At 40.8% G+C, this 144179-nt stretch overlaps 8 protein-coding genes across 17 annotated transcripts; 6 read left to right on the forward strand and 2 right to left on the reverse strand.

Moving 5' to 3' along the window:
• Positions 1–713: 713 nt before the first annotated feature.
• On the forward strand, positions 714–8052 carry LOC113096411 (lysophospholipid acyltransferase LPCAT4-like; the record flags this gene model as incomplete). Its single annotated transcript, XM_026261789.1, is given in 14 exon segments — positions 714–953; positions 955–1078; positions 2680–2723; positions 2725–2793; positions 3697–3757; positions 4296–4354; positions 4564–4598; positions 4683–4737; positions 4828–4910; positions 5612–5737; positions 5835–5988; positions 6086–6178; positions 6622–6757; positions 7528–8052. Coding segments are annotated over 14 exon segments (1473 nt in total), but the record flags the coding sequence as incomplete, so codon positions are not given.
• Positions 8053–8093: 41 nt separating this feature from the next.
• LOC113096413 (uncharacterized) lies at positions 8094–12025 on the reverse strand. The gene is made up of 6 exons (XM_026261793.1): positions 12003–12025; positions 10814–11652; positions 9751–9879; positions 9525–9598; positions 9237–9436; positions 8094–9165 (listed from the first exon to the last, which is right to left on the reverse strand). Exons 2-6 carry the CDS (start codon positions 11632–11634, stop codon positions 8137–8139), a joined length of 2253 nt encoding a protein of 750 aa, XP_026117578.1. The 5' UTR covers positions 11635–11652; positions 12003–12025; the 3' UTR covers positions 8094–8136.
• A 339-nt stretch (positions 12026–12364) lies between these two features.
• LOC113096414 (H/ACA ribonucleoprotein complex subunit 3-like) lies at positions 12365–13390 on the forward strand. Its single transcript, XM_026261794.1, has 2 exons — positions 12365–12565; positions 13029–13390. The coding sequence occupies exons 1-2, from the start codon at positions 12512–12514 to the stop codon at positions 13167–13169; spliced, it is 195 nt and encodes a 64-aa protein (XP_026117579.1). The 5' UTR covers positions 12365–12511; the 3' UTR covers positions 13170–13390.
• Positions 13391–13527: 137 nt separating this feature from the next.
• LOC113096412 (solute carrier family 12 member 6-like) lies at positions 13528–35897 on the forward strand. 2 transcript variants are annotated; one of them, XM_026261790.1, is made up of 25 exons: positions 13528–13697; positions 14649–15274; positions 20350–20444; positions 21211–21339; positions 21427–21573; positions 21647–21701; positions 21851–21981; positions 22057–22298; positions 22402–22676; positions 22752–22913; positions 23055–23153; positions 24217–24274; positions 24347–24521; positions 24927–25045; positions 25143–25241; positions 25369–25488; positions 29094–29198; positions 29754–29922; positions 30010–30205; positions 30742–30911; positions 30979–31110; positions 33018–33125; positions 34272–34501; positions 34582–34715; positions 34826–35897. In XM_026261790.1, exons 2-25 carry the CDS (start codon positions 15082–15084, stop codon positions 34915–34917), a joined length of 3435 nt encoding a protein of 1144 aa, XP_026117575.1. In that variant the 5' UTR covers positions 13528–13697; positions 14649–15081; the 3' UTR covers positions 34918–35897. The 2 variants fall into 2 exon arrangements, with proteins under 2 accessions (XP_026117575.1, XP_026117576.1); XM_026261791.1 differs by lacking the exons at positions 34272–34501; positions 34582–34715; positions 34826–35897 and adding an exon at positions 33212–33359.
• Positions 35898–37209: 1312 nt separating this feature from the next.
• LOC113096405 (TOX high mobility group box family member 4-B-like) lies at positions 37210–44770 on the forward strand. Of its 7 annotated transcripts, none has more exons than XM_026261784.1 (9): positions 37210–37423; positions 38772–38870; positions 39057–39314; positions 40075–40332; positions 41074–41382; positions 42230–42310; positions 42573–43130; positions 43958–44112; positions 44223–44770. In XM_026261784.1, exons 1-9 carry the CDS (start codon positions 37349–37351, stop codon positions 44278–44280), a joined length of 1851 nt encoding a protein of 616 aa, XP_026117569.1. In that variant the 5' UTR covers positions 37210–37348; the 3' UTR covers positions 44281–44770. The 7 variants fall into 7 exon arrangements, with proteins under 7 accessions (XP_026117569.1, XP_026117567.1, XP_026117565.1 ...); XM_026261780.1 differs by lacking the exon at positions 37210–37423 and adding an exon at positions 37466–38243 and having other exon boundaries at positions 42576–43130; XM_026261781.1 differs by lacking the exon at positions 37210–37423 and adding an exon at positions 37471–38243 and having other exon boundaries at positions 41077–41382; positions 42576–43130.
• A 2832-nt stretch (positions 44771–47602) lies between these two features.
• On the forward strand, positions 47603–62000 carry LOC113096409 (FACT complex subunit SPT16-like). Its single transcript, XM_026261788.1, has 24 exons — positions 47603–47933; positions 48811–48903; positions 48981–49151; positions 49219–49371; positions 49462–49608; positions 50503–50654; positions 50725–50897; positions 52826–52916; positions 53023–53096; positions 53342–53454; positions 53533–53598; positions 54094–54192; positions 54278–54393; positions 54469–54622; positions 54695–54822; positions 55972–56234; positions 56405–56523; positions 56601–56839; positions 58136–58211; positions 58287–58456; positions 58535–58664; positions 60955–61081; positions 61159–61233; positions 61311–62000. Exons 1-24 carry the CDS (start codon positions 47868–47870, stop codon positions 61415–61417), a joined length of 3102 nt encoding a protein of 1033 aa, XP_026117573.1. The 5' UTR covers positions 47603–47867; the 3' UTR covers positions 61418–62000.
• A 5338-nt stretch (positions 62001–67338) lies between these two features.
• LOC113096415 (uncharacterized) lies at positions 67339–80447 on the reverse strand. Of its 3 annotated transcripts, XM_026261796.1 has the most exons (10): positions 79965–80447; positions 79570–79617; positions 78647–78698; positions 72741–72999; positions 72089–72234; positions 69757–70036; positions 69518–69657; positions 68387–68478; positions 68217–68313; positions 67339–68082 (listed from the first exon to the last, which is right to left on the reverse strand). In XM_026261796.1, exons 2-10 carry the CDS (start codon positions 79588–79590, stop codon positions 68057–68059), a joined length of 1113 nt encoding a protein of 370 aa, XP_026117581.1. In that variant the 5' UTR covers positions 79591–79617; positions 79965–80447; the 3' UTR covers positions 67339–68056. The 3 variants fall into 3 exon arrangements, with proteins under 3 accessions (XP_026117581.1, XP_026117580.1, XP_026117582.1); XM_026261795.1 differs by lacking the exon at positions 78647–78698; XM_026261797.1 differs by having other exon boundaries at positions 72741–78698.
• A 42434-nt stretch (positions 80448–122881) lies between these two features.
• LOC113096406 (fucolectin-1-like) lies at positions 122882–126591 on the forward strand. The gene is made up of 5 exons (XM_026261786.1): positions 122882–123050; positions 124671–124709; positions 124960–125263; positions 125357–125496; positions 126348–126591. The coding sequence occupies exons 1-5, from the start codon at positions 122882–122884 to the stop codon at positions 126368–126370; spliced, it is 675 nt and encodes a 224-aa protein (XP_026117571.1). The 3' UTR covers positions 126371–126591.
• Positions 126592–144179: the final 17588 nt, after the last annotated feature.

The raw sequence follows: 144179 nt of genomic DNA on the forward strand, positions 1-144179 counted from the left end.
TTGTGACACTTAAATATAGCGAACCGCTTAAATGTAACGCTTTAATGTAACGCTTGAATGTAGTGTAACGCTAATGTAACGTTTAAATGGAGCTGCCCACGTGTTTGATTTTTTTAAAAATATAAAAAATATAATAAAGATCACATAAGTTATTTGTCAAGTATTTAAGATTGTATTAAAATAAGACCTATTTCTGTTTTAATGTTTTACATAACAGAAATATGAACTAGGTCTTGTTTTAGGTTAAACATTGTGACTTGCAACCCAAATGTAGTGTTGTAAAATCAAATATATTTGTGTTTTCTGTCATCTTGCCCCATTTTAAAGTCCCACATTAACTTTGTATGGGCTTGAGTTGGCAGCTGAATCTGTTGTGTTTGCTGAAACTGTGGTTACTGTGTTCATTTTCCAGACAAGCTGGCTGTACATTATCCCACTATTAAACGAGTACTTTACCAAATGAATAGATAATTAGAGTTTTACTGTGAGAAGAAACCTCATACACCAGTCTAAACTAATCATGGGCACTTTCAGAAATCAGCTGAACCAGTCTGTAAATGGATTTGTTGCTGGTTTAAATTGGTTTTGAAGCACTAACCTGGTTGAAATCGTGTCTTTCCAGCTCGATCAACCGTCTAGAACCAGCTAAGACCGATGTAGACTAGATGGACATCAGTCTTTCTATCTATTGAAACCTCTTCTTTCTGTCTCAGGGAATCATTCTGGGCGTCGTTCTGTTTCCCGTCCGCATCGCCCTGGCCACCCTCTTCTTCCTGCTCATGTGGCCCATCGCTCGACTGCGATTGGCCGGTCTGTCGGAGGCGGAGAGGGCGGAGCCTGTGCGGGGCTGGCGTCAGTGGCTCTTCCATCACATCATGCTCTTCCTCAGCCGCGCCGTCTTCTTCTTCATGGGCTTCCTGTGGATAAGGGTCAAAGGGCGTCAGGCCGGGATTGAAGGAAGCGCCAGTTTTAGTCGTAGCGCCTCACAGTGGTTTCCTGGACATGCTGGTGGTTTGCGCGACTGGTCTGCCGATGGTCGTTTCCCGGTCGGAGAACAGCAGACTCCCCGTCATCGGAGGTGAGGTCGAAGTTACTTCAACAGAAACACAATCCAGAACCCCACTGGCTTTTGGGTTATTGTAAAAAAAGAAGCTCTGTAAGCAGCAAAAAGCTTCTGGTTCCTGCACGTTTTGTTTATCCATAATAATCTTCCACCAATTAACACAACTTTTGAAGTAAAAAGGTGAACTAGACCACCAATGTCACCATCACTCCTATATTCAGTCTTTAAGAACAATTGATCTAAAATTGCTGCTCCAGGTGTGTGTTCACTTCTTACCGCTGTGTGGTGTGCACTTGGATGGGTTAAATGAAGAGAACCAATTCCGAGAATGGGTTACCATACTTGGGGAAATGTCACCACTTTAATTGGAGCAGAAAATCTTAAATTCATAAAGTCATGGCATTAAGTGTTGCATACACATACATCGTTTTCCATTACCAATATCAACTCCCTTCAGTCAAGATATATTTAGAGGCAAAATGAACATATGAGGTAAATGTTTCTGAGAAACTGAACTAAAACAAGTGAGTTTATGCTTAAAAACAAATGTCAAATGAGAATTACAACTTTTCTCTCTTATTCAAGTAGATTTTTTGGAGTCCCATTGCCAGACATGTTTTAATCATAAAACTGCTTAATTTCTCCATAAAAGACTTATTTTTACAACGTTTTGGAGATCTGTTGGAAGTTGTGCTTTCAAACTTTGAAGCATCATTCGAAACCTTCACTTTTAGACAATAGTGAATAGGGATGCACGATAATATCGGCACAACATCGGTATCGGCCGATAAAAGCTTAAAATGACCATTATCGGTATCGGCCGATATGAATATTTCTGCCGATGAGCCAAACCGATATTCTCCAAGTGAAATAATTGACCTGTTTTTCAGATGTGAATGTCTGTCTACATTTGTAAAATAATAAATTTATGGTAGAATCAGTACAGAAGAGATACATGGATTTCTCTTCAGTAAAATTAAAGTTTAAATATATCAGTATATATTGTATATATATCGATATCGGCATCGGCCAAAATTATTTTGAAAATATCGGCATATCGAATATCGGCCAAAATCCAATATCGTGCATCCTAATAGTGAGGTATTGTGTTCCATTCAGTTTAATCCTTAAATGTACTAGTTTACTCTGTTTTACCTTCATCAAACCCGAAGAAAATCCTGAAGACAAGAAAATCACAATCTCACTGATGGATTTAACGATGTAGAAGCAAACATGAAAATATCTTGAACTTGTGTTCAGCACAGACCTTATTTCAGGCGTTTAACAACCAACCCATTAAAATAAAACCCATTGACTTCAGGAAGGTGAAAGCAGAACGTGCTAAAGTTCAACTCGTTTCCAGGTTCTGGCCAACAAAGTAGATCATCTCTGCTGCGCTTTATAGTCGCTTTGCCAGAGATTAAGAAAAGAACAAAAATAATTCAGTTTGAACATTAATCAATAAAAATCCTTCTGTAAGTCTGTTTGTGTTTTTAAGGAACGTCTGCTAAATAAGTAAATGTAAATATCTCTGTGTTTTACCATTTTGTCAAACTCTGTTCACAAACGATCCAAACCCAGGCTCTAATGACTCCCTGCTGATCTGTGTGTTCCAGCGCTGCTAGAGTTCAATCAATCTGTGTTAGTGAGTCGAAAAGATCCCTGAATCCAGGAAGAAATGTGTGTCTCAGATCTGTGAGAGAGTCAAGTCTGACGGCCACTGGCCTCAGGTAAACACACACACACACACACACACGGTTGCTCACTCACTCACTCTCTCGTTCACCCACTCACTAATATGCTTGTTCCCCCTCACACACTTGCTCACTCGCTCATGCTTGCTCACGCTTGCTAGCTCTCATGCTCGCTCGCTCTCACGCTGGCTCTTTCACTCACGCTCTGGCACACACTTGTTCACTAACTTACTTGCTCGCTCTCACACTCGCTCACTAAAATGCTCGCTTGCTCTCTCGTGCACACTTGCTCACCAAAATTCTCCCTCTCTCTCACGCTTCCCCGCTAGCACTCAAGCCCGCTCACTATTTTGAGCACACACTCGCTCACTAAAATGCTCGCTCGCTCTCACACTTGCCACCAAAACGCTTACTCGCTCACACTCGCCCGCCCGCTCGCTCTCTCACACACACTTGCTCACCAAAATGCACGCTCACTCTCTCACTGGCCCGCTCACCCGCCCACTCGCTCTCACGCTCGCTCTCTCGCACACACTTTGCGTACCAAAACACGCGCTTGCTCTCGCTCACTGTCTCGCACACACTTGCCCACCAAAACACTCACTCACTCACTCACTCACTCTCTCACTTTCTCACACTTGCTCACCAAAACGCCTGCTCGCCCACCCCTCTCGCTCTCACGCTTGCTCTCTTGCACACACTTTGCACACCAAAACACTCGCTCACTTTCTGGCACACACTTGCTCATCAAAATGCCCCCACGTTCACTCTCATGCTTTTGCCTGCTCGCTCTCTCTCTCTCTTGCACACACTTGCTCACTGTTTGTTTGCTCGCTCCCTCTCATGCTTGCCCGCTCTCACGCTCACTCATTCATCTGTCGGACTCGTGTCACTTCCTGTTGGGTTTGATCTCATATTCTGCTTCATTTCTCTCTGCAGATGCTCATGTTTCCAGAAGGAACAACGACTAACGGCAGAGCTCTGATCAAATTCAAACCCGGTACGACACACTCACACAGGCTCTGTTCGTAAACCTAGAGAGCTCCCTTTGTTGCTTTTAACATTTTAAGAATAATTCATCAAGAATGCATTAAATTGATCAAAAGTGTCAGTAAAGATTTATAATGTTACGTAAGATTTCCATTTCAAATAAATGTTCATTTGAACTTTTCTATTCATCTGTGAATCCTGAAAAATAAAATGCGTCAGTTTCCACAGAAATATTGTGCAGCACATCGGTGTTCAACACTGATAATAATCAGAAATGTTTCTTGTGCAGTAAATCATCATATTTTCATGATTTCTGAAGATCATGTGACACTGAAGACTGGAGGAATGATGCTGAAAATACAGCATTCACACAGAAAACAGCTGTTTTACATCAGAATAATCTTTCAAATTTTTACTGTGAATACAATTAGTTTTACTTATCAAACAGTTGCAGCTCTGAGCAAAAGATACTTTTTTTTTCAGAAAGTGTTTTTTTTAATCATGCTCCTATCTATAGCTATATACTAACCCCAGTAATCTCTGGACAGGAGCGTTTCTGGCCGGTGTTCCCGTTCAGCCCGTCCTGCTGCACTACCCCGGTGAACCGGTGAGTCTGGGAACAGTAAATGCATCTGACCGCGCCTGCGGTTAAAATGATCTGCGTTTGTGTAACGGAAACCACTGGATGACTAAATATGAGCAGGACAGTGAGACCCGGAAATCTTCTGAACACAAAAGTGCACAAGACATAGCAGTAAAATGACTCTGAAGCACTTCCTTTATGCTTGACTTCTAACATGAACCATCTGTTTGCAGGACACTGTGCGCTGGACCTGGAAAGGACTGACGTGGTGAGTAGTTTATGTGCTGTTCTTAACACCGTAATCGATCAGAATAAATCATTCTAATCTATCTGTCTGTGGTTTGGTCTGTAGGCTGGGCACTCTGTGGCACACCACCTCGCAGATCTACACCAGCGTTACTGTGGAGGTGGGTGGGCTTCATTTGATTGACATGAGTCCGAGCCAATCACCATTAGAGTCTGGCTCAGTAATCCTCCTTTGCTCTGATTGGTTGTAGTTCCTGCCCGTCTACACGCCGTCACAGGAGGAGAAGCAGAACCCGGACTTATACGCCGAAAACGTACAGAAACTCATGGCCAAGTACGTCATACGCCGACTGCTGTCTATATAGGCTGATCCCTACATAGACCGCATCAGAAACTAGGATGGCAATGATTTCCAGACAGCGACAGTGTTATTTCAGTGCAGCTCGTCATCCTCTTACCAACAACACTTCTTCAGTAAATGCGCTGCATAGACACTAGATGTAATGGTGCTTTCATAATGGGATTATTTAGCAACATTTTATCAATTATTTTCGGTATTGATTTGAAATGTGTATAATCCAGATTTATCTTGCTTCGTTTGCCATCATTACCTTTAAATTGCATCGACATAAGGGTGGCATAAACAACGATTTTACATAACGATTATTTTATTATTGGTACTATTATATTATTTACTGATGTATTGAATGAGCTCTTGTTCAACTATATATTCAACCAATTTTGTAATGGGTGTAGTAATTTAATGTGAAATTAATATTTTATGTAATTTTATTTTTGTTCGTTTTTGTAGTCTTTGTGATTTAAAAAAAACATCTAGCTTTTTCAACTACTGTGCAGCTATATATCAAAGTGTTATTTTGAATAGTTTAATTTAATTGTAACAACGCTGGATTGGGCCTGGTTACTGGTTAAATACAAGTTCATCCACCTAGAAAAATAATGATTTAGCCTAATTAGCATCTGAAATGGCACACTGTAATTAATGTTCAGTATTAACATGTTAATGTCTGGTAGAGCTCTGTGTGTTCCTGCCACTGATTATGTGATGGAGGGTCGATTTCCTGTTCAGAAGCTGGGAAACCTCTCACTTCCCCTGGAGCCTCCGGCGCAGGAAACACTCAGACTGCTCCGCGAACACAGGTGTGTGTGTGTGTGTGTGTGTGTAACACTCAAACTGCTCCGTGAACGTGTGTGCTCTCCACCCGTTCGTCTCACACTCATTCGTTCTCATCTGCAGTCTCACGATCGCTCACGTGGAGAGCGTGATGAACCGTGTGATTGACAGCTGTCACTCAGGTCAGAGCACCATAGTAACGGCCGATCACCTGACCACTCTTCTGGGGCTCAAGGACAGAAAGACAGCGGTGAAGATCTGCTCTCTTTACTCAAAGGTACTGAGGTGTGGGAGTTCAAGCGTTCGTCTGTCATCATTCATTAACCTCGAGAGGAACACGTATATGTGTAACGTGTGTGTGTGTTTGTTTGCAGGATGATACGGTGGATCTGAGGCAGGTTTGTCTGAGTGTTTCTGCCGTTTCTGGGTTCAGGAGTCTGGAGTCTCTCATACACACTGCGTTCACGGTGAGTGTGTGTGTGTGCATCCACGGGTGTGCCATGTTATAAACTCATATATCATGCAAGTTGTTTGCTCTGACTGCGGTGTCAACATACATGATTTTCTGACTGGTTTTACACTGTGTTATAAGGAAGTGCTGGGAAATATTTACAGATCTGAAGTGAACATAAAATGAGTAACATTCTGCATAAGTGCGATCTGTAATTATATTCATACGTGTTCAAGAGTCAAGCGCAGCACGGTGTTCATTTACACATGAGCCACTCATCATAACAATATCCATGAGTAAATGCTGCTAAAACTTTATATATAATTTAAATGTAATGTACACACACATTATACAGATGCACACTCCGTCTCATCGCCTTCTCATTCATTCACCATGTTTTGTAAACCCAGCTGGTTTAAAAGAGATTAATCAAGATTTGGTGTGTGTGTCTGTGGGCAGTGGTATGACTCTGACCAGGACGGGCTGCTGAGTGCAGGTGATCTCTCTGACCTGATGGGGGCGCTGGTGGGCATCCCTCAGTACGGGGGGGCAGAGATGTACACTGCACTGACCTCCAGGGGACCACCCACTGAAGGTAAAAATCACTGCGTTTGCTCGGCTGAGCTGATAATGCTCATATTTAGGGATGCACCATATTATCGGCCGATAATGGCTTAACGTTTAGATATCGGCATCATCCCAATGTGAGAAATAACGCCGATAAGAGGAATACGTTAACTCGCGTGTGCTCAGGATGTGCTAGCACTTGGATCACGTTAGCAGTGAGGCTCATTCTTGAAGCAAACTTTTAATCTGTGAAAGCACGTACAGCATGACGTTCGGTGTGTGTGATCGTAAAAGCACAGCCTCATAACGCCCGTTCAGTAACGTTTTAATCTGTAGCAGTAATTGATGTCGTAAAATGAGTATTTTAATTTAAAGGTCAGAAAGCAAATGTTGCATGGGGAAAAAAAATCACCCAAATTAACCACTTAAATTCTTTTCAGGATTTTTTCTTTAGACCATCTATGAAATAAAATAAAATGTTAGGGTTAACACTGCATCTTTCTTGGGGGGGAAAAAATAGTGATTTGATGTATAGTTTATTTATAGTTATTTTCAAAGCGTCACTGTACTGTCAAAAAAAAAAAGTTAATTTTTTTTTATTTTTAAAAACTAACCAAAATTAAAAAAACATTTAGCTTATTTCTGCACAGGAGAGACTTAGTGTTGTTTCCTAACAAAAGGAAATATATCGGTATCGGCCAAAAAGTTTTTAAAAATATCGGCAAAAATCCAATATCGTGCATCCCTTCTCGTATTGAAGTGTGTTATGCTAATCAGATACGTATTGATCTCCTAAAGCTTCTCTGCAAGACTTCCTGAAGACGCATCCAGTTTATCGGAAAGTCATCAGTGAGTATCTCCACTCCAGCAGACTTGCAGACGGAAATCACAACGGCATTCCCAACGGGAAAAACAACAACAACGGGATTTATAATGGTTTCGGAGCGGGCAGCGGGACGTCCCACCAAGCATTTACTGGGACGGCCGTCTGAAGTCTTAGTACTCGAGTGCAAGAGAATATCGTTGAGGTTACGTTTACATGATGTCTTTCTTGTGTCTTATTCTTAATTTTGTCCTGTTTTGATGTGAGTGGAATGAAACTGTGAGGATATACCACTAATTAATGTGCCTTGGAACGAACACCTTTATATGTATATATTTTATCATGAAGTCTGAAGGATTGGTTTGTGTATTTAAAAGTGTATATTTTTGTCATTTTAAGCTTTGTATATTGGAAAGACCGAAGGTGTGCTATTCTGCCGAAGTGTCATATTTTATACTTTAATATATTAACGTTATTTAATAAAGACGTGATGCTTCCTGTGCTTTGTTTTTTTGGTTTATTATGCCTCAAGTGGTCCATTCATCCACCTTTTCTGAAACGTTTGGTCTGGTCTGCGTCAGAAATCAGCACGGTCCTCTTCGACCGATAAGTTTAGCTGTTTTTCTGGACGTTGTTGTTCGCTGCTCTTGTCTGATGGTTTTTAATCTCTCACATTCCTCCACCAAATGTTGTCCCCTAGTTTTCCTGATCTGTGCATCATGTTTGTGTAAGTTTCCACTTCCCATTGCTGAGGACCTCGTCTCGGTTATGTTCACACGCTGCTGGATTTCAACTTTTTTCACCATTATTTTTGAATCCGTTTTTTTCGCTCGAGCTCTGCGTTTCATGACTGATTTCCTTTGAGTCCTTCTACATCCGTTTTCAACAGTTTTTAACCTCCTTTTGTCTTTATCGTCCAATTTAGGCTTCTGTCTTTTGTGTTTTTTATTTTCGTGTACATTATTTTCCTCAATGTTGGACAATGTCTGTTTGGAACAAACACTTCTCGTTCTCTGGGACTTGATGGGAGTTTCTGAATCCATGTTATTCTTGTCTTTTATACGTCCTACATGCATACATTCCTCCGTCTTTTGTCCAACTACCATGTTTACCTCTCCGCGGTGCTCATTCACAGGGGTTTCTGGTGGTTCTGGGTCATTTTTAGGGAATGCTGCATGATGGGAATTGTAGTTCTGAAGACTGAAGCAGTTGGGTTGAGTGGCGTAATCAAGTTCAGCAACAGACAAAGTCTCGTCTTTTTGGTTTCCGTCAACTTCTGGACCAAAGTTGTGAAGATCAGGATGAGGAGCTTCTTGGACTGAAGCGTTTGGATCCGTTCGAGCACTTAGGCCCTCGGGGTTCGCTAGCAGAGGTTGAGCTAATGTTTGAAACGCATTGGTGTTGTCCTGAAATGGCACTAATACGTTCTCCATCATGTGATGTGTGCTGTCCGAGGTGCTGAAATCCTTCTGGACGGCGGACGGAGACACAATCTGATCTTCAGAGATCCAATCGGAGCAGCCAGCGACTGGCTCGGGATTCATCCCGGGAAGTGTGTCCTGGGAATCCTCTGTGGAGAGCAGAGAGCTGATGTAGTCCATGTCCAAACCAGCCTGAAAGAGAGAAACTCACTTTACAACAGGACTCCAGGGCCACACCATTCATTCATGAGACTGTATTAGACCTCAGTCGTATCGCCGAGCAGCTGATTGATGAACAGCGCGCACACATCCTCGTCTTCAGCTGCTGTGACCTCTGACCCATCGCTGACCTTTGACTCCAGAGCGTCCATGAGCTGTGAGTACTCGGCCAGCGCACCCTCGGCGAGCTCCTGGACGCCCTTTTTCGATCTTTTCTCTGTTTTCTTCCCTTCCGGGTGTTGACCTGAAGACAGACAGATCTCTGGTCATGTGACGAGACTCTTTGTTTGAAGAGCAAAAGTTAATCTTAATCTTAATCAAATAATACTGACCTTTGTGTTTGTCTGTTTGAGGAGCCGTTGGATCTCTGTCGGCGCTCTTGTCCTGTTTTTCCATCTCGGTGAACCTACAGAAGTATACCAGATAAACTCCCAAAATTCAGAAGATTTGCACTTTATCCACCATTTCTACAATTTAAGATGGCATCAGATTAATTTGGTTACTGTATAATAATTCATTTGGGTTTCAGAAGTGTGCAGTGTTAGTTTCTCAGCTCACGTCCTGGCAGTGTTGTAGTGTGTCTGGCGTTCAGAGACGGAGATGTTGTTCCAGTCCTGCAGGGCTGTGTTCACGGCGGCAGAGAACGACAGATCTGGACGGAGAGCGGAGAGAGAGGGAAGCACACGTCTGGGAGGAAGAGAACAACACCAAACTGATCTGAGCAAATCAGAAAAAATCTTCTCAAACAAGAAATAAAATGAATGAATTATATGCAAACACTTAAAAACAAAATAGCCTGAATAATGAAATATGTTACAAATAATCAATGCATGCATACACATTTATACCTTTATTAAATAATAGTGCAGTTAAATTATTAATTGCATCCAAAATAAGTTTTAATGATTTATGCATGTTGTATATATTTATTTTGCATATATAAACACGCACACATGCATGTATATATCTGAAAATATTTACATGCATATGTATTTTCAAATAATATTTTTTAGAAATCTATTTAATATATAAAAATATACATACATGCATGTGTGCGTATTTATATATATACATTAATATACATTGTATGCACATTTAAATTAAATTACATATATCATGTAAAAAAATACATTTATTTTAGATTGCAATTAATCGTTTGACAGCACTAATACATACACATAAACATTTATTATCAAATAAATACAACATAGTGAACGATTAAAAAAAAATAAGGGTGTTAGAAAATTTATTTAAAATGCATGTTAATAAGATCCTAAAATAAATATAATTAATCAAAAATATGAGTAAATAATAAACCAGTAGAAATAGAATGAATTGGAGGAATCATGAGCAAAATGTTAAAAAGTAAATGTGTGTTTTTATAATATACTAAATGTATGAAATTCTAACGAATAGTGTAACAAAGAAGAAATAATACAATGTTAAATAATATTTCCTTTAAGTGCCAACACTTTCATCATCTTAGTGTATGATCATTGCAATATATGTGTGTGTGTGTGTGTTTGTGTACTTGTTTTTCTATTCTGGTGGGGACTTAAACCTGAATACACACAGACTCGTGTGTGTGTGTGTGTGTGTGTGTGTGTGTGTGTGTGCTCACGTGAAGAAGCAGGCCAGAGCGTCTGCGTCTGATCTCCTGGAGCAGAAGAGTCTGGTGGTCTCCCGGAGTCTCTGCCAGTGTCTGAAGCGCTCCTGAACGTCTCCATCCGTCCGGATCGTCTGCAGGTGTGGAGCGGGAGCAGAGTAAACCTTCAGACGTGCTCCAAACACTCGAGAGGAGCAGCAGGGGTCTTCATAGGCCACCAGAGCCGCGAGGCTTGCTCTACACGGCTGAGGAGTGAAGACGGCGCAGAAGGGACCAGGACGAGCCACTGAACCATTACTGACAATATGAGGCACCAAAACTGGCCACGAAGGGTTAAAATGAGGCATCATGTGAGGATAGACACGAGGTATGTGAAAAGAAGGGTTAATATCTGTAAAAAGAGCTACTGGTTTGATATTTAAAGGAGAAGCGGTCTGCTGATGGACTGGTGGAGGGACATGAAGACGGTTTGGAGGACGACTGGTGTTATTGACGTGAGCTGGAGATGAGAAGAACGAGGGTCCGGGATCTTCAGATGTTGGCTGAAAGCCTTGATGGAGCTGAGATGAGCCGGCAGACGTCTGAGAAGTGTCCCCCAGCTTCCTGTGAGCAGCAGCAGATGTTTCTGGCAGAAGACCCAGTAGAGCTGGAGTCTGATCGTCACCAGACTCTGTGTTTGTCTCTTCTGGGTTCAGATGTGATAGTACTGCCTCGCCGGCTTCAGGAGGAGTCTGCCAGCGCTCTGGGGACTCTTGATGGATGTTTGAGTGTGAAAGAGAAGAAAACGCTTGTTCAGGTGCAGACTGGTCACCACACAGCGGATGAAGGTTCTCCATCTAAACACAGAAAGTGTTCTGAAACAAACAAAAACATTTTTAGTTGTACTGTTGCTCGTTTACAATTGGTATCATATTAGTTTTATTTCAGTCTTTAATTCTTGCACATACTCAGTCAATAATATTAACCCAAAACATATCAAGGAATCATATCAAGAATTTTTTACATTTGAGTTATATATATATATATATATATATATATATATATATATATATATATATATATATATATATATATATATATATATATATTTATATATGAAAAAAAAAACTGACATTGAAGTTTAAATTGACTTTTCTAGTTTAATGAGAAACCAACGGAATACAATTTTTTTTTTTTTTTTTTTGTTATATTTATCAGAATATACCTGAAGTATGAAGTTGACTGGAGCTGACACAAAAGCTGAACCGAGAGAGTTGTAGAGAATCTGATTGGGAAACAGTGAACGGCTGAAGAACTGCTTCGTTTCTAAAGTGAGGAGAGAGACATTTACACACATATCCTCGCTGCTCAAACAGATTTAAACTGCACACTTTTTTAAAAACAAACACACTTAGAAAAAACAATGAACGAATTCATATTACAAAACATTTTATACTATGATAAATAAATAGTGTTATTAATATGTAACAGTATTTATTGACATTAAGAATTAGTACTGTTATTTTATAAAATCGTACAGTAGGCGGCAGACCTTTAAAAAAAACTCAGTTTCCCGTCGTCCTCTGCGCCGCGGTGGCCCGCACTTCCGGTTTGTTCTGGAGTCGTTCGCACACGTGTGTGGTTTAATCCGCTCTGAATATAAACCTGTTTTCAGCTGTGATCTCGGAGAAATAACTTGATCGAGTGTGTGATCGTGACTGTGGAGGGTTCATCATGTTCCTGCAGTATTATCTGAGCGAGAGCGGAGACAGGGTTTATACTCTGAAGGTGAGTCCGAGTGTTTGCTCTTAAAGCGGAATACACACTTAATGTAGCATGTGTCCTAAACATCGCATTCCATTGAGAAAACTGTGTTCTGGCGATAGCTGATGTGTAAAATATGTTTGTTAATGTGTAAATGGGGCTTCGGCTGATATAACCCTTGAGTTGGTTCCCGGAGCGTTAGTTTATGGTTCTCTGAATGTTCTTACTCGGTTCTCCACAAAATAACCAGATGGGCACGTACGGTGTTTGCTGAGATGATTCTGAATGATTACCACAGTAATTTACCATTGATCTTTACGCAATAATTAATAATATTAGAGCCATAATACAAAAAATATATTTTTTTTCCTGTACATTTTTTCAAAACACTTGATGATGCTATGATACTCTTTGTATTATTTATTGTATGCTATCAGGTATATGAAATTTAAGATAGTATAAATAATTTCTGTGTGTCCTTCCGCAGAAACTGGACCCAAGCGGTCAGCCCACCAGCTCGGCCCATCCGGCACGCTTTTCACCGGACGACAAGTTCTCCAGACACAGAGTGACCATCAAGAAACGCTTCGGCTTGCTGCTGACACAACAGCCACGACCCGTGCTCTAATGGACTGACCCTCAGTGCTCCGAGACCACCATCAGTGGACTTCATGACATCTTCACCTTTTTTTTTTTTTTATTGAATATTGTGAAGATTTTTTTATTTTATTTTTTTACTAAAAGTGTGCCTTTTTTGTTGTTTACATTCTCTTTTCTTTAAATGTTCATTCATTTTAGTTACATGTGAATTAATCTTCATATGGAATAAAATATAATTAGTGATTTGTATATTTGTGTTCCAAATTTTTTTATGATTTTCTTTTTTTAATGTTAACAATTCCATTTAAATAATAATACTAATTAAACATGAAACGCTAGTAATAACAGTATGATGCTGCGAACTACATTTCCCTGCGATGCATCCTGCGTGCCTACGTCATGGCGCCAAAGAGCATGCGCCTCGGGAGCGCGCTTTACGCTAGTAGTCAGTCAAACGTGCTGATTTTGAAGCTCCGAAACCAAAGCGATAACCGGACTGTATTTCCTCTGTCCAGCTGGAAGCCGGTCTTTACGGCCCCGTGGCGGTAGTCCCGAGGTAAGCGAGCGTCTGCACGCTGACACGAGCCGGTCGTGTTGATCGGGAGCGCGTGATGTGACCGTTAATGCGGGTTTGTGTGTTTATGCGCTCGAATCTCAAGCGCGCGTCTTCTGAGGTAACCCGGTTTATTAGTTATATAAAGCGTTTATAGCGATAAATATGTGATAGTCTGGCCGATTCGAGTCGCTGTCCGGTGTGTGTCTGTGATCTGATTATAATTGGCTTAATGGAGGCGCTCAGGTGCCGTCTGTGTCTCGAAGAAAGTGTCGCAGGAACTAACGTTAACGGCCGGTTTGTGACCTCGCGCACTACAGAGACTGCAGTGTTGACTCGCGCACTACAGGGACGGCACGAGCAGAGTCTAGGCGTCACACCGTAAAGACCTGCTCCGGTGATACACTGATGAGATCACCGTGACGACTCACTGCGGTGCCCAGAAACACTGTCTCACAAGGGCCATAATAGATGTGTGTGTGTGCGCGCGCGCGTGCTTCTACATGTAATAGATATACAAATATTATGAATATGTATCTACATAAATGTTACATATATGGAAATGTGTCTAAATATGTTTACATAATTGTTTTATTCCTTGGCAGAAAACACACACATATGTATACATCATTTTATCTGTAAATAATATGGATAAAAAATATATTTTTGCAAATAAATAACAAATGAATTTTTATTTACAGATAAAATAATATAAATATGAAATGATGCAAGTAAAATAGTCAATGAGATCCTGTATGTGTAAGATAAACATATATAGTCTGACTCAGACTGAAGCACCCAGTGACCGGTTTGAACCACTTTAAACCTGTCTTTAGTTTAGTATTCTGCTTTATATACTGACTGTGTGTTTGTTCTGTTTCTCTTTCCCTGTCACTCTCTCCCTCTCACACACACACACGTTTATCCGTCACATCACTGTGTCTGTCATGACAGCGTTCTCTATTAATCAGCCTTCATTTATTTTGCACTCCAGTAGAGGAAGGGTCATTTTTCATTCGCCGTCAGAGGTTTTCATTGCGTGCCAAACTCTCTGCTGACGCGTCAGAAACCAGATTAAAGCCACACGAGCAGTTCTGAGCTCAAATCAGCTGTTTTCAGGAGATATTAGCACTGAATGCACACCATCACCACTGCATGTGCTGTCCAGATTAAACCATCTCTCGTCCGGTGAGCACAGAGGGGTCGTAGATCACACACACACACACACAGAGGGGTAGTAGATCACACACACACACACACAGTCTCGTGGCGATGCATCGGGCCGTGTGCTCTCCTCCGTGCACCGTGAGCTGAGTCGCTCCACCCGTCTCCGCCGCAGGACCCCGGAGCCGTCACCCTGTCGGAGCCGCCGCAGCCGCGGGAAGCCATGGCCTCGTCCGTGCGCTTCACCGTCACACCGACCCGAGCTGAGGACCTGCCGGACACGTCTCCAGACATCAGCTCTCGCTCCAGCAGAGTCCGCTTTGGCTCCAGGGAGAGCGTGAACCGCAGCGAGACGTCCGCAGGAGTCACCACCTCCGCAGGGGCCGACACACCGGAGCGCAGTCACCTGGAGCACGGTGAGACTCGCCCGCTCTCTCTCTCACTCTCAGTCTTCTCTATGTCTCTCTCTCTCTCTCTCTACAGGGATGATAGATGACTGTGAGGATGAAGAGTTCAGTGTTTCACTGGATATGATGTCCTAATAATTTTTAAATCATGAAACGTACAATATTAAACCACAATTTATTAAAAGTTTAATAGTTTAAAGGCCCTATGAAATATGTTTTTTTTTAAGGATTCCATTTGAATGGATTCAGGAAATACGAAGAATCAAAAGCATCTCTAATTGATTTTAATAATATATATGTATATATATATTTTTTTCCCCATAGAAAAATAATTATGTCGTGTACTTGCATTTTTCTGCTATATATATTACAGTAAATATTCCTTTAAAGATAATGTATTAATAATAATTGTATTATTTATCATTACATTAATAATATTTCTGTCATGGTTTCTTCAAGTTAAACCGGACTTTTATTTTGACGGGTTGCTTTTTTTGTATTCTTATATTTGACGATAGTTTTACTCAAACAGTAAAATGTTCATGAAGTGACTCTCAGAGCAGTTCTAGAGATTATGTTCACGTGCTGACCTCCTTTTGATTTATCTAAAATTTGGCAAATTACGTGACGTTATATAGTAAATTAAATGTTTATGAATATGATTAGTGACTATTATTGGGTCTTTACACAAGCGAACATCTGAGATTTTCTTCCATGGCTCCTGCTGCTCCTTAAATCCTCTTCAATTCAATTTGATCAAACAGGTCATAAAAACTGTATCTTAAACTGTAAAACACATCTTAAAGATAATTTAAGAGGTCTTCCATTTGGGAACAAATATTTATACTTAAAACTTAAATCCTTCAAAGTATCTTGGAGAGGTGAGGTGTCCAAGTCTCAACATCTAACTACTGGGGTGCCTCAGGGCTCAGTTCTTGGACCACTTCTCTTCTCTGTCTACATGGCATCATTAGGTTCTGTCATTTAGAAACATGGCTTTTCATACCACTGCTATGCTGATGACACTCAACTCTACCTCTCATTCCATCCTGATGATCCGACGGTAGCTATTCACATCTCAGCTTGTCTAACAGACATTTCTTCCTGGATGATGGACCATCACCTTCAAATGAACCTTGCCAACCAGACCATATTTCTAAAACAGTCAGATCCTGCAGATTTGCTTTATTCAACATCAAGAAGATCAAGCCCTTTCTTTCTGAACATGCTGCACAACTCCTTGTTCAAGCTCTTGTTCTGTCCAGGCTGGACTATTGCAATGCTCTCTTGGCAGGTCTTCCAGCCAGTTTCTATCAAACCTTTACAATTAATCCAGAACGCGGCAGCAAAATTAATTTTTAATGAGCCAAAAAGAATACACGCAAGTGATCGTCGCTTGATTGTTCATCCCAAAGAAGCACAAAGTCACTTTTAAGTACTTTTAAATTAAATGTTCCTCCTGGATGAATGACCTCCCCAACTCAATCCAAGCAGCTATTCAAGTCAAAAATATTATTAAATATCACTGAATCAGCTCAAATACATTCATTTATATATATAAAAATTTTTTTTACAAAAAAAGAAAATATTTCATGAGAAATAACTCATGAAGATAACGGCAGCAGTTTTTTTTGCGGTGTGATTAAAATAATTATAGTTATAGTATTTATTAATGTTTTGAAAGCTTTTCACTTTAAATATTAGCTTTATTGCAGAGTAATTTTATCACTTTGGCTTATTTCATGTCTATAATTTGCCAAGGTAATGTTCCTAATTTGTTTTAGTTCTTCACTTAAAGTTTTTCATCTAATGTTTATATTTTATTTCAACTTTAAAATAAGAACAACTGTTTTAAATAGTTTAAGTTTTAGTTAGCACTGATCTCAGTATAAAGCAAGAATGTAATGATTTCATATCTAACATGAATATTTTGAAATGATTAATTTAGAGAGCGCTACACATCTGTAGAGTTAAACTTCAAACGCTGTGAATGAAACCATCTGCACTCGTGAGACTCTTGCTCTTTCTACTTGATGATTAATGAACATCACAAATTTATTATTAGGATTTATCTCTAATGTATTATTAGTAATGTAATATAATATAATAGAGTATATGAAGTGTATGGTTCAGTCCTTAACTCTGATTGGCTGAGCCACGTTCAAAGCTGTTGTAGATTACAATGTAACAAACACCTTTGTTTACTGCTGTGTGTTGCTTGGCAACTACTCTGTTGTAACCACAACCGTTTCTGAGGAGATACATTGTTTGGTGAAGAATACTGTTGTTATTAACATCTTTATGCTGTGTTCACACCAAACGCGAATAGAGCGTCAAATTCGCGTCTACCGCGTCTAGTTTGCCGCTTGACCATTTTGAGATCATTCGCTTCATTCGCGCGAGTAATTCGCTTCATTCGCGCGTGGACTTAACTTCACAACAGACGCGAATTCGCGTCATGGGGGGGCTTCTGCCAGCTGAGTTCATGCAGCACTTTCAACCGCCATTTTTATTCGGATAATTTTCAAAATATTACTGTTACTGTGTCATGAAATGTAGTTTTAAAAGTATTTCAGGCGAGAATGTAGTTGTTTTAAACTCAGATATGTGGTTTATTTATAATGACAGCGTCTATTTAAAAAAATGTGTTTCGCCGATCTCGGAGATGAGCTCCATGCGACCAGCGGGAGCTCCGTCATCATGTATCCGCCGAGAGCAGCCTCGGCTCGGCTAGACCTTCTGACATTTGCCGCTGGCTCTGATGTCTCTTTAGTGGTTCAAGATAAAATATAATTCGTTTGGGGTAAAATGAAACGTTTCTTATCAATTGGCTTTTATTCAATTTATTTATTAATATGTTTTTATATACATATATGTCCTTTTTATTCCTGTCTCTATAGAAATATGTACTTTTGTCATATAGCTCCGGTTGACTGCTCACTGACAACATCTGTCGTTCCTCCTTGTTGAATGAGTGGAGAAGGGTATTCCTGCACAACCGGAGACTGCAGGAACATACTGTTGAATGAGTGACTCCTAGCAGGCTCCTGATTGGTTAACGCGGCGCGAATTGACGCCAAAGTTGAAATTTTTCAACTCGGGCGGCAGACGCGAATTCGCGTCAAACGCTAAATGCACAAAAAGCACCTTCGCGCTTAACGCGCGTTTCGCGCGAAACGCCCTATTCGCGCGTCAATTCGCGTCATTCGCGCGAACTAGACGCGCGAATGAGGCGAATTCGCGTCTTCCGCGCCGCGCTTAACGCCCCATTCGCGCCGCGAGACCTCCAGACGCGCGTAAACGCGCCTTTGCATTGACTTAACATTGAAATCATTCGCGCCAGACGCCCTATTCGCGTTTGGTGTGAACACAGCATTACACTTTCTCTGCTCTCTTTTATTTTGTGAAACCTTACCACGTATATGGAATAACCGTTTAATAAACACAATAATCCCTGTGAAGCCGTGGTTTACAGTGAATATATAAGAGATGAGGGGGTTTTAGTCACGGCGTGAACCTAACAACGCCCTCAGCTCATATACATCACTGTTAACCACAGCTTATGGCTTTTATATTATATTATTATTATTATTATTGCCATTTGACTTACACAGTAAGCTTTATCTACCATTTAATTCAACTTAAACTCATTTAGGAAAGAACTTTTATTTTTTGAGCACACACGTCTTTAGGTTTTACGTGATAATCTTTTGACTACTTTCCTTCAAACCAATGATCGTATCAGTGAAGTGTAGTAGAGGTCCATCCTGCGCAGTGTGCCCTAAAGAGGGTGTGACTCACAATGTGCAACATCATCATTATGAAACAGGAAGTTGGTTTCAGAGAAATTATGTAATTCTGACTGTCATGTGAGTTTAGCTGCGACGCTCCCACACACACACACACACACACACACACACACACACACACACACACACACACACACACACACGCTTGTTTGGCACAATCACACACACTTACTACTCATTATGTTGCTTTAAGAGCTTCACATGTGGATGACACGCCTCAGTGAATAACACAGCGACAGGTGTGTGTGTGTGTGTGTGTGTGTGTGTGTGTGTGTGTGCGAGCTCATGCAAATTCCTGCACGGTCTGTCTCTGTGGTGATGTTTTGGGGTGGTCCGAGCACCGTTTATTGAGCGTCGACGCTTCGGTAGTAATCAACACTCGAAGCTTCGGAGAGAAAGGCTGAGCATATTCTTCTCTCTTCTGAATACAAATACAGATATAAATCTAATACAGATGTGTCACTCGCTGCCCTGGTTGTGTGTTATAAACAGAGATATGGAGAATATTTACTTTGTCGGAAAACTCTTGATGTGATGGGATGCCAGGTGTTACAAAAAGAGGAAAAACTAAAAGATTTGAATCTCCAAAGTGAAAATCTAATGTCAACCCACTGAACGTATAATCGAATATTCTGCTCATAGTCGTAGTGTCCTTTATTTGTCAAAAATAAATAAGTTGTTTTTATTTGGATTAATGAATTCAGTTAATTAGAGATGCTTTTGATTGAATTTTGATGATTCAATTTAATTAAACCATTAAAACAGAATCATGAAAAATCTAATACAGATACAGATTTTGGGAAGAAATAAAAGAGGCCTAATGTTTGCAGAGGGTGTGTTGTTCTGTTTGAGTGTGACAGGAAGTGAACGCTGTGTGTGTGTGTGTGTGTGTGCTTGAAAAACACACTAACTGGAGTTTGTTTGAAAATAAAAAATGCTTAGAGTTTTCTGTGAGGGAGGTTTAGTGTGTAGGGCGATAGAAAATACCATTTGTACAGTATAAAGAGCATTACGCCTGTGTGTGTGTGTGTGTGATGGGGAAGTGAGAGTGTTTGCTGATGGTGACTCAGGGTCATGTGATCCGTCTCTGAACTTTCACATCATCCGGTTCAGTTACTCGACTGATGTGTTTTATCTTGTTGCTGTTTCAGTAGCAGCACTAAATGAACAAGTACAATGATTGTTTCCCAACAGGTTTCTCAAGCACTCCTACTGTAAACTTAAGAAACATTAATAACGGCTGTGTGTGTGTGTGTGTGTGTGTGTGTGTGTCAGGTGACGGCGGTGTGAAGCTGTCCAGTGCTTACATCAATAACTCTCACGCCATTGATGACGATGATTTCTACGACAGGAATCTGGCTCTGTTTGAGGTTTGTGCTTTCAGTATCACCTCTCATCTTTGTTGGTCGAATCAGTGTGTGTGTGTGTGTGTAAAACAATCAAGATTTATGTTTATATTTTACAATCAGTGATAAAACAGGCTTCATGTTTCTGGTCCACTGTGGGAGGTGCTGATGCAGCATGAGGTGATCTGGAAAGACTTGTTGAGACTCCAGACAATAACTCAACTTTATTCAGACAAAACTTGAACTGCAGCATTAAACAAACAACGCTCCATGCTCACGGCGGAAACACTGAGCATGAGGACAATTATATAAGATACTATGTATATATATATATAAAGATATGAGTGTGGCTCCTACACTTTCGAAAATATCTTCTAATTTAAGACCATCTTCTCATAACCCCATTATAATACATGTCATATTGAGCTACAGCGAGCAGGAAATATACAGAGATTATTAAAGTTATCAGACACTGAATCAGAAGCAGCAGTCGTGAGGGGCATGGCCAAACTAAGCCCCGCCCCGCGATAATTGCATTAAACTGCTAACGTGTGTTAGCGTGCTAATTTTGACAGCACTAATATCTACTGTTAAACTTTAATGAATATACAGAATTTAATTGATTTTCTCCATGCAAAGCTTTTTAGACTTTGGAGTGAACCTGAACGTTTCTTTTCATCATCTGTCTATTATTTTGACCCATTTGCTCCCTCTCTTTGATGAATGTACGTTATATTCCTGTCATCTGACGTGTGTGTGTGTGTGTGTGTGTGTGTGTGTGTGTGTGCAGGAGGAGATGGACACTCGTCCCAAAGTGTCGTCTCTGCTCAATCGTCTGGCGAACTACACAAACCTCATGCAGGGAGCTAAAGAGCACGAGGAGGCCGAGAGCATCGGAGAGAAGCGCAAGAGCAGCAAGGTACACACACACACACACACACACACACACACACATGCATCTGCATCTGACTGACTGAGTGTTGTTCCCATGATGCCCTGTGTTCAGTCTCCTCAGATGGGCACCTTCATGGGCGTGTATCTGCCGTGCCTGCAGAACATCTTCGGGGTGATTCTGTTCCTCAGACTGACGTGGGTCGTGGGGACGGCCGGAGTCCTGCAGGCGCTGTGTATCGTCTTCATCTGCTGCTGCTGCGTGAGTCTCTCACACACACACACACACAGTCAGGATCAGGTCTGTGTGTGTTAACTGAGTCTCTCTCACACAGACGCTGCTGACTGCGATATCTATGAGTGCCATCGCTACTAATGGAGTCGTGCCAGGTGAACTTTCTCTTCTGTTCAGCTGAGTTCAGAAGTGTGTGAAGAGACGAACGCTGTAGACTGATGAGTGTGTGTGTGTGTGTGTGAGTGTGTCTCTGCTGTTGTAGAGTTAACATAGTGACTAACTGAGCCGTGTGTCGCTCCTCCAGCGGGCGGCTCGTACTTCATGATCTCTCGATCTCTGGGGCCTGAGTTCGGGGGGGCCGTGGGCTCCTGTTTCTATCTGGGCACCACCTTCGCCGGCTCCATGTACATCCTGGGGGCCATCGAGATCCTGCTGGTGCGCAGATCTTCTCCTCTAACAGCAGTATACCTCTGTCTCACAGTCTCTGATCCGCCGTCCTGTGCTTCACAGATGTACATCGCTCCGAGCGCGGCCATCTTCGTCTCGGACGGTCCTGACGGCGAGGCGGGGGCCATGCTGAACAACATGCGCCTCTACGGCTCCCTGTTCCTGCTGCTCATGTGTCTGCTGGTGTTCGTGGGAGTCAAATACGTCAACAAGCTGGCGTCGGTGTTCCTGGCCTGTGTGATCGTGTCCATCCTGTCCATCTACACCGGAGCGCTGGTGTCCGCCTTCAGCCCGCCCTCCTTCCCGTGAGTCTCTCATGTCATCTGCACTCCCATTCAAAAATAAATAAGAGTAATAATAATAAGTAATAATAAGAGTCAGACTCTGAGTGTGAGCTGGTGTGTGCAGCGTGTGCATGCTGGGAAACAGGAGTCTGTCTCAGCACGAGCTGAAGGACGGTCTCTGTGTGAAGACGCTGCTAGTGCCTCCGCCGCTGGAGGCTGCTAACGCTAGCGAGAGCTTCAACAGCACAGACACTCCTCTCGCTCCGGAGACAACCTCAGACCTGTGGAGGCACTTCTGCAACAGCTCCGAGCTCAGCGCCGTGTGCGACGACTACTTCCTGCACAACAACGTGACGCAGATCCAGGGCATCCCGGGGCTCTCCAGCGGCGTGATCGCAGGTGAGACGCTCGTGTGGAGGAGCAGAGACGCCGCTCACGGTCACACCTAACGTGTGTGTGTATGTGTGTGTGTAGACAACATCTGGAGCTCGTACTCGGCTAAAGGAGACGTCCTGGAGCGCGGCTCGCATCACTCCGCCCACAGAGACGCCGTGTCCAATCACTTCCCTTATGTGTTCGCTGACATCACCACCTCCTTCACGCTGCTGATCGGGATCTTCTTCCCCTCCGTCACCGGTAATGAGGAGACCCTCTCGTTGACAGCAGTCATGAAGGATCTTACTAGCTTTATATGATACATCTCAAATGAGAGAGTGTAGCTCTGCCATCTTCTGAGGTCATGTGACACAGAATCACTCGTTCTGCTCTGTGTGTCAGGAATCATGGCGGGATCCAACCGCTCTGGAGATCTGAAGGACGCCCAGCGCTCCATCCCCATCGGCACCATCCTGGCCATCCTCACCACCTCCCTCGTCTGTATCCTGACGCTACCACATACACACACACACACAGAGAGATAGACACACACACACACACACACACACAGAGAGATAGACACACACACACACACAGAGACACAGAGAGAGAGACACACACACACACACAGAGAGAGACACACACAAACACACACACAGATACACACACACAGAGAGAGACACAGAGACACAGAGACACAGAGAGAGACACAGACATACACACACACACACACACACACAAAGACACACACACAGAGACACAGAGAGAGAGACAGACACACAGACATACACACACACACACACACACAGAGAGACACACACAAACACACACACACACACACACACACAGAGACACAGAGAGAGACACAGAGAGAGACACAGACGCACAGACATACACACACACACACACACAGAGAGACACACACAAACACACACAGAGAGAGACACACACACAGAGACACAGAAAGAGACACAGACACACAGACATACACACACACACACACACAGAGAGACACACACAAACACACACACACACACACACACACAGAGAGACACACACAAACACACACACACACACAGAGAGAGACACACACACACACACACACACACAGAGACACACACACACACACACACACACACAGAGACACACACTTACACAAAGCCACACACATCTAATACTGGAAGTTAATTTTCACTTGTTTATCAACACATTCATGTATGTAACATTTTTATTTTGATTGTTTTGATCTTTTCATTATTGATTTATATGATAATTTAATCATTATTATTCTACATTTGTATAATTTTAAATATTCAAATAATTTGTAATAGTATTTTTTTATATTTTATCATTATTTTAGTTGTATATTTATATTTTACATACATGCATGAAGATGCCTTTATCCAAAGCTATTAATGAAAGAAGCACAAAAGCAAACGTCTTTACATTTTGTATAATTAAATGAACTTTCACACCGTCACTGATCAGTTCTGTGTTAATGTGAGTGTGAGAGCCGCTGGAATGAGTTGATGCTCAGAGTGTGTTTCCTGAACGTGTGGCTCAGATCTGAGCTGCGTGCTGCTGTTTGGATCCTGTGTGGAGGGCGTCGTTCTCCGAGACAAGTGAGTCTGCGTCACTGCTCTTCTCTTCAGATACACTGGTGTGCTGTTTCTGAGGCTCTGGCTGTGTTTCAGGTTCGGAGACTCGGTGAAGGGGAATCTAGTGGTCGGGACGCTCTCGTGGCCCTCCCCCTGGGTGATCGTGATTGGCTCGTTTTTCTCCACGTGTGGCGCCGGCCTCCAATCACTGACCGGAGCTCCTCGCCTGCTGCAGGCCATCGCTAAAGACAACATCATCCCCTTCCTGCGGGTCAGATGCGCTCACACTCACCAAACCACCCGCTTCAGCTGCTAACCACTAGGCCACGACGTCCCCCACAAATCACAGAGACATGCTTACCTTTTTTACTTTCATTTTCAGTTCCACAGTTACAGAAAGAGAGCTATAGACACAATAAATACACATGAAACATTGACATCTTCAATATTCAGCCAAATAAATCATTGACAGCTTCTAAGAATTGGAATATAAATGCATATAGTTATTCAGCTCTACATGAATCCATTTTGAGATTCTTACTTAACCAAACAAGTAGTTAAAATCAGACTAATATAATTGGAGGTCATGTGCTGCTGAAACTAGAGTTTGATGTGAAGGAACGCATCATGTGTCAGCTCCAGTGTTCAGATGGTGGTGTCTGCCGTGTGTCTGCAGGTGTTCGGTCACGGTAAGGCTAACGGGGAGCCGACATGGGCTCTTCTCCTTACTGCAGTTCTGGCGGAGCTGGGGATCCTCATCGCTTCACTGGACCTCGTCGCTCCCATTCTCTCCATGTGAGACATTTTAAACTCTGAACTGATGTTCATGAAGGCTGTAATGTCAGTGTGCTCTAATGCTGGAGTGTGGTGTGATGATGTTATCCGTCCGCAGGTTCTTCCTGATGTGTTACCTGTTTGTGAATCTGGCCTGTGCTCTGCAGACGCTGCTCAGGACGCCCAACTGGAGACCACGCTTCTCCTACTACCACTGGTAACACACACACTTACACACTTACAGACACACTCGCTCACACACACACACTCTCTCTCTCTCTCACACACACACACACTCTGCGGGTGTTTTCCTGTCTGATGATGTTGTTTACTGTGGTCGTCAGGACGCTGTCGTTTCTAGGCATGATAATCTGTCTGGCTCTCATGTTCATTTCCTCGTGGTACTATGCCATTGTTGCCATGGTGATCGCCGGCATGATCTACAAGTACATCGAGTACCACGGGTATGTCACCATGGAAACTGGTGCCCTGTCTGTGTGTGTGTGTGTGTGTGAGAGTATTAATTGTGTGTGAGTATTGTTTATATGTGTGTGTGTGAGTATTAATCATGTGTGTGTGAGTATTGTGTATTTGAGAGTATTAATCGTGTATGTGTGTGTGAGTATTAATTGTGTATATGTGTGTGTGAGTATTAATTGTGTATGTGTTTGAGTATTAATAATGTATGTATGTGTGTAAGTATTAATCGTGTATGTGCGTGAGTATTAATTGTGTGTGAGTATTGTGTATATGTGTGTGTGAGTATTAATCGTGTGTGAGTATTAATTGTGTATGTGTGTTTGAGTATTAAAAATGTATGCATGTGTGTGAGTATTAATCGTGTGTGAGTATTAATCGTGTATGTGTGTGTGAGTATTGTGTATTTGAGAGTATTAATCGTGTATGTGTAAGTATTGATTGTGTATGTGTTTGAGTATCAATAATGTATGTATGTGTGTAAGTATTAATCGTGTATGTGCGTGAGTATTAATCGTGTGTGAGTATTGTGTATATGTGTGTGTGAGTATTAATTGTGTGTGAGTATTGTGTATGTGTGAGTATTAATCATTTATGTGTTTGTGAGTATTAATTGTGTGTGAGTATTAATTGTGTGTGAGTATTGTGTATGTGTGTGTGAGTATTAATAATGTATGTGTGTCTGAATATTAATTGTGTGTGCGTGTGTGTATTATGTGTGTGTGAGTATTAATCGTGTGTGAGTATTGTGTAGAGCCCGACCGATATATCGGCCGGCCGATATTATCGGCCGATATGAGCTTATTGCATTTAAATCGGCATCGGCGTTTATAACGGCCGATGAATGATGAGAAACAGTCTCATGCTTTACTCATGTTATGAGTGTTGCATAGTTTACCCACCAGAGGGAGCTCTGCAGCTCCAGAGTTGACAACAGCGCCAAAAATCCACTAGCGAAGAAAGCGATCAGCCAAGCCAGCCACGGAGATTTTTTTTTCTGTTTTGACGGTGAGTCTGTCGTTCTTCATGTGAAATGATTTAGTTCATACACTGTATATACAATGATGTGGTAGTTCTAGCTAACGGTCCTATCATTATCACTTATAAATATTCTGTAACATCACTTACAGCCGCTTAATGCATTGCTATATTAGATTAGCCACAGAGCTAATACCATGTTTATCAGTGGAAGAGTGCGAACGTTAATAAGAGGTCAAACTATAACGTTATCGTTTAACTTATTCTAAATATATCTGCAGTGTTTCCCACATAATGACCGGGTAACTGTGGCAGGGGGGCAATGACTAGAAGTTATGTTCAGCGTGCCTCGAAAAAACAACAGCTGTTATGTTATTGAATGAATTCATTAAAAATAGGTCATTGCACTTACATCAAATCACGATATGGACGAATATCTGTAAGTATTAAGCCGGAATAGTCTTTTTAAATATGAATCCTGCATGTTCTGCGTGTCTCTGTTAATGAATGGCGCAGAAGCGCCTCTTCATTCATTAAACACACGTAAGCGCATAAGCTCGCGGTGAATTCAGCGTCTGCTGTCTCACTAAATAATCACGTGAACACATGAACAACATCTCCAGAACTGCTCTGACAGTCACTTCATGAGCATTTGACCGTTTGATTTAAGTAAAAGCAGCATCACATACACAGAACTGTAAATGTACGCCAACCCGTCAAAATAAAAGTCCAGTTAAAGACTGTTGTTCAGCAGAATGTAAAAAAGCCTATCATAGACTCGATTACTAAAATATTCGATATTTACAGCCTTATGTTATTCTAACGCTAATGTAGCTTCCTTTTTAGCAGGCCCCTTAAATGCTTGCTATTAACTTGATGGAAGGTGGTTCTTCTCAAAATTGACAGCGGTGTGTTCATGACACTAACGTTAACCATTCAACTTCGACTAGATGCGTCAGAAATGATTAACCAGATAGGACATGTAAATAAATGTGAGCTGAACAAGCGCTTTTTTTATTTTATTTATTTTTATTTTTTACAGATTGTTTCAAAGCAGCTTTAAAGACATAACAGGAAAATGTTGTAATATTGTTAAATAGAAGTAGGTAATTGGTAATACCTATTGGTTGACAAATAAAATATATATATATTTCTCATTTTTGCCTATGTAGGAGATCCCTGTTTATTATAATTCTAATTCTAATGATGACATGAGTAATGATACATGGTGATATTATTAATACACATGCTTATTCTTTCTCTGTCTCTTTCTGCCCTACAGATGGCTGAAAAAGGGCATGCTGTAGCAGCAAAGTGTGGGACTACTTCTGCAAATACTTTAACTTTAGTATTATAATTTATTTACAGAACACACACAGACTGTTAAAACCAGCTTCAACTGGAAGAAAGTAAAAGTGTTAAATGTTTAAAATCAGGCTGTTTTTTTTATCATTAAAAAATATATACTTTTGATGTGCAATTGTTTAGTCATTGAGACTATAATCTAAGGCTTTTTTTTTTTTTTTACATAATCTCTTCTGGAAAATGGTTTATACAGCCCACATACATAGAACAGGCAGATATTTTGCTATTGAATGTTGTGTAAGTGCAGTATATAGGAAATGGGTCTAATATCCAGTTTATTTTCAAAATCAAAATATCGGCTTATAAATCGGCTCTTTTCGAGTTAATATCGGCATCGGCATCGGCCCCCAAAAAACCATATCGGTCGGGCTCTAGTATTGTGTATATGTGTGTGTGAGTATTAATCATGTATGTGTGTGAGTATTAATCGTGTGTGAGTATTGTGTATATGTGTGTGTGAGTATTAATCGTGTATGTGTGTGTGAGTATTAATCATGTATATGTGTGAGTATTAATCGTGTCTGTGTGTGTGTGTGTGTGTGAGCATTAATCGTGTGTATGTGTGTTTGAGTATTAATCGTGTGTGTATTAATCGTGTGTGTGAGTATTAATCGTGTATGTGTGTGTGAGTATTAATCGTGTGTTAGTATTAATCATGTATGTGTATGTGTGTGTGAGTATTAATCGTGTGTGTGTGTGTGTGTGTGTGTATTAATTGTGTGTGAGTATTAATCATGTATATGTGTGAGTATTAATCGTGTCTGTGTGTGTGTGTGTGTGAGCATTAATCGTGTGTATGTGTGTTTGAGTATTAATCGTGTGTGTATTAATCGTGTGTGTGAGTATTAATCGTGTATGTGTGTGTGAGTATTAATCGTGTGTTAGTATTAATCATGTATGTGTATGTGTGTGTGAGTATTAATCGTGTGTGTGTGTGTGTGTGTGTGTGTATTAATTGTGTGTGAGTATTAATCATGTATATGTGTGAGTATTAATCGTGTCTGTGTGTGTGTGTGTGTGAGCATTAATCGTGTGTATGTGTGTTTGAGTATTAATCGTGTGTGTATTAATCGTGTGTGTGAGTATTAATCGTGTATGTGTGTGTGAGTATTAATCGTGTGTTAGTATTAATCATGTATGTGTATGTGTGTGTGAGTATTAATCGTGTGTGTGTGTGTATTAATTGTGTGTGAGTATTAATTGTGTGTGTGTGTGTGTGTTTGAGTATTAATCATGTGTGTGTGTTCAGGGCGGAGAAGGAGTGGGGTGATGGGATCAGAGGTCTGTCTCTCAGTGCGGCTCGGTTCGCTCTGCTCCGGCTGGAGGAAGGTCCACCGCACACCAAGAACTGGAGGTACACACACACACACACACACACACACACACTCTCATACATACATACACACTCACACATTAAACCACTGTGTTATCTCACACTATACATGTACGCTGTATTTTAATGCTTGTTTCAGAAATAATTCAATTTAATGATTGATTTTCACATAATTTTTACAAAATTTACAACAACAATATTTTTTTTATAAATATTTCTCATGGTCGGTGCTGAAATATACATTAGAGGAACTATGTTATAAATCATTACATATAATGCTTTTCATGCTTAATGCTTATGTTTTATGCTTATTTTAGTACTAAAAAGATGGTAATAATTTCATAGAGCTATTATTTGTGCTTCTTAAGTATTTCTATTATAATTTAAATATTTTTATTAATGGTCATTTATAAAATATATATTGGAGGGCCAATGTATTATAAATTATGCAATCAAATTTTTTATTTTAATATTGAAAACTGTTTTATGCTTATTTCAGTCAGGATTAGTAATTTGATATAATTATCAGAAGTATTTGTTTGTGTGATCAAATAAATGTAAAGTCTTGTTACTCAGGCCTCAGCTGCTGGTGTTGCTGAAGCTGGATGAAGACGCTCACGTCAAACATCCACGTCTGCTGACCTTCGCCTCTCAGCTCAAAGCAGGGAAGGGTCTGACCATCGTGGGGACCGTCATCCCGGGGAACTTCCTGCAGACCTACGGCGAGGCTCTGGCCGCCGAGCAGGTGTTTATCACTGGTTCAGTGCAGATCATGTGACCTGAGCGCCACCAGACACGTTTCTCTCTCTCTCTGTGTGTGTGTGTGTGTCAGACGCTCAAGCATCTGATGGAGAAGGAGCGCGTGAAGGGCTTCGTCCAGTGCATCGTGACACAGAAGCCGCGCGAGGGCATCAGTCACATGATCCAGTCCAGCGGTTTGGGCGGCATGCGGCACAACACTGTGGTCATGGGCTGGCCGGACGCCTGGAGACAGAGCGAAGACCCTCAGAGCTGGAAGACCTTCATCAGTGAGTCACACACAAACCGCTTGAGTTTATAATACCACTGCATGGGGATTTAGATCAACAAGCTCCAAAATTAACACACAAACACAAGACAGTCATTCAAGACACTGAAGATGGACCGATAATCACTTTACTTCTTATAGATGTGCACAATTGTGACCATTCAAACCAATGCGTAATCACTTAATATGCATGAATATAATGACTTGAGCGTTATTAGAATTCGTTTTTATTTTGTAACATTTTTGGTATTCCTGAACTAACTATTGTTTGCAGTGAAGTTAAAATAAATCGTAATTAGAAGTAGCCAAAAAAAGCTTGATTTTACATTTACATTTAATTTCCTGCCATGTATTGTATGTTAAGTAACTAATGTTTTTAAAGTGTTAGATGCAGGTAATGATCCAGCTCCAGTGTAGTGTAGTGGTAGTTAATGTTCTGATGATGTTCTGTGTGTAGTGTGTGTGTGTGTGTGTGTGTGTGTGTGTGTGTGTGATGTGTGTGTTCTGATGATGTTCTGTGTGTGTGTGTTGTCTCAGACACGGTACGGGTCACCACCACGGCTCATCTGGCTCTTCTGGTGCCCAAGAACATCTCTCTGTTCCCCAGTAACTCTGAGCCGTGCACTGAAGGCTTCATCGACGTGTGGTGGATCGTCCACGACGGAGGGATGCTGATGCTGCTGCCCTTCCTGCTGCGCCAGCACAAGGTGTGTGTGTGTGTGTGTGTCTCTCTGACCCGCTAACACTAGCGCTAACCCTCTGTGCTTGTCCCAGGTGTGGAGGAAGTGCTCCATGAGGATCTTCACCGTGGCTCAGATGGAAGACAACTCCATCCAGATGAAGAAGGATCTGGCCACGTTCCTGTATCACCTGCGCATCGATGCCTACGTGGAGGTGGTGGAGATGGTGAATACCTTCTGTTATTACACACCAAACACGCTCCAATCCTGTTATTAATCTGATCCTGCTATTATCATCCTGCTAACACTCAGATTAGCTTTCAGATAAGCCTCCTGACCTCCAAATATAAATACCTCAGAACCTCCAATACATTCACTGAATTACGTCTAAGAGCGTGTTGTTACTGGAAATACAATAAACTATACAATAAATATATATAAAATATACTACTCAAATTAACATGAAAACATAAATATAAAAACTGATTTGAAGTTTTGATAAAAACTATAATGGTACCTCAATAACTCTGATTATCGTTAACTGAAAGTGTTATTATAAAAAACTAATAATAAATAAATGAACATTAAAATTAAATAGTTTGATGGCAAGCTTAAAATAAAATAAACACTGAAAATTTAAAATGTTTACCACGGCAATGAACTTAAATAAGTTAGAGGTAAAGGAATAAAGTTACTAAAACTGAAGAAAGTAAATAAATTAAAGCTAAATAGAATCATAAAAAGTAAATAATGTAAACAAAGGTTAATAAAAACATTTTTCTAAAAAATGATAAAACACAAAATCACTAAAACTTTCAAATAAAGGACTAGACGAAACAAGGGCACAAGACCAACCAGACAGGGAGACACGGACACATATTGAGCCACAGACAGAGGGGGTGAGAATGACCACGGACCACCAAACACAAAAGGGTAAGGTGCACTATAAATAGGGAGGAAAATGAAAGAGGGACAGGTGAGCACAATTAGACCAACTAGGGTAACAAGAGGGTGTGGTAAAGAGGAAACAAGGTGGAGGGGCTAAAGGAGCACATGTCCGAGAAAACAACTAACTAGGCCATGTGCTGACACTAGACACAAGAAACAAACATAAAACAAAGTGACAGAACCATACTAGTAGTAGTAGTATTAATAATAAAAGTAGTAATAATAGTAATAGTAAATGTAGACATTTCCACACTCTTATAGGGCCCTATGAAATCAGTTTAATGTTTTCATAAAATCCATTTTATTTTTTTCCAAATTCAGTTTTTTCCATTTGAATTTTTCTCCTCTCCTTTTTAATAGTTAAATTGAAGTTTATTAATCATAAAGCAAATCTAATTCATTGGATCATGAAACGTTTACATTTTCACATCAATTAAATAAAAGTTTAACAAAAATTAAATGATTAGGGCCCTGTGAAATATTTTATTTTTTCTCACCATATTTTTTTTGTTACCAAATTCTGTGTTTTAGCATGCCTGATTATTTTAACACAACACAACTTAATCCATTTTATTTTTTCTCTTAAAGAAGCCTAATGATGGTTTTGTTATTAATCCTTAAAAAAATAATGATTGTTTCATTTCAGTAGTAGTAGATGATGTACATTCTTCTGAACAATAAAGTTCAAACCCGGACTTTTATTTTGACGGGTTACAGTGAATACCTTTACAGTTCTGTGCATGTGATATGATGCTAGTCGTCAGATGCTCATGAAGTGACTCTCAGAGCAGTTGTGGAGATGTTCTTCATGTGTTTTCATCCTCATTCAGAGAGATGAACAGATGCTGAAATCACCGCGAGTGTCATACGCGCTAAACTGTGAATTAACCCACAAAAACTATCGGCATGGATTTCTGCCAATAACCGATTGTTCCAGGAATCAAGTATCGGTGCCGATTAATCAGTAAAACTACTACATCAGTCGACCTCTAGACAAAAGCACGTATAGTGACTAAAATATATCTGATTCAAAAACATTTCAAAATAAGAGTCCTGGTGCATTTTGGGCTTGTTTAAAATGATAAAATCAAGGATTGCGCATATAGTGATTTTCTGTATATTTTCAGTGTTTAGATTGGGCAGTGATTTCGCTCGCTGGTGTAAATGTGTGTGTGTGTGTTTCAGCACGACAGTGACATCAGTGCGTACACGTACGAGCGGACGCTGATGATGGAGCAGAGGTCACAGATGCTGAGGCAGATGCGTCTCTCCAAGTCTGACCGTGAGAAAGAGGTGAGTGTGCAGACACACTGGACACACACGCGCTTCCTCCGCTCACACACACACTCACACTCCTCTCGTCTGGTCTCTGTCTCTAGCGAGTGCGCTGGAGCTTTGATGACGTAAGTGCTCACTTCACTCCGATCTTCAGCCGTAGACAGTGCTTCTGTAGAGAGTTGTGTTGGTGTTTAGAGAGCGTCTGTGTCTGCATGTGACTGTCCCTAATCTAGCTCAGCCGAACAACTGTTTGAGCGACTGAGATACAAGCAACGGAACCTTAACTGAAATAAATACAAATAAAATAATAATAGTATTAAACTGACTAAAACTAACAAGTTATGTGAAAAATATCAAAAAAATTTATTTAAAAACTTAATTCAAGTTCATGAAACTTATATAAAAAATATAACTCAAATTAAAATGAAAATATATATACTGTATTTTCCGGACTATAAGTCGCACCTGAGTATAAGTCGCATAAGTCCAAAAATACGTCTTGAGGAGGAAAAAAACATATATAAGTCGCATTTATTTAGAACCAAGAACCAAGAGAAAACATTACCGTCTGCAGCTGCCAGAGGGCGCTCTATGCTTTCTTTGGTAGGCTACAGGAACAATGAGCAGCATAGAGCGCCCCCTCGCGGCTGGAGACGGTAATGATTCTCTTGGTTCATGTCAAATTAATTTTGATAAATAAGTCGCACCTGACTGAAACTATGAAAAAAAGTGTGACTTATAGTCCAGAAAATACGGTAAAATTGAAAATATACAAATAAATATTAATTTAAAATATTGAAACATATAACAGTGGAATATCCAGCTGTGACGTTTCAATGAAACAATTAACATTTTGTTTTAAAAATAACATAAAAATTATCAATAACAAAATTTTTACATTTTAAATGATACGAAAAAAATTAATAGAATCTGTAATTGTACTTAGCCAGGAATTAGAAATCAATCCTTGGCAACTAAAATAAATGAGTTAAAATTGAAGCGTTAAAATTACTTCAAACAGAAAATAAAGAAGATGAATGTTTAAAAAGCCATTGACAAATATAAGAGAACGCAGTGTGTGAGTGTGTGAGCGCAGTGAAGGCTGTGAGTGTGTTCAGTCTCTGAGTGTGTGTGTGTGTGTGTGTGTGTGTGTGTGCGCAGGCGCAGCTGGTCAAGGACAGGAACTCAATGCTGCGTCTGACCAGCATCGGCTCGGACGAGGACGAGGACACGGACGGCGCAGGAGACCGCAGCGCAGAGTACAGACGTGTTCACATGACCTGGACCAGAGACAAGGCCCTGCAGCTGAGGAGCAACACACACACACACACACACACGGCCTCGGCCTGCAGCACCCCCGAGGGCTTCAGAGACATGCTCAACATACGCCCGTGAGTCTCCACACCACATTACACTCAGTGTGTGTTTGTGAGGTGTCATGGTGTAATGGCTTGTGCTCCTCACGTCACAGAGATCAGTCCAATGTGCGGCGGATGCACACCGCTGTCAAACTCAACGAGGTGATCGTCAACAAATCCCATGATGCCCGGCTGGTCCTGCTCAACATGCCCGGGCCGCCCAAGAACCCCGAGGGGGACGAGAACTGTATCCTGGACCATTAATCAATGAGGTTTTTTAAGGTGTTATGGGTTTTGCACATCCTGCTCAGATGTTCTTCTGGTGTCAGTGTTTGTCCTTGACCGAGCTCCTCACAGATATGGAGTTCCTGGAGGTGCTGACCGAGGGTCTGGAGCGAGTGCTGCTGGTCCGAGGAGGAGGAAGTGAGGTCATCACCATCTACTCCTGAGAGCAGCGCCATCATCATCATCATCATCACCCGCCTCCCGTGTGTGTGTGTGTGTGTGTGTGTGTGTGAGACGGACGGCACGCCGGGGAGGACATGTTCCTCAGACTGACTCAGGACTACAGCCCTCATACTGGACCAAGTGTGTGTGTGTGTGTGTGTGTGAGAACATCAGCAGTTCTGAGGGATGTCTGTTTCCTCCACAGGGAGAGAAGAAAAGGGAATATGCACCTTTATATCTCATAATTTGACCTTTTCTGAGTTAATGTCTGGATTCTGAGAAGACGAGTCAGAGCAGACAGATCTAAACTCTGAAAAAGCCTGAATTGTGAGATTATTGAGAGAAAAGTTGTAATTACCTTCTTCTTTTTGTTTTATTCTGTGACAGAAGACACAAATTGTGCGACGTGAACTCAGAATTATAAGGGATCTTTCAGTTAGTTTCCTGAACTGTGTTATTGACTCACGGTTGTGTTGCAGAACGACTCAAACTGGGAGATGAAGGCTACGAATGAGAGATAACGGGACGTGTGCATGTTCTCCTGCAGAGCTGCTGTGTGTTAGAAACATGACCAGAAGAAGAGAAGTCAGCTGCTCTGACAGAGCTTGTGTGTGTGTGCGTGTGTGTGTGTGTGTGTGTGTGTGTGTGTGTGTGTGTGGAGCAGGTCTGGAGGAACAGAGCGAGTGATGCTTGTGTTTCATCTGCATGGAGAATCTGACAACAGCAATATCTCTCTCTCTCTCTCTTCATCATCGTCCTGTGACCCGTGAACACACACACATCCCTGCATCCAGCCACTCATCACTTTCATGGATATATTTTTTATTGTTTTGAGTTTTTATCATCGGTCGCTTCTGTCTGTATGTGCAGGGATTGTGAATTTGTTTTCTTGTCATGTTTTGAAATCTTAAGTGTTGTATCTTCTGTTTTTATCAGCTGGAATAATAAAAGGACAGTAATACGTCTCTTTTAAAACAGCAAACGTTGTCTTTTCTTGGGTTTCCTTTCAGGGAATTCATTTTAGACCCCCCCCCCCCCCCCCTCAAAAAAAATATAAATAAAGGTTCTTAAATCATATTAATTAGTAAAAATGCCATCACATCATGAACATATATGAAGTGTGAGACGTCCTCTATTAAAAGTGAACACTGTGTTTTATAATGACAAGAAATTGCCCTCTGGAGTGAAAAAAGCATATTATTTAAGATAAACGATTTTTTTTTTTTTGTTCTCAGTTATATGTAAGTAACTCACTCTTGTACAGTACATCAAATGAAAAAGCAGTTCAGGTACTTTATTTTGCCCGTTTTCTGAATCTTGATTTAACACATCTACATAAAACGATTTTAAGCAATAAATAGTAACACAGCGTCAAAGATATTAAATCGGAAGCACAAAAACGAAATCTCGAGATGTATGTCGCCTCAGATCAAGTGTGAATGCATTATGATTGGTCAGATCGCCTGTCAATCAAACTCCCACCGAAGGCTGAAACCCCGCCCTACATTCAGAACGGTTTACTCGGATAAACGTCACAGAAGAGAAAAAACTTGAGTGTCTCCTTCACCTTCTCACCTCAACCAGTTTCTGATAAACATCATCATTAATACATGATTCATTTACACCCACTAATAAAGTACTGTATACAGTAAGAGCCAACACAGTGAAATACAATAGTGTTATACCTTTCTACCCTGAACAGGATGCACTTCTTGTCCTTTGAGGAGATGGACAAGTCTTTCAGTGAATAAATCTGCGTCTGTTACAGGTTTGTCAGTTCATGTACATTCAATTAATTTCTGTAATTGTAGTGATATTTTCTGTATCTCAAACAGAAGTGAGGGCATGCTAATTGTGTTTATTAATATTTTCTGTATTTTTGTATTATTACTGGGAGAGGACTCAGATGAATGTTAAAGATTATAGTATAATTTGAGTTTCTGACTCTGTTTATAGTTTTATGATCAGACGAGATGTCTCTTGTGTGAAGATAAAGCACACCGTGTTATGGTTTTCAGATTTAATGACCGTAAAAGCAGCTTCACTGTAAAATATTATGGAAATTAATACCTTTGTTTGTCCTGAGTTTATTCTTCTACAGCAGATAAACTGATGATGTGAGGAATGCTAAAGGTGAATCAACACATTTTGCTTTGACTATATTTCATTTTTACAGAGAAGAATATACAGAGCATTTAATGAAACAAGCGTCAAATCATTTGTCAAAAATAATACAAATATAAGCTTACAATAAATGTCCATATAAAGAAGTCTTCTCAAAATAACTCGATTTATCGGAAGCTGTGTTGCTGTGGTGATCGTGCGAGGGGCGGGGCCGCGCCGCTGCGTCACATCCGCTCATCTTCAACCCGGAAGACCGGGAGCCATGATGACGCGCGATCCGTTCGCGTTTTTCCCGTGAGAAGCGCTTTGATGGGACACGCACACACATACACACAGAGAGAGAGAGAGGGAGAGAGAGCGTGTGTTTTCAGGGCGAGTATGGAGGTAAGAAGACCGAGCTGACAGCAGAAGTGCTGAACGCCCGAAACAAACACCCGAAACTAGACTGAGTCCCGCTTCCGCTCCTCACGGCGCACACATAACTCCAGCTGTAGACACACAAGCGTGTGTGTGTTCGATACACTCTCATTTCACTCAGTCCAGTGTGCTGTAGAAGTAAACAGAGGTATTACTGATGAAGTCTGATGCACAGGCCTCGGGCCGTACCATTATCCGCGGGTCGGGGGGGTGATCTCATTAAACCACACTGATGATCACGGTGGCGGTGTCACCGTGTCGGTCTCTTCACTGTAGTCGTGTAACACAGGTGTGTTGTGTAGTAGTGAGGGTCAGTCGGTTGTTGTTGGTATTGTCGATCGGACTCATCCCCCCCTCCCCTCGTCGGTTTGGTCGGGTCTTGAATCCGTGATTACTGCTCGACTGCGGTTCCTGAGATCAGCGAGAGAACCTGACAGCGTCGTGAGTCGGTCTCACGCGTTAATTTTGCTCCGTAACGGCAGCCGGTTCGTTTATTCAGTGAACGGTATTGTCGTGTCAGCCGGAATCAGACTCTGATCTGTTTCGGTCGCTGGTGTCAGATTCGACATGATCGCACGCGCTCGGCCTTCGTGACGTCACGCGGACTCGCTGTACAGATGTGCGGTTCACGCGTCCGTTAGTTCGACGCTCCGCGGGGTTCGGTGTCAGTGTTCGGTCGCTCAGAGGCGGCATGGACCTGAACTTTTACTCGGATCTGTCGGACGGAACCGGGCCGCCCGGTGACCCGGAGCTCTTGGATCCACAAGCGTTTAACGGATTCGAGAAGGTGACCGACCCCCGCCACAGATACACAGACACACACACACACACACACTGATGTTCAACGATTTAAATGTTTTAAATAAGTCTCCTCTGCTCATCAGGGATGCATTTATTTGATCAGAAATACAGAAAAAAAAACAAGGCTGTTACAAACTAAAGCAGCTGTTTTCTGTCTGAATCTGTATTAAAGTGTAATTTCTTTCTGTAATGTAAAAATATTTTCTTTATGTGTATATAAATGTGGCTTTGATGAGCAGAAGAGACTTATTTCAGAAACATTACAAACGTCTGAACAGCTGTGTGTGTGTGTGTGTGTGTGTGTGTATACGCCTCTCTCTCAGTCAGGTTACAGTAGATCTGTAAATGCTGGCACAGTGTTTACAAGCACCTGAAAGGATACTGAAGTACACACATGGTTATTTTGAATGAAGTCATACCTGTGTGCTTTATTAAAGTATATATAGATTTGACTTCACATTAGAGAGACATTTGCGCACGCTGAACTCATGGTGTGGGTTTGTGTCGTCCACAGTTCCCAGGAGGAAGTGACACATACCTGGCCATCGGCGGCGAGGCGCATCACTTCCTGTCCTCCTCAGAGGTGCGGCTGTCGTCCTCGTTCCCCGCCGAGGTGCGAAACACACCACACTTAGCTTGTGTGACGGTCTCGTTAGACTGAAGTGTCCGCTGGAGACCGTTATAAATGTGTGAAGTGCAGAAGAACAGCATTAGTTAGAAGCAGAATCTACTGTGAGACTGAGGTCTGTGCTGACAGCTGTGCTCCAGGTCTGATGAGATCATGTGCTGGTGTCTGCAGACGTTTCACACTCCCAGTCTGGGCGATGAGGACCTGGATCTGGACCCGGACTCGGCGCTGGGCGTCTCTGACGTGGTGTCTGACTTCGGAGAGCTGGGCGACGGCGGGCCGTCTGGGGTTCCTGGGAACGCTGTGGTGGGAGGAAACGATCCATCGTTCGCCTCGACCTTCGTCAGCACACCGTCACAGAGTCTGGAGCAGCTGAGTCTGATGAGCCAACAGAGCGGAGGAGCCATGCTGGAGTCTGCACTGGGGATGGTGAGACACACACACACACACACACACACACAGAGAGACACACAGACACACACACACACACACAGAGCGGAGGAGCCATGCTGGAGTCTGCACTGGGGATGGTGAGACACACACACACACACACACACACACACACACACACACAGACACACACACAGAGCGGAGGAGCCATGCTGGAGTCTGCACTGGGGATGGTGAGACACACACACACACACACACACACAGAGACACACACACACACACACACAGAGCGGAGGAGCCATGCTGGAGTCTGCACTGGGGATGGTGAGACACACACACACACACACAGAGAGACACACACACACACAGAGCGGAGGAGCCATGCTGGAGTCTGCACTGGGGATGGTGAGACACACACACACACACACACACAGAGAGACACACACACACACAGAGACAGAGACACACACACAGACACACACACACACAAAATAAAATAGCATTATTTGGAGTAATGCCATGTTTGTGGTTTAAGGTAAAAAAAAAAAAGGTGTGCTCTGATTGGCCAGCTATCCAGTGTGTTGTGATTGGCTAAATGCAATTTTAAATATAAATTTTTCTATTTATCTATCTAAATGTGTGTATTTTTATTATTATTGTATTTATAACTGTACATTTTACATATAGTATGGTTTAAATTCTATGTATTTTGGGGAAGATTGAGCCTCAATCAGGACAGTAATGATTTTAAAGGTAGTTAATTATCTTCTCAGTGTAATGAAAGTGTTTCTCGCTGCAGGATCTCGCTCATCCTATTGGCTCTCAGTTCAGCAGCTCTTCTCCAATGACCATCGACGTCCCTCTGAGTGACATCAACCACGGCCTGCTGGGCCACACCCAGCTGACCACCATCGACCAATCAGAGCTCAGCGCTCAGCTGGGCCTCAGTCTGGGCGGCGGCACCATCCTGCCCCGCCCACAGTCACCTGACCAGCCGCTGTCCGCTGATTCGCTGTCTGACTCGCTGCACGACGACGACATGGACGACTTCAGACGGGTGCGTTTAGGGATTGCCACTGTTTATTTATTTTTTACAATTATTATTATTATTATTATTTGGTTTGTTGTGAAATGTCTTGAACAAGTGCAATGTTCTGCGTTGTTCTTGTACAATGTCTTGTTTTTTTCATAACATCAAAACATTTTTCTTCTTTTTTTGGTTGGGTTGACTGAATTCGCAATTGTGTTATAAAGTCAGAATTTGCAATTCACAAATTCAAAAGTGAGATTAAAAATTTGCAATTTAAATTTTTTTATTCAGTGGCAGAAATGAGCTTCCATAGAATTAGCATTATTAAAAGTTAGAAATGATATTATATGTACTGACTCCTGGAAAGGGGTTGGCTTAATGCTGTTAGATTTAAGCACAGCATTTGATACACCATTTCATTTTAATTGAACGCCTTAGACACTGTGTAGAGATAAACGGTGTTGCCCTTCAATGGTTTTCTACTTTTCATGACAGGACATGTGCTGTAATCATCAGGAACTTTGTTTCTGAACCCTGCGACTATCTCTTGGGGTGTTCCACAGGGATCTATTCTTGGTCCAACTCTGTTTTCATTATACATGTTGTGTTTTCCTTCCTCTTGAGTTTGAAGACTGTACATCAGATAAGAACTAATATGGGATCATTTAACACATGTATTCTGATTGATTTTGTTGTTAAGCTGCTCTCTGTGGGTCTGAACTGATCTCTGTCCTTCTCTCCCGCGTCTGGTGTCTCTGTTCGGCTCAGAAGAGTGTCCTGGTGGACTCCCCGGTGTCTCTGTCCGTGTCGCCTGCCGTCATCTCCCTCTCGCCGTCTCTGTCGGAGCAGCCGGCCGTCCCGGCGTCCTCCTCTGCTCCCGGACGGAAGGGAGTCGGCGGGAAAAAGGGCAAGAAGAAGAAAGACCCGAACGAGCCACAGAAACCCGTGTCGGCTTACGCTCTCTTCTTCAGGGACACGCAGGCCGCCATCAAGGGACAGAACCCCAGCGCCACCTTCGGAGAGGTGTCCAAGATCGTGGCCTCCATGTGGGACAGTCTGGGAGAGGAGCAGAAACAGGTGCAGAAACTCTACTGGAGACAGCTTCACTTTCATTAATACCAACAGTTCATGCTATTAAACGCGGTTCTTTATTTTACAAAGTTACATGTTATAAGCTAAAATATACTAGAGTCAGATTACAGTGTTCACTATCTAATTCAAATTAGATGTAAAATAATAAAAATTATTTGAAAAAAAATGTTTGTAGTAATTGAGTGAAACAAATAATAATAATAATAATAATGTAATTGTTTTTTATTAATTAATGTCAAAATTGTCAAAAACATTATCATCATTTAGGCATATTTGAATTCTTTTTATTTAATTCCATTCTTAAATAATCTGAGTAATAAATTCTAATTTGTTGGAAACTTCAATTTAAAATGACCGGGGTTTAAAATAAAATCTGAAAGACATTTTTTTTTACTTCCCTAACAGTGAAAATTATTATGAAATGGTAAAAAATCAAATCAAATGTTAAAATAAAATATTTTTTATGACATTTGTTGTTTTTCATTACTATTACTATTACTATTACTATTTATTTCTTTTAAAAGTAATTGATCTTTCTATAAAAAAATGCTCGTATGGCAATAAAAATAATAATACAGACTTAAAAACCTTTCGTTAAATTAACTGAACAGTACATTTTCTTTCTCTTATTCTTTTAAACGTAAAATAAATATAAAATATAAAAATTGAGAGCTATCAAAATAAACACTTTCTAGAAAAAAAAAAAATGTAAAGTTACAATAAAGAATTGTAAAATAAAAACAAACCAAATAAAATGCTTTTTAACATTGTTGGATTTATCTTGTAACATTAATTTGAGACTGAAAACACTGTTTGTGTTTGTCCCCCTCAGGTCTACAAGAGGAAGACCGAAGCTGCCAAGAAGGAGTATCTGAAGGCCCTGGCAGCTTACAAAGCCAATCAGCTGTCACAGGTGACCGTCACACAGACAGTAGCGCTCCATAATATATGGTTTAATATGTGCGGATTAAAAGGCTGTTTACAGTGCCGAATATCGGCCGATATTTCTGCCTTTTCTAGTTTGGCCAAGACTTTTATTTTGACAGCGCTGAGAATGCCAGCTCACAGTTTGATGCTGTGTCTTATTCACTCTATAGATGTAAATTAATCTTTACCTTGTCTTCATTCAGAAGATATGACTAACAGAAACTAGTTAATGTCTTGTTTTTCTGCAGCAGGCGACTATAGAGGTGTTAGATGCTCCTGTGTCTCCTGCCGCCGCTGTGGCTCCGCCTCCTGAGCCCGCTCCGACCGTCACCCCGCCGCGCTCCTCCCGCATCCCGCTGCACGCGCCCGACAACAACACCATCACCAACATCTGCACCTCCAACATCATCCTGGACCTGCCGCAGGTGACCACGCGCTCACGCACAGGTGCGCACAAACCACAGGCCCCGCCCCCCGTCAACAAGATCATCATTCCCAAGCAGCTGCTGCAGTCTCCGCGGCAACCCCCGCCGCTGCAGCAGATGCAGGCCACGCCCCCTCCCCCGCGCCTGCAGCAGATGGTGCACTCCCAGGCTCCGCCCCCTCTGCAGGCCAAACCGCGCGGAGCCGCCGCCGTGGGGCAGGTGGTTACCATGGCGCCGCCGCCCCTGCAGATCAAGATCGTCCCGGCGCCCTCGCCGATCGTCATGACGACCGCGGCCTCACCTGTGGGGGAGGTGCCGCCGCCCGCTGCCATAGTAACAGACCTGTCGCCATCGGCAACCGAGGAGGTGGCTGAAGAAGGGGTGAGTCTGAACGAAGAAGAAACTGTGAGCTGATGCAAACTAATAATAAATTACATGATAAAAATGGGTAATTTAAATAGAAAACTATCTAGATATAATTGAATCTTAAAAAATATAAAGTCAATGATTTAAAAATAGCCTTTTACGTTAATTAAATATATTTTTTTATGGTAAAATATCAAAATAAACACTTCCTAAATAAAATGTAATCATTAAAATATAAAATATTAAAATGCGATAATATCAAAGTATTCACTTTATAAAAAATAAATCACAAATGTAAAAATGAATCTTTAATATATAATGTAAAAAGAACAATGAACAAAATAAACACTTTAATAATCATAATAAATCACATGTAAAAAAAAATAAAATGTGTAATTTTAAAAAATAATTTTAAAACACTTTCTAAAACTTTAATAAGAATAAACTTAAACATTTAAAAATTTAAAACTAAATAGACACTTTCTTAAAGTAATTTAATTACTTTTGTAAATGAAACTGATCAAAAAAGACTTACTAAAAATGATTAAATCAGTGTAGAATTAAATAATTGTAAAGTTTGTAATTGTAAAATTCTAAATAAAACAAATTAAATTATAAACATTTTTAAATTTGAAGCAATTAATACAATTTTAAAAATAAAAGTTTAAAAATAAACTATTTAAAAATCTGAATAATCAAAGTGAAACCTTTACTAAAATGGATTTGGTTTTATTGTACAAAAATAGAGATTTGTATGAATGGCATTAAACTCCTGAGACTGTGAGGGGTTTTGCACAGTGTTTCAGTGTGTGTGTGTGTGTGTGTGTGTGTGTGTGTGTCAGATGGAGGTGGAGCTGAACGTGTCTCCGGCTCCAGACGCTCGTCCTGCAGACGCTCCGAGTGTGTGTGTCCGCGCCGGCTGCAACAACCCACCGATCGAGAGCAAGGACTGGGACCGAGAGTACTGCAGCAACGAGTGTGTGGCCACTCACTGCAGGTACACACTCACACACACACACACACACTGGGTCTGGTAACTCAAAGCATTACAGATACACTGACGTCCTCAGCGCTTGTGTGACTGGTGTTTCTGTCTGATGTCTGCAGGGATGTGTTCATGGCCTGGTGTGCCATCAGAGGACAGAACTCAGCCACCGTCACATAGACACACACAGAGACGGACAGACGTGTGTGTGTGTGTGTGTGTGTGTAGCATGGAGATCTGGCTGAATAAGAACAGCAGAAAACCCATCGAACACTCGACGTCAAACCGTTAACTGCATCTTCTCATGTACAGACTCATTCAGAGGAAAGCAGCGGAAATCTTTAATAATAATAATCAAAAAAGTGTATTCAGGATGAAAAAGTGAGTATTTAAACAGATTCCCGTCATGTGACTGTATATGACTGTGGTATTTGGTGCAGGATGGAGGCCATTTTTACCAGGTGTGTGTGTGTTCTCGTGTGAAAACACAGTCCAGAAACTATGTAAACACACACTGAGTTTGTGTCCTTGAGCACGAGTGTGTGTGTGTGTGTGTGTGAGATTGAGCACTAAACGGATTCTTAAGCTAATAATGGACAGACTGTTTTAAACCACGACGTCACTTGTGTGAATGTTTTGGCGCTTGCTTGATTTAATTTTGAACAAGGGCCTTCAGTTCACGCCCAAAATCCCATCGTTTCTGCTACAACAGAACTGGAAACGAACCACTATAAACTCAGAATAGATGTTCAGCAAAGCGCCATATTTAAGAGGAAGTGGGAAATTGGTTGTGATTTTCTGATAGTAAGCAATCACAGATTCTGACAGGAATGCATTTGGCAGAGGCTTTTATCCAGTGTGTGTCCTGCAGTGCACTCGAGCTGTACATTTAACTGATTCAAGCGTTCCCTGGGAATCGAACCCGTGAGCTTTATGTTGCTAACGCCGTAATCGGGAAACTGGTTACTAGGGTACATTTTTGTAAAGGAGTGTTTTAATATCTTTCACCTTCTCAGAACTAACTGTGACGCGGTGGATTAAAGCGAATAGATTTTATATTGGGCAAATGTACATTATACATTTAACTGCTCATGAAATATGATCTTTTTTTTCTTCATTTTTGATTCTTCTTCATTTCTCTGACTTTATGGACTGTATCATCATCTCAGTTTTCTTACTGTCTTGAGGAGTTTGTGAGTTGAATAAACAATCAAATGGGGAAAAAAATCAAACCAATCTGTTTCTTTGGTCATTACACTTCCTTCATATCTTATCAGGATGATTCTTCAATTATGACCTCTCTGTCCCCTACAATGACTAAAGAGACGCTATATAGGCTTTGTTGAAGAGGTCACAGAAAACTACACAAGAAATGATAACGGTTCTAAACACCTTTGACTTGACTCAGCATGTGCATGGACCCACACACAAAGGTGGACACAATCTAGACTTAATCATCAGTAGGGGTCTAAACATTTCATCCATTGTTATTAAGGACATAGCACTATCTGATCACTTCTGTATTTTCTTTGATATTTGGATGCCTGCTACCACTGAATCTAGATCTGTCTCTGTCAGAAGGTGATACATTAACGAGAACACAAGTGAACTATTTATGGAGGCTATATTTTTAACACCAAGCATTTCTGCAGACTCTGTTGATATTCTCCTTGATTCCTTCAACTCAAAAGTTAAGAATGTTATTGATGATATTGCTCCAATAATAGTCAGTAAGAAAACAAACAGACAGAAATCAGTTTGGAGAAGATCAACAGGAGTTCAGACGATGAAAAGACAAGTTGGATGTGCCAGAACTTTCTTCAGTTAAACAAGTCCACTTTTTGGAATCAGCTTCCAGAAGAGATCAGATGTGCTAAAACATTAGCGACTTTTAAATATAGACTCAAAACTCATCTGTTGAGCTGTGCATTTATTGAATGAGCACTGTGCGATGTCCGGAATTATTGCACTGTAATTTGCATATTCACTATATTTTATGCAACTGGAAATGAGTGCACTGTCTTTAATTTACATCAATTTTTAAATGCCTGACTACCTGAAGTAGAGGAAATGCTGAGAGCAGGATGAGAGCGAGGCTGGAATGATTCCTCAACGGCCGTTTGTCAGGGATGCGCATGCGCATCGCGAACATTCTCTCTTTTAGTGCACGCGCTAATACAAATCCATAATTAATCACACACATAAAAAAATAACCTTTCCTTAAGTAAATTCAAACAACTGATTAATAACATAAGATAACTTATAATATAAGATACTTATAAGATAACATTAAATAAATTACTTTTTCTTTTTGCAACAAAATGGTAAAATATAAAACTGCAAGAAATGAATGGTATTATTGTAATTGTATGAGTAACTGTGATGCTTGTTTTTGCTTATGAAACCTTTAAAAATAATTAAATTTAATTAATTTAATAAGAAATTTTAATCCTCAAATTTTGGGAAATTATTTTCTTTTTGTGTGTGTCCTTTTTTGAATTATGAACTCCTTCAGCAGAATATTTATGTAATTATAATTTTTATTCAGTATTATATTTTGTAACTTTTATTGGATAAAATGTAAACAATAGGCTAAAAGAGGAGCATCTTTGCAGCCGAGTTTTCACCAGGTGTAATTACTAGCTGTCCGGCTTTTGAGATGAATACAATGTTTTATTATTGATTTTAAATCAATTATTATTGATGATCTCTTTTAATAAGTATATGATTAGTATAATTGCTATTATTGATATATTAAAATAATCTGAATTAAAATGGTTTAATGTGTTTATAATGATTTTTTTAGAATTTTGGAATCACAACATTAATTATGGATAAAACATTTTCCTACATGCATTCTCTGTGAATTAAAACTTACATTATGGTCCCTGGAGTCTAAAAGATAACATAATGATTATTAATTATTTTTTAAGAACCACCTTATCAATCAATCCCTGCCAACAAACCCATGTGCTCTAATAGCGCGATTTCGAACGGCACCAGATGGCGGGAAAGAAGCCAGGGGCGGGCTTTGCGCGCGAGCGGAGCGCTGCACGTGACCGTCAGGGCGGGATTTGACTGGGCCCCGCGCTGGAAGACTTGAGCCTCAGGGCGGGAAACACAGGAAAACAAAACGCCTTTCCCTCCAATAACGAATTTATAATGATCAGATTAACGTCACCGCATCTTTTTACAAACATATCCAGTTTCAAGCACGTCTTTCGTTCAAAATAATAATAAATACGTATATTCTAAACTGACACAAAATGGCAGGCAAATTTTTATAAATTAATTAATCTGACAAATAAATTAATACAATTCATTTAAATGAGTAAAAATAAATCATTAAACAACAATCCCGTTACTGTTTCTAAATATATTTCAATAAATAAATGTTAAATATTGGTTTGAGCAGTAATTGTATGATTAAGCGTTATATATGTTCAATAAAATAAATAAATAGATGTTAAATAGATGCAAAAAGAGGGAGGAGCTAACGATCAGTCGCGCGCACGCGTGTTTTAACGTCTTTTATGCACATCATCAGCGCAACTGAGACCCGTTTAAACTCAACCGACACATTTTAAAGAAGAAGTACCGTCTTTTTAAATAGACATAGTTGAGATCGCATTTATTCCGGTCTTTTCGCGTGTTGTTAGTGTGTGGTCCAGAAACAGTGAGAGTGAGAGTGAGAGTGTGTCCGCTCTGCGCTGCTGTACTTCAGCGTGTGTGTGTATGAGTGTGTGTGTGTTTGTTGATGTGATATTATGGCGGTGAATCTGGATAAAGACGCCTTTTACCGCCGCATCAAGCGACTCTACGGGAACTGGAAGGTACGGGAGGCTCATGAACACCGTTAATCATCTCACGGATCACATTCACACACAACGACAGCCGTGTGATGCTGAATCCTCTCTCTAACACACACTCTCGGGCCTCGGGTCCGTGTGAGTGTGATATAGACCGCCCGTTGGGGTCTTCGTCTCTCGGTCCGGTGATGTGTTTCTCTCTGTAACGGAATCGCGGAGGTCTGCGCGCGTTTTCGTATCGTTTTGATGCTGTTAGCGCACCGGCTAATGTGTTAGCCTGTTAGCGTGGACCGTGCTTCACGACATTTCCGCTCTGTTGTAAAGCGCGTCGGTAACGCTGACGTCCAAATAAAGCCGCGTTTCCTCCAGATTTTGATAAATATTTATCAGATAAACGCTTTACTCGGGCGCAGAAGTCCAGTCTGATGTAGCTTTAGCTGTAAGCTATCTCCCATTGAGAAGAAAAAAAAAATAAGTTATGTAGATATTTATTTTTTAAATATTATGTTTTTTCTAATTTAAATTATACCACTATAATATATTTATAATGTTTTTTCAATAATTTTTGGATTCTCTGTATTTTATTATTATACAATATTTGTCTATATTATATAATTATACTACTTTTTTATACAATAATTGAATATTACTGACTTACACGTTCGTTATAAGCGATTATTTTTATTATTATCATAATATAAAATTGCACAATTATAATATATAACACCTAAAAATGTATTCCATATGTATACATGTAATATTCCATATTATTTGTTATTTATATTGTCTTTTATTATTATTTGATATTATACAGATATCTCAATCTAACGATCTCTTCAGAGAAGTGTGTGACGTGACGAGGTATAATTCTTCATCATGACCCTGTGTTTTCCCGCCACAGAAAGGTGAAGATGAGTTTGGGAAGGTGGACGCCATCGTGGTTTCTGTCGGAGTCGATGAGGAGATCGTCTACGCCAAATCTACAGCCCTTCAGGTGCACCCCAACACTGTTTATGAGTTATTAACACCATCAGAGCGCTGCTTACATGTGTGTTTATGATCCGTCCACAGACGTGGCTGTTCGGCTACGAGCTCACCGACACCATCATGGTCTTCTGCGAGACCAAGATCATTTTTCTGGCCAGTAAGAAGAAGGTGGAGTTCCTGAAGCAGGTGGCCGTCACCAAAGGAAACGAGAACGCCAACGGGGTTCCTCCGATCACACTGCTCGTCCGAGAAAAGGTACCGCACGCTCCACACTTCTGGCGCTTTCACACAGCGCCGGGGTTAACGTCTGCCTGTGTGACAGAGCGAGAGCAACAAGGTGAACTTCGAGAAGATGATCGAGGCCATCCGAGGAAGTAAAGAGGGGAAGACGGTGGGCGTGTTCATGAAGGACAAGTTCCCCGGAGAGTACATGAAGAGCTGGAGCGACATGATGACGGCCGAGGGTCTGGAGAAGGTCTGTTCTCTGACGGTCACACACAGAGCGTACTGAAGGGTGACACGGGCTGAGTGTGTGTGTGTGTGTGTGTGTGTGTGTGTGTGTCAGGTGGACGTCAGCACGGTGGTGGCCTACACGATGGCGGTGAAGGAGGACGGAGAGCTGGCGCTCATGAAGAAGGCGGCCGCCATCACCAGCGACGTCTTCACCAAGTTCTTCAAGGAGCGAGTGATGGAGATCGTGGACGCAGACGAGGTTCGTTCACACACAGAGACGTGACGAGGCTTTAGACTCAGAGCCAGAGAAGTTTCCGCTTCTAGCTGATCTCAAATACAGGAAAAAATACAGCTGTTTTCTGTGTGAATCTGTGTTAAAGTGTAATGTATTTCTGTGATGCTCCGCTGTATTTTCAGCATCATTCCTCCAGTCTTCAGTGTCACATGATCTTCAGAAATCAGAATAATATGATGATTTACTGCTCAAGAAACATTTCTGATTATTATCAATGTTGAACACAGTTGTGCTGCACAATATTTCTGTGGAAACTGATACGTTTTATTTTTCATTATTCACAGATGGATAGAGAGTCTAAAAGAACAGAATTTATTTGAAACAGAAATCTACTTTAACATGTCTTTACTGTCACTTCTGATCATTTTAATGCATCACTGATAAATAAAAGCAGCAGTTTCTTTACAAAATTATCTAACATATATATAAAAGCAAGTCTTAATTATTTTAGGATTTCTTGTGATCAAACTTCAGAAGTGATAATTCAACACATGGAAATATTTTAGTTTCATTGAGATGCTATTGTAGTTTTTAATATTGTAATATTATATATTTTTTTTAGTTTGTATTATATTCATATGATTTTTATTGATTTTTGACTGGTTATTTTTGTAAGTTCTTGAACATTTTTAAAGGTTTATTTCAAGTAACAAGTGTTTTCCCGTCCAGGCTCGTGGTGTCAGAGCATTGCAAGATGTCATTCATAAACGAATATATTGCTTCATAAACCAGTTACAATGTATCTATTGATTGAAAGACGTCTTAAGTGTTTTGAGTGTTATTTCATGCCGGTTTTCTTCAGTGCTGCAGTGGAGATCCGGAGCAGTCTGAGCTAACCTCTGTGTTTCTGCTCATCAGAAAGTGAAGCACAGTCGTCTGGCCGAGTCGGTGGAGAAGGCCATCGAGGACAGGAAGTTTCTGGGCGGTGTGGACCCATCGACGGTGGAGATGTGCTACCCTCCCATCATTCAGAGCGGCGGCAGCTACAGCCTGAAGTTCAGTGTGGTCAGGTGAGTGCAGAAACTCACACATCCTCTGTAGCAGAAGCTCAGACACTAAACCTGTCCCCTCTCTCTCCAGCGATAAGAACCACATGCACTTCGGAGCCATTACCTGCGCCATGGGCATCCGCTACAAGTCCTACTGCTCCAACCTGGTGCGCACGCTCATGGTGGACCCCCCACAGGACATGCAGGACAACTACAACTTCCTGCTGCAGGTGGAGGAGGAGCTGCTGAAGGAGATGAAGCACGGTGAGTCCACAGAGACAGTGTGTGAGAGAGAGAGAGAGAGAGAGAGAGTGTGTGTGTGTGTGTGAGAGAGAGAGAGTGTGAGTGAGAGTAAGAGTGAGTGTGTGTCTGTGTGAGAGTGAGTGAGTGTGTGTGTGTGTGAGTGAGCGTGTCTGAGCGTCTGTCTGTGGGAGTGAGCGTGTGTCTGTGTGTCTGGGAGTGAGCGTGTGTCTGTGTCTGTGGGAGTGAGCGTGTGTCTGTGAGCGTGGGAGTGAGCGTGTGTCTGTGAGTGTGGGAGTGAGCGAGGGTGAGTGTGGGAGTGAGCGTGTGTCTGTGTGTACAGGAGTGAAGCTGTGTGACATCTATAACAGTGTACTTGGAGTGAGCGTGTGTCTGAGTGAGCATATGTCTGAGTGAGCATATGTCTGAGTGAGCGTATGTCTGTGTGAGCGTGTGTCTGTGTGAGCGTGTGTCTGTGTGTCTGTGGGAGTGAGCGTGTGTCTGTGTGAGCGTGTGTCTGTGTCTGTGGGAGTGAGCGTGTGTCTGTGAGCGTGGGAGTGAGCGTGTGTCTGTGAGTGTGGGAGTGAGCGAGGGTGAGTGTGGGAGTGAGCGTGTGTCTGTGTGTACAGGAGTGAAGCTGTGTGACATCTATAACAGTGTACTTGGAGTGAGCGTGTGTCTGAGTGAGCATATGTCTGAGTGAGCATATGTCTGAGTGAGCATATGTCTGAGTGAGCGTATGTCTGTGTGAGCGTGTGTCTGTGTGAGCGTGTGTCTGTGTGTCTGTGGGAGTGAGCGTGTGTCTGTGAGCGTGGGAGTGAGCGTGTGAGTGTGGGAGTGAGCGTGTGTCTGTGTGTACAGGAGTGAAGCTGCGTGACATCTATAACAGTGTACTTTGAGTGAGCGTGTGTCTGAGTGAGCATATGTCTGTGTGAGCGTGTGTCTGTGTGTCTGTGGGAGTGAGCGTGTGTCTGTGTGAGCGTGTGTCTGTGTGTCTGTGGGAGTGAGCGTGTGTCTGTGTGAGTGAGTGTGGGAGTGATCGTGTGTCTGTGGGAGTGAGCGTGTGTCTCTGTGAGTGTGGGAGTGAGCGTGTGTCTGTGGGAGTGAGCGAGTGTGAGTGTGGGAGTGAGCGTGTGTCTGTGTGTACAGGAGTGAAGTTGTGTGACATCTATAATGGTGTACTGGGAGTGTGGGAGTGAGCGTGTGTCTGTGTGAGTGTAGGAGTGAGCGTTTGTATGTCTGTGTGAGCATGTGGGAGTGAGCGTGTGTCTGTGTGTACAGGAGTAAAGCTGTGTGACATCTATAACAGTGTACTTTGAGTGAGCGTGTGTCTGAGTGAGTGTGTGTCTGTGTGTCTGTGGGAGTGAGCATGTGTCTGTGTGTCTGTGGGAGTGAGCGTGTGTCTGTGAGCGTGGGAGTGAGCGTGTGTCTGTGTGTACAGGAGTGAAGCTTTGTGACATCTATAACAGTGTACTTGGAGTGAGCGTGTGTCTGTGTGAGCGTGTGTGTGTGAGCGTGTGAGCATGTGTCTGTGAGTGTGGGAGTGAGCGTGTGTCTGTGTGAGCGTGTGTGTGTGAGCGTGTGAGCATGTGTCTGTGAGTGTGGGAGTGAGCGTGTGTCTGTGTGAGTGTAGGAGTGAGCGTGTGTCTGTGTGAGTGAGTGTGGGAGTGATCGTGTGTCTGTGTGAGCGTGTGTGTGTGAGCGTGGGAGTGAGCGTGTGAGCATGTGTCTGTGAGTGTGGGAGTGAGCGTGTGTATGTCTGTGTGAGAGTGAGTGTGTCCGTGTCTGTGTGAGAGTGGGTGCGAAGGAATGAAGCACAGTGAGCAGACGAAACCGAGAGACCGAGTGTATGTGTGACTGTGAGTGTGAGTGTGACAGTCTGTGTGACTGTGAGAGAGTGTGTGCATGTTGAGGATCAGTGTTTAATTATCTCTCTGTGTCTGTGTGTACAGGAGTGAAGCTGTGTGATGTCTATAACAGCGTACTGGAGTTCGTCAAGAAAGAGAAACCAGATCTGGTCAGCAAACTGACAAAAAACCTCGGGTTTGTGTCTGGAACGCTTCACACTCAGATAATCGATGTGAAGTGTGTAAAATGAGCTGTGTGTGACAAGTGTGTGTGTGTGTGTGTGTGTGTGTGTGTGCTGCAGGTTCGCTATGGGCATTGAGTTCAGAGAAGGATCGCTCGTACTGAACGCCAAAAACCAGTTCAAACTCAAGAGAGGTGAGTGTGTGAATATAAACCAGGGGCCGATCTACAGGATTTAGCATTACTGCATTCAAAGATTAACTCTATTATTTGCTCCTGTATTTAAATTGTTAATTTACCTTAAAATGAAGATTCATGAGACTGTTTGAAAAGTATATCAGTTTAACTCCCTTCAGTCTGAGACATGCAGCGTGTGTGTGATTCAGTCCCAGGCTTCGCTCTGGTAGTGATCTCACTGGAGTGTGTGTGTGTGTGTGCAGGGATGGTGTTCAGCATCAGTCTGGGATTCGCTGACATGATCAACAAAGAGGGGAAGAAAGAGGAGCAGAAGAAGTACGCGCTCTTCCTCGGAGACAGCATACAGATCAATGAGGTGTGTGACGGCTGAGCGGCCCGCTGTGAGTCCATCTGTCAAACACTTTTCAGTAATGCTGTGTGTTCGTGATCGCAGGAGGATCCAGCCACCGTCCTCACACCCGTCAAGAAGAAGATCAAAAACGTTGGCATTTTCCTGAAGGTAACCTGAGTCCGTCTCCTGCCTGTTCATGAACCTGCTCCAAAATCACTCTCCAAACACATCTGTATGAAACACATCATCCGTTAGGGTTCCACTACAAATATTAGTAGAATGCACACTTTGGGATATTGCATTAAAAAATGCTGGATGAAGACCAAGATGTTTGTAATACTTAAATGTGCATTAAAAAAAAATCACTTGCTCCAAAGCAGATACAAAAAGAACAAAAAATAACAAATACATATTGTTTTTAATAAAATGAAAATAAGAATTCATAATATAAAAAAAGCTTTGCATTCTTTCAGTGACGTTATTGTAGTATTATGCAGAAAAAAAGTTGCAGAGTTATTTTTATTGCTAATAAAAGTCAACTGTTCTCTTGACCAAATGCAATGTAAAGGGTAATTTATTTGCTATTATTTTACATTAATTCCGATTTTTCACAACTTTAGATGAAAAAAGTGGAAAAAAACCATGTTTGTGTGTGTTTTGTAGAACGACGATGAAGAGGACGAGGAGGAAGAGGATGATAACGCGGAGGAGCTGCTGGGGAAAGGAGCGCGCAGCGCCGCCCTGCTGGCCGACAGAACCAGGGTAACTGCATCCTTCCTCTTCACTAATGCCCATAGTTCACCCGTTTCATTGGTGCGTTCTCATGCGCTCTCATCCCATTGGTCAGAACGAGATGACGGCCGAGGAGAAGAGGCGGGCCCATCAGAAGGAGCTGGCCAATCAGGTGAACGAGGAGGCCAAGCGGCGCCTGACAGAGCAGAAGGGAGGAACACAGACACAGAAGTACGTGTGTTCGCTCCTCACTCGGCTCAAGCTGAGGCGCTAGTTTGATCTAACACTCTTCTGCTTCCTCCTCAGAGCACGGAAGTCAAACGTGTCGTATAAGAACGTCTCGCAGATGCCCCGCGAGAAGGACATCCGAGACATGAAGATCTTCATCGATAAGAAGTACGAGACGGTGGTCATGCCTGTGTTCGGCATCGCCACGCCGTTCCACATCGCCACCATCAAGGTAAAGCACCACACGTCCCTCACAGTGAGCGCGCTCCACTCCTCGCTCTGAGACCCTGACCTGTGTTTGCAGAACATCAGTATGTCTGTGGAAGGAGACTACACCTACCTGAGGATAAACTTCTTCGTGCCGGGCAGCTCGCTGGGACGCCACGACGGAAACATCTTCCCCAACCCCGAGGCCACGTTTGTCAAAGAGATGTAAGACTTGAGATGCATGCTCTTCAGTCTTTGATCAGTGTGTCGTAAATAAACTGCAGTGAGCACACGCCAGAGTAAGACTGATGTCCCTAAAGTGTGTTTCTAATGTACATTTTGGGATATTGCATAAAAAAATAACTGGACTTAAATGTGGAGATGTACTTTAAATCTTATAATTTACATAAACTAAAACATGTTCAGTTAAAATAGATACTAAAATAGATTTGTTTGGTTTATATAAAAAAACATTTTTTAGCAGCGTGCCAAGTGAAATTTAGTTTGAATAAAAATGTATATAAAATATTACTGTTTTAATGTATAAAAAAATCTAAAAAATATTTTTGTTCTGTTTAAAAACGGATCTAATGTAAAAATATATAGAATGATATATTAAACATTAAAAAGGTGATTTCTCATTTTTAAACTACTGATATGTGTTCATAATTTTTAATAATTCTACAAGTCTTTATATTTTAACAACAAATTGTAGAAACATACTGTTATTATAAGTTTACATGAAAACAGTTTAAATGATTTTTGCAACACATTTTTTCAGAGTTTCATAATAATTATTTAAATAACAAAATAATAGCATTTATTTGCAGTTATTTAGAAACAGTTCTGTTACCAAAAAGTGAAATAAAAGCTTTTAAAATCTGCCAAATGTGCAATTTAAATGATTTTCACAACTCGGTTTTTGAGTGTTGATTATGAAATCATTTTGATTTAAGGAAATTATTATAAAACAACTATTGTTTAGTATTTTTTGTTTTAGTGCATTCTGAGTTCATTGTGGTGCATCACTTATTTTATATATATATATATATATATATATATATATTTTATGAAGTGAGACCAGATTTAGTTTTATATTTAGAGATGAGCTTAAATTATTTTCTATTTCAGTTATTTTCTACTTTTCAACATAAATACAACTGCTAGCTGGCGTGATGCTAAATTATAAACACAAACATTAACTAAGCAAAGGCATTGAAGTGAATGTTTTCCCGTCCAAATGAATTAGCATCAGATGTTTGAGACACATTATCAGCTTGTTTCACACTAAAGGACTGCTGTGTCTCTTTCAGAGCTGTGCTTCTTTTGAGCAATACTAAAGCCTTTGTGACATGCTAACACTGTTGTTTTCAGCACGTACCGCGCGTCCAACCTGAAGTCTCCCGGAGATCACTCCGTTCCCTCCACAAACCTGCAGAACGCCTTCCGCATCATCAAGGAGGTGCAGAAGCGCTACAAGACCCGCGAGGCGGAGGAGAAGGAGAAGGAGGGCATCGTGAAGCAGGACTCGCTCGTCATCAACCTCAACCGCAGCAACCCCAAACTCAAAGACCTTTACATCCGGCCCAACATCGCTCAGAAGAGGATGCAGGGCTCGCTGGAGGCGCACACCAACGGTGAGAGAAGCTGTTTTCATTAAATCATCTGTTTTCTGTGTGAATCTGTGATGCACAGCTGTATTTTCAGTATCATTCCTCCAGTCTTCAGCATCACATGATCTTCTGACTTGTGCTGTGAGTGTGTGAATGTTAATCAAACGACTGACTCTCTGTCTCTCTCTCTCCAGGTTTCCGTTTCACATCAGTGCGCGGCGATAAAGTCGACATCCTGTACAACAACATCAAACACGCTATTTTCCAGCCGTGCGACGGAGAGATGATCATCGTGCTGCACTTCCATCTGAAGGTGTGCGACGAGCTGTAGACGTGTCTCCTGTTCCCCGCAGAACACCGACTGACTTTACCTGTCTCTGTCTGTCCCAGAACGCCATCATGTTCGGTAAGAAGCGCCACACAGACGTGCAGTTCTACACAGAGGTGGGCGAGATCACCACAGACCTGGGCAAACACCAGCACATGCACGACCGAGACGACCTCTACGCCGAACAGATGGAGCGAGAGATGCGACACAAGCTCAAATCTGCCTTCAAGAACTTCATCGAGAAGGTGGAGTCGCTCACCAAAGAGGAGCTGGAGTTCGAGGTTCCCTTCAGAGATCTCGGGTGAGTGGATTCATTACTCAGCATCTCATTAACTGCTTCAAACATACGTGAACGTTCCCAAATAAGACTTCAGTCAAAACAGTGGCTCTCAATTATTCACTATTCATGCAGGAATTTAATTGTCAAATTTTGTTTTACAAGTCATGATTCGGCAAAAATGTTTGTGCTTAAATTTATAGAAAATGTAGAAACAACTGAAATGCACAAACATCTAATATTGTGTGATGCCTTATAAACATGAGATTTTATACATGGGTACTGAAGGCAGATGCATTTTTTGTGAACAGTTCATAATAGGAATTCAAAACTTTTTTGTGAGTAAACAGTGTTTTTTGGGTGAAGTGCAGAAGTTTTGAGAGCAAACACAATTTCAAAAAGTTTCTCGGAGAAACAAGCGTTGCAATTGAACGCAAAGTATATTGACAGCACACGTTTCTCTTGGAAATAAGTGTTGGTAAGCGATTGTAAAGTTTCTCAGGAAAATGTTTTGAGAGTTCTTGTGGAAATGTGAAAGTTTCGCGAGGAAATTTCTCAGGGGAAGTTTTGAGTATACGCAAAGATTGTGGGGAAATCTAAAAGCAATGACTTTATATATAACGCATAGTTTCTGGGAAACAAAGCTATTAAAGTGAACAATATTTTTCAAGTAAACGCAAAATGTTTATTGCAACTTATGTTTACTCTAAATACAAACATCAAAAATTTTAGCGATTGCAACTTTTATTTGGTAAACGAGAAACTTTTGAGAACAAATTTCGCAAAGTGAATGCGAAGTTTCTGAGGGAGTTCGGTCTAGCAAACAGATGCTTAGTTTATCGGGAATGTAGAAGTTTTGCAAGCGATCACAACTTTTCTTAAAGAAACGCTTAACTTTTGACACTGTGAATGTTTCGCAAGTGAAAGCCGAAGTGAAAGTGTTCTTGGAAAAACACTAAACTTTTGAGAACACCTTTCGCAAAGTGAATGCGAAGTTTCTCCGAAAATCTGGTCTAGCGAACAAATGCTAAGTTTATCGAAAATACTTGGAGAAATGCAGAACTTTTGAAACTGTTAATGTTTTGAAAGTGAAAGCAAATTTTATTGTGGAGAAAGTTGAAGGGTTATTTAGAAAAAAATTGCAAAAAAACAAAACTCATACAATGTAGTTTTATGCTAAATGCTAACAAGTGTGGTTGCGTAATTTACTGATTCATCATGTCTGTGCCATTACTAGTGAATGAGACCCAATAGTTGGTCTGGTTTGAGCGCTCTGTAAACCGTAGTTTCTTGATCATGTGACGTCACTGGTGTGTTCAGGTTCCAGGGCGCCCCCTACAGGAGCACCTGTCTGCTGCAGCCCACGTCCAGCGCTCTCAGTAACGTCACCGAGTGGGTGAGTGTCTCGACGACCTCATGAATGATACCACACCACAAACCCCCGTCTTTACGCCCCGCTTCTCCCGCACAGCCTCCGTTCGTGGTGACGCTCGACGAGGTGGAGCTGGTTCATTTCGAGCGAGTCCAGTTCCACCTGAAGAACTTCGACGTGGTCATCGTTTATAAAGACTACAACAAGAAGGTGACGATGATCAACGCCGTGCCCGTCAACTCTCTGGACCCCATCAAAGAGTGGCTGAAGTAAGGCTCTCGCGTGTCGCCCGTGTCGCTCTCGTCGGAGTCGTGTGCAGTGTGTGTGAACGTGTTGTCTCTGTGCAGCTCCTGTGATATCAAATACACGGAGGGCGTCCAGTCTCTGAACTGGACCAAAATCATGAAGACCATTGTGGACGACCCCGAGGGCTTCTTCGAGCAGGGCGGCTGGTCCTTCCTCGATCCCGAGAGTGAGGTAACAGATCTGACCTGGGATACTAGTCTAGTTTTAACTCCTATTAATTAACCGATTTTTGCAAATTTAGAATGATTAAATTCGATTCACAATTAAATTTGATTCGATTATAACGATTCGATTCTGCATTCTTTAAGTGCATTCACAGGATTATTTAAATGTTTCCCCTAAAATATTTGAATTCTTAGTCAGGGGGCAAATTACAGTAGCATTTATGGTTAGAGAACCATAGGTTAAAAAAACAAAAACAAAACTTTTGTCCATTGTTAAATGGTAGTTTAAAACCCATTTTAAAATCAGACATTGCATTACCATGTAAACGGTACATCATTATCATGTCACAAAATTTTCATTCATGAATTATAAATATATGTTTGGAATCGTGCACTATAAAGTCAATGTTCAAAAATGTGAGTGACAGTTCAGGAGTTAATGATGTGACATGGCATGACATACGTAAACATGTATGTAAGCCAAGATAAAAAAAAAAAAAAGAGCTTTAAGGTATAAGCATAAACATTTTGTCACACCAGGGGTGTAGCCATCATTTCAGAAGTGACAGAACTGTCAAATACAATAATTTTATGTATGTAGCCCTGTTTTTCTACAGTCAATGATGTAGCCTATATATTATCATAATTATTATTATTATTTATGTATTTTTTTTTTTTTTTTACAAGGAATTATCTTCTTTTTTTATTACTTTTAATTCGCTGTAAGAAATCGAATACACTGCTGGACAATAATCAATCATTTGTAATCGATATATTTTTTCTAATTATATACTAGGCTACATTTAATTAGCAATTATTTTAATTTTCTGCACAGAATAAGGTAGAAATATACTTTATAGTTTATGTACTGTAATAACTGATATGTCAATTAGCACTGCATCATTCATAAATTTAATTTAATTTTATTATTATTTTTTTTTTTCATCAGTTCATTCTGCTTTTATTCAGTTTAGCTGCAGATATAGCCTGGCACGTCTATGAGAGCGAGATCGCTTCTCTTTCAGTGTGAAAACGTCTTCATCTCTACTGAACTTTTCCTCTCCATCAGCGAATGATTCTGAGAGAAAACGCTCCAGATGTCTGTTTGCTAATGAAACAAACGCTACTTTCATGCATCTGATTATCAGATAAATATCGCGCTCTTATTTCAAGGTCGTTGTTAATGCTGTGGTTAATTTTAAAAGTTTCCTTGGTATATTCGGTTCATCCGCAGTGTTTAAACACATTAATCATTCAATGGATCTGTGCGTATGATTTAGACACTTACATTTCTGCTCCGTCCATGCAATAAATACAGCTGTGGACGGCTCCGGTAACTCCGTCGGTAAGATGCAGAGAGCCATTGACAAACTACAGAAAAGTAAAACTACGTCACGTTAGTATTACTGGCCACGAGTCCTATAGATCACACGTCAGCTGCTTCAGAGACGAACGGAGCGCGTGAAGGACAGATGGAGGCACGATTCACGAACACTCTTCAAGGTCTCCATTAATTTGTGCGTGTAGTAATTTAATGTGTATACATTTTGAAAGCATTGAATCGCTATAGAAATCGTGATTCATTCGATTCTTAGCATTTTGAATCGATTACTGTCCGAGATCAGCGATTCACGATTCAAAAATCATGTTTCAAGATCGATGCATATGAATCGACAGGGTTTGTAATTGATGCATCGAGAAAACGAGTGAATCGTTACACCCCTTTTATATATATATTTTAAATTTTATGTGCTTAATTTAGTATTTATTTCTTTGTATATCAACTTTAAATGAGTGTTGAGACTAGGCAATATATGTATGTTTATATCGGGGTACTATATTTATATTTTTTGATTTTAATTTTAAAGTAGTTTTTTTTATTTTATAATATTTTAATGTCTTTTTTTTATGAAAATGCTAAATGTTACTTTGGCAACTAGCTTAAACTTAAAAAGAAAAAATAAGTGTTAATGTTGACTTTGTTTCAATTTAAATTGAAAAAATTAAAAAATTAAGAACTTTATTTTGAAATGTATTTAGCTGTTTGAAAACAATAAAAATCCTTAATAATAAATAACAATTATGATTATCATTTAAACATTTTATTATTATTTAATATTTAGATGCATAAAAATGTATTAAAGTAACTTATTTTATTTCAAGTTACATTTTAGTTTTTTTGCGTTTCTTTCTGGAGAGCGAGCATCTGAAAGCAGATTGCATGGGTTTAATCTAGTCCTCATATCTTGACCCGATCAGGATTATTGGGATGTTAAGCTGGTGTTTGTGTGTCTCAGGGAAGCGGCGGAGAGGAAGACTCTGAGTCAGAGATGGAGGACGAGACGTTTAACCCCTCGGCTGATGAGGAGGAGGAGGAAGAGGAGGACAGTGATGAAGATTACTCCTCAGAGACCGAGGACTCGGGTAAGCAGCGTCTGTGATTGAGACTTTAGTTTCTCTGAGAAGATGTGCAGGTGTTGATGTCTGATCTCTGATCACAGATTACAGCGCGTCTCTGGGCAGCGAGGAGGAGAGCGGCAAAGACTGGGACGAACTGGAGGAGGAGGCCAGGAAAGGTGAGACATGGCTTTTAACTGTGCATTACAACAATAACTTCAGCAGTGCAATGATTGCTCTTTTATTTCCTCGTCAGCTGATCGTGAGAGTCAGTATGAGGATACGGAGGAGACCTCAAACAGGAAGAGGAAAGGCCGTTCGTCGGCTCCGCCCCCCAGCAGCAAGAAGAAGAGAAGACATTAGAGAACACACACACACACACACACACACACACACACTGCCAAATCAGTCTCCCACAGTCCTCTCTGACAGCCCCACACATACACACACACACACACACACATACACACACACACACACACAGTGTGTAGTGTGTAGAATAGTGTTTTTCATCTCAGCGGATGGACGGAGTCCTCACTCGTCTGCGTTTGCTTTGGATTCCCTGTGTTGGGTTGAATGGCCTCTCTCAGGGGTGTGTGTGTGTGTGTGTGTGTGTGTGTTTTATGAGCGTTACGTGACACTCATTACTCCACTCTTCCGGCTCGTCTTGTCTCTCACGCTGCTCCTGTTCGTTTATGAATAGACACACACATTTGACTGCGACGCGTTTTACGTTAGTACTTAATGATTCACTTTGTGTTTTTCTAATACGAGGGGATATGGACACACACACACACACACACATTGTAAACATGAACACACTTTGTTCCATTTAGTTATTTTTTGCTCATTCTGGATTGGTAGTCTTGTATTGTTCAGTCAAAAATGCTTTTGTTTTCTTTTTCCTTTTTTTGTTTTTTAAATAAAAGTAAAGTGAAATGTAAAACTTGTTTGCTTCTTATTTTAGCTCTGTTTTCAGCAGCGTGTGACGTGGACGATGGTCTTTGTGTTTGACTGGATGTGGAGATTAACACCTGCTCTTCTGTAACGAGGAGACACACTTATTTTTAGTCCACTATAATTCATGTTCAAATCCTGTTGATTTCTTCTATTCTCCACGGCTTCCAAACCTGAGCGATTGGTTTTAGTTTAGCATTTTGAATTGGATGTTACTTTTAGATTTTTCTGTTTTCATTTTATTTGAGTTTGTTTTATTTTTAGTATTTTTACGAAGTAATTTTTTTTGTCAGTGTACTTTTTAGTATTTGAATTGTAAATGAGAAATGGAAACTATCTGAAATGAAAAAGTAAACATTAACTGAAATTAAATAGACTTTTCCAAGTAATATTTTTTGTAATGGTTGTATTTACATTTTTATATATTTCGGAGCACATAAAATGACATTGTTTTAGGTGGTCCAAATGTTTATTTTAAATTATAAACGTATTTGTACTTGTAGACTAAGACAGGGTTTTATACATGTACATTTACTTTCACAAAGGAATTTTTTTTTTAAAGACATAAAAAAATTACTGTAGCCATTGACTTCCATAAAATGTAAAAAAACAATAGAGACCAATATTCTTTAACATATCCTCTTTGGTGTTCAACAGCTGAAAGAAGCTCATGTATGTTTGGAACAGCATGAGGGTGAGTAAAAGATGACAATGTTTATCTGGTTGAACTGTTCCTTGAAGGTCTGTTCACTTTGGTGCATTGGTTTGAACCTGACATGGAAACTTCTTGAGGAATGTCTGTTGATTTCTGTGCTGATATACTGTATGTTTGTGTATGTGACTGTTTCAGATGCAGCTCTCTCAACATTCAAATCCTCATTCAAACCAGCTCTGTCTGCATGACTGCGTATAGTATACCCACAGCAGTGGCAGCTGAGGTTGATCACTGATCAGCTGATGAGCACATCTTTACATTTAAAAACCAAACAAAAAACAATGTCTTGAATTGTTGGGTTTTTGAACTACTATAAATTTATCCCTTTTTTAACATTGCATGAAAAATTAAACTGGTCCAATTTGAGAAGTGAAAGAAAGATTAAATGCTTTTTAACTGCTAGCTGGTCAGACTAATTCTTTAGACCGTCTGACCACATGATGGCACAATTGGATGTTTTTTTTTTGTGCTCTTGCGCTGCTTTTATAAGCACCTTATTTTCCATATTCTTGAGGTTTCAGCAAAGCATCTCTGTGCACTAAACCTCTGCATTTCATTCCCAAGTGTTTATAACTTAAATAATGTCTCCAGCGAGCTGAGGACCAACTCCATCATCATTTCTCTGAAAAAGCACTTTGCAAATGACCAGGATGAGTGATCATTAAAGACAGACACTGGTGTGCCATGGGATTCACTACATTTACATTGATGGTTTATTCAAAGCAACTTACAAATTAGCAAAACACGAACATTTACTTAATATCATTATTTCTTTTTTCATTCACTTTTTGGGGGGTTTGTTAAAATAACCTGTACTTTTACACCAGAACAATACCAAAAAAGTGAAGTTGGTGTAGGTTGGTTTACATATTTTTTTTGGTGTGAACATATATTTAAATGCATGGTTATTAACTGACTTTGTTAAATATTTATTTACTTTTTGGGGGTTTATATATTCAGATATATTGTAATTTTACATATTTTTACATATATAAAAAAAAAAAAAAAATCTAGAATTTTTTTTTGTCTTAACAGATTTCAGCTGAAGGTGGCGTTTGTTCATCCAGGTCGAGATATCAGCCTGTTCTTCTGACATGTGAGCTGACAGGAGGTTGTGAGGATGAGAAGATTGATAGAGCTGCATCTTGTTTGTCTCTCACACAGTAAGGTTGTGTAAAACCAGAAGAGAAGCAGGCTGTGCACCGAACCCTGAGGCACACCGCCTGGAAGAAGTCATTATTTGGAACACATTACATGGAAGTCCATGGAGTTTTTGACCTTCTGATCTTTTTGGTAGGTAATATGCATTGACCTATAATCAATCTAATTTAACTGGAGTCAGAAGGGTTGGTTGGTAGTAATAGCAGTATGTTTGTTGGTTAATATGAAATAGCTGACACAATTCTGACATCTCAGAATTTTAATATCTTTTGCAAAGTATGTAAATGGCATTTACCCATTACTTGTTTTTGTTTTTTTTAAGTTAACTACTCAAGGAAGCATTTTGTAATAAAGTTTGTAATAAAGTTTTTAATCAATGATGACGTCATCGAGACGGCTGTCTACCACTACCACTAAATCTTTAAAGATTCAGTTAATTTCAACACAGTTTAAAATGGCAACAATATAGCTGTATATTATGCACAATGTAGACATTTAACTAATTACGTTTCTTGTATGTTCAGCTCTGATGCACATGACGTTTTCACAGACTCGTATGTTTTACTTTATGCCAAAACCTATGAAATGGGCAGCTACGCAGACACACTGCCGGCAGAATTACATTGACCTGGCCACCATTGATGACCAGACGGATCGGGGTGAGATGATGAGTCATACAGCAGGTTTATAATGGAGACGTGTGGACCGGACTGGAAGTAAATTTCCTTCTTTGTGCTACACTGGTGAGTATTGTACACATCTCACTGCTTTATTGACCTAAAAGTGCAAAACTCTTATTAAACCGCTGTCTTGTTGATATATAGAAGTATCTTTTATATCATCAAAGATTGAATTTGATTTCTCTGAAATACAATAAAATGGAGGTAAATCAAGTCAAAATGTGAATGACCCTACGGTGAAGACCGAGATTCAGAAGGGACTGACAGAATATGCAAAACTGTCATGGAAAGTCCAACCAGATGGAAATGTCTTTCAGAAGAGCCGGAAGAGTGATGATACTCAACCATCTTGAAAAATGGGCAAAAGAAAGTATTTTATTGTTTCACTATGTAATATTAGCATAGTAAGAACTGAATCTTTGATTTGACACAATTTTGTTTTACAAAACATTGAAGAGTTTATCAGTTTCCACTATAATCCTATTTTAAGATAAATCTTTTATTAGTAATTCATAATCATGCTACAGAGCTAACAGCCAATCAGAATGCATTCTTGTTTTAATACAGCTCGTGATGCTGAATTTGCAATTGCATCATTCTTGTCCAGTGGTGTATTGTAGCGAAGAAATAATACGTTGTTATAGTACGCAAGTATTTTTGTGAGTATCTGTACTTTACTTGAGTTTTTATATTTCAGTCAACTTTTACATTTACTCCACTACATTTTCTAATTAAAAAATTGTTTACTTTTACTCCGATACATTTGCCCAAAGCATTTTTCGTTAATTACTACAATATAGTCAGAAGTCAGAAGAACACAGACTGCAGAGAAGCAGGTTTGGCGTTTTCAAGTTAGACTCATGCTCTTTGCAAACAAGTGCGCTATGGAGCTTATAATATGACAGTAATATTTGAATCGTGTAAATATGAATTATTGACAATTGTCATTTAGCAACATTGAAAGTTATGTTTCACATAGCTTGAATTTGAATATATATATATATATATATATATATATATATATATATATATATATATATTGTTTTTTTACTTGAATATTTAACATTTAAAATGTAACGTTTTTTTTTTTTTTAATAGACTTGTATTTTTTGAAACAGCTGATTTTTTTTGTTCTGAAATGTTAGACTGCAAGTATCCAGTTTCTAAAAATACAGCTTCATGTTTTCAAAGAAGAAGAATGCGGAACATCAAATTCAATACACAAAAATCCTGTTCACACAGAATGTAGGTCCGATGTTATCCAGAGGGAAAGAGTAGATGAGTAGATGAGTAGATGATCTCCGAAAGAGGCGGTTTCTCTGTCTGCAGTACTTCCAGTTATGGGAGCGGCTATTTTGTGTGTCTGGGCAGTACGATGTACTCTCACTCCGGAGCCAAGCCGAGTTCAAGTTTCTTGTTCTGAGCCAAGTCCAGTCCAAGAATCGGTTCAGGAGCCAAGCCCAGTTCAAGTCTCTGATTCTAAGTTAGTCCACTCAAAGAGTCTAGTCCAAATTTCTGGTCCTGAGCCAAGTTCAGTCCAAGTTCTGAACCAGGTTCGGCCGCTGAATCCAATCCAGACCCAGATCCTCTCTGGTCACTGATCTAAGCCACCATCGTAACAGCTGAGGTGCCTCGCCTGGGATTGTTTTTTCTAATGTCCTGCAGAGAGTCTGTGAAACAAATCTGAAAGACTTTCCTATCTTTCAGACTTAGTCACAAAATATAATTTATTAATTCGTGTTCATGGACAAAAATTTCCCTCTTTTTTTATGTCACTCAGCATGACTTTCATATTTAAAGTGTGAATTTCATATCTACACACAGACTGACATATTTCAAATGTTTATTTCTTTTAATTTTGATGATTATAGCTGACAACTAAGGAAAATACCAAATTCAGTATCTCAGAAAATTAGAATATTGTGAAAAGATAAACAACCGCGCCTCACTGAATTCGACTGAAGCCCACAGCCACGAAGAGCCTTTTGAGCGACTTACAAATCTGACGACTGCCACGCGAACTTTTTCCTCCAGTGAATTTTATTTTATATAGTGAATGTGCAGTGATAGCGGTTCTTTAAGTATTATTCATGTAAATAAATTGTGTTTTATATAGGTATTGTGTATTGATTTTTTTATTTATCATCGTGTATTTTATATATTGTGTTTGAAAGCGGTTAACGATAATGTCAGCAACATGGTGCAGTGCTTTGTACCTGACTGCAATCACCGCTCAGTAGTCAACACGTCATTGCCATTACACAAATGTTCAGTAAATGCACAAAAAGGTATGCCTAGACTAAATGTTGTTTTGACAGTGGCATCTTAAAATGCTTGATATGACTCATACCATATGAAGGCTACAGTAGCCTAGCTAAAGTCGACGATAATGCTAACTAATGCTACCAACCTCCCTGCAAAATTCATCAAAACTTTATCTCTTGTCCCTCATGCTGGCCCTTAAAAAACCCACAAGCTGACCCTCGGACACGCTACACACAACTAACATTACATGACCCTATCTAAAGTTGTTTTCACTTCTTTGAACACTTTTGTTTTCCTCCTCGAAAAAAGCCATCATGGCAACCAAGGAGCGCATGATTGCACTGATAAGTCTACCGTGCAAAAACGCAACACAGGTTTATTTTTTATTTTTAGTTTTTTATTAATGATCTTCAGTCTTCACAGACCTTCACGGGGTTTAACCAGACGGTTACACGAGCTCCACCAATCAGATGCATCACTGTGGGATTGTTCAGGATTGTGGGTAATGAAGTACTTATCCAAGACATCGCGAATAAAAGAACTCTTGGCGTTTATGTGAGCATATACTATCGCTTAGTACAGCCGTAGCTGGTTTTAAGTCTACCATGTATGGTTACGTTTTATGGCTTATTTCCCAAATGTGAATGCAGAAATTGTATTGAATTTTTACCTCCGGCACCAGCTGTGGGCGGGACTGTAATGCTCTATTCAGATTCAAACTGAAGTGTGCGACTTGAATACGCCCACACAGAAGAAAAAGCAGCGAGAGTGTTCTTTGGACCTTATCCTTGAAAAACAAAATGACAACTAAAAAGTTATAGGCTATATACGTGATTGTCCCATATTTTTCCTTTAAGTTGGCAACCCTAGATACAGCATTCATTCTTCAGCTCAATCTCATCTTCACAATAAAACATTAGTTTAAATAGTGCATTTAGGAAAGCCATTTCTTTATTGTACTGTCCTTTAATGTGTTAAGGATGATTTTAATGACAGCACTGCTTACTGCATTTGTTAACTGCGTCTTACAAGGTGTTCTTAAAAGTAAAGACAATTTCCCTGTTTAAAATCCTGAAACAAATACTTGCTGACTCAGAAAAACAGTCTTTTGTCCAAGTCTAATGGAAAATTTTTCACTAAAATCACCATCACAAATACACAAACGGTTTCAAATTGACATTGTAAATGAAAGATGAAGAGGTGATTCGATTTGAGTTTTCCTCATCATCTCTTTCTTCGAGCAGACTGAGCTGTAAATAAAAGGATTAATTATATAGACATACTTTTCCATTTCATTTTGCAAACTGTACATATTCATTTAAATATTTTACTTTAAAATCAACATTCCTTTCCAGTTTTCCAGTGTTTGTATGAACACACTCACCTGGTGCAGCTTCCTTCCGCTTCACTTCCATTTCGGGAGGTTGAGACCATTTCAGCGTCACGTCAGAAAACCCTCGTTCCTCCAAAACAGACTGGAGCTGAAATGAGCAGATCTCTTAAAGAGTTCTATCAATGTGATGTGATTTGATTTCAGATTTCTTTGTTTCTCACCTGTGACAGGAGCTGGGCTCTCATTTCAGGTTCAGACAGAGTCGAACTGGACTTCAATTTTATCTTCACCAACGTTTTCTTCAATAAAGGGCCTAAAAGAGCACACTAGAGTGAGCACAGCGAATGCTAAATGCAAATAACAAAATGCAACTGATAAAATAATGCATTTTTAGAATACAAAATACATTATCTTATCATTGCATCCTTTGTTTTTGACATTAATTCAAATAACCTTTGACCTTTGTCTACAATAATCTACAGAATTTAGTGCAAATGAATCTGTCATTTAAGATTGATTAATGGGTGCAAGATGAAGAGATTGTGTAGTGATCCTCAAAAATCATGAACAAAAGTAAACAAAGTAAAACAAAATATGACCCAGAGGATAGTAAATACAGATTCACTTCCAGTGAGAATGGATATGGTTTAGTGTTGAACACAAATCCTTTCTATGTAGTGAAGAGCATGAAACCTTAGAAATGTCGCAATTTATAAACAACAAATCAGTTACATCCCTGCATCATGGAATACAACTGATTTGCAAATGATTGGATTATGGTGAGTTTAAAAATATAATTATATTAAATATAATTTTTTCATCAAATGATAAGGATTTTTCTGAAATCTTTGTGTATCAGCTTTAATGCACTTATCAAAATAACAAAAGCAGTCAAATATCAAAGTTTTGGTTTTTGTGAAAAAAAAAAAATTAAGATTTATTATTTAAACTTAGTCTGAAAACCATTTGCCTTTTATAAACAGAAAAAATAAGTGAATCAATATGTTTTTCTTTAACTTTGTTAATGAACAGATATAGCAGAAAAAATCTGGCTCATGTTTGCATTTTCGTTACTGGCAATAATTGAAATCAAGATTAGGTATAAAATAGTCACATGCGTGAAAATGGGGCTCAGATTCAGACATGAGTCATGTGTTTGTGCTGTTTTTCTGCTGATTAAGACAAAATACAAGACTTCTTCACCTTGCAAATGGTTCTCAAAAGCAAAAATGTTACAAAAAGCATCATATCTTGTGTGAAGTTTAAGCAAAACAGACACTAGTTTTGAAATCACCAGCCCAAAATGAGTAATTTCATTAATTTATAGCTTTATTTTCCATGTTTGATCACACCTTCCCCATAGACCTCCACCTCACACAGAGTAAGAATCCTTGAATCTCCAGGAATGCTCAGATTCATGTATCGACCCTCCATATCGTTACAAATGTAGGTGGAGGAAACACCAGCTGGAATGCTAGAAATCACAGCGCATCTAAAGAGAATCAAAGAAAACATTATTTAGACTTCTAGTTTTTTTATGTGTGTTTTCAGGGATTTCTATGGATATTAAGCCACCGAAAGAAGATCTCACATGGGATTGTTGTTGCCGTTGTTCTCCAAAGAGTTTCCGATGCGAATCTCCGCTCCGTTTATTCGTTCCGGACAGCAGTCTAGTCTGTTTGTAATCACGACACTACTTACTCTGTACACAGAACTCAGATCCACCCTCCACCATGGGTTAGTCTGAACTTTGGTTGAGGAACATGCTGACCATGATTTTGTTAATCCTGGATTGAAATCAATGGCATGTTCAGCAGACCAGAGGCCATAAGTTGATGACTGTGTGACGTTTCTTCCAGCTGACAAATTATCTGGAAGATGACACAATGGCAAGAAATAGTTTTAGTCAGAAAATGTAATATTGTAATTACATATTTATACACACACACACACATACACACGCAATTGCTTAATAAATGAAAAGAAAATAAAATACAAAAAGATTAGAAAGGTGGTTAGATTTTTTTTTAAAGAATAGAATTAGAATAGCGATTGTTAACGTTAGAGGGTCAAATAAAGATGGAAGAGATGTGTTTTAAGCCAATTCTTGAAGATGGCTAGGGACTCAGCCGCCCGGATTGAATTGGGGAGGTCATTCAACCAGGAGGGAACATTGAATTTAAAAGTCCGTAAAAGAGACTTTGTGCTTCTTTGGGATTGCACAATCAAGCGACGTTCACTTGCACAACGCAAGCTTCTAGAGGGCACATAAGTCTGAAGTTATAATTTTAGGTAAATGGGTGCAGAGCCAGTGGTAGTTTTGAAGGCAAACATCAATGCCTTGAATTTTATGCGAGCAGCTATTGGAAGCCAGTGCAAATTGATAAACATAAGTGTGATGTGTATTCTTTTTGGCTCATTAAAAATTAAGCTTGCTACCGCATTCTGAATTAATTGTAAAGGTTTGATAGAATTGGCTGGAAGACCTGCAGAGAGGGCATTGCAATAGTCCAGCCTGGACAGAACAAGAGCTTGAACAAGGAGTTGTGCAGCATGTTCTGAAAAGAAAGGGCTTGATCTTCTTGATGTTGAACAAAGCAAATTTGCAGGATCAGACCGTTTTAGTAATGTGGTCTGAGAAAGTCAGTTGATCATCAATCATAACTCCAAGGCTTCTAGCTGTTTTTGAAGGAGTTATGGCTGATGTGCCTAACTTGATAGTGAAATTGTGATGAAATGATGGGTTTGCTGGAACCACAAGCAGTTCTGTCTTGGAAAGGTTGAGTTGAAGGTGATGGTCCATCATCCAGCAAGAAATGTCTGTAAGTCAAGCTGAGATGCGAGCAGATACTGTCCGATCATCAGGATGGAATGAGTTGAGTGTCATCAGCATAGCAGTGGTATAAAAGGCCATGTTTCTGAATGACAGAACCTAATGATGTCATGTAGACAGAGAAGAGAAGTGGTCCTAGAACTGAGCCCTGAGGCACCCCAGTAGTTAGATGTTGTGACTGTGATACTTTGAAGGACTTATCTGATAGGTAAAACTAAAACCACTGAAGTGTGGTTCCTGAGATGCCCTTTGCCAGTAGGGTTGATAGAGGAGGATCTGGTGATTAACCGTGTCAAAAACAGCGGACAGATCAAGCAGGATAAGTACTGAAGATTTGGATTCTGCTCTTGCCAATCTTAGAGCTTCAACAACTGAGAGCAAGACAGTCTCTGTTGCTGTCAAGGAGGTTGTTGTGTGTGAGAAATGTAGAGACTTGTTTGAACACAGCTCATTCAAGTGTTTTTGCAATGAAAGGAAGAAGGGAAACTGGTCTGTAGTTCTCTAAAAAAGATGGGTTGAAGGTGGGTTTCTTAAGTAGTGGAGTTATACGAGCCTGTTTAAATGATGAGGGAAAAACACCAGTGTGGAGGGAAGTGTTGATGATGTGAGTGAGTGCAGGTACAACTGCAGGAGAAATGGCTTGATGGAGATGAGATGGAATAGGATGTATGTTTGAAAGATTGTGGTGAAAAATTGTGCAATTATGTTTTCAATTTTATTAATGTAAAACGTAGTAAATTCGTCAGTTATTAGAGTTGATGCAGTAGGGGGAGGAGAAGGACAAAGGAGCAAAATAAATGTTTTAAAAAGCATCCAAGAGTTAGATGAATTGTTAATTTTGTTATGGTAGTATGTCCTTTTAGCAATGGAGACATTAGCAGAGAAGGAAGATAGCAGTGACTGATACACAATAAGGTCAGTAGTATTTTTGGATTTGGGCCAGCTTAGAATGACATTCGCTTTCAACACTATGTGGGTATATTTCTGAAGACTATGGACATTGAATAGAACTACACATTAAAAACCACTTTTATGAAATGAGAATAGCTAAAAGTCAAAATTGCAAGATTGTTAAGTAGCTCTGAACTACCTTGAAAAATAACATAGACTCCCACTTCACAGAGAGTAAGAATCTTTGAATCTCCAGGAATATTCACAGTAACATAACGTCCTTCCATCCCATCACACGAGTAGCTGTATGTAGCTCCTGCTGGAATAGTAGAAACTACAGCACATCTGGAGAAAGATGAAAGAGTGATTCATTTTCTTTTGCTCATTATTCCTAATTGTATTTTATATACAATATTATTGTTTCTGTATTTGACAACACTCTTTCCATATGGCACACATACGTCTGCAAGATGTCTGTTAAATAAGCAATTCATCTGGAAAGCATCTGGAGTGAATAAACATCTGATAGATGTCTTTAAGATTTATACAGTTTTACATACATTCTAAATCATAAAGACATCTTCTAAACATATATTTGACATATGATAGGAAATGTCCTATAGACATATTGCAGATGAGCAAGTTTTTAGTCTGAGTGTAGTGAAATACATAAACAAATGAGTCATGTAATTGAATTGCTCAAAAAGACAAGTGTTGATTCTGTCAGACTAATCATTTACTGAATCGACATCTGACTCACTTAACTGCAGGTTTACATTATTTTAAGTGATGTACTGACCAACTGGCCAGATTTTCTGTTGGCTATATGAAAATATATCACAGAGACTCACACTGGATTGCTGAAAAAATCTGAAGAGTTGTTTCCAATCCGAATCTCTGACCCATTTATCCTGGTGTTGCAGCAGTCAAATCTGTTAGTGATGGTCACTCTATTCACGCTGTATGTCTTCAGCAGATCCAGCATCCACCATGGGTCAGATTGTGTCAAAGTATGAGCACAGGTATAGTTTTTCCCATCCAGAGCATATATGCCATTCAAGTTATTAAGTGATGTTGACTGACTGACTGTGCCCCATGCTGCTATGTTCACTAGAATATGATCAATAGAAAACATACTCTCTTACAAACCTCAGTTCCCTGAGATATGGGAAAGAGTACTGCTTCTGTTAAGACGCTATGGTGAAAATAATTTTTTTTCAGATGACTGAAGCTTTTTCAATAATGCAGTTTAATCAATCAATCAATCAATCAATATTTATTTATATAGCGCCTTCCAACAACCACAGATTGAACCAAGGTGCTTAACAACATTAGTAAAAAATAAACATAATTACAAATAGGTTTAAAACATATTTACACAATAAAAACAGAGCAGTGTCACAGAGCCATTAAGTGCAAAAAGCCATTTTAAATAAATAGGTTTTAAGTTTGGCTTTAAACAGAGGCCGGTCAGTGATGGAACGTAACTCAATGGGCAACAAGTTCCAGAGTTTAGGACCGGCCACTGCAAAAGAACGATCGCCCCACTGTTTGAACCGGGACCGGGGCACCTTCAGCAGATGTTGCCCAGCAGAACGTAGAGCTCTGCTGGGTTTGTGAGGGGTCAGAATCTCACACAAATAGGAAGGTGCAAGGCCCGTGAGTGCATTAAAAACAAACATTAAGATTTTAAAATTAATTCTAAACTGGACAGGGAGCCAGTGCAGGGAGTACAGGACAGGTGTTATGTGCTCGTGTTTACGACTGTTAGTTAGCAGTCGGGCAGCAGCGATTTGCACAAGCTGCAAACGGTGAAGTCCAGTTTGGTGAACTCCCACATAGAGCGCATTGCAGTAGTCTATGCGGGAGCTAATAAAAGCATGGATGGCTTTCTTTGAAATAACTGCACCTAACGGCAACATATAGTACAAGGAAAATAAAACAGGGCCCAAAATGGAACCTTGTGGCACACCAGAGGTCAAGGGAGCGGAGGAGGAGGAGAGGTCACCAATCCTAACAGAAAAAGTCCTCTCTGTTAAATACGACCTAAACCACTGCAGCACAGGTCCCTGAAGCCCAACCTGTTGTTCCAGACGTGTCAGGAGGACTGAGTGGTCCACGGTGTCAAATGCTGCAGTAAGGTCCAGCATTATGAGCAGCACTGGCTTTTTCTCATCAAGGGACAAGAGAATGTCATTTTGTACTTTGAGAAGAGCGGACTCAGTGCTGTGTCATGTCCTAAAGCCAGACTGAAACTTTTCACAAATCTGATTGTTCTCCAGAAAAGACTGTAACTGTAAGAAAACAATCTTTTCCAAAACCTTGGATAGAAAAGGTAAATGGGACACAGGTCTAAAATTTGACATACCAGTAGGATCAAGGTTGGGTTTTTTTTAGCAGAGGCCTGACCACTGCGTGCTTGAATACAGTTGGTACAGAACCTGAACTCAGGCAACTGTTTATAAATGAGAGGAGGCATGGGCCTACTGTGTTAAAAACCTGTTTAAGCATTTTAGATGGGATAATGTCCAGAGGACAGTTTGTCAGTCTCAGCCCCTGGACCACATCAGAGAGGAGAGGGAGTGACACTGGCTCAAACACATTAAACATAGAACGGACAGGAGAAGAGCACAAGTCAAAAGTGTTAGACATGTTCTTAATACTCTGTTTAACAGAGGCTACTTTATCAACAAAATAACTGAATTGAGACTGAATTGTGTTGAATAGCGCTCTAGGACGGTAAGAGCTGGTGGAAATGACATTAGACAGATACTGACATTTAGCTGCTTTAACTGCATTTTGATATTCAGTAAGACTGTCTCTCAATATACCCAGTGAAACATGTAGCTTGTCCTTTTTCCACTTGCGCTCGGCCTGCCTGCACCTCTTCACTGATTGTGTCAGATCCAAAGAGATCAGAAGGCTCTGAAAGTCATTGGACAGCTGACTTGATGGGCAGCAAACGTGAATATTAAAATCACCACAAATTAGTAAACTGTCATATTGTGTTCGTAATTCCCCAAGTAACTCAGAGAACTCCAGAATGAAATCCTTATTATATTTTGGAGGTCGGTAGACAACAGCACACAGTAGAGGACATGCAAATGGAGCCAGGAATAGCTGAAGCTCAAAGCTACTATAGTTCTTAGATGGAAGCAGACGACAGTTCAAGTGTTGTTTAAAGACAGAAGCCAGACCACCACCACGACTAGACACTCGCGGCGTACTCAGGAAAGAGTAGCCGGGAGGGAGGAGCTCCGAGAAAGCGCTGTTATCACCTGGTTTTAGCCAGGTCTCTGTGAGCATGAGAAAATCCAGGTCGTGAGTGGAAATCAAGTCGTTCAGGATGAAGGTCTTGTTTGTGAGCGATCGGGTGTTAATCAGAGCTGCGTGCACCGACCTACAGTTCACCGACTGCTGAGTGGCATGATTGAGCGGGCAGAGATTCCCTCGTACGCAGCCCCGCACCTGAATCCTCACCGGCCGACAACACGGAAGCAAACACCCAGCGTCAGGGAGGGCTGGTTGGAGCCACCGATAGCTGAACTCTAAGGAACGGGGCAGGTCAAATTTTTCGCACACCGTGGATTTTCCATTCAGCGAACAGCCAGAAACATCCGTACATAATGAAGCCAGGTAAGCCTTGAATCTTACGAGCACCCCTCCTCTTTTCCCGCGTCTCCGCTTCTTGTTACAAGGCAACGTGCAGAAAGGACGCCACAGATAGGCTGGCACAGCGGCTAGCAGGGGCGGCGGCGTTTTTGAATGTCCATATTTAACAAAATCAGTCAGGTTGTTCACCGTATCTCATATTTTTAGCAGGGTCAGGCGTTCATACACCAATAGCGATGACACATTATTAATGACACACAGGATAAATAAAATAATTAGCAGGAAAGTCAAGAGACGTGGACGGCAGGCCATACACAGCGGCGCCATCTTTCTCATCTCATCAGTTTAACTGCTCGGCCATTGGTTTGTGCAGTAAATAAAAAATAAAAATAACCAAAGGCTCGACAGCCGAACTTGGAGATTAAACCCACCAAAGCCCGCAAACTTGAAAACCCAAACTCGTAGAGGTCAGCCCAGCCATAAGTAAACCTTCCAGTAATGTTCCTGTGAAGGCCAAGAGCGCAGGTAGGCAAGCCTAAGACTGGTTTTTGCCCTAAGGCAAGACTGAGCACATTAAGCAGAAAGGATCTGGCCTGTAAGGTTGGGATGTCCAGATTATAGAACCTGGCAAATGTGGCCGGTGAGGCCCAGCCAGCTGCCACACAGATTTCTGCAATGAACACACAACTAGACCAAACCCAAGATTAGGCCATGTCTCGAGTCGAATGGACTCTTACTCCCATTGGGGCTGTTTATGCCGAAAATAGGAGTAAACTAGTGCAATAGCGTCAACTACTCATTTGGAGAGTCTCTGCTTATTGACCGTAAACCCTCTGGTGCGGCCAAAAAATCATATAAAGGGTTGCTCAGGTTGCCTGATTAGGGTAGAACTTCAGAGAACAAAGGTCAATGTATTGTAGCAACTCAAAGTGAGGGTTCCTTAGAGCCCTCTGCACCATGGACAGATCGCATGGGTTAAGCCTCCTAGATCCTTTCAAGAAGGCGAACAACAAGGTTGTCCCCTCTTTTGAGGCATAGAGGTCAACCTTTGCCTTGCCAAAGTTCTCAAAGATTATTTGAGTTGTTTGGGGGTGGAGCATCCACTATTCAGAAGGGATACTGCTCCTTAGTTCAACCTACATGGCACATGTGTCGCTCTCAACGAATGCAAGTTGTGCTGAGCCCATTTTAGGTGATGAGCTACCATAGAAAAGAGGCGCCTCAAGGAGAGTCTTCTGTGGCGATTTATGTAGCACACTACCGACATGGTGTCTGATCAGACTAGCCGATGTGTAGCCGTCCTTCTTCTTTCGACCAAAGGCTGAAAGCCAGTTTGCCATTGCATTTTGGAAGCATCTGTCAAAACTGCCTTCCTTCTGCAGACCATGCCCAGGGTCACACCCTATTCCTTTCAAAGATTGTCTTTTCAAGGTTTCAGGACTGCCACACAGGCCTGGTTCCCCCTTGATATGAAGGCGTTTGCGATTCCAGGCGTGGGACAGAACTAGCAGTTTCAGTCAGTACTGAAAGGGTCACATATGGAGCAAGCCCAACTTTAGTACTGGAGACATGGAGACCATAAGACCTAGCGTCTTCTGAAATGTCTTGACTGGGCAAGAGACTATTTTCAAAGAGGCCACAAGATGCTTGATGGCCGATTCGAAAACTGCTCCCAGAATCGATATCCGTTGGCTGGGAGACAGAGTGCTCTTGGCAAATTTGGCCATAAGCCCCAGGTATTCAAAGTGTCTAAAGAAAAAGAATCTGTGAGATAATAGCTTGTCCTCCGACTGAGCTAAAACAAACCAGTCATTGAGGTAATTTAGACGATTGCCATCTGTCTCAGAGGAGAAAGAGCGGTACAAAGAGTGGAAAAGTGGAGGTCCTAGATATATAGTCTGAATAGAAGGGCCATATATTGATATGCCACTGCCTCGAAGGTGAATCTCAAGAATCATCTATGATGTGGGGCTATTTGGATGTGACAGTACGTTTCCTGTCTTTTAGATCCAGAGAAAAGAACCAGTCCCCTGGACACACTTGCGAGAGGATTTGATTTGAACCAAGGAGGGAACCTTGCAGGAAGTGCAGGAGTCTTAGCAGGAGCTATAGCGGGACTTGACCCCCTCCTTTTACTTTCCTACAGATCAGGAGGATGCCTGAGGTAGTGGGTCCAACACTAACTTGGGCCGGGGTCCCTGACGATTCAGAAGCACTAGGCAGAGCGGGAGTGCTGTCGAAGGTCAGGCTTGGGAGTTGCCTGCATCCTTAATATTGGTTAAGATCAACCATAAGTGGCGCTCAAGCACCACTAAGCTGGCCATTGCCCTTTCAATTGCCAGGTCCCTGGTCTTGGTTGTGTGTAAAGCCAGGTCTGTCACACTGCACAACTCCTTGATAGCTGGAAAGTCTGGGCCGGACTCATCCATGCTTTGGAGGAGTTTGGCCTGGTAGACCTGTAGGACCACAATAGAATGGAGCACCAAGGCTGCTTGTCCAGAGTACCCCCTTCCAGCGAGGGCCGAAATCATTCTGCATGGTTTGGACGGGTGGGTGACCTTCGCCTTCCAGTTGATAGCTGTGGACAGGCAGAGATATGCAGCGACAGACTCAACTAGGGGGAGACATTTTATTGCACCCCTTGTCTTTGGTGCTGTTGACTGTCTTGAGGGCAAAGGAAGAGGAGCCACATAGGTAAGCAGAGTAGGGAGTGCACCATGACTTGGCGAGTTCATAATGAACTTCCAGGTAGAATGTTGATGCTCCTTGATGAGGGGCCTGGTGGCGCTCCAGCAGTAACCTTTCATCCAGGCAGCTAAGAGTGGGCACCTTTGACACACTCCTGTCCAATCTCCTCCTCAGTTTTAGACTGGATGCGGATCAGCTCGGCATCCATGCCTGACTTGGGCTCCCTGTGCACAGTAGGCGGCAGGGGGCGGGTACATTGATCGAGCCCGACAGCTCCTCTGCGTCTGAAGCCACTAAAAACATGCTGCCATCAAGTGCATCACACTTTCTTCCACCAAACAAGACCAGATTGCTTGCAGCTACGGAAAGATGCTGCTCTGGCTTGGAGAAGAGGATGGGGAATGCATCTCTATGTGAAGAGAGTGGGGCTCATGGGCCGGGGCCGGCATGAGTTTACTTGTCTCTGGGCACTGAGGTCCTCTGCGCCACTGTTTTTTCCTCACAGGCTCCTGGGGGGAAGAAAAGGGGAGGGTGCAAGGGGGAATCTTATGTTTACGGTGAGAATAATTTATTTATATTCTGACTGGAATTTTAACATGTAATAATATGGTATGAGTTTAGATGTTGAGTGTTTTACATTTATAACAATATGCCATTAAACAAATGGAAAAGAACAAAATAAAGAAAAAAAGACCACAAATATATGCTGGTATAACACATATAACTGGCAAACGGTGTTGGATCTGCATATTTCTCTCCTGATTCAGACGAGACGATTTTTGCCACTGGAGGAAGTGTTACTATGGATAATGAATGCGTTTCTTCTCGCTTCACAAGATGTTAATTGATGGACTGAGTGTTTTTTTCAGCTTTTTGGGAATTTCATTTTGACAGTACCCATTCACTGCAGAGCATTCATTGTTGAGACAGTGATGTATTGCTCAATTTCTTCAAATCTGTTCCCATGAACAAGTCATTTACATCTTTAATGGCCTGAGGACATCAACTAAATGTTAGTGAAAACTGCAGCTCCATTATTTGAATTCAATTATTGTAGATAAACCCTAAATGGAGGTAAAACCAAATTAACTTTGGATGTTTTACATGTCTCATCCCGAATATCTGTGCATGTAAGTTAAGACAGTCAAATATTTAATCAAAGTATAGATAGATTGTTTAAAACACACCTATGACTCTAAACAGAAGTGGCTGATATTAAAAATCTATAGTCATTTGTTAAAGAATATTAAACTAACACTAAATGAAATAAAGTCTGCTATAGATAAAATATAATGTTTGAATGAAGTTAATAATTTTTTACGGTTAGACTACAATGAATTCAATTAGACATATAATATTCTTTAACTCAGGAAATTTTACCTTCTGCTCCATCTGTTCCATTCACCTTCATTTGAAAAGAGAAAAACCCTAAAAGAAATGAGAAATCATTTCGTTAAATGATATGTGCTTTTAAAACTATGAGGAAACACTCTCAGAAAACGGTATGAAAGCTTTCACTGGGGTGGCCCCGTTTCAAAAGATTCAAATATGTCTACTGTATAATAACTTTATGGTACTTGCATTGACCTTTTGGGGTAAATAAGGTACTAATGTGTATCTTTTGAAAGGGTACTGCTCCAGTGACAGCTTTTGAAACTTTTTCTGAGTGTGTAACATAAAAACAAAATAAAACTTACACAGTAGTAAAAGAAAAAAAAAGTTGGAATCACCATAAGATAGTAGACACACTGAAGTTGTTTGTGAGTTTCACTTACCCAGTAAAAGTGACAGACTCCTGTAGAAAATCCTCATGTTGATAACAAGCACTTCTTGATTCATTCTGCTTTCAACTGGGGATGTTTCAATGAATGATTACTGAAAGAGAGAGAGAGAGAGAGAGAGAGGTGGAGAGAAAGATGGAGAGAGAGAGAGAGAGAGAGAGAGAGAGGTGGAGAGAAAGATGGAGAGACACTGAGAGAGAGAGGGAGGAATGAGAGACACATTAGTTTAACTTTACATACCACTTCTGTCAGTCTCTCAGAAGATGCATCATTTAAATTATATGATAATCTCCACATTTAAGTTTAAAATGACCTGTAATGACCCCTTTGAAAGAACACAGCACTCATTACAGTATAGAGAGGATTCATTTATTTTTCCCAAATTAAATTTTTTCCGTTTTGTTTATTTATTTTAATTGTATTAATCAAAAAGCATGTCTAATGAATTAAAATCATATCACATACATTTTAACAACAATTTATTAAAAGTTTAACAAAAATTACATATTTAGGGCTCTATGAAATTGTTTATTTTTTTCACACTGTGCCTGATGAAGACCTGAAGTTCGAAACGTTGCTTGAGTTTAATTAAATTCCTCTGGAGCAGTAGTTCTCAGTGTGCAGACTTCTCTTCTTTATTTGACAATATTTTTGGCCATGACAGTGTATATATAACTTAAAGAATTTATATCTATAATGTAATAATGTATATAACAAATTTCTAATTTAGAACATCACAGAAAACCACAAATTTAGGTTATCTTTTCATATAAATATATAGTTAAAGCACTGATTGAAACAGACAAAGGACAGACTCTGAAAACTGCCGATCGCTGCTTCTATCCTGAGATGAAACATCCTGGTAAAAAATAAAATGAAATAAATCATCCTGTTTTGAATGCATCTTTATGCCTTAGTGTGTTTTACAGCTGTGTAACCTGCTGTTCTGCATCTCCTCATGAACTGAGCACAAGCCAGCTGTGAAAACTACAGTGCACTCAGGCAGCAGGTTACTGAGCACCTGCAGCCTCTGCTGGTACATGATGCAACTACAAATATGGCATTTATTTTTCTCTCTAAATAAAAATACAAAAATATCAGTGCTCTGTGACAAAATAAAAGTTGTCAACAGTTAATTTAAGTTTATTGGCACATCAGCTTCACACATTTCAGACTATTTCATGGCAAAGATTAAACGCATAGTAGAACACAAAATACAAATACAAACATCAATTAATTAATAAAAGTTATATAACAAAGTATAACACAGACATTTCTATAAAAATATTTTAAATTTACTTTTGAAATAAATTGTATATATATATAAAAAAAACGTATAAAAAGTCTTCTAAAACATGTCCTTCAGAGGTTCCCCTGTTGATAATCTTTGTCTCATGACATTAAATATTGGACAGACCAAAAGCACATGTTTCACTCTCACATGAGTCCTGCGATACTGACATTTTGGTGCTTCTTCACCAACCAATAAATGTCCATGAGTTAATCTAGTATGTCCAATACACCTTTATACACTTATAAAGCTGGTCATGGCTGGATTTAAAATAATAAATATATCTTCCTACAGTAGAATTGATTTCAAATTGTGTTATTTTGACATTCTTTAAAGTTTTCAACACAAATATTTCACGATATGATTAAAATCATTACCAAATGGTTTCCAGTCTCATGATTGTCAAGTTCATGGTTTTCTCGCGGAATCGAGTTACTTGAGAACTGTTGATTACTGTTGATTAAACTGTTGTGGTTTTTCATGAATTCTAAAAAAATGACAAACTCCTTCTGGTTCCTTTTTACACCAGTAGTTATATTAATGAGATATTACATATAATATGGCAATAAATTGTAGGGTCTTGGACAATGTGTTGGTGCAGAAATGAGGATGTGTACTTTGCTAAATATATTTTGAAGTTAATACATGATATAATATTCAGCAAACATTCTCAAGTGTTCTCAGATCAAATTTGAATAATCTGTTTTGTCCTTCAGGGCACAGGTAATCAAATGCAGCATGATCACATGGTTTCTGTGATCTTGTCCTCATTTGGCCGCACTAATCCATGTGAACATTTCCTTACACTTTCTTTTTTTTTTTTTTTTTTTTTGCACCTGATTGTTGGACTGGATGTAAAAGTTAGCTCAAATTATTTTGCCTATGTAAATAATGTTCACTTCCTTTATTGATAGTTAATAAGCAAGCTGAGAAAAGGACTGCTGATAACATCACAGATAAGAAACACAAGATGTATGCCTTTTCCTTTTCCTTAAATTAAATTTAGAGTCAGCAATTACACTCCAGAATGAGAAAACGGTTTTTCACAGGGAAATCCTCTAGCTGCAGAAATTCTCAAATGCATTAAAATTATGTATAATCAGAATTTAACACTGTACTGATGCTAACAGTTCACTCCTCTTCAACTTTCTCTAAATGATTTTTATTACGAGCTGCAAAAATTAGTTCTCTTTTACATCTGAAATTGATTGTAGAATGGAAAGACTTCGTTCTGCTTAATTTAATTTCACTTTTGTACTCATTCTGAGATAGCAACCTATCTCCCAGTTTTCCTCCAGCCTCAAAACAGCCAGCCAATCAACGAACAGAGGGTGGGCTGAGATCTGTGATGTAGACGCTAAGCCTGTAATGTAAGATTGTAGCTAAGGTTAGGGAAATCGAAAATGACAGCAGACATGGAGACATGGGATGCTATTTGCAGAGTGTTTGTTTCACATTTTGAATGGAGGTGATGTTGTGGCCCTACTAGTGACAGGTTTTGGTAAAAGTTTAATTTATAAACTGTTACAGATCATCAGTGAGAAACTGGGGAGGCCAAAGTCTGGTAAGGTGATAATTGTGATTGTGTCCCCCTTGGTTGCTCTCATGGAGGATCGGGTAAAGGCAGGGGCGGACTGGCCATCTGTGTGATCTGGAGAATCACAGAACGGCCGGTACTCCAGGACGGCCGGCGGGCCGGCCCACCACCAGCCACGCACGCAGTCATCACCTGTTTGTTTTCTCCCCGCTAATCTGTTTTACACTCCAGTACTGTAGGTGGCAGTAATACACCTTTAAGTTGTAGGCCAGCTGCACTGGCCGTGACCGCCAAGTAAGAATAAGAAGTGGAAGAGTAGGAAGAAATTACGTTAACGTTAGATAGAAGAAGCATAGAAACAAACAAACAATATGCATAATGCGGCCGGGGGTAAAAAATAAAAAATAAAACGGAAAGAAAAGGGTGGGGCTAAGAAGGCGAGAGAAAAAAAAAACAGATACTGAAGCCGCTAAATTGCCCAAACTAACTGAAATATATAGCAATATTTTCCAGCAGCAGCACCTCGCAGATAAATATCAGCAACAGTGAAGAAGTGAGCCAGGCTCCTATGCAGCAACATGCCACCAGTGATGATGATGAGGAACAGAAAGATGAGCGGGATCATGATGGTATGGAACATGAGAGGAGAAAGAGAGTTACTTGCTAGGGATGATGTTAGGAAGTGATATTCAGGTTGTTACATTTTTAATGATCACAGTAGTTAAAACAGCTAAACTTCAACATTTTAGCATTCAGCTCCAGCTCAACATCTAGTCAACATCAGTGCTATTGCTATAATTTGGATGGTATGGTATCATGAGCCACAATTAAAGTCTTGTGACACTCATGCCAGGCGTTATTGTTGTTGTTGTCGAGTTACGCGCGTCGATTGTTTTAGGCGGGGCCTAGTCAAAGTCCAGGGCCGTTTTTTAGTCCCAGTCCATCCCTGGGTAAAGGAGGCAGTGAAACTAGCTAAATGGTTTTGTTTTTGCAGCATACCTGTGTTTACAGTGGAAGTTCAAGGCGGCTGAGCCTTAATAAAACACAGGACATGGAGCAGCTGTTACAGGCTGCTGGTACGTGTGAATAAAGGCGCACGAAGGAGAAGATATACTAAAGGGTACTTTTAATAATCGCGGGAGAACAAGGGCACATCCAACATAATACAATACATAAACTTAGGATACAACATCAGCTTAACTTAATCACGGACAAAGAGGAACTCAAAAGACAGGTTATTTAAACACGAGGGAGAAATCAGGTGAATGGAGACAGGTGGGGATTAATCAATTAACCAAACAAGAAAAGGAAGATGACCAAATAAGGAAACAGAAAGTCACTGAATGTAACAGTTCGCCCCCTCCAGGAATGGTGCATCCTCACGGAGCCAGGGAGGAGCCCAGAGAAGGAAGATCCAGATGGTGCTCCAGAGACCAGCCAGGATGATGACCCATGGGGGAGTTGACGGCGGGAGGAGCCATGGTGAAGGAGGAGCTGACGAAATCATGGGGCTGACAGACGGAGACTGCGCCGGTGGGTGAGGAGCCCATGATGGAGCAGAGCAGCTGCAGGGCCAGGGTGAAGCCGAGGATCCGGTGGGCCAAGGCGGAGCAGAAGGCTCAGGAGACCAAGGCAGAGGTGGGGCCCTAGAAGACCACTGCAGGGCCGGAGTGACCGAGGATGGAGGCAGAACCAGAGGGAAGGAGGAGCCTGACAGAGCTGGAGGGATGAAGTGACGAGGCGAAGCCAGAGGAATGGAGTCCCGAGGTGGCAGATGGTCGACAACTGACCAAGGTGGAGCCGGAGGGATGAGGGAGCCTGGTGGAGCAGATGGGATGCCAGGCCACGGTGGAGACGAGGGAGCCAGGTGCCAAGGCGGAGCCGCTGAGTCGAAGGACCGAGGAGGAGTCCAGGGCTTGGAGGCTGGAGGCGGAGACAGGGAATCCACACGCCAAGGCGGAGCTGAAGGCTGGAAGTCCCGCGGTGAACCATCACGCCCAGATTGTGCTGACTGAGGGTGAGCTGCGGGACTGACTGGCACCAGCGAAGATGAGGTTGAGGAACTGGCTGGTCTAGGAGGAGATGAGAGCGGGAGGATGCGAGGAAACAGGGGGATCAGAGCCAGCGCAGAAACAGGAGATTCAGGACTGGGCGGAACCAGCAGAGAAACAGGAAATTCAGGGCTGGATGGAACCAGCGGAGAAACAGAAAATTCAGGGCAGGAGAAGATATACTAAAGGGTACTTTTAAAAATCACGTGAGAATAAGGGCTCATCCAACATAATACAACACATAAACTTAGGATACAATATGAACATCAACAAAGAGGAACTCAAAAGATAGGGTAATTAAACATGACAGAGAAATTGGGTGAATGGAGACAGGTGGGGATTAATCAATTAACCAAACAAGAAAAGGAAGATGACCTAATAAGGAAACAGAAAGTCACTGAATGTAACAGGTGCTGCTTCACCATTAGAGTCTCTGTATTTTTTTGATAAACATTGAAAGCACTGCAACATATTTTATCAAGTTTTTGTAATTCATCATAGCTGAAACATGAGTGACATGAGAGCGTTGCAACTACATGAAATACAGTCTGTATACATAATGAGATTTGTCTGGAATTACAACAGGAGCTGTTTATGGTTTCTCACAGCATTAAACTATGTCAAGACCAACACTGATGATGATCAATCATTCCTGGACATTTTTTTTAGTCGCCGTATGGTTGTCTCTGAAACTAATCTGGGAAAGTTTGTTGACATCCCACACTGGAGTATTATATGAGACATTCCGGATTTCCTATGTCAATGGCCGCTTGACATCCTCCTGAGAAAGTGCCAGAGAAGTTGCGGGAAACATGGAGGAGTGATCATCAGACTTAAACCCTATCTGCAAACTGGCGTCCCACCCAGTTTATGTTCTTTTCCTTTGACTATGGATTATTTATATTTTGTGGTTTGGTGTTAACTGGTCCAGTTGTGCTTGCCTCGATACACCGGTCCCTCAGGCCTTTTCGGATTCTCAAGATCGTTTATACTAAACCCTGCTAATCTTGAATCTGTGAGTAAAACCCAGGTTCACAAAACACTGTGTTCTCCAAAAATGGTGTTGATCCACCGTAAATCTCTGGTTAACAAGACCTTCATTCTTAATGATTTTATGTCCTCTTACAATCTGGACTTCTTGTTTATTACTAAATTTGTGGGTGAAGAAAGGAAATGTAAGCCTCTATTCTGAACTTGTTCCAGCAGATTACTGTTTTTACCTACATCTACTGGTAGGGGAGGAGGATTGTCTATTATCACAAGGAAAACTTTTACTTTTTACTGTCGTCTACAAGCAAATACAAGCTTTGAATCTCAACTATTATTGCTTGACTGGTCTGAATAAATAGTCTTAGCTTTGATGTATTAGCCACCTCACTTGATAAATGTTTTTTGTGGAATTTTCTGAATTCATAGGGGACCTGTTACTAAACATGACAGATTTGTATTAGTTGGTGACATCACTGTCCATGTGTGTTGCCCCTCTGAATAGTTATCCATTAACATTTACATTTAATCATTTAGCAGACACTTTTATCCAAAGGGACTTACACATTAGAAAAATAGAAGAAATCAGACTAACAAGAGAACAACAACACTATTCAAGTGCCAATGACAACACTTTTTTTTTTGAAAATGAGTAAAGACTTGTTTGTTTGAATTGAGATTGGGAGGTCATTCCACCAGCTGGGCACAGTCCAAGAACAAGTCTGTGAGAATGATTTTGAACCTCTTTGGGATGGCACCACAAGGCATTGTTCCCTTACAGAACACAAGCTTCAGGAGGGCGCATAAGTTTGAACCTGTGAGTTTAGGTATACAGGTGCCGTGCCAGTGAAGTGCATGTACAGTGCTCTCTCCACCTTCAATACCATGACTTAGGTGCCCTTGAGCTGAACCCCCCACCTGCTCCCCGGGTGCTGCAGCATAAATGGCTGCCTACTGCTTTGGATGTGTGTGTGTGTGTGTGTGTGTTCACTGCTCTGTGTGTGTGCACTTTGGGTGGGTTAAATGCAGAGCACAAATTCTGAGTATGGGTCACCATACTTGGCTGAATGTCACGTCTTTTTCACTTTCAAGTCAAAGGCAGGACTGGGTTGTTGTAGCAACATGGTCTGTGAAGCTTGAGATTCCTGATATAAGACAAACTTGCATATACTCGGCACATTTTTGCAAAGATTTTACTGAGCTTTACAATAAACTGTTGAGTCATCATTTGCTGATCTTGATGCTTAACATCATTTCAATTCTTTAAATAAAGTTTGGACGAACGTATTAAATTCCATTGCACCTTTAAAGCATTTTAAACTAAAACCCAAATCAGAACCTTAGATTGATAATAACATTTGCTTCTTGAAACAATACAAACCGTGACAAACACTAATAGCTTACAGCAGTGCTTATGTCTGAGTCTGCAGAAAAACAGCCAAAAATTAGATCTGTCTGAGATCTGTGCTAAGTGATGGCTCTTTGTTTGACATTTGAGCAGATGATGTACTCCGGTGGAGCTGTTGATTTACATCCTGCCTGAGATCATACAAATACACACAAAACAACATGGAAATGATCAGTGATCAGACTGATGGAGTGGAAATCATGAACTAAAGGTCTGTAGGTATCTAGAGCAGGGGTGTCAAACTCAATTCCTGGAGGGCCTGAGCCCTGCTGAGTTTTGTTACAACCCTGCTCCAAAATAGAGAGCATGTAGTTTTCAAAATAAGCCTGAAGGACTTGATTCCAGGTGAGTATAATAAGGGCTCTGGCCCTCCAGGAATTGAGTTTGCCACCCGTTATCTAGAGCTACTATAGTTAATGTACTGTACATCAAGTCTATATACAGAAGATATTATGACATACAGTATAATTCATCACTGAACAAAGTAAAAGGCAACTTTCTACATCTGTCTACACTTACATCACCCGAAGTTCAGCATCTTTTGAAATATCAGGATATAACAAGGTGGAGGAGGAGAGACCAGTAGTTGTAGTTGTTGTGAATTAGAATCTCATATTATCAAGCTGCTTAAAATTCTTAGTGGAGGCTTCAACAAAGCTTTCAATTAAACAAATACATTTGGAAATAAGATGCCTAGAATCTGGAGGATCTAGAAAAATGTCACACATTTTTCAGGGAGTTTTCAGCGAAATTACAAATTTTACATAATGCCTAATTTGTAGAAAATGAAGCAAATCAAATTGATCTTCTTTTAAATTAATTTTAATGGACTCTAAGCCCTTCTCCTTCCAGACAAAACAGTTTTATCAGTCCAGGGGGGTACAAAAAAATGATTATAACAAATTGGCATATGAACAGAGGTCTCTGGACAAGACTTTCCTCATCTGATTTAAGGTTTTTACTGAATTCTTTAACACAAAATTTTGATGTGGGCCTATCCAACTTGGAGAACAACATGGCTGCTAAGGAAGTGCCAACAGCCAGCCATTCTCCATTTGTACCCACAGTGGGACATCAGGGGTCAAACTGGTCAGAGCCCCCTTCACCCAATCTCCACCCAATACATTAAAGCCCTAACATTGATGGCCCAATAATAATAATAATGCTTAAATACAGGCATACCCAGACGAGCTCCAGATTTGGATTTTTATAGATGCATTTTAGAGATCCTACTGTATGTGTCTTAACATAAGAGAGGATTATAGAGTCCAGTTCCCATAAGAAAAACAGGGAGATTCAGGCAAAGATATAGGAATCTGGGAAGAGAAACTATTTTTATTGAATTTATATGCCCAATCATTGACAAAGGTAAAAGTTTCCAGCTCCTTATATTGAGTTGACTCTTTCAGTTTGATGGTAATGTATTCTACAAATTTACTCCCCCGATTATTATTTTTGAATTATTGCCATCAGGAAGTAAGTCAAAAACCTTCTTGTAAATATTAGGATCGTCAGTATTTGGACCGTAGATATTTAAGAAAGTCAAGGGGAAAGAATTTATGGTACCAGAAACAATAATATATCTAACATTAGGATCTGTAAACATAGAAGAAAATTCTAATTGAATATTTTTCCGAAAGAGAATATGGCCACCCCACGGGCGTGAGAAGTGAATGGTGATAAACAACTGCAACACAACCTTTGCTGCTCAGTTGCTTTAATATGAGTCTCCTGTAGAAAAATCATGCTGATAATGATTTAAGGTGCCTAAATACTTTTTCTCTCTTTTTAGCATGTCCTAGCCCCTTAACATGTTCAAACATCGCTCCTTTCCATGAATCGTGCTGCCTCCGTCAGATTTCAAGTATTGTAGGTGTCTCCGCTCCGTGTGAATGGATTTGCAGCCTAGCTGGGTACCGCAGCGTGAACTTCATTCCCTTTTTGCACATGGTTTGGATCATGTCCTGAATAGCATCAGTGGTATAATCAGGAAAAATCAGGACCCTTTTGCCCTTGTATTCGAGTGGTGGCACTGTCTCGCGATGCAGAATCAGCTTCTCTTGAAAGTGGTGAAAGCGCACCAGGATTGTGCGCGGTTTCTCACCAACTACCAGTTTAGGCTGAAGAGAACGATGTGCTTGATCCACTTTAACCAGGCGAGGAAAATGCTCTTCTCTGAGCAGTTGGGGAATCAGCCTGGAGACAAATTCAGTGAGTTTACCCTCCTCCTCGCACTCTTGTATCCCCACAATCTTAATATTATGCCTTCTTGACTTCGCTTCTAGATCCAACACTTTAGCACAGAGCTGATTATTTTGATAAGACAGCTCTTAGTATTTGGTTTCCAACTCTTGCATCCGTGCTTCATAGTTGTTCGTAGCCAGCTCTTCATTAGCCACATGAGCCTTTAGCTCAGCCTCCGATGTCTCAAGCTTCTGGAAGTTGAGTTTGAAAGCATCAAAGTGGGGTTAACTCCCTGCAAGATTGACTCGGCCATCTCTTTATATACTGTATCTCCTTGCACAGAGCATAAGCATTATCTGGTATTTTTTCCACCGTGTCAAGTGAGCTAGCTTTAGTGTTAGCTCCCGATACTTGGTCGTCCTGATACTTCTTTACTTTGGAGACTTCGGCATTATTGAATTGAGACAGAAATTCACATTAAATAGCAAAGTAGAAACCCTTTGATGGCATAAAACTAAGTAAAAACACGGTTAAATAATAACTTTGTCGAGGTCTTGGAGAGGAGCCCTAACAAAACGAGCGTCTGTACCTCAGACGTATCACACCCGGTTTTCTTTATTGTAAATGTCATTTTTTTCTCCTGTTTATGCTTCAGATCGGGATTTGGCGGAGACTGCTAACATTTGTTTCCTTTTTCTTTTGGCATAGGCTACTTATAGTCTCTGGGTTTAGTTAGTGATATGTTTTGTTTATTATTTTATTATATAGTTGTATTTTATTATTATTTTTTATATAGTTTTATAGTTGTTTTTCTCTCCCCATGATGGAAACAGCTCAGATTTCCCATAAATTATGAAAAACAACTGTATGTGTGTTTAATATAATTGGAATTACATGGGAATAACCAATACTGAAAAAACTATAAAAAATAAAAAATAATAAAAAAAATTTGGGGGGATTTTGCCAGATTTGTTTAGTAAATCAGACTTGACCTGAGAGATGTGCAGAGAAAAGCAGTTCTGGAGATCCTGTGATGTGTGAAATACATTCAGCAAACATCCAGTCAGATTTTCCTAAGGGTGGAGACTCGAGCTGCGAAGAGAAACACAAATAAAAAGAGGGATTCATAGAAGAAGAGAGAGCAGAAGGGGAAACTCACACCCTCACCATATCTGACCATCACAGGTATCTGATTAATGTTCTTTAAAAACAAGATGGAGGAAATCTCTTATCTGTTCTTTCTTTTGGGTGAGTATAAATGACACGCATCAATCAAATGATGTACAATTATAGATGCCATTTAGCTATTCTTTATGAAAATATTTAAAGAAGAAAATACAACATAAAATTGATCCACATCTCAGAAAGCAATGGAAATATTTTGTTTTTGTAACAGGTGTCTTTTCCATTCAGGGGAGTTCAGAAAATGTGAAAGGTAAAAAGTAGTAACTAATGTCCCATTAATTAACATGCATCCAATAACATTAACCAAAAAAAAAAAAAAAAAAAAACTTTTTAATGTTGGTTAATAAAGTACAACTGCTCATAGTAAGTTCATAGTATTAACCTCAGATTTTAATGAAGTAGTAAATGGAACTGAGTATTTTAGGTTGGAATTTAATATCTGAACCCAAAATCTAATACAGTGATACTTCACACATTTGAGTCTTGACTCGCTGTCTCTTTAAATGTTTTCAGAGAATTTGGCATTAAGAGGAACGGCTGTACAGTCGAGCACATATTACACCTGGGGAGCTGCAAATGCCATCGATGGCATCAAATACACTCCAAGATGCTCCCACACAGGATATGAGCTCAACCCGTGGTGGAGGCTGGACCTGCTGGATTCTTACTCCATTGCCAACGTGACCGTCACCAACAGAGCCGACTGCTGTCTGGATCAAACGACTGGAGTAGAGATCCGCATCGGAAACTCTCTGGAGAACAACGGCAACAACAATCCCAGGTGAAGTTATGAAAACAGTTATGAACGTGTCAGGAGAACTGGATTTGATCAGGTCAGCTGATTGTGTCGTGGTTTCTCTCTTTCTCTCTGTAGATGTGGTGTCACTTCATCTGTCCCAGCAGGCAGTTCTGTCAGTTTCTCTTGCGGTGGAATGGAAGGTCGTTATGTGAACATGTACATTCCTAACATCCAGCAGCATCTCACACTGTGTGAGGTGGAGGTTTATGGAACAGGTAATTTCTAACACCTCATTCTAGATTGCTGTTGCATTAGTGAAATTTCATGTGGAAAAACATAGCTCCATTGTCAATAACATATGTAACGCAATAGTGATATACAAAGCACAGCTCACAATGATGTCATTTTCAAGCCCAGCATCTTTCTGTTGGTTGAATTTGCATGATCAACTTTAACATGCAGTGAAATCTGTGTGGGGAATTTTTGACATTGTGGGAAACTCCGGTATTCTTGTTCTACGAGACTGAATCCAGCTTCTTATTCATAGATTCTTATGGATGGTATCCCTTCTAGCTTAAAAATGTGATGCTTCCGCGCTTCATATTCATGTAATGTGTCATTTGTGTCTCAGTTTCATAAACTAACAACAAACTATTTTAAAGGGGTAATATGATGCCTTTTTAAGCTTTCCTTTCTCTTTGGAGTGTTACAAGCTGTTTGTGAATAGATAAGATCCCTAAAGTTATCAAGCCCAAAGAAATATTGGTTGCACTTTATTTTACAGTACGTGTACTTACATGTACTTATAGTGTATTTACAGTGTATTTATCTAAGAAAGTTCTGGTAACACAAGGTAACTACATGGGGTAGGGTTAGGTTTAGGGGTAAGTTCAGGGTTAGTACCTAGTTATTACATAGTTATTGCAATTACCATAATAAGTACATAGTATGTACATGAGGAACAGGACTGTAAAATAAAGTGCTACCGAAATATTCTTTATAAAAGTTAAGACTCGCCATGCCCTCCCAAAATGCCTTGTTTTAAAACACCCCCACGTTTACTGACTGTGGGAAGGTTTGCGTAACGCCACCCAAATGTTCACGCAGAGAAAGAAGGCGTAACTTTAATTCTCGCTGTAGTACTGTTGCCACCGCCGTCATGTAGTGGAGACACTGTTTCGTTTGGTCTTCCAAAAGAGGACACAACTAGAAATCAGTGATTAAGTTATGTTACTAACACTGTACCAGAACAGGTCAACCCAAATATTTGTGTGTGCATATATATATATATATATATATATTATTATTTTTATTTTTTTATCTAGCCTCCTGTGAAGAGTACAAATGACCCAGCACCTGTGAGTAGATGATGGCTACCCTGCAAAGACTCCAGATGCAAAATTATGACATTTTAATTGGTTTAAAATGCAGAAACAGTTTGCTTGAATGCATATCTGGTATTTGTAAATATTATAATTTCAATTAGATTTAGATTGCAACTGCTCTTTCTGATACAAGCGCCTATAAAGACTATAAAGGATTTTGTAACAGGAAAAACGTGCATTTTCTGTAAAGCTGAATATGTCTCAATATGTGTTGTGAAATGCGTTATACAAATAAATGTGAATTAAACTGAATGAGCCATTGCATTGTTGTTATGTCCGACATTTTTTTTTTAGTTTCCCAGGGAGATTTTTATACAGTGTGCTTGTTCATAACAACAACCACAAAAATAAATATATAGGCTACACACACGTTTACTGTAGTGAAGTGACATTAAGCCAAGTATGGTGACCCATACTCAGAATTCATGCTCTGCATTTAACACACACACACACACACACACACACACACACACACACACACACACACACACACACACACACACACACACACACACACACACACACACAGGTCATCATTTATGCTGCTGCGCCAGGGAGCAGTTGGGGGTTTGATGCCTTGCCATGGTATTGAGGGTTGAGAGAGAACTGTACATGCACTCCCCCCACCCACAATTCCTGCCGACCTGGGACTCAAACTCACAACCTTTCGATTGGGAGTCTGACTCTCTAACCATTAGGCCATGACTTCCCCCGACATTCCTTTTGTTCTCTTCAGTAAAGGATCTTAACAAGCATATGAGAGTGAACATACATAGACAGAAGGGAACAGCAAATGCTAAATGCAAATAATAAAATGCAACTGATAAAGTAAACATGCATCTTTACAATAACAAAATATATGATCTTATCATTGCATCCTTTTCTTTTTTTACATTAAATCAAATTAATCTTTGACATTGTCTACAATAATCTACAGAATTTAGTGCAAATGCATCTGTCATTTAAGATTGATTAATGGGTGCAACATGAAGAGATCGTGTAGAGATCCTCAAAAATCATGAACAGAAGTAAAACACTATGTAAGTAAGAATGGATATGGTTTAGTGTGGAACACAAATTTCTATGTAGTGAAGAGCATGAAACCTTAGAAATGTCGCATTTTAAAAACAATAAATCAGTTACATCCCTGCATCTTGGAGTTCTTTTTTTATTTTATTTTTTATCAAATGATGAGGATTTTTTAAAGGGACAATAAGTAACTTTTTAGGTATTTTATTATCTAAAATCAATATTTTTATTCATAAATATGCCCTCAATGGTGTACAAATACCTATGCCAATGTTTAAACTAATCCTTGTAAATGAAGAATTTATTATCTTTATATATACATGGGACGGGTAGGTCGACGGAGGCTTCCATGTAGTTCCGCCATCTTGCAAAACTATAATAGCAGAGAGGGACAAAAAGTACTAAGCCAACGCGTTTCCACAGCGTGTTTTCGGTCAGAGCCAGAAACGCAGGTGCAGAGCAGTGAGAGGCGCTTGAAACTGCACCGGCAAGTTTAAAAGTCTGGATTGCATTCTTATTATGGACCATACATATGCCGCGCCACAGGAGAAGAAAACATCGTCGCCAAAACAGTCAAAAATAGAACGTAAAAGGAAACGTGACCGTAGATTACAGAAAACAAGAGTTAATGTCGGGGAAGCTTTTTCTAGGTGGAAAGAGCTAATTCTTGATAAAGATTTCAAAAGAGACGCTGAAGTGGCCAGTTTTCTTCTCGACAGGTAAGTCAGTGTTACAATCTATATTATAATATTTTTTTTATATCTAACAATGCATATAATTCAGAAAATATAACGAATAAATTAGACATAACTACTAATTACAATATTTCATGTTTTCCACAGTCAGTAATTCATACTGTAACATTCGTTTGTTTATGGTCATGTTGCAGTTTGTTTGAAATAACACACCTGTTCACCTGAAGGAAAACTCGACGAAGTGCTATTAGAAGACATCCTGTCAAAGCTTTTTGGTACATATCGCCTACCGTAGATGCAATGCGCATTTGAAAAAGCGAGGCGCTGGAGAGAAAAATTAGTTTGAATGCAAAATACAATTTCACCACTAGATGGGAGTAATTCCTACTTAGTGCCCCTTTAAATTATATTTGTGTATCAGCTTTAATGCATTTATCAAAATAACAAAAGCAGTCAAATGTCAAAGTTTTAGTTTTAATGACAAAAGTATTTAGGATGTACGTATTATGAAATTTAGTCAGAAAACCATTTTACTTTTTATAAACATAAGTGAATCAAAATGTTTTTCATTAACTTTGTTAGTGTACAGATATAGCAGAAAATCTGTCTCGTCTTTGCATTTTCTTCTGTTGCTGGCAATAATTGAAATCAAGATTAGGTATAAAATAGTCACATACGTGAAAATGGGTTGAGAATTGAACAAATGGTTGTAATGTGGCTCAGATTCAGACATGAGTCATGTGTTTGTGCTGTTTTTCTGCTGATTAAGACAAAATACAAGACTTCTTCACCTTGCAAATGGTTCTCAAAAGAAAAAATGTTACAAAAAGCATCATATCTTGTGTGAAGTTTAAGAAAAACAGACACTAGTTTTGGAATCAACAGCCCAAAATGAGTAATTTCATTCATTTATAGCTTTATTTTCCATGTTTGATCACACCTTCTCCATAGACCTCCACCTCACACAGAGTAAGAATCCTTGAATCTCCAGGAATTATCAGATTCATGTATCGACCCTCCATATCGTTACATATGTAGGTGGAGGAAACACCAGCTGGAATGCTAGAAATCACAGCGCATCTGTAGATATACACAGAAAACCTCATTTAGGTAATTAGTCTTTTTTATGTGTTTTTTCGGGGATTTTTATGGATATTAAGCCACCAAAAGAGGATCTCACAGGGATTGTTGTTGCTGTTGTTCTCCAGAGAGTTTCCGATGCAAATCTCTGCTCCATGTACTTGTTCTAGACAGCATTCTGGTCTCTTTGTAATCGCGACGCTACTTACTCTGTACACAGAACTCAGATCCACCCTCCACCATGGGTTAGTCTGAAATCTAGTTAAGGAACATGCTGATGAGGAACTTATATCCAAAGCGACTTACAAATGAGGACAGTGGAGGCAATCAAAAACAACAAAAAGAGCAATGATATATAAGCGCTATAACAAGTCTCAGTTAGCTTAACACAGTACATGTAGCATGGGCTTTTAAATAATATAATAAATAAAAAGAAAACAAATAGAATAAAAAAGAGTAGAGCAAGCTAGTGTTAGAGGTCTTTACACACACACACACACACACACACACATATATATATATATTATGTATATTATGTAAGTACACACACATATATATATATATATATATATATATATATATATATATATATATATATATATATATATATATATATATATATATATACATACACAGTGGGCCTCGAAAGTTTGGGCACCCCTTGCAGAATCTGTGAAAATGTGAGTAATTTTAAAAAAATAAGAGAGATCATACTAAATGCATGTTATTTTTTATTTAGTACTGTCCCGAGTAAGATATTTTACATAAAAGATGTTAACATTTAGTCCACAAGACAAAAAAATTGCTGATATTATTAAAATAACCCCACTCAAAAGTTTGGGAACCCTTGGTTCTTAATACTGTGTTCTGTTTTACCTGATGATCCTCGACTGTCTTTCTGTTTTGTGATGGTTGTGCATGAGTCCCTTGTTTGTTCTGAACAGTTAAACTGAGCAGCGTTCTTCAGAAAAATCTTTAAGGTCCTGAAGATTCTTCAGTTTTTTGCATGTTTGAACCATTTCCAGCAGTGACTTTATGATTTTTAGATCCATCTTTTCACACTGAGGACAATGGAGGCACTCCAACACAATTATTTAAAAAGATTCAAACATTCACTGATGCTCCAGAAGGAAACAAGATGCATTAAGAGCTGGGGGGTGAAAACTTTTGGAATTTGAAGATCAAGGTAAATTGTACTTAATTTGTGTACCGGGAAACATACAAGTATCTTCTGTTGCTTAATGCATCTTGTTTCCTTCTGGAGCATCAGTGAATGTTTGAATATTTTTAAATAAACGTATCACTGTATCTAAACCAACAACATGTTTATTAGATCCTGTACCCATTAAATTACTTAAAGAGTTGTTACCTGTAGCCGAAGAACCGCTTCTCAATATCATTTATTTACTTGTCGTTATCTTTAGGTCACGTCCCAAAACCATTCAAGCTGGCGGTTATCAAGCCTCTTATTAAGAAACCAAAACTAGATCCTAGTGTACTGGCAAATTATAGGCCTATTTCAAATCTTCCATTTATGTCTAAAATTTTAGAAAAAGTTTTGTCTGCTCAATTGAGCACCTTCCTGCATAAAAATGATCTGTATGAAGAATTTCAGTCAGGTTTCAGGCCCCACCATAGCACAGAAACTGCATATGTTAAAATTACAAATGACCTGCTCCTTGCGTCAGATCAAGGCTGCATCTCATTTCTAGTCTTACTTGATCTTAGTGCTGCGTTCGACACCATAGATCATGACATACTCATAGATCGATTACAAAACTATACAGGTATTCAAGGGCAGGCTCTAAGATGGTTTTGTCACGTTACGTGATGGTTGAAACACGGCGAGAGAACCAATTGCAGGTAAGCATGATTTATTTAAGGGATAATCCAGAGAGGTAACAGTCCATGCAGGGTCAAAACCAGAGAATCCAAATCGGAACATAAACAGGACACAAACACGGGGCAAGGCAAAGCAAGGCAAGACAAGGCAAGGATGACGGACATGAATGATACACAGACATTAAACAAGGACTCCGTGACACAGACTAAGACAGACTGGGTATTTATACACAGAAGGATAATGAGAAAACAGGAGACAGGTGGGGAAACAATCAATTACACAACAAGGAGGAAGGTGACCAAATAAGGGAACAGGAAGTGATCTGGTGACAGACACCGTGAGAAAGGAGGACATCTAGTGGAACCCCAGGGAACACAACCCAGACACTGTGACAGTACCCCCCCCCCCTCTACGGAGCGGCTCCCAGACGCTCCAAGACAAGACACAACACAGAGACCAGGAGGGAGGCGGACAGGTGGAGGCTCAGGGGGAGGGACGGAGGGCCGGAAAAGAAAAACATGGGGAATAAACACCAGAAATGTAACATAAAATAGGGAGAACCAGGAGGGAGGAGGAACGGAGGAGGTTCAGGGGGAGGGATGGAGGGCAAGACTAACTGGGGGGAACAGACAGCAACAAAACAGAAACCAAGAACACCAGACAGAAGTCCAAGAAGGGCATGTTGAAGCGCCCACCAGCCGTGTGGTCAAAGCCAGCGACCTCCAGGGTGGAGCGGAAGACCACCACGGCCATGTGGTCAAAGCCAGAGTCCTCCAGGGCGGAGCGGAAGACTGCCACGGCCTTGTGGTCACCGCCAGAGTCCCCCAGGGCGGAGCGGATGACCACCACATCCTTGTGGTCGCCGCCAGAGTCCCCCAGGGCGGAGCAGATGACCACCATATCCGTGTGGTCAGAGCCAGAGCCCTCCAGGGCGGAGCGGAAGACCACCACGTCCTCGTGGTCGCCGCCAGAGTCCCCCAGGGCGGAGCGGACGACAACCACATCCTCGTGGTCGACGTCGGAGTCCCCCAGGGCGGAGCAGATGACCCACACGCCCCCGTGGTTGAGGCCGGAGTCCCCCAGGACGGAGCAGCAGACCACCCAGTGACTTGACTTGGTTCTGGAGGGTCCACCAGAACCTGACTCGACTCCGGAACAGCATCGAGCACCGCCTCGACATCGGGCACCACCTCGGCCTTCGGAACAGCATCGAGCCTCGCCTCGATCACAGGAACAGCCTCGGGCACCGCCTCGTCATCGGGCACCGCCTCGGTCTCCGGAACAGCATCGGTTACCGCATCGGGAATGACCTCGGGCACCGCCTCGGCATCGGACACCACCTCGGTCACTGGAACAGCAGCGGGCACCGCCTCGGGGACGGCAGCGGTCTGCTCGTGAATGTCCTCCTGGACGGCAGCGGCCCGCTCGGGAACGTCCTCCTGGACGACAGCGGCCCGCTCGGGAACGTCCTCCTGGACGGCAGCGGCCCGCTCGAGAACGTCCCCCTGGACGGCAGCGGCCCGCTCGAGAATGTCCTCCTGGACGGCAGCAGCCCGCTCGGGAACGTTCTCCAGGCTTTGAGGAACGGTAGAATCCTGTCCCCTCTTCCTCCGCCCTCTACGATGGCGAGTCGGGGGCACCTTGACTGGCGACTCAGACGTTGGGTCAGCCATCTTGTGCTGTGGCTCTAAGCTGGCGGCCATCTTGTGCTGTGGCTCTAAGTTGGTGGCCATCTTGTCTTGTGGCGCTGGGCTGGCGGCCATCTTGTGCTGTGGCTCTAAGCTGGCGGCCATCTTGTGCAGTGGTGCTGGGCTGACGACCACCCCGCTGGAAGAGACAGGAGTGGCTGGGGCATCCCACCGACCCCGATGCTGCAGGTAGCGCACGAATTCCCAGAATTCCAGTGTCTCTACCTGCGCCATCTCCTCCAGAGACACTGGATCATCCAGACCGCCATTAAAATAATCTTTAAGGGCCATGTCGTTGTACCCCATGCCCTCTGCCAGGGACCAGAACACCTGAGCCAGGGCACCCACTTCATTGTCCTCTTGGCAGAGGGCGATTAACCTCAGATATCTGGCTCGCCTCTCCGCCATCTTGGCTGGGGAACGGAAAAATGACATACCGCTGGTTCTCTTTGTGACGGAGTCCTTCTGTCACGTTACGTGATGGTTGAAACACGGCGAGAGAACCAATTGCAGGTAAGCATGATTTATTTAAGGGATAATCCAGAGAGGTAACAGTCCATGCAGGGTCAAAACCAGAGAATCCAAATCGGAACATAAACAGGACACGAACACGGGGCAAGGCAAAGCAAGGCAAAGCGGGGCAAGGCAAAGCAAGGCAAAGCAAGGCAAAGCAAGGCAAGACAAGGCAAAGCAAGGCAAAGCAAGGCAAGGCAAGGCAAGGCAAGGCAAGGCAAGGCAAGGCAAGGATGACGGACATGAATAATACACTGACATTAAACAAGGACTCCGTGACACAGACTAAGACAGACTGGGTATTTATACACAGAAGGATAATGAGGAAACAGGAGACAGGTGGGGAAACAATCAATTACACAACAAGGAGGAAGGTGGCCAAATAAGGGAACAGGAAATGATCTGGTGGCAGACACCGTGAGAAAGGAGGACATCTAGTGGAACCCCAGGGAACACAACCCAGACACTGTGACAGGTTTAGATCCTACCTGTTTGATCGTTTCCATTTTGTTTACTTAAATGGGGTGTCATCTCATTTATCATCAGTAAAATATGGAGTGCCACAAGGATCCGTCCTAGGTCCCCTTCTATTTTCAATATACATGTTGCCCCTTGGTAATATTATTAAAAAATACGGAATTAGCTACCACTGTTATGCTGATGATACTCAGCTATATATCTCAACGAGACCAGATGAAACTTCTCAATTATCTAAGCTAACAGAATGTGTTAAAAATGTGAAAGATTGGATGACAAATAATTTTCTCCAATTAAATTCAGATAAGACAGAGATATTAATTATTGGACCAAAAAAAAACACTACATAGAATCTTGTAGATTACACTCTGCAACTAGTCGGATGTACTGTTACTTCCTCTACAGTCAGAAATCTGGGTGTCATATTAGACAACAATTTGTCTTTTGAAAATCATATTTCCAATGTTACAAAAACTGCATTCTTCCATCTTAGAAACATTGCCAAACTTCTGATGCAGAAAAGCTAGTTCATGCATTCATGACCTCTAGACTAGACTATTGTAATGCACTTCTAGGTGGTTGTCCTGCTTCGTCAATAAACAAGCTACAGGTAGTCCAAAATGCAGCAGCTAGAGTCCTTACCAGGTCAAGAAAATATGATCATATTACTCCAATTTTACAGTCTCTGCACTGGCTACCTATTAAGTTCTGTATCAGTTACTAATTATTATTACTTACCTTATAAGGCCCTAAATGGTTTAGCTCCTGCATTCCTAACTAGCCTTCTACCACGCTACAACCCATCACGCACCCTAAGGTCACAAAACGCTTTTTCACATTTGGCTCCCAAACTCTGGAATAGCCTTCCTGGTAATGTTCGGGGTTCAGACACACTCTCTCGGTTTAAATCTAGATTAAAAACGCATCTCTTTCGCCAAGCATTCAAATAATGTATCTCTTAAATTGTGAGTGTAGGTGCATCTGATCAAATGTGCATGTTTATTCATTAGCTTGGGTTAAACTAATTTTAGTTTGTTGGATCAGCAGCTATGCTAATGATGTCTCTAGTTTGTTTCTATGTTTTTGCCACATAGATAGATATTTACATCCCGTGGTAACTAGGATTTACACAAGCTCCAGTCTGGATCCAGAATACCTAAGAAGAGATGATGCCGACCCTCAGACGACCTCAGATGATGCTAACCCTGAATCAACAACAGAACTAACTAATATTGCTACAAGTGTGACTGCATCATATAACAATTATTAATTAATAATATTAATAATGTTCATCGTCTAGCTGACTACGTCTTGTATTAATTTTTTCTAAAAATCCTGTCAAACGTGCACAAACTGACAGTCACCACCATAAGCTACTTCTAAATATTGTAGAAACATAAGTTTCTGTAAAGTTGCTTTGTAACGATTCGTATTGTAAAAAGGCGCTATACAAATAAACTTGAATTGAATTGAATTGAATTGAATTCTTAAAGCCACTTCACTAATTCACTAGTTTGTGAAGCTCAATCCTTTTTTGCTGCACATTTTTTTCTCATTGTGATGGATGATTAAGGAAATTTGATTTTGTTTCCCCTCCTCTTTATATTTCTGGGAAACAGGAAGCAATGGCTTGATAATTTCATGTTCATAATCACCCTGGAGTGCTCAAAATTGTGAATATGAATGGGAATATACTTCAGAGATATTTTACTCATAAGAATTTCTAGGGGTGTCCTTAATTGAGTGTCCTTAAAAAAAAAGATCAAAAGGATTAACAATGCAGATTCATTTTCACAGCCATATTTACATTTACATTTACATTTAATCATTTAGCAGACGCTTTTATCCAAAGCGACTTACAAATGAGAACAATAGAAGCAGTCAGGTCAACAAGAGAACAACAACAGAATACAAGTGCCATGACAAGTCTCAGTTAGTCTAGTATAGAACGCATAGCCAGGTGTATATAATTATTTTTTTTTTAATTAAATGAAAAAGACAAGAAAAGGAAAAGTACTGGTGTTAGTAGGTTAGTTAGTGCAGGCGAAAAAGATGAGTCTTTAGATGTTTCTTGAAAATGAGTAAAGACTCCGCTGTACGAATTGAGATTGGGAGGTCATTCCACCAGCTGGGCACAGTCCAGGAAAAGGTCCGTGAGAGTGATTTTGAATTTCTTTGGGATGGCACCACAAGGCGTTGTTCACTTGCAGAGCGCAAGCTTCTGGAGGGCACATAGGATTTAACCAGTGAGTTTAAATCCTATGTGCCCTCCAGAAGCTTGCGCTCTGCAAATATTTGTTCAGATTTACCAAGGGTGACAATATTTTTGGCCATGACAGTGTATATATAACTTAAAAAATGTATATCAGTCAACAAGATGACATGGTGAAACACTTATATCAGCCAAATTTAACAATTTACTTATTTAGAACATCACAGAAAACCACAAATTCTTTTCATATAAAAAGCACCGATTGAACCAGACAAAGGACAGACTCTGCAAACTGCTGATCGCTGCTTCTGTCCTGAGATGAAACATCTTGGTAAAAAATAAACAAAACAAATCATCGTTTTGAATGCATCTTTATGCCTTAAAGTTCCAGTTTTTCACACTTTTTTGAAGCTTTGATTGTGTTTACAGTGTGCAATATAACATATGTTCATGTTTCGTGTGTAAAAAACAGTATTTTTTCACACAATTCACCTATCTGTATACCGCTGTTATCACTGTCATAAAAAAACTGGCTGATGACTTCCTTGTTCTATAAAGTCCCTCCTTCAGAAATATGTAACAAGTTGTGATTGTGCCAGCGCTTCCTGTGTTGTGATTCGACAGCAGCTGAGCGCGCGCTGCCCTCCTGGAAATGTGATTGGGCTAGTTTTGAGAAGCAAGTGGGCAGGAACATGCTAAACAGCATTGCCCTTTGTGTAATAAGTTACAGAAACTGTTAAACGCACCAACTTAAATAGTAAAATAAACTTACCGGTTGTGGTCCATTAACAACGCCTTCTCCAGACAAAGAGGGAACTGCTCCAACTTACAAGAATAATCTTTGTGCGAATCCGGCATTAAACTGGTTGAGATTGAGGAAGCTGTCCTCAGCAAAATGTGCTGCACATAGTTTTACATGTGGATTATAATTTTCTGGAACCGAGTTAAACATAAATTGTAACCGTTAATTAGGGATGCACCGAAATGAAAATTCTTGGCCGAAACCGAAAACCGAAAAAGAGAAAACCAAGGCCGAAAACCGAAACCGAAACACCGAAAGAAAATATGCCAATTATTAGTACCGTTGCATTTATTGCTATGACCGTGTACTAACTTTACTAAAATTAAGACATTGCAATTGCATAAATTAATATTAAAGTTTCAAAAATAATTACAATTACATAACTTATTTTAAAAAAAAACAAACATAAAAATACATAATTACAAATGATGCAAATATTTATTAAGCACATTGCAACAATGCACAGTAGAAAATAAAATTCTAACTAAAAATGTATCCCACTCATGTGTATATTTAATAATAATGTACAGGCCTACTGGCCTGCAGAAAGGTTTTAAAATGAACAGTTCTCTCATAAAAACAAAGTGCATTTAGGTGAAGTGCATTTGAAAATTTTCTATGTAGGACTAGAAAGTGCATTACTTCTCCAGTATAGGCAAGACTGTTATCACTTCTGGGGATGGGGACTTCAGACAGATAACCATCTAGCTGTTGAGCATCTGCCTGACATTTAAGAAATATTTGAGAGAGTGTATTTAAATAGGGCCAGGGCATAAATAAACATTTTTATCAAATTAAAGCAGAAATATAGCAGAAAATCTAGCATAAATATGGCTACAATCTGATATTATGTATGTATATATGTTTGTGTGTGTGTATAAGAACAAAATAGCCAACGTATTATTATTATTTGAGGCACTTTCTTGCAGAATTTCACTGAACATATCAGACAACGATGGTGCATGCCCCTCATCTGGTGCAGAGACCAGTCTTTTTTTCTGCGCTCTGATCTGTCTGCACTTGGCGCTTCTCCGTCTCCACGCGGGTTCTCCGCATCCAGCGCGGTCTGGATCATTTCTCGTGCGCGCTGCCTTATTTCCGCATTCAAGTAATGGTCATTATAACGCGGATTAAGCACATTCGCGATGAAGTGCAGAGAATCCGAAAAGATCTCAGTGAGACGTGTGCTAACAGACTCTATAAGACTGTACTTTTCTTTGTTTTCACTTCGTGATCCGTCTTAATCTCTTTGTTAGGAGACGCTTTAGTGCTGCGAATAAAGGAATACGAAGAGAGAGAATGTTCTCACTGGTGTTAAGTGAATGTCGCGTGGAGCTCGTGGTCTGCGCTATGCTGGTGCACGTGCAGGTCGCGGTTTCTGTTTGCGTCATCACAACATTTCGGCCGTGCTGTTTCGGTGATAAGAGTCTATCGGCCGAAAACCGAAAAGGCCATTTTCGGCCGATAATTTTCGGTGGCCGAAATTTCGGTGCATCCCTACCGTTAATCTACAAGTACAGCATCCCTGGGAAGCCCAAACAAAGGTGATTGGACTCCGAGATGAAAATAAAAGCGTTTCGATGACATGGCGACAAATACTTTTTCTTCTTCTTCTTTGATGTTTAACGGCGGTTGGCATCCAACTTCAATGGTGCATTACCGCCACCTACTGTACTGGAGTGTGAACCGGAGCTAGACAGAGAGAAACTATAACTAAAATGGAGACTTCCAACTTTCTTCCCCCACCCTTTAAATAAATAATAAATATTTCCCAAATTGTGATCTATATTCTCTTTGCTATTCCTGTGTCCTTCATGAAGGTAAATATATGTGTACTAATATCATTTGAAGTGAATCCCAGAAGTTCCTTGAGTGAATTCCCTTGCACCCCCAAATTCATTATGTTCTCTTTCATCTTTATCCTTTCTCTATAATATTTTTGGCATTCAAGTACCACGTGTTCAACAGATTCAATACTACCACAAAATTCACATTGTCCTGTTACATGCTTACCTAAAATATGTAAGCACTTATTCAACCCACAATGTCCAATCCTTAACCTAGTAAAAATGATTTCTTCCCTTCGATTCCTTCCAGTGATCCTCCATGTCCCAACCTTCTGTTGTATTCTATATAAATGTCTCCCTTTCTCCGCTCTATCCCAACCATTCTGCCACTTTTTCATAATTTCCATCCAGATTTTTGTTTTAGCCTCTGTTTTACTTATTAAGATTGATATTTCCACATCTTCTCTTTTACTGGCTTGTTTTGCCAAACCATCTAACATTTCATTTCCTTTAACACCAACATGAGCTGGTACCCATGTAAATTTTACCTTCACCCCCAACTGAGAAATCCTTGTGTAACATTCTAGTACCTCATACACAATGTCTAGTCTTGATTTTGACTTAAATGATTGCAAACTCTTTAGTACTGCACTAGAGTCTGAGCAAATTACTACTTTATCTGGTTTTGTTTCTTCTACCCACTGTACAGCCAACCAGATACCCATCAATTCCACTGTAAATACATTTACTTGATCAGACAGTCTCTTCTGTACCTTAATTCCCATTTTTGGTATTCCAAATGCAGCACCTGTTTGCCCAGATTTAGGATCTTTAGACCCATCTGTGTAAATATCCAGATACCCATTAAACTCCTCATTCATATATTCACAAAAAACTCTTTGTTTGAATCCTCTTTGAATCCATCTCTGCTCTACTCTTTAAGTTTCTATTTAATAACTGCAGATCCACTATAGGTTCCACAAACAACCATGGTGGTCTGACAGGCAACGGAACTGTTGGGCTAAATTCTATACCCTCTAAACCCAAGTCTTGGCCAATAGCACCACATACCCATCCAAACTCTGACTTTTAACCCTTTCGTGCTCCCAGCAAACCTCCATTACTACTCTAGTTGGGTGGGACCTACCATGTCCTTGTAAGTTTGCCCAATAGTTAGCTGCTAACTGTTCCCTCCTTAAATGTAAAGGCATCTCACCCACCTCTACTTGCAACGCCACTGCAGGTGATGTCCGAAACGCCCCACTACATATCCTAAGAGCTTGAGTTTGTATTACTTCCAGTTTAGCCAGTGTAGTTCTTGCTGCATCTCTATATGCTATACAACCATAATCTATAACAGACTTAATCAGTGAAACATATATCTCCGTCAGTGATTGCCTGCTCATCACATTTAATACTTTTTTGCACTTTACTAAAACTTTCTCTATGTGACCCGCCCATGTTAAACCATTCCCAAAAACCTAAACGACTCTACTTTCTCCAGAACATGTCCATATAATTTAAGATTAATTTCCTCCCCTATCTTTCTCCTTGTAAAGAAATCCACTTGAGATTTTTCCTTTGAAAATCTAAAACCCCATCTCATTGACCATCGTTCTACCTGTTCTATTGCTTCTTGAACTTTACTTACTGTGTATTTTATATTTCTTCCCCTCTTCCACAAGGCCCCGTCATCTGCAAACAGCGATCTTCCAATCCCAGGCCCAACATCTGAAAATACATCATTTATCATGATGATAAAGAACAGTGGGCTGATAACACTACCCTGAGGTGTTCCATTTTCTACCATATAACTATGGTATATGTTCTTTCCCAATTCTGTCTGTTACCATAAGTTCCATAATTTTACCTATATGGGATGTCAGTGCAATTGGTCTATAACTATTAGGTTCCCAAGGATCTTTCCCTGGTTTCCTAATAGGAACTAAAATTGCTTCCTTCCAACATTTTGGAAGTTGTCCTTCCTCCCATACTCTATTATACAATCTAAGCAGTCTTCCTAACGCAATCTCACCCATAAAAGTCAACATAGTATAACACAGTTCATCTCCTCCTGGTGCTGTCATCCCTGCCCGCTTAATTGCTCTCTCCATCTCTGCCTTAGAAAATGGTGCACTCAATGCATCATCCACTTCCGCTCTTTTTTTTAAGACCCCAGGATATGTCCTCAATGTCCTTTCCCTTCCTTTCTTCCATTCTCCCTCTAGATTATCCGATCTATGTATTACTATGAAAGCTTTTGCCATCATCTCTGCCTTATCCTTGTCTGTCACAGCTTTATTTTCCCCACTCACTATTACAGGGTAAACCCATTCCTTCCTTTTCCCACCCATCCTCCTTATCATCCCCCACACTTCTCCCACAGGTGTCATTCTACCTATTGTGCTGCAGAACTGATGCCAATAATCTCTCTTAGCCTGTCGAACAGTCTTTCTTACTAATGCTTGAGCTCTTTTATATTGAATTAAATGCTCAAAATATGAGTCCGTCTCAACTGCCTAAAAGCCCTATTCCTATTCCTTACTACTCCTCTACATTCCTCTGTCCACCATGACACTGCTTTCCTTCTCCTAATTCCAGAGCTCTTAGGAATGGTTTAATCTGCCACTCCTTTAATAATTTTTCCACCCCAAAGTGGGCTGTGAGTGTTAAAGTCCCCACACCATACTACCTTTTGTCTATCCTGTCCCTCAACCCCATCCATTGAATTTAAATCCAATCTCCTACATGGGTTGTAAAAGTTAATTATTGCTATACTGTCCATCCCTATCCACACTTCCACCACCACATATTCCAACTCTTTTCCCAGTCCCAGAATCCTATATGGAAGCCCCTGTCTAATAAATGTAATACACCCTCCCCCACCACCTTCTTTTCTATCTCGACTAACCCCTACATATCCCTGTATCACAAAATCCAAATGTGGATTAAGACACATTTCCTGAATACAAATAACATCTGGATTTTCCACCATTCCCTCAATGAAAGATTTAAACTCTTGTCCATTTGCTATCAGGCTTCGGGCATTCCATTGTATAATTAAAAACATAATTAATATTAACCAACACATGAATCCTGACTAGACTGTTGCTTGAGATCATCTCTCACTATTTCCCACGTCAGTCCGGTTATATCAAGATGCTGCCATAACTATCAACTGTATCCTTTCGGTCTTAGATTTTACCTCTGTTGTTCCATTAATTACACCAGCTATAAATGTCACTAATTTCCTTACATTGACTATCATCATTTCCCCCTCATTCTCCTTTACTTGACTTGTTTCACCTTCCACACTACCCCCACTGCTACTTCCTGCTGACTGATTTCGTACCATTTTTACTGCTTCTGCATATGATACCTTCTGCCCCACTCTTACTTGCTGCACCTGCACTGCTTCCTTCATAATCCACACAAAATCTTCGAGCTAGAGCGCATTGAATCAGTGCGAAAAAAAGCGGAGCTAGTGTGAGAGAGAGCCATTTTATCTGACCAATATTGTCAACGTCAGCGAGTATTGGCATTAGATTATTATTATTGTAATTTATTATTATTACCTAATGGCATCAATAAAGCTTCAATAAAGCCGCAAGGAAGTGTTGGGACTTCTATTCACTTACACTGATTCTGAAGGGGAATATCTGCATTCAAAAAAGTGAAAGTGAAAGTGACGTGACATTCAGCCAAGTATGGTGACCCATACTCAGAATTTGTGCTCTGCATTTAACCTATCCGAAGTGCACACACACTGAACAGTGAACACACACACACACTGTGAACACACACCCGGAGCAGTGGGCAGCCATTTATGCTGCAGCGCCCGAGGAGCAGTTGGGGGTTCAATGCCTTGCTCAAGGGCACCTAAGTCGTGGTATTGAGGGGGGAGAGAAAACTGTACATGCACTCCCCCCACCCACAATTCCTGCCGGCCCGAGACTCGAACTCACAACCTTTTGATTGCGAGTCCAACTCTCTAACCATCATTCAGAAGATGACGGTGATACTGAAAGTGAAAGTATAGCCCTACACCAAGCACAAATGGTAAATCCTTTGCCCAATGTAAATGGTTCTTTGCCAAATGTCAGAGGTGTGAACAATGTTTGCAGGGGTCGGAGTGTTCATCGCGAAATTAGCAGGTGTGTTATTGTTGCGGGGACGAGGCGGGAGATTTTTACCGCGCTACACATCTATATTTGTCTTCTGACCGCACCTCTCCGCAATCGCGGTGACAGTATTGTAGTGGAGACTTTGTCTAATGCCACTGGGTATGTTATACGAGTTCGAAGTATTCATAGGACAGTTAGGAGGCAAGGTGGGGAGTCGCAATGACACTGACAGTAGTCCGAGCTGTGCACACTCGGCGCGTGCACGAGGCAGATCTGGCCGTGCTGCTCATAGCAGAAGCAGAGGCGATGTGATACGGGACGTAGCTTTTGAACTAAACAGGTCTTGTCTACTTGTGTTTGTGTGTCATATGAATAATATATATGTGCCCCATACATGGAATCAGAGTGCCTGCTGCATGTAGTAAATCCCAACCCCTACATGCATTTGGTTTGTTTCTACCATTTATTAGTAATGATTTACACAGTTTGTTTACTACTTACTATTTACCTGAGCATTCAGTATTGTGCAATATAGCACACAGAAGCTGAGGGACATTTTTGGGGCGAAAGAAGTGCTGCATTTTATTATTTAAACATGTGACTTTTCATGAAAATTCTATAATTCAAGATGGCCACCCCTTATGACGTCATAATATGCAAATTAGATGGGAAAATGTAATCCCTACATAAACATTGGGTCATCCTTAATATTTTTATAATTGACAGAAAGTCTATCTTTTATACATTTTAAGATATAGCCTTTTGAAATTAAGATGTCAAAATCGAACGTTTTAGGAAAAAACCTCTGGCGCCTAAAGGGTTAAACTTAATAATTACTTTAAACTCTTTATAATCTCGTTTTTCTAAAGTACACATATCACTCTCCTCTCCTCTGAAATACGAGTTACTGTTAATACCTACTTTTCTCCTTATCTAGTCCTCTTCCATCTCCTTTTTCCATCTCCGGTCCAGTCACAGTACAGCTGTGCCAAACCGCCGTCTCTCGCTCAAAAAACCCTCCTGTCACAGCTTGTATCGTCCTCCTAAACGCGACGGCTCCCGACTGAGTGAAGCTAGCGACCCCCAAACGCACTTACGATTCAAGAAAAAATAAACTAGCTGTCTCGGCGACAAACACAAACGCAGCTCTTCCTCTTCTCCGTCGGAGAGCAACAAGACCACGCCCCCTTTTTGTGAATTCATGTGGGCGGAGGTTATTCAAAAAACTGTTTTAGTGACGTCATTAATGCAGGAACTAGAGGGATGTAGTCCAAACAGGTCATTTTTTGGGTAGCCGAATTCTGTTAAATAAAATATCTTGCTTGGCATTGAACTTTGATCTTTAGAATTTTACAGATATTATTTATACTCTAACAATAACATTACAAAATAACTAAAGTTTAAAACATGGGATCATGAAGAATGAGACCTTTAATGTGTTGTAAAGCTGTGTAACTGGCTATGCTGCATCTCTGGTAGCTACATGATGCCACAAATATGGCAATTATTTTTCTCTCTAAATAAAAAGACAAAAATATCAGTGCTCTGTGACAATTTAAGTTTATTGCCACATCAGCTTCACACAGACTATTTCATGGCAAAGATTATACATTAAACATATAGTAGAACACAAAATACAAATACAAACAAACATGAATTAATTAATAACAGTTACATAACAAAGTATAACACAGACATTTCTATAAAAATATTTAAAATTTACTTTTGAAATAAGTTGTAAAAAAAAAAATGTATACAAAGTCTTCTAAAACGTCCTGCAGAGGTTGTCCTGTTGATAATCTTTGTCTCATGACATTAAATATTGGACAGACCAAAAGCACATGTTTCACTCTCACGTGAGTCCTGCGATACTGACATTTTGGTGCTTCTTCACCAACCAATAAATGTCCATGAGTTAATCTAGTATGTCCAATACACCTTTATACACTTATAAAGCTGGTCATGGCTGGATTTAAAATAATAAATATATCTTCCTACAATAGAATTGATTTCAAATTGTGTTATTTTGACATTCTTTAAAGTTTTCAACACAAATATTTCACGATATGATTAAAATCATTACCAAATGGTTTCCAGTCTCATAATTGTCAAGTTCATGGTTTTCTCGCTGAATTGATCTACTTGAGAACTGTTGATTACTGTTGATTAAACTGTTGTGGTTTTTCATAAATTCTAAAAAATGACAAACTCCTTCTGGTTCCTTTTCACACCAGTAGTTATATTAATGAGATATTACATATAATATGGCAATAAATTGTAGGGTCTTGCAAAATATGTTGGTGCAGAAATGAGGATGTGTACTTTGCTAAATATATTTTGAAGTTAATACATGATATAATATTCAGTAAACATTCTCAAGTGTCTCAGATCAAATTTGAATAAGCTGTTTTGTCCTTCAGGGCACAGGTAATCAAATGCAGCATGATCACATGGTTTCTGCGATCTTTCTCATTTGGCCGCACTAATCCATGTGAACATTTCCCTACACCTGATTGTGCAAATCATTGGACTGGATGTAAAAGTTAGCTCAAATTATTTTGCCTATGTAAATAATGTTCACTTCCTTTGTTGATAGTTAAAAAGCAAGCTGAGAAAAGGACTGCTGGTGACATGCATGAAACACAAGATGTATGCCTTTTCCTTTTCCTTAAATTAGATTCAGAGGAAGCAATTTCACTCCAGAATGAGAAAACGGTTTCTGAGAACGATTCTGTTTGTGTCAGCAGATACTTCATTGATCATCACTGGCTTTAAACAATCACCTCAGGTTGATCACCAAAAGTTTCACTTTGAAAGGTCACGGGTCAAGGCACATTTAGTGACACAGTTTCACTGGGAAATCCTCTAGCTGCAGAAATTCTGAAATTCATTAAAATGATGCATAATCAGAATTCAACACTGTACTGATGCTAACAGTTCACTCCTCTTCAACTTTCTCTAAATGATTTTTATTACGAGCTGCAAAAATTAGTTCTCTTTTACATCTGAAAATGATTGTAGGATGGAAAACACTAGCCTGACTACGTAAGACTTCGTACTTCAGCTCAGTTTCATTTAACTTCTGTACTCAGTCTGAGATAGCGACCTATCTCCCAGTTTTCCTGACAGGACAGCGGACATGGAGACATGGGATGCTATTCGCAGAGTGTTTGTTTCACATTTTGAATGGAGGTGATGTTGTGGCCCTACTCGTGACAGGTTTTGGGAAAAGTTTAATTTATCAACTGTTACAGATTGTCAGTGAGAAACTGGGGAGGCCAAAGTCCGGTAAGGCGATAACTGCGATTGTGTCCCCCTTGGTTGCTCTCATGGAGGATCGGGTTAAGGAGGCAGTGAAACTTGCTAAATGGTTTTGTTATTGCAGCATACCTGTGTTTACAGTGAAAGTTCAAGATGGCTGAGCCTTGATAAAACACAGGACATGGAGCTGCTGTTACGGGCTGCTGGTACGTGTGAATAAAGGCGCATGAAGGAGAAGATATACTAAAGGGTACTTTTAATAATTGCGGGAGAATAAGGGCACATCCAACCTAATACAATACATAAACTTAGGATACAACATCAGCTTAACTTAATCACGGACAAAGAGGAACTCAAAAGACAGGTTATTTAAACATGAGGGGGAAATCAGGTGAATGGAGACAGGTGGGGATTAATCAATTAACCACAAACAAGAAAAGGAAGATGAGCAAATAATCAAACAGAAAGTCACTGAATGTAACAGTTCGCCCCCTCCCTGAACAGTCTGTCCTCGCACCGCAAGCCAGAGGAATGGAGTCCCTAGGCAGCAGATGGTCAACGACTGACCAAGGTGGAGCCGGAGGGATGAAGGAGCCCGGTGGAGCAGATGGGATGCCAGGCCACGGTGGAGACGAGGGAACCAAGAGCCAAGGCGGAGCCGCTGGGTCGAAGGACGGAGGAGGAGTCCAGGGCTCGGAGGCTGGAGGCGGAGACAGGGAATCCACACGCCAAGGGGGAGCTGAAGGCTGGAAGTCCCGCGGCGAACCATTGCGCCCAGAATGTGCTGACTGAGGGTGAGCTGCGGGACTGACTGGCACCAGCGAAGATGAGGTTGAGGAACTGGCTGGTCTAGGAGGAGATGAGAGTGGGAGGATGGAAGGAAACAGGGGGATCAGAGCCAGCAGAAAAACAGGAGATTCAGGACTGGACGGAACCAGCGGAGAAACAGAAAATTCAGGGCTGGATGGAACCAGCAGAGAAACAGAAAATTCAGGGTAGGAGAAAATATACTAAAGGGTACTTTTAATAATCACGTGAGAATAAGGGCAAATCCAACATTATACAACACATAAACTTAGGATACAACATGAACATCAACAAAAAAAGGAACTCAAAAGATAGGGTAATTAAACACGACAGAGAAATGAGGTGAATGGAGACAGGTGGGGATTAATCAATTAACCAAAAAAGAAAAGGAAGATGACCTAATAAGGAAACAGAAAGTCACTGAATGTAACAGGTGCTGCTTCACCATTAGAGTCTCTGTATTTTTTTGATAAACATTAAAAGCACTGCAACACATTTTATCAAGTTTTTTGTAATTCATCATAGCTGAAACATGAGTGACATGAGAGCGTTGCAACTTCATGAAATACAGTCTGTATACATAATGAGATTTTGTCTGAAATTACAACAGGAGCTGTTTATGGTTTCTTACAGCATTAAACTATGTCAAGACCAACACTGATGATGATCAATCATTCCTGGACATTTCTAGTCGCCATATGGTTGTCTCTGAAACTAATCTGGGGAAGTTTGTTGACACAGGAGTATTACACAGGAGTATTATATGAGACATTCCGGATTTCCTATGTCAATGGCCGCTTGACATCATCCTGAGAAAGTGCCAGAGAAGTTGCGGGAAACATGGAGGAGTGATCATCAGACTTAAACCCTATCTGCAAACTGGCGTCCCACCCAGTTTATGTTCTTTTCCTTTGACTATGGATTATTTATATTTTGTGGTTTGGTGTTTACTGGTCCAGTTGTGCTTGCCTCGATACACCAGTCCCTCAGGCCTTTTCGGATTCTCAAGATCGTTTATACTAAACCCTGCTAATCTTGAATCTGTGAGTAAAACCCAGGTTCACAAAACACTGTGTTCTCCAAAAATGGTGCTGATCCACCATAATTCTCTGGTTAACAAGACCTTTATTCTTCATGATTTTATGTCCTCTTACAATCTGGACTTCTTGTTTATTACTAAATTTGTGGGTGAAGAAAGGAAATGTAAGCCTCTATTCTGAACTTGTTCCAGCAGATTACTGTTTTTACCTACATCTACTGGTAGGGGAGGAGGATTGTCTATTATCACAAGGAAAACTTTTACTTTTTACTGTCGTCTACAAGCAAATACAAGCTTTGAATCTCAACTATTATTGCTTGACTGGTCTGAATAAATAGTCTTAGCTTTGATGTATTAGCCACCTCACTTGATAAATGTTTTTGTCACAGGCCGGAGCGGACCACCAATTCAACGGGTCTCGCTCCTCCCTCTAACTTCCACCTCGAGGAGGTCCCACAACACCCCAATGAATGGACGGACAACCAAGATTAAAATGTAACAATTTTATTTGTTTAAAAGTTTGGGGAAAGGGGTAAGGAAACTTTAAAACTAATGATGACTCGAACTATTCTTTATCCACAAATACGGATTCCAGTCTCAAGAACACTCCTCTTCAGCCCTTCCTCGACAACACTCCACTTCAGCCCTTAATTTCCCGCCGACTCCACTCCAGGTAAGTTTAAAGCAAGAGCTAGGCAGTTGACGTGCAGGGGTTCTAGCTCTCAGGTAAATACAGAGTTCAATACACAGGTGAGTATTCACAGGGCTAAGCTGTTAGCGTGCAGGGGTTCTAGCTCTCAAGTAAGTACAGTGTTCCATACACAGGTAAGTATTCAAAGGGCTGGGCTGTTAGCGTGCAGGGGTTCTAGCTCTCAGGTAAATACAGTGTTCGATACACAGGTGGGTATTCACAGGGCTGGGCTGTTAGCGTGCAGGGGTTCTAGCTCTCAGGTAAGTACAGTGTTCGATACACAGGTAAGTATTCACAGGGCTGAGCTGTTAGCGTGCAGGGGTTCTAGCTCTCAATGTAAGTACAGTGTTCCATACACAGGGAAGTATTCACAGGGCTGAGCTGTTAGCGTGCAGGGGTTCTAGCTCTCAATGTAAGTACAGTGTTCCATACACAGGTGGGTATTCACAGGGCTGGGCTGTTAGCGTGCAGGGGTTCTAGCTCTCAGGTAAGTACAGTGTTCGATACACAGGTAAGTATTCACAGGGCTGGGCTGTTAGCGTGCAGGGGTTCTAGCTCTCAATGTAAGTACAGTGTTCCATACACAGGTGGATATTCACGGGGCTGAGCTGTTAATGCGCTACTCACCACTGAAGATATTCAGAGGTCTGTATTCCAAGCAGATACGGGTTTAGTCGATGACTGACGGCTGGTGGGCCTTACAGGTGAAACTGCAAACAATACTGGGCTTCCCGCCCAGCTTGACAAGGGGGCACACAGGGGAGGATCGGCTGTTGTCCTTCGAGGGATTGCTGCGTGGGCAACGACATCCAACCTCCTCCAGAGGCGCCTCCAACACGTCCGAGCTCCAGCTTACTTAAGGTAAAGATTGTGGTTGCCACCAATACACTACTCCTCTCCGTCAGGCCTCTTCCTACGACCAGGGACACAACCACGGACAAACACCACACACCACAAAGGCACTACAATTCTTCTCGTGTGTACACTTCAATATAGCAGCACTCACCACACTCCACACACTCAGTGAAAGAAGATCGGTGGTGTATTCCCGTTTCGGGCTCAGAGTCCTGACAGGGCGGGCCAGTTGGGCAAAGGCAGGAGGGCAGACCACAGCAGGCAGATATATCGTACACCGGAGTCTCTCCGTCTTTCCCAGCGATCTCCAACGCAAGGCACTACTATCAACACTGAGTAAACACACAAGCACTGAGGATTATCAGATCAACACAAGAGGGGGGGGGGATTTTCCACTGCTACGGAGAGATATGCAGTCGGAATCCTTTCTTAAAGGCGGTTAGTCTCCCTCCACATCCGTCATTCACTCTCCACAATATACAAGAAATGTTCGTAAAGCCTTCACCCACCAGTACACAGTGTTGTCCTCTCCCAACACGAATTCAATGATCTCCTTCACTCAGGGGCCTTCCAAACGTAGGATCGCTCCTTCAACTCAATCCACAATAAGAGGTAAACACAACGTACAAAAGGTCGATCACTTAACTTCCTCCGCACTTCCAATATCCATTTTCCTTGGATTCTCCGTTGCAGCCCGTAAATCGCAACATCCACGCCACACCAGCTACTTCCGTATCCCGTGGAACAACAGCAAAACAAAAACCTCCTCCTGTTCATAAACCAGCCCCTTTTATATCACTGCATCCTTCCCGATCCTCCAATCGGTATCCAACACGTCCTCTTCCCACACCTGACATGTATTTTGGATAATTTCCCCGCCTTGGGCCAACCGGAACAGAACTTATGTTTCACTTAAATTGGTCCGGGCGGAAATATTTCCCACACTACAGTTCCGCCCGGATTAGTCACCCAGTGACATTTTTGTGGAATTTTCTGAATTCATAGGGGACCTGTTACTAAACATGACAGATTTGTATTAGTTGGTGACATCACTGTCCATGTGTGTTGCCCCTCTGAATAGTTATCCATTAACATTTACATTTAATCATTTAGCAGACACTTTTATCCAAAGGGACTTACACATTAGAACAATAGAAGAAATCAGACTAACAAGAGAACAACAACAGTATTCAAGTGCCATGACAAGTCTTTTTTTTTTTTAAATTAGTAAAGACTTGTTTGTTTGAATTGAGATTGGGAGGTCATTCCACCAGCTGGGCACAGTCCAAGAACAGGTTTGTGAGAATGATTTTGAACCTCTTTGGGATGGCACCACAAGGCATTGTTCCCTTACAGAACACAAGCTTCTGGAGGGCGCATAAGTTTGAACCTGTGAGTTTAGGTATACAGGTGCCGTGCCAGTGTTCGTCCTGTATGCAAGTCGTGGCCTAGTGGTTAGAGAGTTGGACTCCCAATTGAAAGGTTGTGAGTTCGATCCTCGGGCTGGCAGGAATTGTGGGTGGGGGAAGTGCATGTACAGTGCTCTCTCCACCTTCAATACCATGACTTAGGTGCCCTTGAGCTGAACCCCCCACCTGCTCCCTGGGTGCTGCAGCATAAATGACTGCCCACTGCTTTGGATGTGTGTGTGTGTGTGTGTGTGTGTGTGTGCTCACTGCTCTGTGTGTGTGAAATTCGGGTGGGATAAATGCAGAGCACAAATTCTGAGTATGGGTCACCATACTTGGCTGAATGTCACGTCTTTTTCACTTTCAAGTCAAAGGCAGGACTGGGTCGTTGTAGCAACATGGTCTGTGAAGCTTGAGATTCCTGATATAAGACAAACTTGCATATACTCGGCACATTTTTGCAAAGATTTTACTGAGCTTTACAATAAACTGTTGAGTCATCATTTGCTGATCTTGATGCTTAACATCATTTCAATTCTTTAAACAAAGTTTGGACGAACGTATTAAATTCCATTGCACCTTTAAAGCATTTTAAACTAAAACCCAAATCAGAACCTTAGATTGATAATAACATTTGCTTCTTGAAACAATCCTGTAAAAAAGCAGAAAGAAAATGAAAAAAAAGACAAATTGCAAATCTCTTTTGATATTCTAAAGAATTGTTTGTCTATTTTTTTTAGATTGTATTGACAAGCATAACTGTACTCCTAAAATACTTTTCTCTGTTATTATATCTGCTCTAATTTTTCTACTTTTTAAAACTTCTTCATTTGCACTTTTTGACAGTGTCAGGGAAAGTTACTTTTAAAAATAATGCATTACAATATTGCGTAACTCCCTTAAAAGAGACCAATTACGTTACTTACAGTAGTTACTTTTTATGGAAAGTAATGCATTGTTACTTTTGTGTTACTTTTTCAATCTGGACAGGGCTTACTTGTTTGTTTTTAATATAAAAGGTTATATTGTTTGGTAAATGTAAAAGCCCTTTCACAACAAAAGCTAAATTAATAAGTTAAATTAATAAGTTTCCAGCTGAAGAGAAAGTATTTTCACACCTGGACAACGTGAAAATTCAAGTTCAACAAACTTAAGCAATAAAAAAGAAGCTCACATCTCTCCCCGTGTTTGAAATCTGGGTGTGGTGTTTGATAATTCCTTAAAATTTGATAAACAAATTAGTGCTGTAGTAGGATTTAGCTTTTTCCATCTTCGCTTCCTTTCTAAAATCAAGTCATTTCTCTCAAAAAGCTCTCTAGAGGTTGCTATCCATGCCTTTATTATGTCTTAGCTGGATTATTGCAACACCCTCTATTATGGTATATCAAAGTCCCAATCTCTCATTTACAAATAGTTAAAAATGCAGCAACTAGATTCTTGATGGGGTGTAAAAAGTTTGATCATGCCACTCCCCTCTTGCAATCATTGCACTGGCTGCCAGTTCACTATCAAATTGTTTAAAACATTGCTGTCTATTAATCACTTCCAAAATCACAATCAAGCTCCATTTTATTTGTCTAAATTACTCCACCCCTATTCTTCGACGTGGTGACTAAGATCAGAGAGCAAATTGTGCTCCAGACCCCTAGAACCCGATTAAAACCAAAGGATCTAGAGCCTTTGAAGTGGCTGGTCCCACCCTCTGGAGCAACATTACGGGGAAGTCATGGCCTAATGGTTAGAGAGTCGGACTCGCAATCATAGGGTTGTGAGTTCAAGTCTCGGGCTGTCAGGAATTGTAGATGGGGGGAGTGCATGTGCAGTGAGCAAGGCACCGAACCCCCATCTGCTCCCTGGGTGTGTGTTTGTGTGTGTGTGCACTTTGGATCGGTTAAAAGCAGAGCACGAATTCTGAGTATGGGTCACCATACTTGGCCAGAATGGCTTCCACTTTATCTGAGATTAAGTCATAGTAATAGCACATAGTACTGTAATATGTGCCTTTGAATTGTTCTCATGTGCTTTTGTTGTTGTATGGGTTTTGAAGTGTTTGCGTATGTTAACTGATTTTCTCTACATTATATATTATTGTCTGTTGTACAGCCATTTGGTTGGCTTTGTTTCGTGCTTAAATAAAACTGAACTTGAACTTGAAATATATACTTGTGCATGGTATTCTCCTTTACAATTTTCTTTCAAACATAAATTGTACAGGTATTGTCCACTTAATACACCCTTTTTTCCCATTTAATATATTTTTGTGTTTCTTTTGAATTTCAGAGAACTCATAGCAGTAAAATATAGAACAATAGTCACCATATATATGCATATACAAACCCGATTTCAAAAAAGTTGGAACACTGAATAAAAACAGAATGCAATGATGTGGAAGTTTCAAATTTCAATAATTTATTCAGAATAAAACATAGATGACATATCAAATGTTTAAACTGAGAAAATGTATCATTTTACCAGTGTTTTCTGGAAGTATTCCTGAGCCCGTGTTGTGATTTCCATTACAGTATCATTCCTGTATGTGATGCAGTGCTGTCTAAGGGCCTGAAGATCACGGGAATCCAGTATGGTTTTCCGGCCTTAACCCTTACACACAGAAATTGTTCCAGATTCTCTGAATCTTTGGATGATATTATGCACTGAAGATGATGATAACTTCAAACTCTTTGCAATTTTTCTCTGAGAAACTCCTTTCTGATATTGCTACACTATTTTTCGCCGCAGCATTGGGGGAATTGGTGATCCTCTGCCCATCTTGACTTCTGAGACACACTGCCACTCTGAGAGGCTCTTTTTATACCCAATCATGTTCTCAATTGACCTAATAAGTTGCAAATTGGTCCTCCAGCTGTTCCTTATATGTACATTAACTTTCCCGGCCTCTTATTGCTAGCTGTCCCAACTTTTTTGGAATGTGTAGCTCTCATGAAATCCAAAATGAGCCAATATTTGGCATGACATTTCAAAATGTCTCACTTTCAACATTTGATATGTTATCTATATTCTATTATGAATAAAATACAAGTTTATGAGATTTGTAAAATATTACATTCCTTTTTTACTCTAAATTTGTACAGTGTCCCAACTTTTTTTGGAATCGGGTTTGTATATTTTTTATATCCTTGCATAATGTAAACATCACTTGGACTGTTAAATAACAGACTGTTACAATCGCTTTGATTTACACATTCTAACTTATTAGCACTTCAGGATGCCATTGGTATATTTTATATGAAACTCCATTTAATCAACTCTTTAACTATTAGAACAAAAAGGGTTCTCACACTTTGGTTAACTTCAAATTCAAGAACCTTTCAAGGACTTTCCAGGTCAAATACTCTCAAATTCAAGGACTTAAACCACATAAGCACAGGTAAGTTTTTTGGTATTTTCACCTAAATTTTAATGTTTACCCTACAAACATGAAATTAAAAAAAAAAATTAAAAGGTTTAATTTGAAAGAAAACCCTTTAAAATACAATATATGGGTGCAATTCTTTATAAATAACATTATATATGTTTAAAACATTACAATAAACACAAAAAAGGCGCTTTCTGAAAAAAAGTATTTTTTTATTTTTTTATTTGTAATTTAGGTTCTATTAGGAACATGTTAATATGTCATTTTCACAAGATATGAATTTGTGGGAAAATCGTATTAACTCGTGGTAAGTTCATATTATGTCGTGGCCACAATATCATTTTGTTGAGGTAACGACATCCTTATGTTTTTTTATTGTATTTTTGAATGGTAATATACTAATGTTTCCACACAAAAAAGGGACAAGCACAACTATTTTCTATATTGCTAATCACAATTGTTTCTTGAGCAGCACATCAGCAAGATTTTGTTTAAAATCAAATTGATCTTCTTTTAAATTTATTTTAATGGACTCTAAGCCCTTCTCCTTCCAGACAAAAAAGTTTAAACAGTCAAGGGGGGTACAAAAGAATGATTATAACAAATTGGCATATGAACAGAGGTCTCTGGACAAGACTTTCCTCACCTGATTTAAGTTTTTTACTGAATTCTTTAACACAAAATTTTGATGTGGGCCTATCCAACTTGGAGAAACATGGCTGCTAAGGAAGTGCCAACAGCCAGCCATTCTCCATTTGTACCCACAGTGGGACATCAGGGGTCAAACTGGTCAGAGTCCCCTCCACCCAATACATTAAAGCCCTAACATTGATGGCCCAATAATAATAATAATAATAATGTTTAAATACAGGCATACCCAGACGACCTCCAGATTTAGATTTTTGTAGATGCATTTAAGAGATCCTACTGTATGTGTCTTAAAGTTCCAAACATAAGAGACGATTATAGACGGTTTCATCGGGCGCACGCGCCTGGACCTAAGTTAACTTCCGGTCTGTGTTGTGTATATCGGTCTGGCTGCGGTGCCATCTACAAACGCAGTTAAAGCCAAGGTGATGAGTAGACTGAAGTTGGGCTCAGGTGGCTGTGCTGCGGCATGTGTTTCCCATACATTTATTTATTTTTGGAAACTCGCCACAATTTTAAAACTGATCGATTTTCAAAAAGGCTTCGTTAAATAAACATGAGTAACGTAACGTTACGTAACATACTGCACGTTTAATAATAATAATTCCTTACATTTATGTTTAAATATCAAAACGAGGCACGGGTGTTTTTATATCGCTGTATTTCTGAAAGAAGACTTGCATGTTATATGCGTGATAAAGCAGGGTGTGAGCATACCAGCTCTGCTTTGTTTACAGCTGTTACTGGGGAAACCTCTATTTCTCGCGCTTTATGTCTGTGCTTTAAAACATCTCCTGCTGGCAAATAATGAATTAGCATTTTCATTACGTCCGCCTGATCCACACAGAAAACACATTTTGTTTGTTATCAAAAAATATCTACTCTAGAGGGACTTGGCTGTTGTTATTGATTCTATTTGGAGTCTACCGGAAGTTAAGTTAGGTCCACAAAAGCGTTCAAGAGCATTAACGTTTGTTTATGTTGATGCCGTTGAAACCGTCTATAGAGTCCAGTTCCCATAAGAAAAACAGGGAGATTCAGGCAAAGATATAGGAATCTGGGAAGAGAAACTATTTTTATTGAATTTATATGCCCAATCATTGACATCATTGTAAAAGTTGTAAAAGTTTCCAGCTCCTTATATTGAGTTGACTCTTTCAGTTTGATGGTAATGTATTCTACAAATTTACTCCCCCGATTATTATTTTGGAATTATTGCCATCAGGAAGTAAGTCAAAAAACTTCTTGTAAAAATTAGGATCGTCAGTATTTGGACTGTAGATATTTAAGAAAGTCAAGGGGAAAGAATTTATGGTACCAGAAACAATAATATATCTAACATTAGGATATGTCATCATAGAAGAAAATTCAAATGGAATATTTTTCTGAAAGAAAATGGCCACTCCACGGGCGTGAGAAGTAAATGGTGATTGATAATCTTGAGATATCCAACTGCAACGCAACCTTTGCTGCTCAGTTGCTTTAATATGAGTCTCCTGTAGAAAAATCATGCTGATAATGATTTAAGGTGCCTAAATACTTTTTCTCTCTTTTTAGCATGTCCTAGCCCCTTAACATGTTCAAACATCGCTCCTTTCCATGAATAGAGCTGCCTCCGTCAGATCTTCAAGTATTGTAGGTGTCTCCGCTCCGTGTGAATGGATTTGCAGCCTAGCTGGGTACCGCAGCGTGAACTTCATTCCCTTTTTGCACATGGTTTGGATCATGTCCTGAATAGCATCAGTGGTATAATCAGGAAAAATCAGGACCCTTTTGCCCTTGTATTCGAGTGGTGGCACTGTCTCGCGATGCAGAATCAGCTTCTCTTGAAAGTGGTGAAAGCGCACCAGGATTGTGCGCGGTTTCTCACCAACTACCAGTTTAGGCTGAAGAGAACGATGTGCTTGATCCACTTTAACCAGGCGAGGAAAATGCTCTTCTCTGAGCAGTTGGGGAATCAGCCTGGAGACAAATTCAGTGAGTTTACCCTCCTCCTCGCACTCTTGTATCCCCACAATCTTAATATTATGCCTTCTTGACTGAGCTTCTAGATCCAACACTTTAGCACAGAGCTGATTATTTTGATAAGACAGCTCTTAGTATTTGGTTTCCAACTCTTGCATCCGTGCTTCATAGTTGTTCGTAGCCAGCTCTTCATTAGCCACATGAGCCTTTAGCTCAGCCTCCGATGTCTCAAGCTTCTGGAAGTTGAGTTTGAAAGCATCAAAGTGGGGTTAACTCCCTGCAAGATTGACTCGGCCATCTCTTTATATACTGTATCTCCTTGCACAGAGCATAAGCATTATCTGGTATTTTTTCCACCGTGTCAAGTGAGCTAGCTTTAGTGTTAGCTCCCGATACTTGGTCGTCCTGATACTTCTTTACTTTGGAGACTTCGGCATTATTGAATTGAGACAGAAATTCACATTAAATAGCAAAGTAGAAACCCTTTGATGGCATAAAACTAAGTAAAACACGGTTAAATAATAACTTTGTCGAGGTCTTGGAGAGGAGCCCTAACAAAACGAGCGTCTGTACCTCAGACGTATCACACCCGGTTTTCTTTATTGTAAATGTCATTTTTTTCTCCTGTTTATGCTTCAGATCGGGATTTGGCGGAGACTGCTAACATTTGTTTCTTTTTCTTTGGCATAGGCTACTTAGAGTCTCTGGGTTTAGTTAGTGATATGTTTTGTTTATTATTTTATTATATAGTTGTATTTTATTATTATTTTTTATATAGTTTTATAGTTGTTTTTCTCTCCCCATGACGGAAACAGCTCAGATTTCCCATAAATTATGAAAAACAACTGTATGTGTGTTTAATATAACTGGAATTACATGGGAATAAAAACATAAATACTGTTCATGTCAAGCTGTCAATGATACAATTAAACACTTTCCTCATTTTTTAAGCATGCTTTCTTATTTTGAATATCTTCTTAATCACACAAGTATTTCTAGACTATTTATCCCATTGCTTTCATTCAGACGATACTTTACCACATTGTTTTTCTCATTAAGTATGAACTTCTAGAATTATAAAAGAAACTTTCAAATCTAATTGTTATGTTGATACAACTTTTTTTTTAGATGATTCCTTTTGAGAAATTATCTTAATTTTAACCAATACTGAAAAAACTATAAAAAATAAAAAAATAATAAAAAAAATTTGGGGGGATTTTGCCAGATTTGTTTAGTAAATCAGACTTGACCTGAGAGATGTGCAGAGAAAAGCAGTTCTGGAGATCCTGTGATGTGTGAAATATATTCAGCAAACATCCAGTCAGATTTTCCTAAGGGTGGAGACTCGAGCTGCGAAGAGAAACACAAATAAAAAGAGGGATTCATAGAAGAAGAGAGAGCAGAAGGGGAAACTCACACCCTCACCATATGTGACCATCACAGATATCTGATTAATGTTCTTTAAAAACAAGATGAAGGAAATCTCTTATCTGTTCTTACTTTTGGGTGAGTAAAAATGACAATTATAGATGCTGTTTATCTATTCTTTATGAAAATATTTAAAGAAGAAAATACAACATAAAATTGACCCACATCTCAGAAAGCAATGGAAATATTTTGTTTTTGTAACAGGTGTCTTTTCCATTCAGGGGAGTTCAGAAAATGTGAAAGGTAAAAAGTAGTAACTAATGTCCCATTAATTAACATGCATACATTAACATTAACAAAAAAAAAAAAAAAACCTTTTTAATGTTGGTTAATAAAGTACAACTGCTCATAGTAAGTTCATAGTATTAACCTCAGATTTTAATGAAGTAGTAAATGGAACTGAGGTTGGAATTTAATATCTGAACCCAAAATCTAATATAGTGATACTTCACACATTTGAGTCTTGACCCTCTGTCTCTTTAAATGTTTTCAGAGAATTTGGCATTAAGAGGAACGGCTGTACAGTCGAGCACATATAACAGCTGTGGGGCTGCAAAGGCCATCAACGGCATCAAATACTCTCCTTCAGGTATACCCACTCCAGAAGAAATCTATACATACTGCTCCATCACATCAAAGGAGCTCAACCCGTGGTGGAGGCTGGACCTGCTGGATTCTTACTCCATTTCCAACGTGATCGTCACCAACAGAGCTGACAGCTGCTGTCCGGATCAAACTGCTGGAGTAGAGATCCGCATCGGAAACTCTCTGGAAAACAACGGAAACAACAATCCCAGGTGAAGTTATGAAAACAGTTATGAACGTGTCAGGAGAACTGGATTTGAGAAGGTCAGCTGATTGTGTCGTGGTTTCTCTCTTTCTCTCTGTAGATGTGCTGTCACTTCACTTGTCCCAGCAGGCAGTTCTGTCAGTTTCTCTTGTGGGGGAATGGAAGGTCGTTATGTGAACATGTACATTCCTAACATCCAGGAGTATCTCACGCTGTGTGAGGTGGAGGTTTATGGAACAGGTAATTTCTAACACCTCATTCTAGATTGCTGTCGCATTAGTGAAATTTCACATGGAAAAACATAGGTCCATTGTCAATAACATATGTAACGCAATAGTGATATACAAAGCACAGCTCACAATGATGTCATTTTCAAGCCCAGCATCTTTCTGTTGGTTGAATTTGCATGATCAACTTTAACATGCAGTGAAATCTGTGTGGGGAATTTTTGACATTGTGGGAAACTCCGGTATTCTTGTTCTACGAGACTGAATCCAGCTTCTTATTCATAGATTCTTATGGATGGTATCCCTTCTAGCTTAAAAATGTGATACTTCCGCGGTTCATATTCATGTAATGTGGCATTTGTGTCTCAGTTTCATAAACGAACGACAAACTATTTTAAAGGGGTCATATGATGCCTTTTTAAGCTTTCCTTTCTCTTTGGAGTGTTACAAGCTGTTTGTGAATAGATAAGATCCCTAAAGTTATCAAGCCCAAAGAAATATTCTTTATAAAAGTTAAGACTCGCCATGCCCTCCCACAATGCCTTGTTTTAAAACACCCCCACGTTTACTGACTGTGGGAAGATTTGCATAACGCCGCCCAAATGTTCACGCAGAGAAAGAAGGCGTAACTTTAATTCTCGCTGTAGTACTGTTGCCACCGCCGTCATGTAGTGGAGACACTGTTTCGTTTGGTCTTCCAAAAGAGGACACAACTAGAAATCAGTGATTAAGTTATGTTAATAACTTATATGTTAATAACTTATGTTAATAACTTATATATATATATATATATATATATATATATATATATATATATATATATATATATATATATATATATATATATATATTTTTTTTATCTAGCCTCCTGTGAAGAGTTCATATGACCCAGCACCTGTGAGTAGATGATGGCTACCCTGCAAGGACTCCAGATACAAAATTATGATATTTTTATTGCTTTAAAATGCAGAAACAGTTTGCTTGAATGCATATCTGGTATTTGTAAATATTATAATTTCAATTAGATTTAGATTTCAACTGCTCTTTCTGATACAAGCTCCTATAAAGACTATAAAGGATTTTGTAAAAGGAAAAACGTGCATTTTCTGTAAAGCTTAATATATCTCAATATGTGTTGTGAAATGTGTTATACAAATAAATGTGAATTAAACTGAATGAGCCATTGCATTGTTGTTATGTCTGACATTTTTTTTTTTAGTTTCCCAGGGAGATTTTTATACAGTGTGCTTGTTCCCTGACAGCAAGCAGTTTCGGTCCAGATTCGGCCCACATCTGGCCCGCATGGATTTCATGCGGGCCAGATGTGGGCCGGATCTGGGCCAACACTATGTTGCTGTCTGGGTTCATAACAACAACCACAAAAAAAAATGTATAGGCTACACACACTTTTACTGTAGTGAAGTCACATTAAGCCAAGTATGTTGACCCATACTCAGAATTCGTGCTCTGCATTTAACACACACACACACACACACACACACACACACACACACACAGCAGTGGTCATCATTTATGCTGCGGCACCCGGGGAGCAGTTGGGGGTTTGATGCCTTGCTCAAGGGCACCTAAGTCATGGTATTGAGGGTTGAGAGAGAACTGTACATGCACTCCCCCCACCCACAATTCCTGCCGGCCTGAGACTCAAACTCACAACCTTTCGATTGGGAGTCTGACTCTCTAACCATTAGGCCATGACTTCCCCCGAAATTCCTTTTGTTCTCTTCAGTAAAGGATCTTAACAAGCATATGACAGTGAACATACATAGACAGAAGGGAACCGCAAATGCTAAATGCAAATAATAAAATGCAACTGATAAAGTAAACATGCATCTTTACAATAACAAAATATATGATCTTATCATTGCATCCTTTTTTTTTACATTAAATCAAATTAATCTTTGACATTGTCTACAATAATCTACAGAATTTAGTGCAAATGCATCTGTCATTTAAGATTGATTAATGGGTGCAACATGAAGAGATCGTGTAGAGATCCTCAAAAATCATGAACAGAAGTAAAACACTATGTAAGTAAGAATGGATATGGTTTAGTGTGGAACACAAATTTCTATGTAGTGAAGAGCATGAAACCTTAGAAATGTCGCATTTTAAAAACAATAAATCAGTTACATCCCTGCATCTTGGAGTTCTTTTTTTATTTCATTTTTTATCAAATGATGAGGATTTTTTAAAGGGACAATAAGTAACTTTTTAGGTATTTTATTATCTAAAATCAATATTTTTATTCATAAATATGCCCTCAATGGTGTACAAATACCTATGCCAATGTTTAAACTAATCCTCGTAAATGAAGAATTTATTATCTTTATATACATGGGACGGGTAGATCGACGGAGGCTTCCATGTAGTTCCGCCATCTTGCAAAACTATAATAGCAGAGAGGGACAAAAAGTACTAAGCCAACGCGTTTCCACAGCGTGTTTTCGGTCAGAGCCAGAAACGCAGGTGCAGAGCAGTGAGAGGCGCTTGAAACTGCACCGGCAAGTTTAAAAGTCTGGATTGCATTCTTATTATGGACCATACATATGCCGCGCCACAGGAGAAGAAAACATCGTCGCCAAAACAAGAGTTAATGTCGGGGAAGCTTTTTCTAGGTGGAAAGAGCTAATGCTGGATAAAGATTTCAAAAGAGACGCTGAAGTGGCCAGTTTTCTTCTCGACAGGTAAGTCAGTGTTACAATCTATATTATAATATTTTTTTTATATCTAACAATGCATATAATTCAGAAAATATAACGAATAAATTAGACATAACTACTAATTACAATATTTCATGTTTTCCACAGTCAGTAATTCATACTGTAACATTCGTTTGTTTGTTGTCATGTTGCAGTTTGTTTGAAATAACACACCTGTTCACCTGAAGGAAAACTCGACGAAGTGCTACTAGAAGACATCCCGTCAAAGCTTTTTGGTACATATCGCCTACCGTAGATGCAACGCGCATTTGAAAAAGCGAGGCGCTGGAGAGAAAAATTAGTTTGAATGCAAAATACAATTTCACCACTAGATGGGAGTAATTCCTACTTAGTGCCCCTTTAAATTATATTTGTGTATCAGCTTTAATGCACTTATCAAAATAACAAAAGCAGTCAAATGTCAAAGTTTTGGTTTTAATGACAAAAGTATTTAGGATGTACGTATTATGAAATTTAGTCAGAAAACCATTTTACTTTTTATAAACATAAGTGAATAAAAATGTTTTTCATTAACTTTGTTAGTGTACAGATATAGCAGAAAATCTGTCTCGTCTTTGCATTTTCTTCTGTTGCTGGCAATAATTGAAATCAAGATTAGGTATAAAATAGTCACATACGTGAAAATGGGTTGAGAATTGAACAAATGGTTGTAATGTGGCTCAGATTCAGACATGAGTCATGTGTTTGTGCTGTTTTTCTGCTGATTAAGACAAAATACAAGACTTCTTCACCTTGCAAATGGTTCTCAAAAGAAAAAATGTTATAAAAAGCATCATATCTTGTGTGAAGTTTAAGAAAAACAGACACTAGTTTTGGAATCAACAGCCCAAAATGAGTAATTTCATTCATTTATAGCTTTATTTTCCATGTTTGATCACACCTTCTCCATAGACCTCCACCTCACACAGAGTAAGAATCCTTGAATCTCCAGGAATGATCAGATTCATGTATCGACCCTCCATATCGTTACATATGTAGGTGGAGGAAACACCAGCTGGAATGCTAGAAATCACAGCGCATCTGAAGATAGACACAGAAAACCTCATTTAGATAATTAGTCTTTTTTATGTGTTTTTTCAGGGATTTTTATGGATATTAAGCCACCAAAAGAGGATCTCACAGGGATTGTTGTTGCTGTTGTTCTCCAGAGAGTTTCCGATGCAAATCTCTGCTCCATTTACTTGTTCTAGACAGCATTCTGGTCTGTTTGTAATCGCGAAGCTACTTACTCTGTACACAGAACTCAGAGCCACCCTCCACCATGGGTTAGTCTGAAATCTGGTTAAGGAACATGCTGATGAGGAACTTGTATCCATGTAGCATGGGCTTTTAAATAATATAATAAATAAAAAGAAAACAAATAGAATAAAAAAAGAGTAGAGCAAGCTAGTGTTAGAGGTCTTTACACACACACACACACACACACATATATATATATTATGTATATTATGTAAGTACATATATATATATATATATATATATATATATATATATATATATATATATATATATATACACACACAGTGTGCCTCGAAAGTTTGGGCACCCCTTGCAGAATCTGTGAAAATGTGAGTAATTTTAAAAAAATAAGAGAGATCATACTAACATACTGTTATTTTTTATTTAGTACTGTCCCGAGTAAGATATTTTACATAAAAGATGTTAACATTTAGTCCACAAGACAAAAAAAATTGCTGATATTATTAAAATAACCCCACTCAAAAGTTTGGGAACCCTTGGTTCTTAATACTGTGTTCTGTTTTACCTGATGATCCTCGACTGTCATTCTGTTTTGTGATGGTTGTGCATGAGTCCCTTGTTTGTTCTGAACAGTTAAACTGAGCAGCGTTCTTCAGAAAAATCTTTAAGGTCCTGAAGATTCTTCAGTTTTTTGCATGTTCTACCAGAAAGACTCGGGAGATAGAGGAATGTACGAAGCATATATTTATTGACAGCTCAGCAAGCACAATTATAAATTTCTTTGGCGGAAGGCCCCGTCCATGGTTCGTAATCCGAGGGTAGCGAATCTGCATTTCCTGCCTGAAGACGAAGGCAGGGGCGCAGCAGACCCCCCTGGAAGGTAAGGACAGGACCATCCTGGTGGTGGTGGGGAGGGTGGAGGTTGTTGTCGCGTCGGCATCTGCGAACTCAAACATGTGTAAGTACGATCATTTATACAGGAGTATAAAGACGTGATTGGATAATGATGAAGGTAATTAGTGACGAAGTGATTGAGTCTTCCTGGCAGAACTTAGGCTAAAGCTTCCATTTCTACCAGAAAGACTCGGGAGATAGAGGAATGTACGAAGCATACATTTATTGACAGCTCAGCGAGCACAATTATAAATTTCTTTGGCGGAAGGCCCCGTCCATGGTTCGTAATCCGAGGGTAGCGAATCTGCATTTCCTGCCTGAAGACGAAGGCAGGGGCGCAGCAGACCCCCAAAATTAGTTGGATTATGAGACCTCCAGACGGGGCCAGCCTTCCCCCCAAAAATAGATTAAGTATACCCACCAGTTGTGAATCCTAAGGTTCCTGGAAGAAATAGAAAGAGAGTTAGCATGACCAGTATAATGACGTTAGATTAAACTTCTTAAGTTTTTTACAGAAATAGCCGCAATAGGCCAGACACAGACATCAACGATAGGCAGACACAGACAGCCACGATAGGCCCACAGAAATAGCCATGATAGGCAGACACGGACAGGCCTCGATAGACCAACAGAAATAGCCACGATAGGCAGACACAGACAGCCACGATAGACCCACAGAAATAGCCATGATAGGCAGACACGGACAGGCCTCGATAGACCAACAGAAATAGCCACGATAGGCAGACACAGACAGCCACGATAGACCCACAGAAATAGCCACGATAGGCAGGCACGGACAGGCCTCGATAGACCAACAGAAATAGCCACGATAGGCAGACACAGACAGCCACGATAGACCCACAGAAATAGCCATGATAGGCAGACACGGACAGGCCTCGATAGACCAACAGAAATAGCCACGATAGGCAGACACAGACAGGCCTCGATAGACCAACAGAAATAGCCACGATAGGCAGACACAGACAGGCCTCGATAGACCCACAGAAATAGCCATGATAGACAGACATGGACAGGCCCCGATAGGCCGAACATAAATAGCCACAATAGGCCAGACGCGGACAGCCACGATAGGCAAACGCGGACAGGCCCCAATTGGCCGAACATAAATAGCCCGATAGGCCAGACGCAGACAGCCACGATAGGCAGACACAGACAGGCCCCGATAGACCAACATAAATAGCCACGATAGGCCTCACGCAGACAGCCACGGTAGGCAGACACAGACAGGCCTCAATAGACCAACAGAAATGGCCACGATAGGCCAGACGCAGACAGCCACGATAGGCAGACGCAGACAGGCCTCGATAGACCATACAGAATAGCCATGATAGGCAGAACACAGACAGCCTCGATAGACCGTACAGAAAAATAGCCATGATAGCCAGACACAGACAGGCCTCGATAGACCATACATAAATAGCCACGATAGGCCAGACGCAGACAGCCACAATAGGCAGACGCAGACAGGCCTCGATAGACCGTACAGAAATAGCCATGATGGCCAGACACAGATAGGCCTCGATAGACCAACAGAAATAGCCACGATAGGCAGACACAGACAGCCACGATAGGCAGGCACAAACAGGCCTCGATAGACCAACAGAAATAGCCACGATAGGCAGACACAGACAGGCCTCGATAGACCAACAGAAATAGCCACGAAAGGCAGACACAGACATGCCTCGATAGACCAACAGAAATAGCCACGATAGGCCGACACAGACAGGCCTCGATAGACCAACAGAAATAGCCATGATAGGCAGACACGGACAGGCCCCGATAGGCCGAACATAAATAGCCACGATAGGCCAGACGCAGACAGCCACGATAGGCAAACGCGGACAGGCCCCAATTGGCCGAACATAAATAGCCCGATAGGCCAGATGCAGACAGCCACGATAGGCAGACACAGACAGGCCCCAATAGACCGTACATAAATAGCCACGATAGGCCAGACGCAGACAGCCACGATAGACCAACAGAAATAGCCACGAAAGGCAGACACAGACAGGCCTCGATAGACCAACAGAAATAGCCACGATAGGCCTCACGCAGACAGCCACGGTAGGCAGACACAGACAGGCCTCAATAGACCAACAGAAATAGCCACGATAGGCAGACACAGACAGGCCCTGATAGACCAACATAAATAGCCACGATAGGCCTCACGCAGACAGCCACGGTAGGCAGACGCAGACAGGCCTCGATAGACCAAACAGAATAGCCATGATAGGCAGAACACAGACAGCCTCGATAGACCGTTCAGAAAAATAGCCATGATAGCCAGACACAGACAGGCCTCGATAGACCATACATAAATAGCCACGATAGGCCAGACGCAGACAGCCACAATAGGCAGACGCAGACAGGCCTCGATAGACCGTACAGAAATAGCCATGATGGCCAGACACAGATAGGCCTTGATAGACCATACAGAAAAATAGCCATGATAGCCAGACACGGACAGGCCTCGATAGACCAACGGAAATAGCCACAATAGGCCAGACGCAGACAGCCACGATAGGCAGACACGGACAGGCCTCGATAGACCGTACAGAAATAGCCTTGATAGCCACACAGACAGGCCTCGATAGACCGTACATAAATAGCCACAATAGGCCAGACGCAGACAGCCACAATAGGCAGACGCAAGACAGGCCTCGATAGACCATGATTAGCCACGATAGGCAGACGCAGACAGGCCTCGATAGACCGTACATAAATAGCCACGATAGGCCAGACGCAGACAGCCACAATGACAGACGCAGACAGGCCTCAATAGGCCGTACAGAAATAGCCACAATAGGCAGACACAGGACAGGCCTCAATAGACCGTACAGAAAAATAGCCATGATGGCCGGACACGGACAGGCCTTGATAGGCCGTACAGAAATAGCCACAATAGGCCAGACACAGACAGCCACGATAGGCCATACAGAAATAGCCATTATAGCCAGACACAGATAGGCCTCGATAGACCGTACAGAAATAGCCACGATATGCAGACAAAGACAGCCACAATAGGCAGACATGGGACAGGCCTTGATAGACCATACAGAAAAATAGCCATGATAGCCGGACACGGACAGGTCTCGATAGACCGTGCAGAAATAGCCACGATAGGCAGACACAGACAGCCACAATAGGCAGACATGGGACAGGCCTTGATAGACCATACAGAAAAATAGCCATGATAGCCGGACACGGACAGGTCTCGATAGACCGTGCAGAAATAGCCACGATAGGCAGACACAGACAGGCCTCAAAAGACCATACAGAAATAGCCACAAAGGCCAGACATGTACAGGCCTTGATAGACCATACAGATATAGTAACACCACCACCAGTAATTGCATGAATTTACCTGATTAGTTACAGGAGAGCTTGCTGAGCTTCAATAATGGTTTTGAATCAGGTCTGATGTATGATTCAAATGCTTAGGAAGACCATCTGCCCATGATCTTAACAGCTGATGTAGAGATCCCTCATTCAGCTGCTGAAGTAGCTGCCCCAATTTTGAATGAATGGCCAGTAGATAGACTGCAGCTTTGAGAACAGTGGTTAAGTGAGTTCTAAACAGCCTTGGAAAGGGGGCTCCGTTAGGAAAAATAGAGCTGGTGCGTTTTAGAAATTCTAGGTCGGATTTTTAAGAAATTTCACCATGCAGAGAAGGGACAGGGGATTATTGATTTTAGAATTGTTAAGGTGACACCAGAACCTTGCACATCGGTTTTTGAGTGCTTGAGGAGAGTGTGAAGAATTTTTGGTCCGAATCATAGATCTGAAGGAATGCCGCGAGCAGGATCAAATTGATTGGTTTGAAGTGAATTCCCCTGGAAGCATAACCTGTAGAAGGCAGATAAACACTGCCTCCAGAAGAATATTGAGGTACTTCGAAGGAAGGCCGTAGCAGATGGAAGTAATTAATTTGCAATATGGGCAGGGTAATAGGCAGACATTTGTCTTTAATTTGTTGGAAGATTTAGCTAACCCCTCAAGTAGTAATAGAACTGAATAACCAAAAGGCTTGAAAATTAGATTATAAAATTTAGCGTGGATTAGATGCTGGCAAGGAGTCTGCGAATAAAGAAATTAAGATTGCGATTTTTTTTAAATTTATTTTGTTTATTTTATTTTTTATTTTTGTATTATTTTTTAAGACAAGAAAGGAGCAACGGTCGAAATTAGAATAGGAACGCAAAAATTGGAAGGAAAAACATTAGAAGCGGACCATTCAAACGTGTAGGCTTGATTGTAGAGGGAGCGACGCCTTAGAAATGTGATTTCCAGCTGACGGAAGCACTTCGTTTAGTATTATGTCTGCTAACGGAGGGCAGACTGAAGAATCCGGGTTGCTGAGGGCACAGCTGTCTGAAAGATTAAAAGTGTAAAGTGAAAGCCGCAACAGCCGAGTAAGAGTGATGAACCAACACCAGTAGATGCGCGAATATAAACAAGCCTTGATTGTAGCTTAACCCCTTAACTGTCACTCCCCAGTTTTTTTTTTTTTTTTTATTAATAATAATAATAAGTTGAGGTATCAGAGGTTAAGTTTAAAATACGCATAAATCGAAGTGACTTAAGCTTACTAGCACACATTGCTAATCTTGATGTAAACAATTAAACATTGTTTGTCTTAGCAATCTTATCAAATTCTGAATATTTCCACCCTGTAACGAATAATTTTTCTGATGACGTCAGTTTGACAGCATGAGCAGAACCTACTTAACGCGCCCCTCCAGCCGTTAGTTAGTTATGAGTGATGGGCGGTCACACTGCACTTTTCTCTCCATTGACTTCCATTCATACGCATGCGAATGCGTCGGACCGGAAACGCAAGCTTATGCAAAAAATTTTGCATTTCGCTGCGTTCCAAAGTTCAAGTTTGGTGAACTCTGACCAGGGAATTTGCATAACGTGAGGATGTGGACCAGTAGAAGAGCGATACATTGCTGCATGACCTCTCTGTACAAAAATTCAAAAAAGGAAGCGCTATATAACTTTAGCTGTTGCGCAGCGTCCTATTTTATAATACATTAAAAGATTTATAAAAGAAAAGAAGCTGCATGGTTTGTAGTGTCGACGGGAACAGGTGATACATTGGAATGACAACGTTTTATTTATTTATTTATTTTTTTTTTTTTTCCTCTCTCTTTCTTCTCCCCCTCCTCCCCTTAGGGTGTATATATTTATAGAGAGATACAGAGTAACGTTACAATATAATAAAACGCTTTCGACGCCGTTGCAAAAGACACAGTGCTAGAAAACATAATAATCCATCTTGTGATAATTGAGGGGAGACTATTTTATCTTGCTCCCGCCCATATTCGAGTGGCGTTCGAAATAATTTCGCATGTTTAAAGTCTAGTGTGACCGCGCCTTGAGACGGAGACCAGGAGTGCAAACAAACCATGCCTGCTAATTAATATTCGGTTTAAACTGGAGATATGTCACTACTCTGAAATAAGGTCAGCAGCAACTCGTGTCACGTGGAGTAATGTATGCCTGCTGACTGAGCATTGAGCCGAATCTTACCTACGACTCAAAAGAAGGGTCCATGTACGCATCAGCTTGGTAGATCCAGTGTTCATAATTCACTAGCCCAAGAGTAAGCCATGTAAAGATGAGGTGAGAGCAGCGGTTCCCTGCATCTGCAACCATAGAATCCCATTAGAGTATGAACTTTTCAGGAATAACGCAAATGAAAGACTGAATAAACAAATATTAAAGCATAGGATTAAAACAGCGAATCTCAAGTGTGCTAGACAACTTTTTTTTTTTTTTTTTTTTTTTTGTTATGAAATGCGAAAAATCTTTATCAGTATAAAGATTGTAGCGTTTATGATGAGCCTTAAAGTGCCTCATTACGAAGAAGTTATTCAGAAAATTGCATACACTATGATCAACATCTTAATTATGCTGTGCAAGTCTGCTAGATAAACAAGCACGAAACGCCCAGTGCTTTATTTGAACGTGTAAGTATAAATCCTTACAGAGAATAAATTAATGCCCAGGCGCCGCAAGTGCATAGAACGAAATGATACTTATGATGCTGTAGACTTGTGAAGTGATGGAGGCGAGATGCCGAAGAGACCGGCAGCCTTAATTCTGTCTGCTGGTCCGGAGAGACTTCATTCGTGCAGGTTCACGTGAGCGTACAGATGAATATTTGTTGATTGAGACCAAAGTCTTTTCAGGTGTTGAGACCCAAGCAGCACTGACGCGACATCTTGGAAAGCACCAGCGTTGCCAAGACCGTATTTTTTTTTTTTTTTTTTTTTTTTTGTGGGTTGCCTTTTCTGTCCTGGGTTTGAGGTGACCCCAATAGTGTTATATATAGCCCCTAGAATGTGAATTCTATTTTTTTTTATATAGTAGTAACTGGCGGTTTTGAGAACCTGGCAACCCTGGCCTGGAAGCACACGGAACTCCGCCAATGTTCACATCCTCTGCCGAGAAAAGCATGTAAATCATCCAACACAAACGACTGCAGATAATCGCCGCCACACGAGCCAACGATCCCGTGTGCATCTTAGAGGAACGTCAAACTCTAGATAGTTTGCGGGGCACGAACTTAATTACAGCAAGTAGATGAAGAAACACAACAGCTTGAGCAAGTACAATCGCGTCGGAATCTGCGGTTGTTGTCGCGTTGGCATTTGTTGTCGCGTCGGCATTTGCGAACTCAAACATGTGTAAGTACGATCTTTTATACAGGAGTATAAAGACGTGATTTGATAATGATGAAGGTAATTAGTGACGAAGTGATTGAGTCTTCCTGGCAGAACTTAGGCTAAAGCTTCCATTTTGAACCATTTCCAGCAGTGACTTTATGATTTTTAGATCCATCTTTTCACACTGAGGACAATGGAGGCACTCCAACACAATTATTTAAAAAGATTCAAGCATTCACTGATGCTCCAGAAGGAAACAAGATGCATTAAGAGCTGGGGGGTGAAAACTTTTGGAATTTGAAGATCAAGGTAAATTGTACTCAATTTGTGTACCGGGAAACATACAAGTATCTTCTGTTGCTTAATGCATCTTGTTTCCTTCTGGAGCATCAGTGAATGTTTGAATCTTTTTAAATAAACGTATCACTGTATCTAAACCAACAACATGTTTATTAGATCCTGTACCCATTAAATTACTTAAAGAGTTGTTACCTGTAGCCGAAGAACCGCTTCTCAATATCATTTACTTGTCGTTATCTTTAGGTCACGTCCCAAAACCATTCAAGCTGGCGGTTATCAAGCCTCTTATTAAGAAACCAAAACTAGATCCTAGCGTACTGGCAAATTATAGGCCTATTTCAAATCTTCCATTTATGTCTAAAATTTTAGAAAAAGTTTTGTCTGCTCAATTGAGCACCTTCCTGCATAAAAATGATCTGTATGAAGAATTTCAGTCAGGTTTCAGGCCCCACCATAGCACAGAAACTGTTAAAATTACAAATGACCTGCTCCTTGCGTCAGATCAAGGCTGCATCTCATTTCTAGTCTTACTTGATCTTAGTGCTGCGTTCGACACCATAGATCATGACATACTCATAGATCGATTACAAAACTATACAGGTATTCAAGGGCAGGCTCTAAGATGGTTTTGTCACGTTACGTGAACACGGCGAGAGAACCAATTGCAGGTAAGCATGATTTATTTAAGGGATAATCCAGAGAGGTAACAGTCCATGCAGGGTCAAAACCAGAGAATCCAAATCGGAACATAAACAGGACACGAACACGGGGCAAGGCAAAGCAAGGCAAGACAAGGCAAGGATGACGGACATGAATAATACACTGACATTAAACAAGGACTCCATGACACAGACTAAGACAGACTGGGTATTTATACACAGAAGGATAATGAGAAAACAGGAGACAGGTGGGGAAACAATCAATTACACAACAAGGAGGAAGGTGACCAAATAAGGGAACAGGAAGTGATCTGGTGACAGACACCGTGAGAAAGGAGGACATCTAGTGGAACCCCAGGGAACACAACCCAGACACTGTGACAGTACACCCCCCCCCTCTACGGAGCGGCTCCCAGACGCTCCAAGACAAGACACAACACAGAGACCAGGAGGGAGGCGGACAGGTGGAGGCTCAGAGGGCCGGAAAAGAAAAACATGGGGAATAAACACCAGAAATGTAACATAAAATAGGGAGAACCAGGAGGGAGGAGGAACGGAGGAGGTTCAGGGGGAGGGATGGAGGGCAAGACTAACTGGGGGGAACAGACCGCAAAAAAACAGAAATCAAGAACATCAGACAGAAATCCAAGAAGGGCATGTTGAAGCGCCCACCAGGATGGAGCAGAGGACCACCACAGCCGTGTGGTCAAAGCCAGCGACCTCCAGGGTGGAGCGAAAGACCACCACAGCCATGTGGTCAAAGCCAGAGTCCTCCAGGGCGGAGCGGAAGACTGCCGCGGCCTTGTGGTCACCGCCAGAGTCGCCCAGGGCGGAGCGGATGACCACCATATCCGTGTGGTCAGAGCCAGAGCCCTCCAGGGCGGAGCGGAAGACCACCACGTCCTCGTGGTCGACGCCAGAGTCCCCCAGGGCGGAGCGGACGACCACCACGTCCTCGTGGTCAACGTCGGAGTCCCCCAGGGCGGAGCAGATGACCCACACGCCCCCGTGGTTGAGGCCGGAGTCCCCCAGGACGGAGCAGCAGACCACCCAGTGACTTGACTTGGTTCTGGAGGGTCCACCAGAACCTGACTCGACTCCGGAGAGTCCACCGGAACCTGACCCGACTCCGGAGAGTCCACTGGAACCTGACCCGACTCCGGAACAGCATCGAGCACCGCCTCGACATCGGGCACCACCTCGGCCTTCGGAACAGCATCGAGCCTCGCCTCGATCACAGGAACAGCCTCGGGCACCGCCTCGTCATCCGGCACCGCCTCGGTCTCCGGAACAGCATCGGTTACCGCATCGGGAATGACCTCGGGCACCGCCTCGGCATCGGACACCACCTCGGTCACTGGAACAGCATCGGGCACCGCCTCGGGTACCGCCTCGGGGACGGCAGCGGTCTGCTCGTGAATGTCCTCCTGGACGGCAGCGGCCGGCTCGGGAACGTCCTCCTGGACGACAGCGGCCCGCTCGGGAACGTCCTCCTGGACGGCAGCGGCCCGCTCCAGAACGTCCTCCTGGACGGCAGCAGGCCGCTCGGGAACGTTCTCCAGGCTTTGAGGAACGGTAGAATCCTGTCCCCTCTTCCTCCGCCCTCTACGATGGCGAGTCGGGGGCACCTTGACTGGCGACTCAGACGTTGGGTCAGCCATCTTGTGCTGTGGCTCTAAGCTGGCGGCCATCTTGTGCTGTGGCTCTAAGTTGGTGGCCATCTTGTGTTGTGGCGCTGGGCTGGCGGCCATCTTGTGCTGTGGCTCTAAGCTGGCGGCCATCTTGTGCTGTGGCGCTGGGCTGACGACCACCCCGCTGGAAGAGACAGGAGTGGCTGGGGCATCCCACCGACCCCGATGCTGCAGGTAGCGCACGAATTCCCTGAATTCCAGTGTCTCTACCTGCGCCATCTCCTCCAGAGACACTGGATCATCCAGACCGCCATTAAAATAATCTTTAAGGACCATGTCGTTGTACCCCATGCCCTCTGCCAGGGACCAGAACACCTGAGCCAGGGCACCCACTTCATTGTCCTCTTGGCAGAGGGCGATTAACCTCAGATATCTGGCTCGCCTCTCCGCCATCTTGGCTGGGGAACGGAAAAATGACATACCACTGGTTCTCTTTGTGACGGAGTCCTTCTGTCACGTTACGTGAAGGTTGAAACACGGCGAGAGATCCAATTGCAGGTAAGCATCATTTATTTAAGGGATAATCCAGAGAGGTAACAGTCCATGCAGGGTCAAAACCAGAGAATCCAAATCGGAACATAAACAGGACACGAACACGGGGCAAGGCAAAGCAAGGCAAAGCCAGGCAAAGCCAGGCAAAGCAAGGCAAAGCCAGGCAAAGCCAGGCAAAGCCAGGCAAAGCAAGGCAAAGCAAGGCAAAGCAAGGCAAGACAAGGCAAGACAAGGCAAGACAAGACAAGACAAGACAAGGCAAGACAAGGCAAGACAAGGCAAGACAAGGCAAGGATGACGGACATGAATAATACACTGACATTAAACAAGGACTCCGTGACACAGACTAAGACAGACTGGTTATTTATACACAGAAGGATAATGAGGAAACAGGAGACAGGTGGGGAAACAATCAATTACACAACTAGGAGGAAGGTGACCAAATAAGGGAACAGGAAATGATCTGGTGGCAGACACTGTGAGAAAGGAGGACATCTAGTGGAACCCCAGGGAACACAACCCAGACACTGTGACAGGTTTAGATCCTACCTGTTTGATCGTTTCCATTTTGTTTACTTAAATGGGGTGTCATCTCATTTATCATCAGTAAAATATGGAGTACCACAAGGATCCGTCCTAGGTCCCCTTCTATTTTCAATATACATGTTGCCCCTTGGTAATATTATTAAAAAATACGGAATTAGCTACCACTGTTATGCTGATGATACTCAGCTAAATATCTCAACGAGACCAGATGAAACTTCTCAATTATCTAAGCTAACAGAATGTGTTAAAAATGTGAAAGATTGGATGACAAATAATTTTCTCCAATTAAATTCAGATAAGACAGAGATATTAATTATTGGACCAAAAAAAAACACTACATAGAATCTTGTAGATTACACTCTGCAACTAGTCGGATGTACTTCTTACTTCCTCTACAGTCAGAAATCTGGGTGTCATATTAGACAACAATTTGTCTTTTGAAAATCATATTTCCAATGTTACAAAAACAGCATTCTTCCATCTTAGAAACATTGCCAAACTTCTGATGCAGAAAAGCTAGTTCATGCATTCATGACCTCTAGACTAGACTATTGTAATGCACTTCTAGGTGGTTGTCCTGCTTCGTCAATAAACAAGCTACAGGTAGTCCAAAATGCAGCAGCTAGAGTCCTTACCAGGTCAAGAAAATATGATCATATTACTCCAATTTTACAGTCTCTGCACTGGCTACCTATTAAGTTCTGTATCAGTTACTAATTATTATTACTTACCTATAAGGCCCTAAATGGTTTAGCTCCTGCATTCCTAACTAGCCTTCTACCACGCTACAACCCATCACGCACCCTAAGGTCACAAAACGCTTTTTCACATTTGGCTCCCAAACTCTGGAATAGCCTTCCTGGTAATGTTCGGGGTTCAGACACACTCTCTCGGTTTAAATCTAGATTAAAAACGCATCTCTTTCGCCAAGCATTCAAATAATGTATCTCTTAAATTGTGAGTGTAGGTGCATCTGATCAAATGTGCATGTTTATTCATTAGCTTGGGTTAAACTAATTTGAGTTTGTTGGATCAGCAGCTATGCTAATGATGTCTCTAGTTTGTTTCTATGTTTTTGCCACATAGATAGATATTTACATCCCGTGGTAACTAGGATTTACACAAGCTCCAGTCTGGATCCAGAATACCTAAGAAGAGATGATGCCGACCCTCAGAGGACCTCAGATGATGCTAACCCTGAATCAACAACAGAACTAACTAATATTGCTACACGTGTGACTGCATCATATAACAATTATTAATTAATAATATTAATAATGTTCATCGTCTAGCTGACTACGTCTTGTATTAATTTTTTCTAAAAATCCTGTCAAACGTGCACAAACTGACAGTCACCACCATAAGCTACTTCTAAATATTGTAGAAACATAAGTTTCTGTAAAGTTGCTTTGTAACGATTCGTGTTGTAAAAAGCGCTATACAAATAAACTTGAATTGAATTGAATTGAATTCTTAAAGCCACTTCACTAATTCACTAGTTTGAGAAGCTCAATCCTTTTTTGCTGCACATTTTTTTCTCATTGTGATGGATGATTAAGGGAATTTGTTTTTGTTTCCCCTCCTCTTTATATTTCTGGGAAACAGGAAGCAATGGCTTGATAATTTCATGTTCATAATCACCCTGGAGTGCTCAAAATTGTGAATATGAATGGGAATATACTTCAGAGATATTTTACTCATAAAAAAATATCTTCTTTTGCATAGACTTGAACACTTTGTTGGCATCAGTGGAAGTGCATTAGCATGGTTTAAATCGTACTTATATGACCGCCATCAGTTCGTAGCAGTGAATGAAGATGTATCATATCGATCACAAGTGCAGTATGGAGTACCTCAAGGCTCAGTTCTAGGGCCGCTACTCTTCACGCTTTATATGTTACCCTTGGGAGATATCATCAGGAAACATGGTGTTAGCTTTCACTGTTATGCTGATGATACGCAGCTCTATATTTCCTCGCAGCCCGGTGAAACACACCAATTTGAAAAACTAATGGAATGCATAGTCGATATAAAAAAATGGATGACGAGTAATTTCTTACTGCTAAATTCAGAAAAAACAGAGGTGTTAATCATAGGGCCTAAAAACTCTACTTGTAATAACCTAGAACACTGTCTAAGACTTGATGGTTGCTCTGTCAATTCTTCGTCATCAGTTAGGAACCTAGGTGTGCTACTTGATCGCAATCTTTCCTTAGAAAGCCACGTTTCTAGCATTTGTAAAACTGCATTTTTCCATCTCAAAAATATATCTAAATTACGGCCTATGCTCTCAATGTCAAATGCAGAAATGTTAATCCATGCATTTATGACTTCAAGGTTAGACTATTGTAATGCTTTATTGGGTGGTTGTTCTGCACGCTTGGTAAACAAACTACAGCTAGTCCAAAATGCAGCAGCAAGAGTTCTTACTAGAACCAGGAAGTATGACCATATTAGCCCGGTCCTGTCCACACTGCACTGGCTCCCTATCAAACATCGTATAGATTTTAAAATATTGCTTATTACTTATAAAGCCCTGAATGGTTTAGCACCTCAGTATTTGAATGAGCTCCTTTTACATTATACTCCTCTACGTCCGCTACGTTCTCAAAACTCAGGCAATTTGATAATACCTAGAATATCAAAATCAACTGCGGGCGGCAGATCCTTTTCCTATTTGGCGCCTAAACTCTGGAATAACCTACCTAACATTGTTCGGGAGGCAGACACACTCTTGCAGTTTAAATCTAGATTAAAGACCCATCTCTTTAACCTGGCATACACATAACATACTAATATGCTTTTAATATCCAAATCCGTTAAAGGATTTTTAGGCTGCATTAATTAGGTAAACTGGAACCGGAACACTTCACATAACACCCTATGTACTTTCTACATCATTAGAAGAATGGCATCTACGCTAATATTTGTCTGTTTCTCTCTTGTTCCGAGGTCACCGTGGCCACCAGATCCAGTCTGTGTCCAGATCAGAGGGTCACTGCAGTCACCCGGATCCAGTACGTATCCAGACCAGATGGTGAATCAGCACCTAGAAAGGACCTCTACTGCCCTGAAAGACAGCGGAGACCAGGACAACTAGAGCCCCAGATACAGATCCCCTGTAAAGACCTTGTCTCAGAGGAGCACCAGGACAAGACCACAGGAAACAGATGATTCTTCTGCACAATCTGACTTTGCTGCAGCCTGGAATTGAACTACTGGTTTCGTCTGGTCAGAGGAGAACTGGCCCCCCAACTGAGCCTGGTTTCTCCCAAGGTTTTTTTCTCCATTCTGTCACCGATGGAGTTTCGGTTCCTTGCCGCTGTCGCCTCTGGCTTGCTTAGTTGGGGTCACTTCATCTACAGCGATATCGTTGACTTGATTGCAAATTAAAACAGACACTATTTCAACTGAACAGAGATGACATCAATGAATTCAATGATGAACTGCCTTTAACTATCATTTTGCATTATTGAGA

Source organism: Carassius auratus, unplaced genomic scaffold (assembly GCF_003368295.1).
Source record: "Carassius auratus strain Wakin unplaced genomic scaffold, ASM336829v1 scaf_tig00215913, whole genome shotgun sequence".
Taxonomy (NCBI): domain Eukaryota; kingdom Metazoa; phylum Chordata; class Actinopteri; order Cypriniformes; family Cyprinidae; genus Carassius; species Carassius auratus.

Coding starts and splice junctions, on each gene's coding strand:
- LOC113096413 (XM_026261793.1), bottom strand. CDS start 11,634: ATGGAGAACCTTCATCCGCTGTGTGGTGACCAGTCTGCACCTGAACAA. Junction 9,437..9,524: donor TCAAACAGACAAACACAAAG/GTCAGTATTATT, acceptor GTCTGTCTTCAG/GTCAACACCCGGAAGGGAAG. Junction 9,166..9,236: donor TGCTCGGCGATACGACTGAG/GTCTAATACAGT, acceptor TCTCTCTTTCAG/GCTGGTTTGGACATGGACTA.
- LOC113096414 (XM_026261794.1), top strand. CDS start 12,512: ATGTTCCTGCAGTATTATCTGAGCGAGAGCGGAGACAGGGTTTATACT. Junction 12,566..13,028: donor ACAGGGTTTATACTCTGAAG/GTGAGTCCGAGT, acceptor GTCCTTCCGCAG/AAACTGGACCCAAGCGGTCA.
- LOC113096412 (XM_026261790.1), top strand. CDS start 15,082: ATGGCCTCGTCCGTGCGCTTCACCGTCACACCGACCCGAGCTGAGGAC. Junction 21,574..21,646: donor TCTTCATCTGCTGCTGCTGC/GTGAGTCTCTCA, acceptor TCTCTCACACAG/ACGCTGCTGACTGCGATATC. Junction 24,522..24,926: donor ACATCATCCCCTTCCTGCGG/GTCAGATGCGCT, acceptor GTGTGTCTGCAG/GTGTTCGGTCACGGTAAGGC.
- LOC113096405 (XM_026261777.1), top strand. CDS start 38,148: ATGGACCTGAACTTTTACTCGGATCTGTCGGACGGAACCGGGCCGCCC. Junction 38,244..38,771: donor CGTTTAACGGATTCGAGAAG/GTGACCGACCCC, acceptor TGTCGTCCACAG/TTCCCAGGAGGAAGTGACAC. Junction 43,131..43,957: donor AGGAGGTGGCTGAAGAAGGG/GTGAGTCTGAAC, acceptor TGTGTGTGTCAG/ATGGAGGTGGAGCTGAACGT.
- LOC113096409 (XM_026261788.1), top strand. CDS start 47,868: ATGGCGGTGAATCTGGATAAAGACGCCTTTTACCGCCGCATCAAGCGA. Junction 54,623..54,694: donor TCCACATCGCCACCATCAAG/GTAAAGCACCAC, acceptor CTGTGTTTGCAG/AACATCAGTATGTCTGTGGA. Junction 61,234..61,310: donor GGAGGAGGAGGCCAGGAAAG/GTGAGACATGGC, acceptor TTTCCTCGTCAG/CTGATCGTGAGAGTCAGTAT.
- LOC113096415 (XM_026261795.1), bottom strand. CDS start 80,028: ATGAATCAAGAAGTGCTTGTTATCAACATGAGGATTTTCTACAGGAGT. Junction 73,000..79,569: donor TGGAACAGATGGAGCAGAAG/GTAAAATTTCCT, acceptor ATCATATTCTAG/TGAACATAGCAGCATGGGGC. Junction 68,083..68,216: donor GCGGAAGGAAGCTGCACCAG/GTGAGTGTGTTC, acceptor TTTTATTTACAG/CTCAGTCTGCTCGAAGAAAG.
- LOC113096406 (XM_026261786.1), top strand. CDS start 122,882: ATGCAGAATCAGCTTCTCTTGAAAGTGGTGAAAGCGCACCAGGATTGT. Junction 123,051..124,670: donor TCAGCCTGGAGACAAATTCA/GTGAGTTTACCC, acceptor TTTTTGTAACAG/GTGTCTTTTCCATTCAGGGG. Junction 124,710..124,959: donor GAGTTCAGAAAATGTGAAAG/GTAAAAAGTAGT, acceptor AAATGTTTTCAG/AGAATTTGGCATTAAGAGGA.